Here is a 144,179-nt window from a genome sequence, read left to right on the forward strand (position 1 = left end):
TTAAGTTGGATTATTTGATCAAATTTATCAGGATGTGATTATAATGCGTGTGCCAAATATTAATCCGTGTGAATATCAAATTAATTAATTAATTAATGCATTGCCGTGTGATGATAAAGTGACCGGGTGTAACTATCAGTAATTAGAAGTTATTAATTAGGTGTTAATTGCCGTGTGATAATTATATTGTAATTGCGAAGTAGATCCCGCGTGATTACCTGGTATGTTCAAAGCACCAGGTAAGTCATGTAGAATGACAGTCAAAAGATGGAAATAATAATAATAATAATAATAATAATACTATTAATAATAATAATAATAATAATAATAATAATAATAATAATAATAATAATAATAATAATAATAATAATAATAATAATAATGGTCACGCAAATATTAGCATTGTAATACCGGCGTCGCGTTGTAAAAGTGACGTGATACTGTTGAGAAAATATGTGTTGAATTCAAGGTGATTTGCGCGAGTTATGAGCCCTTAGATTATTTTGTGGATGTACGTCAATGTGAAGTGTTTTTGTTCCTTTGAAAGGGAATGTCACGCCTGTTATTTAGGGCTATCGTCCCCTGCGGTGGCGGACGTGGCCGTCTGACCTTGCTCCCAGTTGTGTTTTTTGTGCGGGTTCCCGTAACGGAGGAAAGAGGGACATTAAGTAAAAGGGAAGTTGGCCTGTCTGAACGTCTAAATATGTGATTATTCAACACGTCAGAAGTGGTGTTTTTATTAACAAGGGACCCGGCCGATAATGCTAATGTTTGTCAGTGAATCATTGTTAATTGTTTGAATATAATATGGATAGGGATTACAGGACCATGTCTTCATCGCAAGGGGTTGTCAGTTCAATGCTCAACGTAGGCATTGGAATCCTACAGTGTCAATAAGAATATTGAAGTGCCTCATGTATTTGCTGCATATCATGTATGATTTTTATGTGTTCTATGTGTCATGTTTGATTCTAAATAAGGCCAGCGGTGGTTCTGCCCATCGGCCTGGCAATGTCTATACTAGTGAGGGTCGGTTCGAACCCAGGCGTAGTTTCATATTTGTGTATTTTCCCTTACGTCATTTCATTGGGAAATCTAGGTTTTCATTAGAATAGTGATTGCTCAGACATGTTGTCACGTGCATGTTAGTTTTATGTGTTAGTGATATAATATAGCCTCAGTGTTACGGTAAAATTTTCCATTCGCTTCATGTCACGATAAATCGCGTCCCGATATACTCACTCATTTCTATCACGCATAATGGACAAACGTCCACAGAATAATTCACAACACTTATAAATATTAATGTAGTTCATCAGTGTATCTTAATGTGTCATTCTCATCACCATCAAGGTTAAATAAACCGGTCTTGTTACTTAAAATTTAATCCGAATGTGTTCTCATTGTAGTTAAGTATGCCCGTCATCCTACCCTGTACGCCTTTAAGATAATGTTAGATAAGCGCCTGTTTTAATATACTTTTGACCCATGTGCGACCCTGTAGATCCAATGCCGGTGCCTTATTAGGGTAGGGGCGGGTGTAGTACATGGAAGCACACACAAAATAAACCAATCAACCAAAGAAATCGATGAACTTGTTTGTTGAGAAGCGTTTGTTGAGAAGCGAAGATTTAAAAATAATCAGGGTTGACAAAGGTCTCCAACTATAACAAAACACGACTCTGCATGCGACTGTCTGGAGAGCGATGTTTGGGAGATCCGTACCGGCAGTCGAGGCAGCCAGACAGACAGCCAGCCCGTGCGAAACCTAAACCCAAGGAGACATTCTTCTTGTCACAAACTGAGAACTATGCGAGATAAGGAATTGAGGTTTGTTTTAAAAATAACTTCCATATCTGAAGACCATATGCCTCTCTTTGACCCCCCCCCATAGAAATTAAATAGCAAAGAAGTTGCCCAGAGACTGACTTTTTCGTGCCTGCACATAAAAATCTCTGAACATGACTCGAAAGAAACACAAATTGTGCAAGTTCTTATCATTTAAATTTAAAAACAAACTTATCTACGCCGAGATGAAATGTTCCTTTACCAGCAGTGAAAAATTTCAAATATAGCGAATATTACATGGGAGTTATGACATGATAAGTTCTATGCAATGAAGATTTTGCATTTGAGGTAACATTCCATTATATTAACATTTTCACATTCAATTATTTTGTAAACCTTTTCTTGTTAACGGCATGAAATGCGGCTTGAAATTGTGTACATAATCCGATATTCACCCATTTTTACCGATTACATTGAGATTTACGGACATTTGGCAAACGCGCTGGATTAGAGGAGGACAGCGCTAAGCGCAAACGTGGGAGAAGGAAAGAGAGACGAACAGTTTGAATGGAAAAAGAGAAATGGGGCTTTTACGTTTTTACAGGCATTTTTTTCAATTTTTCTCTTCGTAAAAACCTTACTTTGACTTCGACGAATATTTGAAAAAAAGAATTAGCCAAATTGGTCCAGCCGTTCCCGAGTTCTGCGCTTAGCAACACATTTTTATTTATATAGATGACAGGCTATTGTCTGCCTTGAATGAATAAGTGCGCAAGGCGGTTTTTTTTTTTTTGGCAGTATGGGACTGTATTTCACGGACGATGATCGACTATGCACAAGGAGTTAGGTATATTTTATACAAAGTTATAAAATCGTTTTACTGACTTTTTAGAAAATTCAAGATATTTCTTTGCGTTATTCAGACGGTTTAGAAGATTTTTCTGCAAACCGGTGCTCCTAACTCCTTGTAGTTTAATATTTTGAGGTTAGTGAATTATTACATACTAGCGCTATCTAAACAGTAGTAATACAATTATCCGAACGCCAAATATCCGGATCAATTTTCATAGCATGGCAATGCGCTCTACGCAGCTTCTTGCTGTCAAGCATCTACGAGGTCGGCTAGACCTCGCTTCGCGCGAGACAGTATCGACCACAAAGTAACTAATTTCCTTGTAATTTGTTTTACGGCCACCATCACAGACAGGTTTTATGGCGACTATGAGATAGGACAGGGCTAGGATTATGAAGGAAGGGACTGTGGCTTTAATTAAGATACAGACGCAGGATTTGTCTGCTGTAAAAACGAAATAAAAAAACAACCATATGAAAATCAATTTTCGGGTCTGTGGACAGTTGGGCTCGAACCAACTAACCTCTCAAATACAAGCTCACAGCTACGTGAACCGAACCGAGTACATGTACCTCACTTCAGTTTCCACAAATATCATTACATTTTTTAAATGAAAGAATCTGTATTATCTTCAATAGTGCCATTCAGAAAAATAATGCGCAATTGTATGAAGTCATGAAAATAAGGAAAATCTAAGAACTGTGTATTGTAAGGTAAGTTCTCTAATATTATCCTTGTACGTGAATTGCTTCATTTCTTTTTTCATTTTACTTTGTCGTGTATTTTTTCCACCATGCTAATATAAGCCTTTTTAATTTTAGAAAAGCTTGTGTATAATATAGGAGTTTAGGTTAGATAAAATTAGAAGGTAGTTTACATGTAAGTTCATTGTTCATTGTAGTTTATATAACCAACTTCATTGCCACTGTAATAGGGACACTAAGTCGTGCAGTGTGCAATAAATAAATAAATAAATAAATAAATAAATAAATAAATAAATAAATAAATAAATAAATAAATAAATAAATAAATAAATAAATTAAATAAATAAATAAATAAATAAATAAATAAATAAATAAATAGGTTGGTCAAAGCAACCAACTTCATAGGATATGTTTAAGAAAGTGTTTTTGTTTTAGGGTGTACATAAATAATTTTTTTCTGCAGTACGAGTGGAAGTTTAATTCTATCCGTATGTTGAATTTAGAAACACTGTAGCCAACTTAGCGGATTTTCCGCTAAATTTGGCGGATTTAGAAGACTGTCGGCGGGGAAATGTATAATTTAGCGGATAGCGGATTTTTTGGCGGAATTCTAGATTTATTATAGCGGAATTCAGTGTTTTATCCATTTTACGTTTCTTTAAAAAAATTACACCAGTCTTTCTCCGAGCTATTCCGTATTTCTTGTCAGGAGCTAGCAGTCACATCAGGAAAACATGGTATTTGGATTTGATGTTATGAGATCATGGTGTCAAATTTATAACGCGTATGAAAGGGTTCTTATCTCTTAGTTGACGAATGGCGACAGATAATGAAGAAGCCACAATTCTCATAGGTCCCGGGGGACGAGTGAGGGTTTATAGCCCGTCGACCTATTTAAAGGACTTGAGTGCTATTTCTTGGTAAATTATATCTGGGACTGAATTGATATGATAAGATTGTGGACTATGAGAGAGTAGCATTTATCTTTATGCTATCTTGGAAGACCGTTTTATGAACTAGCCTGTTAAGTGTGTGGCTCCTGAGGTAGGAGATTCACCTAATTTTCACCCGCCACTAAAACGCCTACATGTTTTAGCTCACCGGCTCGCGAGCAGGGGGTTAATCACAGTGAAACTCACAGATCAGGTGAGAGCAGACATTTACGTTTATTATTATTATTATTATTATTATTATTAACATTATTGCTCATTTTTATTGCTCATTATTTGAGATCAGATTTCTTAGCCTAATTTTAGCGGATTTTTAGCACTCTTTAGCGGATCTTGAAAAGATAAGTTGGCAGCACTGGATACTTTCACGTTCAAAGAGTTATAACCTTTGTTCTTTAATACATGGAATACACTGCCGCTATCTCACGATACAGTAATATGTTGCTAGACTTAAGTTCAATTCTGACCCACATGCGCATTTCTGCATATCCCTATCACACCAATCCCCAAACATTAGTCAGGATAATTGGAGTTCTACGGTTTAGATGGTCCGCCTACTTGACTGAATGTTCAGTGAACTCGCTTGTATTCGATTCCCGGCCAGACCAAAAATTCGAACTTCGTATGGTGCATTTTCCTGGCTCAGGTACTGACCGTTTGTTTAAATAATAATAATAATAATAATAATAATAATAATAATAATAATAATAAGAAGAAGAAGAAGAAGAAGAAGAAATGTACAAATACCTCGGTTTTCATCAGAGCACTCGTATGAAACATACCGACATCAAGAGAAATGTCACGCGGCAATATATAACACGTCTCAACAAGGTACTATCATCAAAACTGACAGCTAAACATCTTACCAAAGCAGTCAATACGTACGCCGTACCACTGCTCACATACTCCTTTGGTATCATAAAATGGACCCAAACAGAACTCCAGCAGTTACAAACGAAAACAGCAGTTTCACTCACCCGGTACCATATGCACCATCCTAAATCTGCAACCGAACGTCTTACACTCCCGAGATCAGAAGGTGGTAGGGGCTTCTTATCCATTGTCAATTTACATAGCAATCTGATATCAAGTCTAAGAGAATATTTCCACTCGAGAGCTGATACATCGTGTCTTCATCATGCTGTTTGCAGAGCTGATATAAACTATACACCTCTCAATCTGTCGTCACCAGAAATGCCTGTTTCTACCCCACCTACAAAAGAAATGAATATGGCCATGTGGAAGCAAAAACCTCTTCACGGGAAATACCCCCATGAATTGGATCAGCCTCATATCGACAAACCTGCGTCGCACGCTTGGCTGACCTACTCCGGTCTTTTCCCAGAAACAGAAGGATTTGTTCTGGCCATCCAAGATCAAGTAATTGCTACACGGAACTACCGTAGATTTATCATGAAGGATCCAACAGTTGTCTCAGACAACTGCCGCCGCTGTTCCAGAACTACAGAGAGCATACAGCATATCATCTCTGGTTGCCCACACTTGGCCAACACCGATTATAAGCACCGACATGATCAGGTAGCAAAAATCATTCACCTGAAACTTTCTGTAAAATGTGGATTTCTTCAGTCATCAACTGCATATTGGAAATATACACCTCCACCCATTCTCGAAAACTCTTCATATAAACTACTATGGGACCGAGAAGTCATAACTGATGTCACGCTCAGCAACAATAGGCCAGATATTATTCTAATCGATAAATCAAAAAGATCCGCATCCCTTATAGAAATCGCTCGTCCAAATACCTCCAATCTGCAAACAACAATAGCCACAAAGATATCAAAATACACAGAACTGGCAATAGAAATACAACGCCTGTGGAAACTAGAATCAGTCACCACAGTTCCAATAGTAATATCATGTACCGGTGTTATTCCAAAATGCTTGCACAACTCTCTGGCCGCATTAAACCTGCATCATCACACATACGTAGAACTACAGAAAGCCACCCTCCTGAGCACTTGCCACATTGTGAGGAAGTTCCTAGGAACGACTTTTCTTCTGACTCACACCAAACAGCATGAAGATCCAGGCCGCAGTTCCAGTAATACTGAAGAACAGATTCCCGAAACGGGGACATAAGAAGTCTGAAGTTGTTTGTATTTATTGTATAAATGTATATGTTGTAATTATTTCTATTGTAAATATTTGTACATATATGTACCTGTAGTTTCATAATCAAGAGGGTGACTCCTTGCATAGGCCGAGTCAGCCCATTATGTTACCGGCACAAGCCGAGCCTTCCTAAATTGATACAAATAATAATAATAATAATAATAATAATAATAATAATAATAATAATAATAATAATAATAATAATAATATCTTATGTGCGACTCATTGGAGGAATGGTCAACGTTGAGGCGTTCGGTTCAGAGGGTCCTGGATTCGATTCCCGGGCTGGTCGAGGATTTTCATCTCGTGTGATTAATTCTTCTGACTCAGGAACTGGGTACTTGAGTTTGACCCAACACATTCATCATATACCAACCATATCATATCATATCATATCATATCATATCATATCATATCATATCATATCATATCATATCATATCATATCATATCATATCATATCATATCATATCATATCATATCATATCATATCATATCATATCATATCATATACCAACAAGCACGGAAATACGCAATAGTGATTACATCCCTCCATGTAGTGTTGCGTCAGGAAGGGCATCCGGCAATAAAACAGGGCCAAATCCACATGTGCGACACAGTTGTCACCCGCGACTCCACAGATGTGGGAAAAGTGGTAGAAAATAATAATAATAATAATAATAATAATAATAATAATAATAATAATAATAATAATAATAATACGTTATAATGATTTTATGAACCACTACTACAATTGCGCTTTATGGGGAGACCGAGATGACAGAATTTTTTTTCTCTGGAATTCGTCTACGTATCAACAAAATAGCGGTTTGATGTTGGAGTATTTGAGCAGCTTGAAGTGCAACCGAACTGAGTTGAAATCGAAGCAGCCAACTTGAGCTCAGAAGGCAGTCGTTCCGCTGTCAGGCCTACCATGTGTTTAATTACGTAAATACTAAAATAGAAACAAATAATACATTTGAATGACTTTATTGAACTACACATACTCTTAAGTAACGATCACGAATGAGAAACCTAGGGAAACTCTATGCTTAATGACAAGAATTCATTTCTTTCAGTGATATTTACATTTATGGTTTGGTTTCATTACTCCTCAAGCACAGCCCTATACTTGTTCCTCCGTGGGTAAATTTTCGTATTTCTTTCTTCTAAACAATCACATTCTGCTCCAGGGAATATCATGTGAGGCAGGAGGTAGGATGATGCAGGGAAGCAAGCGGCGACAGACAGGTGGGACGAACTACAGCACGCAGGTCGCCTCGGGCATCGTAAAACTGGCGCGACCGCATTTTATGGGCGGCAAAATTGATTTCAGGACATGCAGAAATAATAAGATGGGTAACACGAGGAAGCGAGGGGAATAGATATTACACAATTCTTCCCTCAGGGTATTACGTAAAGCCATTCACCAGAATTAGGGATATAGATTTATGCCATTCAGTAGTTTTTAAGCAAGGACAGTTGCGTGCAGCACTCCGCTAATAAAATGGGATAAATTATTACTAATGTCCTTATAATAACTCTCCCTATGTCAGGCAAGTGGTTGGAATATAATGCATGGCGGTATTTGCCTTATGTAAGATGAAATTAACTGGACAGGATAATCAGTTTCAGAGACTTAAATAGGGTGAATATAAACCAGAAAAGGCATCTCCATATTTAATCATGTAGCCCCGTGGAGGAGTGGAAGGTAAGGGTTCCCTCTGTATAGAAAAGTGGCAATAGGTGGGTTAAAGCACACTTTTAAATTACTCGATCTGTTGGGCAATGAATACTTAGATTATTATTCTGAGATTGATTATTTTCCATGTTTTTGTTGTTGTTGTGGTGGTTGTAGTTGGGTCAACAGTCCATAGACTGGTTTGATGCAGCTCTCTATGGCACAATAACACGTGGTAATCTTTTCATTTCCACGTAACAACTGCATCCTCTATCTGCTGCAATCTCCATGTCACAATTCATACTGCACCCTTTTGTCGGTAATTCAGTGGGTGCAATACCTTGGTCTACCCTTACCGTTTTTACCAACTAGAATTCCCTGAAAAACCAACTGAACAACCCTGGATGTCTTAAGATGTTCCCTAACATTCTGTCTATTCTTCTCTTCAAAATTAGCCAAATCGATCTCCTCTCACCAATTCGATTCAGCATCTCTTTTTATATTTATGTAGATTTATTTCTTCTTCATCTTGTTTCGCGAGTGCTATATCCATTAGTCAATGTTGATTACTCTCGTAGATCATCTACCCTTTCAGCCACCGATTGGTTCTGAAAATTCTACTGTTTAGCAACGTATTACAACACTTCGTATGTTAATAGTTTCATATAGTCAACTATATGTTTTCAGCATAAATTCTCTTTGTAATTGATAAAAGTAATAGATTGTGGTATAAAGTTCATTTCACATGCACACACAGTAGCTATGTACTAATTAATTTCTATATTATTTGTGTAGTTAACAAAATGCCTTCAATAACATTATTGGTCGCTGATCATTATGAATGCAAATTCAATTTAATTGATTATTGTGCAGTGAGAATGATTCAACATAACTCAAATGAAGACTGTACGTGTTGTACTGTTGTGCACTCAGTAGAGCTGCGCAATGTTTGTAAAGTGGTCTGCCGACTCCGTACTTTTTAAGCCAAATATCATTCCACTTATGATAATTTCAATTTATATCTCCAGGATGTCCATTGCGGATTCGCTGAATTCATTCAAGATGAAAAAAGCAGTTCATTCTAAGTTCTGAAAGTACTTTCTTAAGAAACACGGAATTCCTTTTTTAATGATACGTTAATCTAAAATATATATACTGTGTGAAAAAAGAAGGGCCCCGTGGTGTAGGTGTAGCGTGCTTGCCTCTTACCCGGAGGCCCCGGATTCGATTCCCGTCCAAGTCACGGATTTTTACCTGGACCTGAGGGCTGGTTCGAGGTCCACTCAGCCTTCTTCTTAAGCCGTCGTCTCCAAACGGAGGTAGACGATCCACACGGCCAGCTCCGATCTTGACGTTGCAGCCATGCCATGTGGATTTATTGGAATATCTCTCAGGATCTTTAATGCAGTGGTTTCCCGTTGCCTTCTGCATCTTAATGCCGTTGACCAAACTGGTTCCTCCGCCTTTCGGAACAATTTCTTGTCCCCAGGACAATAGAGTGCCCTTACCCATACCCGCTCATCCACTCTCAAAGAGACTGTTGGCACTTGGTATAGGGGATCTCCTTATACCGGGAGATAATCGGCCCCTTCATTCGTTAGCAGCCTGCATATAAAATATTTTTTTTATATGCAGTCGTTGCCCCCTCTCTACCGCGGGGAGGTGAATGTCAGGATTTCACCGTCACTGAAACAAGGACCAAATGGCATTTCCTTGTTTCTCTGGTTTTTTAGAGAGGCCACTCAGCCTACGTGATTAGAATTGAGGAGATATCTGACGGTGAGATAGCGGCCCTGGTCTAGAAAGCCAAGAATAACGACCGAGGGGATTCGTCGTGCTGACCACACGAAACCTGGTAATCTGCAGGCTTTCGGGATGAGCAGTGGTCGCTTGGTAGGCCAAGGCCCTTCAAGGGCTGTAGTGCCATGGGGTTTGGTTTGGTTTGGTGAAAGAATAAGAATTTCACTGATACTTTTTTTACACTGTATGTTGCATTCCACCAGAATCTTGCATTTTTACACATTATATTCCTTCATTAAATACACTGACTGACAGAGCAAATGCAACACCAAGAAGGAGTGGTCAGAACTTTATGCCAATTGCAGGGTAGACTGACGTCACTGAGGTATGCTCATGATGTGAAATGCGCCGCTGTGCTGCGCACGTAGCGAACGATAAATGGGACACGGCGTTGGCGAGTGGCCCACTTCTTACCGTGATTTCTCAGCCGACAGTCATTGTAGAACGTGTTGTCGTGTGCCACAGGACACGTGTATAGCTAAGAATGCCAGGCCGCCGTCAACGCAGGCATTTCCAGCAGACAGACGACTTTACGAGGGGTATGGTGATCGGGCTGAGAAGGGCAGGTTGGTCGCTTCGTCAAATCGCAGCCGATACCCATAGGGATGTGTCCACGGTGCAGCGCCTGTGGCGAAGATGGTTGGCGCAGGGACATGTGGCACGTGCGGGGGGTCCAGGCGCAGCCCGAGTGACGTCAGCACGCGAGGATCGGCGCATCCGCCGCCAAGCGGTGGCAGCCCCGCACGCCACGTCAACCGCCATTCTTCAGCATGTGCAAGACACCCTGGCTGTTCCAATATCGACAAGAACAATTTCCCGTCGATTGGTTGAAGGAGGCCTGCACTCCCGGCGCCCGCTCAGAAGACTACCATTGACTCCACTGCATAGCCGTGCACGCCTGGCATGGTGCCGGGCTAGAGCGACTTGGATGAGGGAATGGCGGAACGTCGTGTTCTCCGATGAGTCACGCTTCTGTTCTGTCAGTGATAGTCACCGCAGACGAGCGTGGCGTCGGCGTGGAGAAAGGTCAAATCCGGCAGTAACTGTGGAGCGCCCTACCGCTAGACAACGCGGCATCATGGTTTGGGGCGCTATTGCGTATGATTCCACGTCACCTCTAGTGCGTATTCAAGGCACGTTAAATGCCCACCGCTACGTGCAGCATGTGCTGCGGCCGGTGGCACTCCCGTACCTTCAGGGGCTGCCCAATGCTCTGTTTCAGTAGGATAATGCCCGCCCACACACTGCTCGCATCTCCCAACAGGCTCTACGAGGTGTACAGATGCTTCCGTGGCCAGCGTACTCACCGGATCTCTCACCAATCGAACACGTGTGGGATCTCATTGGACGCCGTTTGCAAACTCTGCCCCAGCCTCGTACGGACGACCAACTGTGGCAAATGGTTGACAGAGAATGGAGAACCATCCCTCAGAACACCATCCGCACTCTTATTGACTCTGTACCTAGACGTGTTTCTGCGTGCATCGCCGCTCGCGGTGGTCGTACATCCTACTGAGTCGATGCCGTGCGCATTGTGTAACCTGCATATCGGTTTGAAATAAACATCAATTATTCGTCCGTGCCGTCTCTGTTTTTTCCCCAACTTTTATCCCTTTCGAACCACTCCTCCTTGGTGTTGCATTGTCACTGTCAGTCAGTGTATGTAATTAAACCTGAAATTATGAATGAATTTGGATCGAATTTTTACGTACTTTTTTCCAGTTGTTAGGTTGTTTCCTGATATTTCTAGTTCTTTTTATAGATTTCTTAGGCATTATCTCGGTCTTCAACTTTCGAGCCCTATTTATGATCATTTGATTTTCCCAAAGGGAATTTAGAAAATATTGTTTTCTCTTCGAACTGGAGTTACGGGAAGACGATCGCCCTGTCGAACATTCCTTGGCATCAGAAAGTCACCACCAGCGTTTATATTTATTATGGATAAGTCCATAACCTGAGAACGGTCGCGGTGGGTCACTATGACCCGCACGCTTATATTTCCCTTTTCCCCCCGCCAGTAACACCACCACCACCAACACCTCTCTACCTTTGTAACTCTCATCCCTCTACACAACGCAATTTGAACCCACTAGTTATCGAGGATAGGTGTTTGCGGGTCATCACGACCCCCTGCGATCATTTCCGTGTGCATATTTCACAGTTTATATGTGTAGGTACGTATTTTGTGGGGAAAAAATTCAACTGATAGTCTCTAACAGCGTTACTTGGTCTTATGGATGCAACAACAAAGACAAGCATCTCATAAACAGGCAGCTCCTAAAGCAACTTTCCAAAAAACTGGCCTTTCCTTACATGTAGCCTGGAAATCTTAGCCATTAGCTGATATCAGAAATAATGCACACCTGAGAGACGAGTATACATCGCCGAAGAACCTCGAGCAAGTAAGGGTGCCATGAAACGAAGGGAATGTGTACTGTGCCCCTGAAATTGGATCAAAAGTTACCAAAACTTTGCGGTCTACAAGAAGTTTGTATGTAGAAACCATCGGAATCTGATCTGCCTAGACTTCTTTGAAAGTGGCTGAACTAGTGCCTTCATGCAACTAGAAGGTGTATTAGTGTAAAATTGTCTATCATCTCAAATTTTTCTAAAAGAACATCAGTTTATTTTGAAGTTCGTTAACATTAGTTCATTTTCTCGGATTTGCGGTATAGCAAAAGTTCATGTATGGTAAACATTCAAAGATTTATTATAATGTCTATTTAAAACGTACTTAAGTGTCGTGTACATTATCCTAGGAGACATTCCAGTGTAATTTTTTTCTCTTTCAATTTCCGAGAAAATACGGTGAATTTTTTAAATACGTGTTTTTTTGTAATGATTTTTCAGTAATATATTCGTAACTGTATTATGGAAATAGTATTAATTGATATTTTAGTGTATGACCGTTTGTTTTTTTGTCCAAACCTTGTCCCTTTTATTTACAGGGTCTGGTATGAGGTGAGATGAATCTGTCGTGGCGGGTTTTTATGACCGGTTGCAGTAGGAAGTCAGAGCGTGAAACCAGGTGCCGGCACATAGTCTACTCTTGTCGAATAGCACCAAGGAGTCTGCTCAAGGCTTAATATCTCCATCCTACGGACGATTCACCATCAACAGCTGCATATGACCTCACTCAATATGAGCCGTGCTGAGAGTTTTGGAATTTGATCCAGGCTTTTGGAACGCAATCTAGCAATTAGAAATTCTATACCATCACCTCCCTTACCCTGCCAGCCAACATTCTGATGGTGAATTTTTTTCGGGCAACCGGACTCGAACCGGCTAACCATGGTGTCAGGCCCTTTAGATTTCAACGTCTTAACGATCATGGCCACCCGAGAGGCTTTTATAAAATAGAAGATGTTATGTAAATCAAATCAAATAATAATTCGTGGGTCATAGCGACAAACCGTGACCACATTAAGATGTACCAAAGGCACAACCGTTGCCGGTTCAAACGTCTTGGAACATAGCAACATGATCCTAAGTTAATGCGTTCTCGAGTACTGCCGATTTGGGGGGCTAATAGTGACGAATATTTCTTGCAACTCCTTGTCATGAGTTCCCTATAAGTGGCATGATTTTCCAATGTGCGAGGAGCTTTTTTACACCCAAGTAGAAGTATATTACTTCATGAATATAGGCCGTAGATATGTGGGAGGGGATTTATAGAGATCAGTTATAACAAACTCTAAATTAGGGATAGAGTACAATATCGCTACAAAATATTGAGGAAGCTTCTACAACGTACAGCCCATCCTATTTGTTGCGGAATTTGTGTCAGCGAAGTGGATGCACATTCATTGTGAACGAGGGCCAGTGAAGCGTATCGCAGTGATGCATGTCCTATGGTAGCTGTAGGCTATTGTACTGTGGAGATCGTAAATACGCTGACCGGAACAAGATTTATCTTTGAACATGAGACTCGTAATCAAACTGTAGTTCTCGAGAAGTACACTGTCTCTCCTGTTATAGCTTGGCCTGATTTATTACCCTTCGAACAAATTGCCCATTGTAGGGTTTTGTGAGATGTTCGATGACTGCTACTACTGTGCTCAGAGGACATCGAAATTAAGACCAATGACATCATCTCCGAAATTTCTGGCACCATAACTGAGTGGTTATTAACATGGCCATCAGTTCACAGTTCCCTTGGTTCGATTCCTGTCCGGATCGAGGAATTTCCAGCTTAGTTGGTTAGTTACCTTGGCTCGAGGACGGTATGTTTCTTCTTCTTCTTCGTCTTACACTTTTTCCACATCTGTAGGTCGTGGGTGCGAACTGTGTCGCACATCTGGATTTAGGCCTGTTCTACGGCCGGATGCCCTTCCTTACGCCAAACCTATGCGGAGGGATATAATTACTATTGCGTGTTTCTGTGTTGGTTGGTAGTGTAGCGTGTTGTCTGAATATGAAGAGGAAAGTGTTGGGAAAAACAAACACAACAAGTTCCTGAGACAAAAGAATGAATCAGACCTGATTAAACTCCCCGACCCTGCCGGGAATCGAATCCGGGACCCTCTGAACTGAAGGTTTGAACGCTCACCATTCAGACAAGGATCGGGCAGGGGACGGTATATTTATGAAAATGCACAGTCTTTTTCGAATTCAACCCGGTCGGGAATAGAATGGATGAAGCCCCAATCTAGCGGCGAGGATAGAAACTGTGCCGGCTGTCGAAGCCTGTCACACTCATCTGGGGCAATAATTAATGACTGGCAATTGAAATGAAATGATATTGGCGAGTGTTGCTTGAATGAATGACAGGGTAAACCGGAGTACCCGGACAGAAAGCTGTCCAACCTCCGCTTTGTCCAGCACAAATTCACATGGAGTGAGTGGGATTTGAACCACGGAAGTTAGCGTGGGGAGGCTGACCCCCTGCCGCCTGAGCCACGGACACTATCACAGTATGTGTAGCTGTCCGAATATTCCTACAAATCATACACCACATATAACAATCCCCTTCACTACACCAAACACCCACTTTCCCATTCATGAGAGAAGCTGCCCATCCTCATCGGAGGGTCTGCCCTACAAAGGCTACACAGGCCTGCAATATACACACGAAGTTATTCTATCTCTGAAGCGGCTGAGGGACGATTTTTTTTTTTTTTGGCTAGTTGCTTTACGTCGCACCAACACAGATAGGTCTTATGACGACGATGGGACAGGGAAGGACTAGGAGTGGGAAGGAAACGGCCGTGGCCTTAATTAAGGTACAGCCCCAGCATTTGCCTGGTGTGAAAATGGGAAACCACGGAAAACCATTTTCAGGGCTGCCGACAGTGGGGTTCGAACCTACTATCACCCGAATACTGGATACTGGCCGTACTTAGGCGACTGCAGCTATCGAACTCGGTGACGACACAATTGAAATCTTTTAAACATCATTTGATGTGCCAATAGAGAAGAGAAGTGCTAAATGCGTTATTCCTGAGTGTCTTCTGATCATTGGAGTGTGATAATTAGAAATGAACAATTTGAACTTGATTAGGTAAAAGATGTGTGACCTAACAACATGACTTTGTCACCTCTTACTGCAATCAATATATTTAAAAGTATTTTCAAGTTCCTTCTTCAGAAATTTGAAGTAGTAGTATCTAAATATGTCGGCCTCTCTGGTGTAGTGGTTAGTGTGATTAGCTGCCACACCCGAAGGCCGGAGTTATATTGCCTGCTTTGCCACGAAATTTGAAAAGTGGTACGAGGGATGGAATTGGATCCACTCAGCCTCGGGAGGTCAATTGATTGGACGTGGGTTCGATTCCCACCTCAGCAATTCTCGAAGTGTTTTCCCGTCGTTTCCCCACTTCTCCTCCGGTCTAATGCCGGGATAGTACTTAACTTAAAACCACGGCCGCTTCCTTCCCTCTTCCTTGTCTATCACTTCCAATATTCCCTTCCCCCGGCAAGGCGTCCCTATTTAGCATAGCAGGTGAGGCCCCACGGGCGAGGTACTGGTCCGCCTCCCCAGTTCTATCCCCGAGCAAATATCTCACGTTCAAAGAAACTGCCGTTGAGGCGGTAGAGGTGGGGTCCGTTGCTGAGTCTGAGGGAAGAACCAACCCTGAAGGGTAAACGGATGAAGAAAGAATGAATAAGTGTAGTAACGATATGTCCCAAAAATACTCAACCATAGGAACTGTCCAGAAGCATCAGACCAGAAGCCACAAGGTAAGAATATCTATAACCAGGGAGTGGACATCATCATCATCATCATATTATTATTATTATTATTATTATTATTATTATTATTATTATTATTATTATTATTATTATTATTATTATTATTATTTGACCGTGCGACTTTCGTCCTCGATGAAATCAAGAGAAGAATGGTCATGGCTAGGGCAGCCACCACAAAAGTGAGTAGGACAGTTACTAAGAACACAAAATTGCAACCAGCCCACTCTGTCAAATTCGCCATTGCCCCCTATACAACTGAGACTTAGACAATTTTTAAGGTAGGTACACGGAAAGTGGACAGGTTCGAGATGTGGGTTTACCGACGCATTCTCAAAATTTCTTGGATTTAAAGTCGAACTAATGCGTCCGTTTTGGAGGACCTACGTATCAAGACTAGGCTTCTTGAGCGGATCAGTACTTCGGAAGCATCTCCAGAATAACAGGTTATTGGCAAGAGACCGCGAGAAAGTCATCCAATCAGATGGGTGAACCAGCTTCAGCTCTGATGGGGAAATATTTAAAAGAGGTTACATTATAGCGACGGAGCGTCTGACTTGGAGAAAGAAAATCAGTACAGTGAAGTTATGAGCGCCACCATCCCTTTCAAGGGTAGCAGATTGATGAGGAGGATGTCATAATATAGTGGGCATAAATATATTTAGGGACGCATTCATTTTTCACCACGAAAGGAAATATTCAACCCTAGAAACTGTCCAGAAACAACGTGTAGGAAGACGTATAACCTAACAGTGGACATCATACTATTATTAAAGGTAAAGAGTTATCCTCCACTGTCAATTTTTATTTAGAAGTGGTGGTAAAGAAAATCAAAGAGGAATTTGGAAAGCGAATCACAATCAAAGGAGACGAAATCAAAACCTTGAGATTTGCTGATGATACTGTTATTTTATCTGCGACTACAGAAGATCTGATGAAATTGCCGTTGGAGAAGGTGTACAGTCGAACGAAGTCAGGTGATGAAGGAAATATTAGATTAGGAATTACGTGAGGGGTGAGGGAAAAGAGAGGAAAGGAATTGAACCGGCGGTAGATGGATGGGCAGGGGGTGGGGGCTAACAACAGATTAGCCATTGTGAGGTGGGGTGAGGGACGATCCAAGAGGGGGATTATCGCGTTGACTCAGCTCAAGTACAACCGTCATAGACTCGACATGTGTAACCTTTTCTGTTTATGTATCCTCTACGTAGCTGATGGAGAAATCTGTAGTGTGATAGAAGAAAAGACAGGGCGAGCTGGCCGTGTGGTTAGAGGCGCGCGGCTGTGAGCTTGCATCCGGGAGATAGTGGGTTCGAATCCCACTGTCGGCAGTCCTGAAGATGGTTTTCCGCGGTTTCCCATTTTCACACCGGGCAAGTGCTGGCGCTGTACCTTAATTAAGGCCACGGACGCTTCTTTCCAACGCCTATACCTTTCCTATCTCATCGTTGCCATGAAACCTATCTGTGTCGGTGCGACGTAAAACGTATAACAAAAAAATAACCAATTCATAGCAGAAGTAAGGAGGACATAAAATGCATACTAGCACAAACAAGAAAGGCCTTGATTAAGAAAATTGCTCGATTCGAACGTTGATACAGGAATTAGAAAGATGTTTTGAAGACTTTCTTCTGGAGCGTAGCATTGTATGGAAGTGGAACATTGACGATAACTAGCTCAGAAAGAAAAAGAAAAGGAGCTTTTGAGATGTGGTTTTATAGAAGGATGCTGAAGGTGAGATGGATAGATCGAATCACGAATGAACAGATACTGAATCGAACTCGTGAGAGGAGATCGATTTCGCTGAATTTGAAGAGAAAAAGAGATAGAATGATAGGACACATCTTAAGACACCCAGGGCTTATTTAGTTGATTTTTGAAGGAAGTGTAGGGGGTAAAAACGGTAGGGGTAGACCAAGGTGTAAGAATGACAAGCAGATTAGAGCAGGTGTAGGGTGTAACAACGTAGAAATGAAAAGATTAACACCGGTTTGGGTGACATGGAAGGCTGCATCAAACCAGTCTACGGACTGATGACTCAAGCAACACATTATTATTATTACTATTATTATCATCATTTCTTAGAAAAGATTCTTGATTTAGGCTGGGGACTCACCTGATGTCCTGCGGGCACGTGACGATCTTGGCTTCTATTGTTTCCTTCATCCGACGTCTTTATAAATTTTCTGGAAGGCGAATCTAGAACACTCATATTCGGGATGTAATCCGATTATAGTTGAACTTCGTCACCAGGTACTCGTATATAAAAGCAGGTTCGCCACAAAGTGGTCGTAGTTTTGTTCTGCTGTTATGGTGAGTGTTGAGACGTTAGTTAGAAGTCCTGAACTAGGAGTTCAGTGTATGAGGCGATCACGTGAGTTGATCGTGGGAGTTGTCGGTCTTGTCTGGAGTCGAGCCAAGTGTTCCGTAGTCATGCACTGTGATAGTCAACAGATATGTGTTCGAACCTGACTGCATATAACTCGCGTGTGAAGTGACGGTAGTGAGTGTGAAGCTAAGCGAAAGGAGAGAACTGTTTATCATGATTATGAGGGACGACCCTTCAAGGCATCTGATGTGAGGACAAGAAACGTTTATAAATAGCCACTAATTATAGTCGTAATATGAAAAGATAAGTTCTGACAGTTCTCAGAGGGAGGTAAGTTTACTGCCTTCCCCTCTGTGTGTGGGTGCGGTAGAATAATACCCACGGTATCCCCTGACTGTCGTAAGAGGCGACTAAAATGGGCCTCAGTGGCTTTGAACTTCGGATCGTGGGTTGGCGACCACGGGGTCCTCAGGTGAGTCCTGGCATTGTTTCCACTTACTTGTGTCAGGCTCCTCACTTTCATCTATCCTATCCGAACTCTCTTGGTCAACTCTTATTCTTTTCCGACCCAGACGGTATTACGTATGGAGGCCTAGGGAGTCTTTCATTTTCACGACCTTCGTGGCCCTTGTCTTCCTTTGGCAGATACCTTCATTTTTCGAAGTGTCGGACTCCTTCCATTTTTTCTATCTGATTAGTGTTATAGAGGATGGCTGCCCAGTTGTACTGCGTGCCTGGCTGGGGAGAAGTGAGTAAGTGGTATGATTGCTATGGAAACATGGTTCGACTCACTGCGATTGCCATGGAGATAAGCCTGCTGGGCGGCTTGTGTTGCTTTTAGTTGCCAAATGTCTCACTTCTGAGTTACATAAAACAGAACACAGCGATCTGAACTAAGAAGCAGGTGAGCCGATTGCGCTTAGCTTCGCACTCATTACCGTCTCCCTAAAATATTCAAAACTCATTTTTGAACTTCTTGACACTGCCGCATCGATAGCTGTCCTGGATGATAGATGTTAAAAACCCCAGCGGACCCCTGAAGGCTTATATGAAACAGGAGTAACGAGAAGCAACGAATGGAGAGGACCAGACTGAAAACTCATGTGATTTCCTGCACGCTAATTCCATTGAAGAATATGTCTAAATACCGGATTCCATGCTCCAGATGAAAGATGAATCTGTCGCTTCTGTGGCACTACCTGCTCTAGGTATGTGAAATACACAATACATTAGCAAATGTTCTAAGGACTGGAAAAATGTATTATTAAAATGTACAATGTAAGAAAAAGTTATAACCTAACTGTACATTAAGATATATGTACACGATGTACTCAGTAAATATATATTATTAACATTGAACATACTTATAACAGCAAAAACATTAAAAGAAATGTTCATCATAACAAACAACATGTGGTTCGGTAACCACTAAAGCAAAATAAAAGGGGAGTAAACTTAGATGGGCAAATAGGCCCGAAAATAAAACGTAGGCTAAATACAACAGTGAGAATTTTGAGCTCATAAAGAGACAAGGGATTACACATGATATCAAAACAAGAAAGGAAGCAAGTTAGTTTGCGAAGTACGCAGGAACAGTGAGCGGCTGCATGCGTGTTGACACCTGTGTTATAACTAGCACATCAAACGCGGCACAGTAAGCATGCTGTATGATACTTTACCTGGAATTCTCTAAAAATTACTTGGCATAGAAACATGATTAACAAAATCTATGTCCACGCGGCAGTTCTGCAGGATTTACGATAAACAAGCACATAACTTTGCCTGACATGAGAAAGAGTGATTAATATTCCAAGTCTTTGTCAGTCCACAAATGCCTTCATAAAATCATGTATTTTTTTTTCAAAACAAACAACCTCCGGGATTGCGACACACATCCTTAACTAGGGAAAATTCTCCGAAGTTTGAGCAACTGCTCAGAGAGGTATAATTCACCAACAAATCTGAAAAGTTCTAGTTGACATGGATAACATACTTTACAAATGAAAAAATAAATGTATCCTCCTAATTCAACAAAAATCATAATTCCATCATTAGATGGAGCAATTAAATTCAAACATGTTTCGACTCGTTTGAGCCATCTTCAGTGAAATAAGGGTGGGGTTAAAGTAGTCTACATAATACAAGCTAAACATGTGCTAAAACATAATGAAGGAACAAAAGAAAAAACAAAAGTAACATGACGGAAATAAAAATAATAACAATATACAATATGTACATCAAAAGATTGAGCAATAAATAACTCGCTGAGATAAATTAAGTGAAAAAAGGTTAATATAAAACATAATTGAACCCAAAAAGTGTGCTAAAACTAAGAAAATAAAATAAATGATACATACGGAAACGAGACAATAAGTGCTAATGGTGAGGTCGCGGACCTCTTAGTCTAAAAGTTTAGTTTGATAAACAATTCAAAAACAAGACGAAATCACTGTTGAAAATTCATGCTTACAAAATACAAAAGAAAAAGACAGACTGTCAGACTGAATTTTCAACAGTGATTTCGTCTTTTTTTTAAAATTGTTTGTCAATAAATTTTTGGACTAAGAGGTCCGCAACCTCACCATTAGCAATTATTGTTTTGTTTCTGTCTGTATCATTCATTTTATTTTCTTCTTAGTTTTCTTTTTTTGCTATTTCCTTTACGTCGCACCGACATAGATATGTCTTACGGCGACGATGGGATAGGAAAGGCCTAGGAATTGGAAGGAAGCGGCCGTGGCCTTAATTAAGGTACATTCCCGGCATTTGCCTGGTGTGAAAATGGGAAACCACGGAAAACCATCTTCAGGGCTGCCGACAGTGGGCCTCGAACCCACGATCTCCCGATTACTGGATACTGGCCGCAGTTAAGCGACTGCAGCTATCGAGCTCGGTCTTCTTAGTTTTAGCATGCTTTCTGGATTCAATTATGTTTTATATTAACCCTCTCTTCACTGAATTTGTCTCAGCGAGTTATATATTGCTCCATCTAGTAATGTAAATACTGTATATAGTTATTGTTTTTATTTCCGTTATGTCTTTTCTTTTGTTCTTTCATTATGTTTTTAGCACATTTTACCTTGTATTATGTAGATTACTTTAAATCCCCCCCTAAATTCACTGAAAATGGCTCAAACGAGCCAAACATGTTTGGATTTTATTGCTCCATCTAATGATGGAATTATGATTTGTATTGAATTAGGAGGATACATTTAATGTTTCCTTTGTAAAGTGAAAACCGTCAATACGCATTGATTCTAATATCTTGTAATGGATAACCTTGGTGCGACTGCTCGAATGTCCGTCGGTTCATGTCCTAGTGACTGGATCAGAATATAAGATACCACAAAATCCGACAGTTTTACTTGCCCTATTTTAATTGTTAATTGATTAGCAGGAAAACGGATAAGGTCTCCGTTGTAACAAGTCCAATGTAGTGTACAAATGTTTGGTGAGATTGTTTCATAGCGACGTGAGGAATCGTGGCGTAAACAAATTCACTAACCACAGTACACTAAGACTCCTTTCACACTGCGAATTTTTGGCTGTTCGGCTCTTTGCCGTGTAGATGTTGTTTTCACACTACGACGGTTTCTTACCATTGTAAGCTTGCTGCATGTCTTGATGCTAGTCGTACAAGGGAGCCTTGTAATGAATCGTGAACTAATTACTCGTTACGGTTATTTAATCATCACCGAAAGACGCAAAGACGAAATTGCCCTCTTTGTGTGCATCCTGTCAATCAGAGGAGAAAAGAGGTGGGGTTATTTTAAATGTTTCCTGAAGATCTCAAGAAACATGAAAATAAATGGTTAACTAATTGCGTATGTCAATTAACACAGCACAAGGGTAATCAAAACTTCAGAATCAACATCAGCCATTTCAGAAAACCCAGCGTTAAATCCAAGAAACTTTTCATTTTACCAATAAAACAAAACACTACAATATCATATACAGGGTATATCAGAAATATACCGACATAAAAATCAGTGATGCTCTTCGTGTTATTATGTTAAGAACGATGGTGTAATCTGATTGGGGGAGAACATTTTTCTTTTCGAGAGAGAGCCAGCTACTGCCGGATGCTGTGCGTCAGAGCAGGGAAGGGAGGGGAAGTGGGAAGTGGGAGACAGAGGTAATGCTCGGTGAGAATGCGCAAGTTTATCGCTCGTTTCGCACAGTCGCTTCCGAGCCGCAGCAGTCAGTGTAAAGTGTATTCTGCACAAATTCACTACTATGCCACTCGGTAGAAAGAGAAGATCAGCTTGTACCAAGAATACGGGCAGCTTTCCAGGTCCTTCGCGACACACCACACAACCTGAACAGAGTCCAAAGGTCACTACTATACCCTTGTGAATTGTGCATCGAAGAAGTAGAGCGGTGTAGTGTAACGTAAAAAGCAAATGAATCCATAAGGTGGTAAGCTTTCTTACCGATTCCCTTGTTATGGCTTCTAGTTTTCATTGTTCTCAACGCCTCGCCGTCCCTTGCCCTTGCCAATCATGCGAGAACAAGTCAATTTTCGGTAGTTCACATGGGTGAAATGTATTAAGGTATACAACATTATAGGAGAGACAATCCCAGTTTTGAATACTTTCATGGCTAGTATTATTTACTACCCAATTATCGTAATTGGATATGAATGTTCGGGGCTGCCAGGCCGCGGTGGTAAAGGCGTGCTCGGTTCGCCCGGAAGGACGTGGGTTCGAATCCCCGTTAGGAAGTCGTCAAATTTTAGAAACGATGTCCACTTCCGGAGGTGCATATGGCCATGAGGTTCACTCAGCCTACATCAAAAATGAGTACCAGGTTAATTCCTGGGGGCAAAGGCGGTCGGGCATAGAGCTAACCACTCTACCCCATCTCGTGCCACGGTTAACAATGGTGGAAGCCTTTACCTTCCACTGCTCAAAGGGCCTTCATTGCCTGTACGGAGGTGTCTTTGTCTTTGTATTTTGGACGTGAATGTTACCACCTTAAAGGAGCTGTTTTTTCTTTAAACTAGCACATATACCCGCTCTTCGCTAGGGTATTCTAATTGTATACGAATATCGAAGTAAATTACTGTAAATGCAGTGAATGAGATTTTTAAATTTACATGCCACTTAGCGTCATCCAGAAACAGCACGGGGAGGTTCTCATACGTAGTTTCCAATGTAAATTGCGAGTTGTGGAGTTGTGATGATAACGGATGGCTCACTTGCCTACTGCCATTCACAATAGAGCAAGAAAGTTTTCATTATAATTGGACTTTCCATTACCTACTGCGCGGGTACAATCGATTTTAGGAGTTTCCGTTACAATGGCAGGCGCCCTTCCCTACTTCCAGACAGATTACAGCTGAGGAGTTTTTATTATAAAATCAGGCACCTTCCCTTCTGCCAGTCAAAATTGAGTTGTGCTGCTATCATTATGATGACAGGCCCCTTTTATTGCTGACAGTCACACCGAGTTGGTGAGTTTCCACTGTAATAGCAAGAACACTATGACTAATGCCAGTGCCATTATGAACATCTACTGTAATCAAATCATTGGCCGTATTGTTTCTTTCGTTCAATATTTCATTGCATTTACAGTGTTGTGAGTGAAGGAATACACAATCGTGGGGCTGCAGCGTTGCTTCTTCGAGCATGCTAAGTAATAACTAACGTTACTGCGACCGACAGGAGAAAGGATCTGTTGCATTCCTTGACTAACAAGGGTGTCTTAATTACACTGTGTTCTTGTACTGTGTGTACAGTTACATCTGTTTAACAAACGAGCTCTGGATATTGCCCTTAGGAGACAAGGACAACCCTGTGCGAGTCGAACGAGGGAACTTGTGCATATACTTGGAGCATTTTCTCTGTCTCCATCATACACCCCACTTCCCGCCCCTACCCTTCTCTTCCCTGAAGCACGTCAGGAGCTTGTGCTCTGGCATAGCAAATGCGGCGAGTTCATCAATTTGAATCAAGCGCCCGGACGTTTCCAATTAACCTCATATTCTCGAAAAGAAAATTTTTCTCCGGAAATTCGATTGCAACATGATTCTTAACATAACTCGAAGATCATCCCTGATTTTCTTCTTTTGTCGGTATAGTTCTTATGCAACCTGTATATGCCTACAAACTAAACTAATCCAAGCACAAGTGCAACGTCCTCTATAGTTGGCATGCGATCAAAACCCATACAGTGTGAATGCATGCATTAATTACGTGCGTCACTCAGCAAGGGCAGCCGTCGATTCCAGTGGCAATGCTCGGCTGCTACACCGTGCTGTGATCGTGTAATTCTTTTCTGCACTCTGCTAAAACAATGTGGCTGAACGGTTTTTCGCCGTACGACCAAAACCGTACGGTGTGAAAGGAACCTAATAGGTCTGAGAGTAAGTAAATATATCGATGCTAGTGACTTAAAAGTCGGTTGATAACAGCAATTCCGCACGAGCTGACGTGGTGGGTAGGAAAGTCGTTCTTCTGGATTATAATGAAAGATTTGAGATTGTGCACGTCCGAGCACAGATTTCGCGGAGGTTCGAAGCAATTGCGGCGAGCAAGCCAGAGGTTGTTACAAACAATTTCATTCACAGCCTTGTTATGTTTTTCCTTTACATCACAGGAACTACTTTTACTGCTTTGTAAGACGCCGAGGTACCAGAATTTACCGAGCAAGTGGCGAAGCGGTTTGAGTCATGTAGCTATCAGCTTGCATTCGGGGCATAGTGAGTTCGAATCTCACTGTCGGCAGCCCTGAAGACGGTTTCCCGTGGTTTCCCAAAACCTGGGGCTGTACCTTAATTAAGCCCAGAGTCATTTCCTTTCCACTCCCAGCCTTTTCCTATCCCATCGTCGCTATAAGACCTATCTGTGTCGTAAAGAAAATTGTAAAAATTTTACCAGGTTTTGATTTGGCCCTACAGGAGTCCTGTTACTTGCCAGTAAATCTACTGATGTAGTGTTGGCGTAATTGACCACATTCAAATAGCGCTACACTCACCAGTAACCGATCCAACTAACATGGAGTCAGAAAATCAGCTCGTGAAGAATCTGAGCCACTCAGCCCAAAATTATTATTATTATTATTATTATTATTATTATTATTATTATTATTATTATTATTATTATTATTATTATTATTATTTTGATTCGTTGTGCCCAGCTGTGGAGCGCGTTTGAACTTATTTTGCACAATGTTTCTTCTTCTTTTCTTCCCAATATCTCTTCATTTTTTCACTGTGTTCCTTTCTGCGTGTTTCTGTCCAGCCTGTATTTTTTCTTGTTGGTTTCTCTGCAAATTTATGTTTGTTTACTAAGCTTCTAAATTTCATTCTATCTTGAATGGTTTCGTCCTCAATACCCATTTCTTGTAGATCTTCATGAATTTCTGCTAACCAATTGTTGCGGATTTTCAGGGTTAGAGCTAGATTTAGAATTTTCTTTGTCAGCCTGTTGTTATCCATTCTGTGTAGGTGTCCGTAGAATTTTAGTCGTCTCTTTCTGATGGTATCCGTGATTTTTTCTGTGAATTGAAAAATTTCGTGTGGTTTCTTTTTCATCCAAATTCCATTTTCGAACTTTGGTCCTAGGATTTTTCTGAGAATTTTCCTCTCTTGTTTCTCAATGCTTTTCATTTGTGACCTGCCGCCAATGATCAGTGTTTCAGATGCATAAAGTGCCTCTGGTTTGATGACTGTATTGTAGTGTCGTAATTTTGCATTTTTTGATATACATCTTTTGTTGTATCTGTTCCATGTGATTTTGTAAGCCCTTTGCAGTTTAGCAGTTCTTTCTTTGTTAGCTTCCTGATTTAACCCTGCTGGCTGAATAATTTCACCTAGATACTTGAATTTGTCTACTTGGGAAATTATTCCACAATTGGTGATTAATGGTTGATTGTCGAATCTTGATTTAGTTCCTTCCATAAATTGCGTCTTTTCAAATGAAATTTGAAGTCCGGTTTTTGCGGCTATTTCATTCAATTTTTCTATGGATTGGATTGCTTCTTGTCTGTTGTTCGAAAGGATCGCAAGGTCATCTGCGAAAGCTAAGCAGTCAAGGTGAATTTTGTCTTTAAGAAGTCTGCCAATGTTTATACCTTTAGTTTCTTTTCTCCATTCACGAATCACTTTTTCCAAAACTAAATTGAATAGTAGTGGGGATAGTCCATCTCCCTGTCGGACGCCAGTTCTGATTTCGAACGGTTCAGAAATTTCTCCCAAGAACTTAACTTTTGATGTTGTGTTGGTCAGAGTTTGTTTAATCAATTCCCTCGTTTTCCTGTCGACTTGAAATTCCTCTAGTATGTTGAACAGGGTCTGCCGATCTATGGAATCATACGCTTTTTTGAAGTCAACAAAGGTGATTACTGTTTGTTTGGTTTTGCGAATCTGTAGTATGGTTTTTAGGTTTAGGATTTGTTCTGCGCAGGATCTCCCTTTTCGGAATCCAGCCTGATAATCTCTATCGAGCTCGGTATTATTATTATTATTATTATTATTATTAAACTGAGTAAGAAATTCAGATTGACCTCGCCCATATGAACTTTTCTCGGAAATAAAATGTTTCTTGTATCTCAGCAGGTTAGAATAGCCGATGCCTCCTCCAAAGGAATAAAATATCGCAAATTAATATTTTATGGTCATTGTTTTAAAATTGGTAACCAATAAGAAGCCAAGAAGAGAAATTACTAGGTAATACTTGTATGCCGAAGATACAAAAGTAACTAGGTAATAGCAGCACAGAGTTGCAGTTCCCTGATACGAAGAATCTCCTGTCTCTTGCTTTTGGAAGAACTTCGTATAGTTATTATTATTATTATTATTATTATTATTATTATTATTATTATTATTATTATTATTATTATTATTATTATTATTATTATTATTATTATTATTATTATTTTACTATTTGTTTTACGTCACATCGACACAGATAGGTCTTATGGTGACGATGGGATGGGAAAGGCCTAGGAGTGGGAAGGAAGCGGCCGTTGCCTTAATTAAGGTACAGCCCCAGCATCCGCCTGGTGTGAAAATGGGAAACCACGGAAAACCATCTTCAGGGTTATCGACAGTGGAGTTCGAGCCCACTATCTCCCGAATAATGGATACTGTCAACACTTAAGCGACTGGAGCTATCGAGCTCGGTATTATTATTATTATTATTATTAAACTGAGTAAGAAATTCAGATTGACCTCGCCCATATGAACTTTTCTCGGAAATAGAATGTTTCTTGTATCTCAGCAGGGTAGAATAGCCGATGCCTCCTCCAAAGGAATAAAATATCGCAAAATAATATTTTATGGTCATTGTTTTAAAATTGGTAACCAATAAGAAGCCAAGAAGAGAAATTACTAGGTAATACTTGTATGCCGAAGATACAAAAATAACTAGGTAATAGCAGCACAGAGTTGCAGTTCCCTGATACGAAGAATCTCCTGTCTCTTGCTTTTGGAAGAACTTCGTATAGTTATAATTTGAAGTCAAACACGAGTTTGCACTTTCCACCTGCGTAATAAAGAAGCCAGAAGGACTCTGAACATTGTGTGCTCAGGTAAAGTACTCCTGAAACCCTCGCGTTGAAGTATATTGGTGGAATGCTCGACCAAACTCTACCTCTGAAATGCATTATATTATCATCAGAAGAAAGGTATTTTCTTGTAAAAGAAATATAGTGTAGTTTGAGAGAAAAATTGGATTTCTGCATTTTACGGCGTGTATGGGTCACTTGCTCAGTCCAATTTACCGTTTCAGTAATTTTAACACCTACCCTATGAAAGAGAAGAGTGACTGACAAAATGTTACAAATACAATTCTAAAACTGCATATGTTATCCAAAATTAAACATAGTATAATGTAAATTAAAAAAAAAGCCCTTCAGTCTGTCAAACATACAAGTTCAAATATAATGTATAACACCATAACAAACATGTATCAAGTATACACCATCAACAATAAGTAATATTCCATTACATCAGTTATTATAAATTTATGTTAGAGAATTTAGATATCTTTCGTTGAACCTAATAAATGACTCCTTCTGATGAACAATATTGCACTGAGAATATTTTTTTACAAGTTGCTTTACGTCGCACCGTCACAGATAGGTCTTACGGCGACGATGGGGCAGTAAGCGGATAGGAGTGGGAAGGAAGCAGCCGTGGTCTTAAATAAGGTACAGTCCTAGCATTTGCCTGGTGTGAAAATGGGAAACCACTGCTGCCGACAGTGGGGTTGGAACCCACTATCTCCCGAATACTGGATACTGGCTGCTGCAGCTATCGAGCTCGGTAACAGTACTATTTAACATAATCTCCGGATGTCTACGTCTTAACAAGTTATGTTCGTTTGTTTCGTTTGGTACCAAATATTCTAGTCTGAGTTTGTTAGGATTTCTTAACAAACTGTGTTTTTATAATAGTCACTAAGCCGTCGTAAGTCGAACTTTGCTGTGTCAGTATGCTACATGGTGTATGTCTTGTGGATAAGAGTGATAACATATTTGAAGATGATATAAACGGAGACCAGAAGCTTTCAGTGTAGGAGCGTGAATCACTGATCATTGCTCCCCTATCTGAGTTTGGAATGATTCCACTTATTTTTGTTAAGCTGCTCTCTTTCACTTTCTCTATCCAGCCTTCTTTGGCCAACACTTGTTCTCTTCCGACTCCTGTGACATTAAATTTGCGACACTCGGGAGTCCTTTATTATCACGAACTTTGCTGCCCTTCCCTTTGTTGCGCTGATACTTTCATTTCTCCAAGTGTCTAGCGTCAGTAATTTTTCCTTTCATTAATTAGATAGGTAGATACATGGTTTATTTTAACTAGACAAGTTAGGCACACGTGTGTCTGTCTTACGCTTAAGAGTGAATACATGAATAACATAATATAAAATTATTTAAAAATCTAGTTATTTAACTACCCGGCTTATTTCCACCAATATAGTCATTCTGTTTTACTAGGGACGCAGCAGTAATTCCATCTATCGGCTCACGGCCCGATGATACAGAGCCTAATCCCAAGCTACTGAGGTGACTAGAAATAAAGGTTAATTAATGTTTTACAGAAAGAGAAACAGTTACAAAATCGTAGTCACCTCAAGGTAAATTGAAGGGGAACTCGAGAGGGTAACCCACTCTCTATCCCCGATTTACAGCTTAAGACTTTATGAAATTTTACATGAGAAGGAGTAGTTTACATTCTTAGGAAACGGGTGGTTACATAGTTAGAAATTAAAACCTTCCCCTTGGGTAAGTCTGCGGATATAGCTACGGAGATATAAAACTGGTGGCCATTACCTGGGCTGATGTTCTGCCTGCCGAAGGATGAGGCGCCCCACCTCCTGTCTTAACACACACACTCAGTAATTCGACGATCAATAAGACAAGGTAGCTTGAAAAAGCCGCAGCTTATATACCGGAAAGGAGGGTTTGAGAAGGCTCTGGACTAAATCTGGACACACCCTCTCATTTTTATTGGCAGAATAAAAGGCTACAAGCAGCCTCTGACAGGCTGAAAAATAATTACAGAAAATTTGTGATTGGCCAGACTCAAAAGCTGGAGAGAGGAGAATTGTAAACCTTTAAGTACCAAAATAAATGCAAGCCAATTTAGTTGCAAAAACCTATAAACACAAAACTTCTTCAAATCATCAAATATTCCACCTTGCACCAGAGTTTTTATAGTAGAGACATCTCTAGAGAAAAGTTCAAACTTCTTCATGTACACCAAAACAAAAAATGAACTCCAGTCAGTTTAGGAAACTTTAAAATAAATCACTAAGTTATTCAGTAGTGACATCTTCTGAACAATGGTCCAACTTTATGCAATGGCTGTTTCAAGAGTTGTTCGATAGATAGTGTTCCTTAAGGCGCTTCTTTTAATTGTGCGCGATTGAGGTGTACATCCCGGCAAAATAATAATAATAATAATAATAATAATAATAATAATAATAATAACTGTACTATTATTTACAATTTAATGTTCAATACCAGAAATTTCTCACATTGACGAAAGTTTCAGGGCTCATGTAACGACTGTGTGCGAAAAACATTACAAAATAGGGATTGCGATAAGGATTACTGTACAGAGACTAGTGTTAATTAAGGATGGTCGCCCATTTGTACTTCTTCTTAAAACAATTATCACCATCACCACCCATAAAGAATACAACACTACTACTATTACTACTACTACTTCTTACTTTTAACGTAATAATAACACATCGAAGGTTTTCGGTGACGAAAGGATGGGAAAGGGCTAAGATTGTGAAGGTAGCGGCCGTGGCCTTACTTAAGCTACATCCCCAGCATTTGAATCTTCTGAAAATGGGAAACCACGGAAAACCATCAAGAGGGCTTCCAACGGTGAGATTCGAACCCACTACCTCCAGAATGCAAGCTCACGGATGCGGGACCACTACTGCATGGTAATTTGCTCGGTATTACTACTGTTACTACTAGTGATAATAATAACGATGATAATAGTAATGTTCCATTTAATATTCTTGTGTTTGTGTTCTGATGTGTGCTACTCCACAGTTTGAGTGTGAGTTTGTACTGAAATTCTGGCATCTCGTGTAACAAGTTCCAACTTCAAATACAAGTTGGTTAGGAATTGTAGTGGAGAACTTCAAGATAATGCGAACTTTCCTGAAGTAATTCAAACAATGGCACTTGTCAAAACAATGTCTTAGCGAAAAATAATTAAAGTTCCTCCCACAAGTCTGAGTTTGAGTGAAGTAGGTGTATTATCCACTTAGACTTTCAGCATTATTGAAACTCATTTATAAAAAATGGTATTGAGAAAGAATTGAAAATTCAAGCTATAGAAAATTGATTGGCCACAATTTAAAAGTGACGATAATGATTCGTCCTTGTGTTATTTTGCCATTTCATTCTAGGTGCTTGAGGATATTTGGTCATCAGCTCATTCATCTGCTGTGAGTGTTTTAGATATACCGGGCTTTTTCTTTAACTCTTGACCGAGGATAGAGTATTTTCCTTCTCTGCTGCCGGGCGCGCATGATAGCCGGTCTGTAGCTTGGGACGGCGAGTACTTAATCGAAGAATACTCAATCCAAGGTCGAAGCCCTGAATTGTTAATTTGTAAAGATGCCTTCATTACAGCAGCGAATATTAATTTGTAAAAGGTATTTACATAAATGCGTCTTACTAATGGGGATCATCCGAAAATTTGTGTGACGTGACGTGACGCGATAAAATGTGCAATAGAAGTGACGTCACAAAGTGTTTTACGTAGTAACAGTGACCTTGAGAGGTTCACGGGCACCCAGCTCGATAGCTGCAGTCGCTTAAGTGCGGCCAGTATTCGGGAGATAGTAGGTTCAAACCCCACTGTCGGCAGCCCTGAAAATGGTTTTCCGTGGTTTCCCATTTTTTTGCTAGTTGTTTTACGTCGCACCGACACAGATAGGTCTTATGGCGACGATGGGATAGGAAAGGGCTAGGAGTGGGAAGGAAGCGGCCGTGGCCTTAATTAAGGTACAGCCCCAGCATTTGCTTGGTGCAAAAATGGGAAACCACGGAAAACCATTTTCAGGGCTGCCGACAGTGGGGTTCGAACCTACTATCTCCCGAATAGTGGATTCTGGCCGCACTTAAGCGACTGCAGCTATCGAGCTCGGTATTTTCCCATTTTCACACCAGGCAAATGCTGAGGCTATATCTTAATTAAGGCCACGGCCGTTTCCCTCCCACTCCTGGCCCTTTCCTGTCCCATCGTCGCCATAAGACGTATCTATGTTGGTGCGACGTAAAGCAACTAGCAAAAAAAAAAAGGTTCACGGGCTGTACATGTGTATAAATATTACAATAGGATCTATATAAATAGAGTGTGTTGAAATAGAAGGCATTAGGGCAGTTTATCATCTTTTTTCATGTATTAAAGACAAATAATTCATTATCACTTGATTAATGGCCGCCTCTGTGGTGTAGTAGTTAGCGTGATTAGCTGCCACCCCCGGAGGTCCGGGTTCGATTCCCGGCTCTGCCACGAAATTTGAAAAGTGGTACGAGGGCTGGAACGGGGTCCACTCAGCCTCGGGAGGTCAACTGAGTAGAGGCGGGTTCGATTCCCACCTCAGCCATCCTCGAAGTGGTTTTCCGTGATTTCCCACTTCCCCTCCAGGCAAATGCCGGGATGGTACCTATCTTAAGGCCACGGCCGCTTCCTTCCCTCATCCTTGCCTATCCCTTCCAATCTTCCCATCCCCCTACTAGGCCCCTGTTCACTATAGCAGGTGAGGCCGCCTGGGCGAGGTACTGGTCATACTCCCCAGTTGTATCCCCCGACCAAGAGTCTGAAGCTCCAGGACACTGCCCTTGAGGCGATAGAGGTGGGATCCCTGGCTCAGTACGAGGGAAAAGCCGAACCTGGAGGGTAAACAGATGATGATGATGATGATGATGATGATCACTTGATTATCGTAAAGGGAAAATTTAATTTAACAGTTTATTTCAAATACAGATTAGCTTGTAGTATGCGGGTTGAATTTATTACGAAATTTTCTGGTGAGATTCCACCTCATAGAACAGCAATTCATAACACTGTAAATAAAATGTATAGTACTAGATAACAGCAGCACAACAAATGAAAGTGAAAACGAAAGGTTTTAAGAAGAGAAAAGGTAGATGAAATTCGTTCAAATCTTGAAGAATCACCGAATAAATATCCCCAAAAATTAGCACAACTCGTAGGGGCTTGGGATATTTTTCTGCGCAAAAACCACCGAGCTGCTAAATCTCAAACCTTTCGCATTTCAACAGGTCCATTGTTCCAAAAACTGATGACCCAGTGGTATGGTTTAATTGATCTGCAGCTTGTCCTTCTTTAAACATCAGTTATAATGTAGTATTGTATTGTATTGTATTGCATGCACATTATTTTAAGCAGGGAATCCGAAAGAATGCGTTGCACGCACGCTCGATGACAGAGAGGCGAACGCATTGGTCAAGTGTTAAAAATATAAAGCCCTGGGTAAACTCTTTCAAACTCCACCGTTGCCCCCAGCAGTAAATACGATACAGTGTTTTATGTTAAGGCTTTTTTCTAAAACACTGTACATGTCTCGAAGGTGCAGGGATTCAGTAATACAAGTTATCGATTAATGGACATTCTTTTGAAAATTGTGAAGACGAACCTGTCAAGAATCCGTGATTATAACGTACGAGTGCATTATCGATTACTATTTGAACGCTCGACGCATAAGGAAACCTCATCCATTCTTTTGATGTAGCTTTATGATAACATCGAATGAACATGGAATGGATTACTTTGAAACGGCATTCGAATGTTCAATGTCATCCATGTCAGAAACTAAATCTCTGTTAGAGCTAGTATATTTATAGAGCCTGTATTAAAAATAATACGAGGGCTGTTCAAGAATAGCCTCCCATAAGTCCTACCCCTCGTCCACGTCGTGGGAGGTTGGCAACTGCATGAAGTAGGGGGTTTTCTGTAGGGGTGATGTACAGCGGGGACTGTGTGTGCCCCAGGACCGCTACGGTAGCTTTGAAGGCCCTTCAGGAACCCTGAAAAGTGAAGGCTAACGGGGCTCTGGTGAAGTCCTCAATGGCAGATGCGGCGGAGAAGGAGACCTTTGGAACGGCAAATTTGGCAGACGAGGCAATCCTTTTCCGTTGGGGTTGAAGAAATGGGGAAAACCACTGCCTTGTGGTGAAGAGGGATCTTCAAAGGCTAAGGGAGACAACCCCTACAGAAAACAGCAGGGTTGCAGGCTCAGGTGGCAGCCCCACCACCAATCTCGGATCTTATGGGCTAATAACTCGCACATCATAAATCTACTTATTAAAGAAACTGAAGTGAAACGAAACCGGATGGATACCTCGATGACGAACTTTGGCCCAAAACGGAAAATGAGAATTGGTTGTTGGAATGTTAGAACTTTGACAGAAGAAGGTAAACCAAAGCAGGTTGAGAAAGAGATGCAAAATTATGGCTTGGAAGTTCTTGGTTTAAGTGAAGTGAGGTGGTGCGATTTTGTAGAGATCATGACGCAAAATAGGTGAGGGAGACCTGAAAGTCACCTTTCTGATCACTCCGTGAAAAACAGTAAAAGTGCCAAGAATAAAACAAGAGGTTTTTATAAATTGATGGACAGTCTGGGGAGGATGCTGAATGGAGAAATGGAGTGGGTACGTTGCTAAATAGGACATCCAAGAACAGTTTAATTGAATGGAGTCCCATCTCGGACAGAATGATGACAGCTAGATTTCAAGATAAAATTCGAAATGTAACAATAGTAGTTTGTTATGTACCAACAGAAGTATCTGATGCCAACATGAAGGATCAATTTTATCATCAGTTGAATGAAACTATGAAGAATATAAAAAGAGATATTGCTATTATTATGGGTGATATGAATGTGAAGATTGGATCAAATAATGAGGGACTAGAGCATGTGATAGGGAAAAATGAATTAGATGAAATAAATGATAATCGAGAAAGATTTGTAAATTTGTGTACTAGCCAGGAAATGGTGATTGGAGGGACAATTTTTCCTCACAAAAGGTGTCATAAGGTTACATGGGTACCGCCAGATCACAAAATAGAAAATCAGATCGACCATGTAGAGATTAGCAAGAAATTTAGAAGATCATTGACAGATGTGAGGAATAGAAGAGGACCTGATGTTGGTAGTGATCATGATCTAGTAGTAGGTGAGTTTAAATTGAAAATAAAGGCTTCATCAAATAAGTTTGCAACATGAAAAAAGAGGTTCAACATGCAAAGGTTAAACAGTGAAAAGAGGAGGAAAGAATTTAGTCTGGAGTTGAAAAATCGGTTTGAAGTCCTTTCAAATCTCGAAAAAGAAAGAACTTGGGAAAATATTAAGGACATTTACATACAAACATGTGAAAAAGTAATAGGTTATAGGAGCTATCAACAGAAAGACTGAATGTCTGAAGAAACATGGGACTTAATTGATGAGCATAAAATCGTCATCACACACTCACATTGTGGAATGATGCCGCGCAAGAGTAAAGTAAATGACAGGGGTGAAATATACAAGAGATAAGAGTAAGCCTCCAGAAAGGGGGAATCATGGTGTTCATCTTGTGATACTGAGGTATGTAGCAAGACTCGTGCCAAATAGACATTATGACGTTAGCATGAAGTGGTGATCTTGTGTAAGTCACACCGGAACACACAGTGAAATGAGTGTATGGTATGTAATAGAGAATTTCCATGTGGCTAGAAGATCTAGAACTTAAAAGACATCTCCACCAACATTCTAGGAAGCTATTGAAAAACGAAATGTGCATGGGTATGCTTTCACAAGGAAGGAATGCCAATTCTCCCTGGGGAAAAACTGCACAATTGTCCGTGATGTAAGAAAGACGTTTTCTCGAATTGTTGATTTCAAAGACAATTGAATCCACTCGGGGGGTGAGACCACACGATTGTAAACTGTACAGTAGTACGTTCTCACGAAACAGAAAAAGAAAAAACCTATATAATAATGCTCCTCAAGACCTGCTCACCTGAAGAGTTAAACTGGACATTATCCCTGCACACCAGGAGGACATAGCCCTTAGGGGATTTACAAGCTATTTTATATTTATTTATTTATTTATTTATTTATTTAATTTATTTTGTATTTATTTATTTATTTATTTATTTATTTAATGTGATGAGCACAGGTTGCCTCAAGGACACATAAATGACTGTATCTTCCGTTGTAATTCAGGGTAAGCTGAAATAATTCGCTTTCCATTCAGAAAATTCAGTGAGGAACTGAACAACGGAGAGCAACGAAATGGCGTATCTGAACATCCAAAGATCTTTTAGAAGAATAGAGAATTAAAAGAAGTCTGGTTTGACAACCTTTGCATAGAAACTGATGATTTGGAACAAATGACTAACAGTTCCAGGCTGAACAATGTTGTTTTGGCCTGAAGTCCGTAGATTGTGTTGATTCAGATTTCCATGTCACCCTACCATGTGATAACCCTTTAATTTCTGTTTAACCACCATATTCTACATCTACTCTAATCTGTTTCTCATGTCATCCCTTGGTCTACCCCTGCGTTTCACTGCTATACTTTCTTCGAAACCAAATTCAAAAAAGCCCTAAGATGTGTCTTACCATTCTATCAAATTTCAACTCTCGCCTCCTAGAATCAGCACTTCTTCATTCTCGACTCCATTTACTCATCTCACGGTCAGCATTCTTCTCGTACAACGGCACGCTCCAGACGAATGCATCCAAAATCATTCCTCTAAATCCTATATCAATGTTCGAAGTGAGCAGATTTCTTTTCTTTTCTTAGGAAATGCCTCACTTGCTTTTGCTAGCCTGCATTATATGTCTTCCTTACCTTTCCCATCGTTAGTTATTGTAATGCGTAAATAAGACCGTAATACATCTAATTACTTTAAAACCATTTCCTAATCTAATACATCTGTATCACCTGACTACGCTCAACTCCACTCAATTACAGTTGTTCTGATTTTTTTTTAATATTCATATAGTACTACTTCTCCAACACTTTGCCTATAGCATTAAGGCGATTTCTCTAGATCTTCTGCAGACTCAGATAAAATAACAGCATCATAGCCAAATCTCGCATTTTTTTAAATTTCCTCTCGTTTGATTGTGATTCCCTATACGGAAAGTATAGCGTTCACTAGCGAGAAACGATTGAACACGAAACTAAGTCGACAGTTAAAACAGTTTGATGTGGATAAGGAAAAGCACGTGAATATATGGCAGAAATACTTCGCAGATGTTTTCCGAGATGATCTCTCAGAAGGTGATGATGTCGAAGGGAAACTGAATGGTCCAGAGATTCTCCAGGGTGAGATGGAGAGAGCCTTAGACCATGCAGGATCTAGCAAAGCTTTTGAGCCGGATCAAATTAGTGTAGATAAGCTGCAACAGCCACGCAATATCTTAAATATCACCCAGACTGCTAGCATAATTATACTGACCTTACGGAAGTAAGGGCAGAACAAGGCAGACAGTGGAAGCGAACATCACCATAAACGCACAACAAATCAAGAGAAAGGTACAGGTTACTTACCATAAACTGTGCAGGTGACATCAAACTCGCAGATAAAATTAAACTGCGTCACTGTATTGAATTTTGAGCGATAAACAAAGAAATACAACACCCTAACTTTTTAAATTAATAAGGAAATGTTAATTAAAATTAGCATAATAATATAACATAGATCATCCTCGATAAAAGGGAAGAGTAATAATTAGAAACTAATTGACAAATACCTTTAAACGATCGGCCGATCCTGATTAATAGATTAAGAACAAATAGCTCATAATTTCTCTTACGAAATGGGTTAATCTTCATAGACCTCGGTATTGGATTTTAATTCAACTTCGGTATTTGATATCTTAAGCCTGACTTTCCATTTTAATTGGAGTTCGATGAAATATAATTATTTCATACCCTTGGAGCTGATAGAAAAGAACTTAAACCTTAGGGAAATATTTACTCAAGGAGTTTCCACAAGGAACGAATAACCTCACGTTTCCCAGACAGGGTTAAATTAAGTTATCACACCCACACCATAGAAATGAAAAAGCATTAAACACTGACAAGGTGAGAAATACATCAAAGCACGTTAATCGAATCGAATGTGAAATAACACAACCAAGATTAAATCTCTATCAGGAAAATCAAATTCCTTCGATCGTCAATCCACAATAACCCAATCTCAACTAAAAAACAATCAGCATTACCACGGCAACAAAACAAAACATGCCAGCATCTTAAAGGGATAGCCCAATCACGAGGCCGAAGTACAACAATAGCAAACCAGATAGGGACAAAAGAAAATCAGAATAGTTAAAGTCCCAAAAAAATAAAATAAAATTAAAATTAATTAAATAGAAGCAAAATAAGAGAGGAAAGATTCCTCAACCCAAATTTTTTTGTGAAAACTACCTCGCTTAATAACCTTCCATAATGCTATTTTGAGCCATACAAACTAAGGCGAGGTGACTACCCAAACTAAATAATAATAATAATAATAATAATAATAATAATAATAATAATAATAATAATAATAATAATAATAATAATAATAACAACAGGCAGTTAAAATACAAATTGCGAACATGAGTTACCAAACTATTCACCTTCATTGTAATTACTAACATTTTAGGAAACACCAATTTACATTTTTATTTTTAACTCTCTAAACATTAGCACCCAGGAAACACTAGTCCCCAGAATATATTGGTGATTTTTAAACTTCTCGTAGATATCACTCAAGTTCACGATCCAGAAGGTTGCTAAAACTTCATTGAAATACAAGATGTATGTAACGAAGAAAATCACATAATGATATAAGGTGGGCTGAACTTACAGTCTTGAGGGTCTACCAGGGCATGTTTCACCACATGCCATTACTTCCTACCACGAGGCTTGAAGATGAGCACTTTAAATTAATCCGTAATTTTGAGAAATAGGATGTATGCAGTTGTAATAAAATCGAAGGAAAGAAAGCCTTCTTGGGGTATTAACCACGTAGGGTTAATGAATCTATCCTGGATCCATGAAATTAGTAGAAGCTACGATGTGGCGTGAGTATCAGACACGACCAGCCTCCATGCTTGCTGCAGACAGAATCACACAATGGCTGGCTAGGGCACACACACCATCCCTCGACTCGCTGCCAAGAAGAAGTGCGCAAACAGATTGCGCAGTAAGTTAGAGCAGAAGCTGTCAAGTTTAAGACTGCCACGGGAGAGGGCAGCACCATACAGAGGCCGAAGCCAGAGACATTCATATCCGACGAAACCATAAATAAGGTTCAAATGATTCGAAGCTCGTTCTCATACGTAGAAAATATGAACACTTCCCGACTTAGAAACACTTTCTAAATAATACTAGCAAACACCTTGTAGAAAAGGTTCAGTAATACAAATTTCCAATGTAATAATCCCAGTTCAAAATTGCATATGAAGGGGCTTAACCACATTATTCCGTCATACAGCTTAAAATGATGAGAAGGTAATAATGGTTTCTTCTTAACTACATACAGTATACAACACAAGGAACATCCTGTAGACTGGCTAAGATCTCCGCTTTTATCAGCCTACCAGGTTAATCAAATTTTGAACGTTGTAGTGATTACAGATTGTAAGTATAATGAGTCACATTCTTCAAATCGATTAAGCTATCATGGAATGATGGAAGATAAACACAATATCGCAGACTTGCTGCTGGGTCACCAATTTTTTAAATAATGGGCCTGTGTAAATCTCTATAATTTGAGTTTTAGTAGCTCTATTGCTTTGTCTGCAGGAAAAATAAACCCTTCGTGTTGCGCTAAATTTTGGAGATGTTTATTCTGTGATTGTTCAAGATTTGTACTAATTTCGTCTACATTTCCTCTTGTTAAAACTTTTCGTTTGTGCTTTGATTTCTTATTTTGCTTTAAGAGAAATCGGATCGTTGTAAAGTTTCAAATCATGCTACCAACAGTTACTGTCTCTAGAGCGATCGTTCACCCTCTATTGTCATCAGGTATTGCTGTGTGGGTCAAAAAAGAAACCAACATAAGCAGAAGAGATACGGAAAGTTGTACTAAATATATAAGATTTTACCTGTATGGGTAAGTACGTACATTCATCCAGCCCTATAGCTCTGCCGCTTATTCCCCACCCACTGTGGACAGCCTTAACAAGTGGTGGAGGCGTGCTGGGCCCGTAGTTCAGAGGTATGTGGACTGAAACCACGCTGTGCTACCACATGTTAAGACGATTCAATTATTACTGTGATAAATGTACAGCGACTTGGCTTAACGGGAAGAGTAGTCACCTAGCGTTCTGGTTGTCAATTATTGGCCGGGCGGAAAATTTAGAGGCGCACAGTAAACTTTTCTGGCTCCGGCAAACACCTCTTCATTTGCATGCAACATAATAGACTGACAATCGCTAAATACGTAATTTTTGCGTCAGGAAATAGCTTCCGGTGTAAAACTGAGCCAAGTCTGCAAGTACGACGCCGATTGCACTCAATACACTAACAAAATGTGGGAAGATTGATAGAGGTTAGTATTATCATTACTATTATTGTTAGGAGTAGTAGTAGTAGTAGTGTTAATAATATTGTTGTCCAGGGGATAACAACATACTGTAATGCAAGGAATCTCAACTAGAGTTCATGTAGGGAGTGGAACACAATTTACCATGTGAGAGATGATAAAATATATATTACCCCCACAGTAAACAAATGTGTTCAAAGATTTACAGGACAATAACACAGACCTCAGTACTATGGTTAAAAATCATGCACGATATAAAAACAGGCAGGATGAAAACTACTCGCATTTTTTAAAGTTCGGTCCTCTGTATGAAAACGGAGAAATGAAGAGGGGAAAGGTAGAGAGTTAACGCTGTTATTGCAGCTCTGGTCAAAGGAGGGAAGTTACAATGACTTGGTCACAGCAGGCGGAAACAAATAGACCCGATAAGGAGGTGCTAGAAGGAAAGAAATCACTAGGAAGACCTAGGAAAAATGGCTACTCTTCAGTAAAACACGTGGCCTCCAGGGCAAGAATATTTCGATGTTGGTCAAACGGGGAAAGCCAGAAGTAGCAGGTTGGCGAGGCTAGGGACGGACTAGGTTTTCAGATATCACTATTAGTAGTAAGTGTTTGTCTTCTTTTTCTCATTATTTAATACAATGATTTGCTAGTGGCTTGGTCTAACACATGGAAGGTTTTGGCGAAGCGAGTATGGATGGGGACAGGACTGGGGAAGAACCGGTCGCGGCGCGTAAACCAAAGAAACCGCTTTCAGGGCTACCGATAGTGGGGTTTAAACCTACTATCTACCGAATTCATATTCATAGCTATGTGACTTGAACCGCGCAACCGTCTCGCTCATTTTTATTATTATTACGAATACGTATTTTATTAGGATATAAACGAAACTGGAGGAAGTTGTTCTTTAGAATGTCCCACATGCAATGCTTACAATGACAAATAAATTAATTTTATTAACTATTGTATTTTCGAATAGTTCTGAGCACCGGCAGCAAAGTATTTTCAAGAATGCTACAGTTTGATTTCAATGAGTTTGCTGTCGCGTGTTCCGTTTCCAGTAGGAAGAAAACTCTTACAGTTTAGAGTTTCTGCGACCCGGTAGATATATTCTCTCTCCTTTTATCTTTGTATTTCTCCAGACCTTCGATGCAAGGCCATTGATAAATATAGCTACTGGAGGATTGGAAAATTCTACAAAAATCACTGTTGCTCTTAGAGTCTGCAGTTTTTCCTTGGAAATAAGAACATGAACTAAATTTGCTCCTGAAACTAATCCAGAAACGTTCAAGTTTCATATATCTTGTCTCTTATCGATCATGATTCATGACCTACACTGGATTTTATTTAAACTCTAAATAAACGCACATCTTGCAAAGAACGTTCCATAAATGCCTGCGTAGGTGGGAAGAAATGGAAACGGTTTGCACATCAGTTATAACGTGTAATAAACGAGTGAACCAAATATTTTGGAAATTGTGCTTATATATGATAGAAAAACAAAATTTACATCTCCTTTGTACATTTTATGAATTTCAACATTAATTCCTCAAAGCTGCTTGAATTAATTATGCGTATCTAAAACCTTCCATTTACAACCAGCTTTTATTTAGTTCTCTAAATGATTGGGTACAAGTACTAACAATGGTAGCCTTATGTTATCCTCCATAGCTGGGTCGATTATACTCCTCGGTAAGTTATACCTCTCGTTCGATCGATCGAATAAATTACTAATTGATTCGTACAGTCGTACTCATTCGTATCTCCTCATCTGCTATTGCTTACACCTGCTTTTACTAGCAATCATTGTCACTATATCCTTGGCCCATGCCAACGAGTTGGTCTTGTTGCAGGCTGTGCTGAAATCCCACCTAATATCTTGAAATTTGGAATGTTGTACAATGGGCATGAATGATTAAAATCATTTCAGAGATATAGCCTATATGAAACACAGAGCGTGTGCCTCACGTAACTGTTAGCTTGCCTTCATGAGCTGGTGAGTTCGAACCCCACTGTCAGCAGCATTTCAGATGATTTTCCGTCGTTTCCGATTTTGACACTAGCAAAATGCTATGGCTGTACCTTAACTAAGGACATGGTCTCTTAGTTCCCACTCCGAGCCCTTTCCTATCCCATCGTCGCCATAAGGCCTATCTGTGTCGGTGCGATGTAAAGCCAACTGTAATAAATATTGTAAGCATGTTCTCAGTTCTCTTCAATCATATAATTTACCACTCACCTTTTCCATTAACGAAAATCATTTTACAACTTAAAGTCATAAAGAAAATCATGCATTCCAGAAAAAGCTAAATAAAAACTGCATAATAGGATGAAACCACAACCAAGTGTCACATTTCCACTTGTAATCACGTTTAGAAGACATCGTAAATAATAATAATAATAATAATAATAATAATAATAATAATAACAATATAATTTTAAAAGTATAATAATATTATAAAACAATAATAATACTGTCTTAACGTCCCAGTAACTACTTACACGGTTTTCGGAGACGCTGAGGTGTCGGAATTTTTTTTCACGGGAGTTCCTTCAGATGCCGGTAAATCTGTCTACAAGAAGCTGACATATTTGTGCACCTTCAAGTATCACCGGGCTGAGCGAGGCTCGAACCTGCCAACATCGGCTCAGAAAGCCAGCGTCTAAACTGGCGATAACAATTTTTTATCTTCTTTACCCCCAAAATCTCGCCAACGCATTTAGGCCTAAAAACTCGCTCATTCGCTTCGTACGAGAGAGTACATTTTCGGTCGTTGGGCAGAACTGTACCAAAGTCCTGGTCATTTACACAAAAGATAGCGAAATATACGTGTCATCCTTCTAAACGTGTTGCTAGAAGACTTAATATGAACAGTAAATTGATTGTCAACCATTTATTGTGCATTTATGCTTTTTGGGCTTTGTTTTTTAAATACAGGGAAACATCGCAAGTATACTGTAGTATCTGAGAATGTTTACATGTAAGAATTTTAAACCACATCTATATCCATACAGTTTTAAAAGTCCCCTATTTACAATGATGGTTACAGCGGAGTGAACTTTTTGCCAAGCAGCTGCGTCACACTTGGGTTGGCGACCCTCCAAATTCAGCTATACCATGACAGGCGTGATCCACACATTTTTTCTGTGATTGGAGCAACGTAGAATTTCTTCCGCACAGCATCGTTCCTGACATGGTCCAGTCCAGTGAAGCCCTTTGACCACCGCAGAATCGTCATTTCCATGTTAGTCATGTTTTGATGTTGTAGGCCAGGATTACGCTCCACAAAGAGCCACTGGTCTAAACACTGTGACTTTAGATTTTAGATACAATGTAACTTTCTTATCGCACAGGACTCCAATAACTTGGCGCCATTTCATCCATACGACACTGACTCGAGAATCGTACTGCAGTCCGAGGTGATGCATGAGCCTAGGTAATTGAATTTAGTCACTTTATTAAATTGAACCCCACACACAGTAATCGTGACATTAGTTTAATTGCTGCGTTCCAGGTACTCAATCTTCTTCAGATTTAATTTCATCCCAAATACTTCGAGGCGCATCTTCCACTCTTGTACTTGCTGTTCGAGGCCCTCACGTGTCTCGTTAGCTATTGTGAAATCGTCAGCGTATAATAACGTCCACGAATGTATCGTCTGGATATAATTTGTGATGGCGTTCATGCAGAGTTTGAAGAGCAATGGGGACAAGGCTGATCCTTGATAGACACCAACATTGAATTTTTAAGGTAGCAGGTATTCATGCCGCACACTGCACTGAACTTGTGGACTTAAGTTTCACCCAGTTGAGATAGGGTTCAGGTAAATTGTGTAGTCTCATTGCAAATCAAATGAGCATCAGTTGAAGACCTTTTCCAAATCATGAAAGGCTAAGTGAATTGTCTTCCTTTCCTCGTGGTGTTTTCCCATCAATAGACGTAGTATATGAATAGTATCTGTTGTTTTGCTGTTCTTAATAAAGCTACAGTGGTTAGATGGAGAATGCGGTGATGAAAAGAGAAGAGGCTAACACATTTTCATAGTATGGCAAAAGAGGCGGATTGGCCCGTAATTTGAGCATTCACATATGTCTCCTTTTCCTTTCCAAATTGGAATTGTGACACTGGTCTTCCGGGCCCCAGGTGCTGTGTCCTCCCTAATAATGTTGTTGAAGAAGTTTTTCTTCAAGAAGTTTCCATTCTTCGGCTGGGTTATCGGGCTATCACCTGCACCAGGGGCTTTCTCAGGTTTCATTGTGTTGATGGCAGTGATAGCAGGCACTGGGCCGTGAATGGGATCAGCTGTAGGTAGAGGTGGATGAGGGAACTCCTTGTTGCATGTATTTCCTCAATATACTCCTTCCAGCGACGTAGTGTGCCACGTCCCTTTTGTAACTGGGACCAGTTTTCATCTTTGACATTGAAAACGACACTAAGATATAGTGTGGCCTGACCTCGAGCGTGAGCATTTTTTTAAAGATTCTATTCGTGCTATTAGACTTATCTAGCTGGCCGTACATGACTTTTAGATAACGAAAAGTGAAAATGTAAAAATGTCCAGAATATGTATACTGATACAATACCGAACGAACTGCTTGTGCTTTCCGGGCTGTATATCTGTTCGTTTGCTCTCGGGGGATTTTGGGTTCGATTTCCACTGCCAGAAGCCCAGAGGATGGTTTTCATTCCCTTACTTGGTTTCCCATTTCGTACCTTGCTATATCTTAATTAAGGCCACGGTTAATTTCTTCTCAGACCCAGCCCTTCCTTATGCCATTGTCACCAAAGTCCGTTATGAGTTGGTGTGAATTTGAATCTCTAGAAGAAGTAGTAGATACTAATAATACCGCCTAAACTAACAATAGTGAATGAGCAATAATCAAAAATACAAGAAAAAGCAGGTCTCGATCGTCTACATAAGTAAGAGGCTTCATAATTTTATTAATACAGTAAGCAAATAAGTTATCATTCAAATCTAATTCCATATACAACTATCTTTCTATCTTCCGTTCCAGACATTTTCACACTGATTAAGGGTCGAGAGTAATATAGATTAAGCTCATTTTTACTGCTGGACACCCATCTGATGGCAACCCTATGAGGAGATGTATTCGCTGTTGCTTGTTTCTGCGGTGATTGAATTTGTGATGTGTTGCATGTAGATGAAGATTTATATTAAGATGATCAAAAACAGTCAGTTCCAGAAAAAAGAAGTAACTATATCTAGTTAGAAATTATCGGCCCGGCCTGGAATCGAATCCGGAGTCATTTGAACTAATAAGTACACTGAACATTCAGTCATGGAGCTAGGCATCGAATTAAATATATATGTTATTTTTTAGTTATACTAATACAATTGCGTTATGTTATGGTGTCCTCCTCTTCCTGTCAATCCCGCATTTTCGAGGTCGCCACTAGAAATGTACTTCGCAGTTTTACAGACGATTGCCATTCCAGACGTCAACTGTATATTGGAGGATGTATTAAATTAGGGGGGCCAAATGCCATCCTCACACCTAATTTCGTCCCCCTAGGGATTTCTAGTTTACAGGGTTGGTGTCTAAAGTTAATTTTATTTGTTATTTATGTTTATCATTATTTTCATATGGAAAAACGCAAGCAGTGGGATAAGGAAGGTATGAAAAAGAAAGGCTAGTAAGGCAGAGAGAGACAAGATAATGGGTTACAAACGTGCAAGTAAAACGTTTAACGTCCAACGAGGAACGCTGAAAACTATCTTAGAAATAATACGAAGAAAACATTTTTCATAAATGACCTTCAAGTAATTCATCATAGGGAAAGTGTTTGGTACTATGCCTAAAAAAAGAAAAATGTATTAATTAATTGTACTTTCCATTAATTTGGTGGGGAACGAAACTACGAACGTATTTTTGGTAGTTTAGTTTTTGGAGTGTTTACGTCAAGTATTGACTACCTAACGTTATATTATAACGGTTTCATTGTAACTTGCCCGTAAGTGGATAATATATTCATTAATATATATACCAATTTTAGCCTTGTCCATAATATTCCTGAATTTCTAGAAGTCCCAAATCCTCGAAAAAGACGACATATGGGACCCCTGCCTTACTTATTGTATGTCTCTGTGGTGGCTGGTAACTTCACGTGTTTCAGTGAGCATGATCAGTATAATTATGATAACAAAATCCCAGTCCCAGAGTCTGAAAAGTTAACCGCGTGGCTGAGTAGTCCATACGGTAGATCGCTGGCTTTGTGAGTTTAAGTTGGCTCAGTCAGTTGGTATTTGATGGAGCTCGAATATGCCAGCATCGTGTCAACAGATTTATTGGCACGTAAAGGAACACCTGCGGGACAATATTTCAGTATCTAGGCGTTTAAAAAAACCGCAAAGGCAGTTAGTGGGCATAAAATCAATAACATCATTTCTAGAAAATTAAGTAAATGGCAGAAAAAATCCTCCTCCAATTCAGTATTCGAACCTAGGCCCCTCTTACAACTCTGACCGTTCAGTAATGGAGTTTTCAGTTTGTGTAACAGAACATGTGCACTCATTGTACTATGCCTCATTTAACACAACGAAAAGAATAAACAAATTCCTTTAAAGTATCTTTTACCAATCATTGTCGCGGGATCTCCGGTTTTATAAGGAGTCCGAACCACTTGGAGAAAACTATTTATTTCAAGAGCATGCATAGAGCAGTATTTGATCTCGTGTAGGGAATTAGATATCGTGATCCTCAGCTAACACATTAGCCTCTCGGATACACCCATCTGATCTTTGAGATGTAGTAGAAGAGACAAACAAAGACTGTGGAATATAATAAGAGAAAACAAGTGATTATAACAACCTTATGAAAAGATCAAAGGGAGTGCGTGTTATTACAAAGGCTAGCTCAGTGTACAATAGCTACGTCCTTATTTTAAGACTCGTTACAAACAAGCCACATTGTCTCACAACAGAATGTACATCAAAGCTGATGGGGAGCCCATTAACTGAAACTCGTCGTCGGTCTGTTAATTGGATTACGGACGGCGAGGTCTGATGAAGGAAATCACAATACGGGCTGCTTTAATGGAAACCGAGAAACTAGCTGTGATATTAATGGAAGGTGAAATTGACCACTTAACGGCTTCGAACTAGGCCATGGGCAGGTACAGTAACGGAGTCGCTGTGGATTCCAAGACGCACAAATGGGGCGTGTTAATGACTAAGTCATTCACGATGATGTAGCTAATGATCACTGCTCTAAGACGCTAATAATCTAGACCATTGCCCCTTGAAATAGAATTAGGTATTCCTGCAGTGTGCTCCAGATACATACTCCGCAGTACGCCAATTTCCAGCACCCGTTAGGAGCACGTAACCCATACACACCAGGCATTTTTGTGAGTGTCTTTTATACATTTGATTTACATTAGTGTTCAGTGCTATAGAGTGGGGATCGGTCTCACATGAATGTGAGGATTCCAAGGATCAAGGATTTTATTACAGCAATTGGTTATTGTGAAATAATTGACTGTTGCACTAGGTTTATATGGGCATGACAATAACTCCGAAGTTTTTTATTCTTTACAATATTTCTTACCGATTTTAAAAGGTAAGCTGTTAGATAATGGTTTTAAGTATTATTACGTGAATTTCTTGCTAATTAAAGTAAGATATGCGTGCAACCTGAGGTTGATATTGAATTCATTATATATATACATGTTCACGAAAGTGAGTGTTCAGAGCATACTGAGTCCGGTGGGACTGTATCCTATGGGGGACAGTTTTCAAAAAAAGAAAAAAAAGCTGATGTTGAATTAATTTAATCCTGGATCTGGACAGATTCGTATCTTCGCCCAGAACTCAAAGAAATCGAGCTTCATGTACCATTTTAACCACAAACCGGGGTATTATAACGAGATATGTGTTTACTGGCTAGATGACAGCAGGAATTGTGAGCGCCACTATTTATTCATTATGGGTACCTCGAATGAACCCGTAAAACGAGTACAAATACGCAGAACACACACTTTAAAACAGGAGGTAGGCGCACAGACCGGGAGCACGGTACTATATAGGCTGGGAAGTGGGTGCCATAGGTCAAGCGCCGCAGTAGTTTACATGGCAAGCGGGCGGGGAGATATGTGTTAGTGGACAGTGCTTGAGGTAGAAGATTTAAATCTCACAAAAAAGATTTAAACAGCCAAGAGACCGTTGCATTGGCTATGGAGCTTGGATGGACGAAGATGTAGAGATGACAGTCTGTGCCCAGTATAGGGTAGGAAGTGTTCGCCGTAGGTCAAGTGTCGCAGTGGCTCACATGGCAAGCGCACTGTAGGATGTGCAATAGTTTACAGTGCTCAACGTTTAGAACTTTCAAGTCCCATGCAAGTTCTTTTTTTAAAATAGTTGACTGGGATGTGGCAAGGTTGTATACTTAATACCGATATTTTTCAGACTGATTTGTTTATATGGCCCTGAAAAGGGCCGTTGGTATGGATCTGGGTTGATAGAAGCTAGGAAACTTGTGACAGAATTTCAATTATCCAGGTCGTTTAACGCAGCACCTGCTCGAACTGACGACCTCCGTGGTCGATACAGAGCTGCGCGTGATGCGGTAAGAACCGTCTGGCCCGTTGCAACATCTCTGGCGAAACTGATCTGCATGCCACTGTGATGAGCTGTCTAAGTTGACAAGGAATGTCCGGCTTCTATGCATATACATTTTGTTTTACATGGCCCCGCACAAAAAATCCATGGGCGTAAGATCGGTCGATCTGGCGGGCCAGGGGACAGGTCCAGCCGTTCCTATCTATTTATCAGGATACATCGCACGGAGATGGTTTCGGACGACCACCGCCACGTGCAGTGGAGCTCCGTCATTTAGAAACCACATCCTGCAGCGGTCAAAGAGTGGCACATGTTCCAAATACGGTGGTGCTTCATCTTTGAGAAACCGCAGATAGCGTTGGCGGGTCAGATTGCCCTCAAAGAAGTGGGGACCGATGAGATGAACACCCTTAATTCCCTTAAATGAAAAGCTGTCTGTCGCACCCAGTGGGTTTATCCAAACTCCAGTAATGCATATTATGGCGCTTAACGGTTCCATTGCTGTGGAATCGTGCTTCGTCCGTAAATAAGAGAGTCGCTAGAAAAGCAGGATCAGTGTCCACATGCTGTGGGATTCATTGACAGAACGCTATCCAGGCATCGAAATCATGATCATGGAGCCCTGGTGTAAGTGGAGATGGTGCGGATGAAACCGGTGGGTATGCAATATCTGCATAACAGACGCTCGGCTGATGTTCGTCTCCTGCGCAATGGCCTATGAGCTGGTATGAGGGTTACGCCAGATAGCGTCAAACACGACCTCTTCATTGTCAGCAGACGTCTCGAACAGGCCGTGTCCTTCCCATGGATGCAGTATCCCGCAGGCGTCTTTCCAGGCTCCGAAATGTCATGCCCGTCGATTGTCGTCTATCCGGATAGCGTTCTTCGGACAGGCGTTGTGCCTTGTATGCATTACGTCTATCTTCTCCATAGATAAGTGACATATCCACATACTCGTCTCTGGAACACATCTCTGGGCAGTAAATAAATTTCGTTTTGTGAATTGGTTCGAAGGAGGGGAGTTCGCGCAGCTACATCTTTACCTGCCATCGCATGTTGTTATCGTACCAATGGGGCATACTTTGCCCTACCTGTGGTCTACGAAACTTCGAACATGTACGAAATAGCTAACTGGCCACAGACCATCATCTCCTCATCCTCGTCCAACCCAGCACCATACCCAATCCAACGATACATACAGTCTTTTAGAGGTTCAGATAAACAAATCAGTCCTTGGAAGCTATCAAGTATGCAACCTTACCACATCTGAGGCGAGTGGTTGTTAAAAATAATGATTATGGGAGATTCGAACCTTCTTCCTCGAGCACTGTCCACTATCACATATCTCGTCGCCCGCTTGCCGTGTGAGCTACGGAGCCCACCGTACACAGTACCGTGATCTCGATCTGTGCATCCTCCTCTTGTTTTAAAGTAGGTGTTCTACGTATCTGTACCCGTTTTACGGGTTCATTCGAGGTACCCATAATGAATTAATAGTGGCGCTCACGATTTCTGCTGTCTTCTAGCCCGGTTTTTAAAAGTTGCTTTACGTTGCACCGACACAGATAGGTTTTATGGCGACGATGGGACAGGAAAGGGCTAGGAGTGGGAAGGAAGCGGCTGTGGCCTTAATTAAGGCATAGCCCCTGCATTTGCTTGGTGTGAAAATGGGAAACCACGGTAAACCATCTTCAGGGCTACCGACAGTGGAGTTCGAACCCACTATCTCCCGAATACTGGATAGTGGCCGCACTTAAACGACCGCAGCTCTCGAGCTCGGTCTTATAGCCCATAAATACACATCTATATATATATATAAAATAATAGTTTTGTCTGTACATTGCTCAGAATTTGAAAAGAATGGTATTTCTGTATCGGTCATGTCCATAGTAACAAGAAAATGTACTTTTTACTTTTCCGCAATTTCTGTCTGTCTGTCTGTCTATCTGTCTGTATGTATGTATGTACACGCATCACGAGAAAACGGCTGAAGAGAATTTAATGAAAATCGGTGTGTAAAGTCGGGGGATGAGCCGCTAAAATCTAGGCTATAAATCATTTTATTTACGCTGAGTGAAATGGTAGTGTAGGGGAAGGCTTTAAATTTAATTATCGAATATTTATATTATTAGCAGTTCTATCGATAAATACTATACAACTAAAGTTATATAGAATTCAATTTCTAATAATTTATGTCTTATACATTTTTACCGTACCGGCTCTGATAACACAGATATTACTGAATTTGTATTTTTGTTGCTAAGTCCATATCAACGCCGAGCCACGAGAAAATGGGTTAACAGAATTTAATGAAAACTGCTATATATAGTCGGCGAATAAGAAACTACAGTCTAAGCCGTAAATAATTTTATTTTCCCGAGATGAAATGGTAGTTTAGGGGAAGGCGCTTAAAATTTAATTTTTAAATACCGGTACCTATGTTATTGGTGCTATCGAAAAGTACGGTACTACATAACAAAAGTTATAGACAATACAATTTCCGATCATTTTTCATTCAGTTTTACTGTACCGACTATGATAAGAGTGGTATTTCAGAAGACCTACAATATCCAAAGCGCAAAACACTGATCAACAATAACTTAACATTGACCATTGTTTGTTGTGATGTTCTTCGTGCCGCTCATCTCCGAAAGATGGGATTACTACTGCGTACCGAGTATAACAGCCTGACTGAACATTGGCGGGAAATAGCTTGGGTGTTGGAAAACTTTCTTCTTTAGCATGCCACTCCTCTGGTTCATACATTTTCTGATACTGCAGGTACGTAACACACTGGTTCATCATAGCATTCGAGCTATTCAATCCCTACTCTGAGGCACTGATTGGAATGAGTAGTGTGCATATTTAATGGAATAATGACAGAGGAGTGTTCATGGCAGTCTGCGACCTGGTTGTTCGAGTTCTGGAACTTTGGACTGTTAGATCGGCACCGTAGTACTGTTCGTTGAAAGTGAGAAGGTGTGCGGTTTTTCATTTGATCGAGTATTTTATATGATAACATTGCTTTCAATCGCTACATTCCTACTGACGTTTTTGTAATGACCTAACTTGAATTCAGTTAGGAAAACCACCAAGTCAGTTTTTCTGAGAATCCCGTAGCGAAGCACGGGTACATCAGCTAGTCTCGTTATATTACCCCCGTTTAGGGGAAGGGACCGATGTCTTTCAGAATTGTATTAAATGTGAAGGGATGCATAAAACTGGATCGAAAAGAGCTGGTTGACCACCCGGTATATTATAATAACACATGCTAGTAACGTGATTTTATGGCCATACGTTTTATATGAGGTTACCGTAAAATTAAGTCCTCTTTATAGCATTCATGGTATTATTAGATATCAGAACTTAGCCCATGCTATGAAATTTATGAACATACATGTCTACCTGTCCACATAAACTTGGAATTTATTAGATGGATTCTAATTAATGTGATTGGCTGCTTAGCATGGTTACAGGTTGCTCTGCAAGGTAAGATTGATTGCACACGCAAACATGACAGAAGAATGATATCCTTGTTGCGTAAGATGAGAGATTTTTATCGACAAGGTATATAATCTCTAATTCATGCGGAAAAAGGAAAATTCTATAATCGCTAGGGTGACCGCCAATCTTCATTGAACGGAGAAGGCATCAAAAGAAGAATTCATTCTATTAAGTATTGTTCAAAACGTCCGAATACGTTACAGCGTTGAGATTCAGGTTGATAATTTAGCGGCTGACGGTAAAACACCCTTCTATACATTACCGGGGAAGTAATCTTGAATGTGCAATTTTTTATGGCAATTAGGATTTTTACCAGCATAGTGCTGCTCGTTGCGGGGAATAATACACCCATATCTGCCTTACAAAAGAGCCTCCACGGCGCAGACGGCCACGCGCCAGCCTCTCACCACTGGATACCGTGGTTCAAATTCCGGTCACTTCATGTGAGATTTGTGCTGGACAAAGCGGAGGTGAGACAGGTTTTTCTCCGAGTAATCCGGTTTTCCCTGTCACCTTTAATTCCAGCAACACTCTCCATTATCATTTCCTAGTATTTATCATTCATTCATAAAATCATTTTTGGAGTGGTGACCCCATTTTAATAATAGCCTACATGTTGTTAATTCATTACATCCCTGACCCGGTCAGAGACTGGAAAACAGGTTGTAGGTTTTCATTTTCATCTACCTCATAAACACTCGTTAATCCAGACTTAACTGCTTGAAAACATAACATTGTACATATCTTCAAGCTTAAACTTACACTGCGTAAATTTACTGAATTTAAGTACACAATTGCATTCCATTATGGAAAATTTACCAGGATCTAACAAGGGAACTGTCCATACTGTCATAACGAAATCGACAATGAAATTTCGCAGAGACCGTGAGGAGCGTTGTTCAAAAATTTAGCTGCCATTTCGAACTGGAAGGTTTCGAAATCTTGATACAAAATTCCGTATGACATCGCAGCTGACTAGACAACACTTCCTTCTTGCAGATACGTATTTTTTAATATTATTTTACTTTGTCTTAAAACGACTCAGCCAACTGGGACATAAGCTGAAATTAGTTCTTCTTCTTCTTCTGGTTCCTATCCGTTCCGGATGTTGGCAACTATGTTGGCTCTGCTCGTCCTGTCACTTGTGGCTCGAAAAAGCTCTGTGGATGTTTTAGATGTCCACGTTCTGATGTTCTTAAGCCAGGATATTTTTCTTTGGCCAACGCTTCTTTTTTTCTGGAATTTTTCCTTACAGGATGGTTTGGAGGAGATTGTATCTGCTGTTGTTCCGCATGATGTGTCCCAGGTACTGGATCTTTCTTGCTTTCACGGTGGTCAATATTTCTTTCTCTTTCTTCATTCTTCGTAGAATCTCGACATTTGTGTTATACAATGTCCACGGTATTCTTCACATTCTTCTACATAGCCACATCTCAAAAGCCTCCAAGCGTTTACCCAATGATTCTGTCAGAGTCCATGTTTCAACACCATGGAAGAGAGTGGAGAACACATAGCAGCATAGAAGTCTGATCTTCCTCGACATTTCTAACCCGTGATTCTTAAACAGATTTCTCATCTTAACTGAAAACAGACCTGGCTTTTCCACTTCGGGTCTTCACCTCATCAGAAAGATTCCATTGGTCATTTATGGCGGCACCAAGATACGTGTATTTATGAACTTGTTCAATGTTGTTCTGGCCTATCATAAGATGACATGTAAGAACCTTGTTTTTACTGATTATCATTGTTTTCATTTTTTGAGTGTTGACATCTAGACAATATTCAGAGCTCTTTTGTGTAATTCTATCTACACGGTACTGTAAACTATACTCACTATGATAAAAGACGACTGTGTCGTCGGCATATCGGATGTTGCCGTTTAAGAGCACTCCCATCTTCACTTCATCAAGAGCTTCCTTAAAGATGCGTTCTGAATAGACGTTGAAAATCAGTCGGTATAATATACAACCCTGCCTTACACCTCGAAGAATGTCTATGTCCTCCGTATTTTATCTGTCCAACTTCAGAAAGCCGACTGGTTCCAATATAAGTTTACTATTATACGCAGGTCCTTGTCATCCAAACCAATGCTTTTTAAGATTTCAAGGATCTTCTGGTGTTTTACTCTGTTCGCTCCATTGATATCTCTCTTGAGATTTTCAAGGCCCACAGTCGCAGGTCTTCATCGCATACATTCCGCATCTGTCTTCTTGCTTCTGAAACGCGAGAAAATAATTTTGTATGCATCAATTTACTGTGTTGAATGGGTCTTACGGATGTAGATTCTAACTGGTTAATTGACCTGTACTGTCTTTTGCGAACAGTGGTTAATGAAAGCCGCTTTTTACCTCCCCTTATTTAACAATAAATTTAGAGCTTTTCTCTTGAACGCAATATCTAGAGTTTGATTCACTTTCTCCTGTGGAATGGAAGCACATCTTGAAATAGTAGATTTGCTGGGATGGTGACTGCGGTATCACTTCACTGGATTGACGAGAATCAGACTCGGGTCTTAAAGTCCGATTCGTAACACATCTTGTTCCTGGCAATGGTGTGCTGCCTTCTCTTTCAGATAATGCAGATGAGGTATCGCTGCTTCCATATCACTTTCACTGTTACTATTTCTCTCCAGACACGACTCCGAGACTACGCTGTCACCGATGGGATGATTTTCAATTAGTTCGATCACATGTCGACCCATCTCTTTTTCTTCCGAACTTATTTCACGGGAAGAGGAGAAACCTTTTTCACGGAAATAACGTAATGCATACTCTTGAAGATTAGCCGGATTCACGACTGCTCTTTTAAAGGAAAGCGCAGAAAGCTCAACGTAACACGATCGCTTCAGCTGGTCACTAGGGCTGTCCACATCGAGCCATGCGATAACGTGTGCAATTATATCAGGCATGTCTGGCTCCATGGCTAAATGCTTAGCGTGTTTGCCTTCAGTCACAGGGGTCCCGGGCTCAATTCCCGGCAGGATCGGGAATTTTATCCATGCTTGGTTAATTTCGCTTGCACGGGGCTGGGTGTCTGTGTCGTCTTCATCATCATTTCATCCTCATCACGACGCGCACGTCGCCTGCGGGTGTCAAATAAAAAGACTTGCATCTGGCGAGCCGAACTTGTCCTCGGACACTCCCGGCACTAAAAGAGATATACGCCGTTTCATTTCATTTGATATAAGATATTTCCGTATCGATTTCAGGACCTTACAGATCTAAATGGCACCTGCATTTTGTGTGCATTGCTTTCTTATGGACCCTTCATCGTCTCCACCAAATTTCATTGTCGATTTAGATATGACAGTATGGACATTTCCCTTGTAAGGTCAGATTAGAGTTCCACTTTGCTTACGTGAGAATAATTGAATAGCTAGCCGACGGTGAGATGACGATCCCTGTATCAAAAATGCAAGAATAACCGCTAAGAGAATTCGTCATCTCCTAATTCGCAGACATTTAGGCTGAGCATAAGTCGCTTGATAGACCAAGCCCCATTGAAGCTGTAACACCGTAGAGATTGTTTTGTGCCCTGCTGACATGTTCAGTGATCCTCTTGGAGAAAGTGTCGACAGGTATGGTCATGCGGTTGCAGGCGCTGAGTTACGCACCATTCAAAAAGGAGAGAATGCAGATTGTGTTAAACAAAATGGTATGTTTCCAATGTGAGCACCGCAGTTTTAGTACAGGTATGAGGTCCTGCGGCAACAGCTACTCTCACCACATTCACATTCTACTAATACTTTAGTAGACGAGTTGCCACGTGAGTCATACCATGAGACATCCTGAGCAAGCTTGTTAGCTTCAAGGCCTGCAGATTGCGAGGTAACTTATGGTCAATTCAACGAATCCTCTACACCAGGGCCTCTCAGAGTGCATGCTCTGTAGCGCTCCACATCTGAGCAGAGTTGAGCCGAGCTTAGACGAGTAGCCCAAAGACGAAGCGTAGGTCCGAGCCGAGCCGAAAGGGACCGATGCACTGTGCATAGGAACACTGCGCCCCAGTTTGCACGCGTGAGATTTTGGGCGTTTGAGAGGCCCTGCTCTAGACCATTATTTTTAGCTTTCTACAGCGACGATACTATCACACCGTCAGATAGTCCCTCAGTTGTACTATTTCGGAACAAGTTTAACTTCACAACCACCAACGCCCAGCTGATAGGACGTTTGAAGTTCAGTCGTAAAAAGGTCAATGTCAGATTGATTGGAATTTCCGGTAAAAATATCCAAGTTAGTTAATAGTTTTAATAGTTCATGGGATATACATTGGGACTATTATCTATAATAATGAAAGGAAGTGCTTGACTTTGTTTCGTGTGTGTTGTGTGTGTGTATGCTCGATGCCCAGCAAAATCTACAATACGCAGAGACCTGAAATATTGAACATACGTAGATGGAAGGGGTCCGAATGCATCTCGAAGCCGGATTTTTCATTTTCGCCTTCTTTGATGACTTATGAACGAAAAACCATTGGAAAACCTGTGTTGGGATATGATAATCCAACGTGCTTTCGCCAATATTTAATGCATAGATTCACTGTCGCTAGGCAACGTACGTAAGGTAGGTAAAGCAAGTCAAGGAGCCAGTCTAAGTCCAAGATGCAGGAAGCCATTTTCTGTCCCAGACACAAGGAGCCATATTCAGTCAGTCCTTGATATACGAAAGTGTTTGTCTGTATGTGTGCGATACGCGGCCAAATGCACGGAACGGAGGGATCTATAGATGTGATATCACAACGACATGAAAAATATAGGTAAACAAACGCTTATTATCTGTGAAACTACCGTAGACAGAATCTGGAGAAGTTGCTTTGTTCTGGAATATGGTATTTAAGAAAGCGTAAATAGTGAGAATGCGTAAATAACACTATAGTAAATAAATAAATAAATAAATAAATAAATAAATAAATAAATAAAAAAATTAAATTAATTAATGAATAATAAATAAATAAATAAATAAATAAATAAATAAATAAATAAATAAATAAATAAATAAATAAATAAATAAATAAATAAATAAATAAATAAATAGTGCGATTCGTGATGCGGCGCATTAAAAGGGCGTGTTAAGGGATTGCAAGAGAATAGAAAGACCAAGATATGAACATTGCAACACAGATAAATACGTGTAATTCAATAATACCGTTAAGATGAGCAGTTTATGACTGATTAGCCTGCGTAACGGCCTTCAGCTGTGTATGGTTAAGTGTACATTGCAACTAAAAGAACTGTCGACATAAATATGTATTTAAGACGGAAATCCTTAAAACGAAAGGAACCTAAGATAGGTTACAACCTCATTCCTCCACCAAGCGAGTTGGCCGTGTGGTTAGGGTCGAACTACCTGTGAGCTTGCATTCGGGAGATAGCGGGTTCGAATCCCACTGATGGCAGCTCTGAAGATGGTTTCCCATAGTTTACAATTTTCACACCAGGCGAATGCTGGGGCTGTAATTTATTTATGACCACGGCCGCTACCTGACTAATCATAGCCCTTTTCCATTCCTCCCTTCCCGAAACCTTCGAAGGGTTAGCGCAACATTAAAAAAAGAACCACCTCATTGTGATCATATTTAAAATGCATTGCATTCCCATGAGTACCACTATGTTATGATTTATTATAATGTAGGGGACATATAATTTTGTCCAATTGCCTTAACATATGTGGATTACTAGCTGAAATATAACCTTGAAAGTTGCCCGGTGTTCTATACATTTCCAAGTTTATGGACACAACATGTAATACATATGAGGCTGTCAACTACACTACAGAGCTTCTGAACAACTTGGAGTCACCTGGAGTACCGCGAACATCTTGGAGTGGACGATTGTGGCATCGATTATCCTTCTCAGAAATATGAATCCTCCGCCCCTCTGCAAAGGTATATGACTCTCAGTCAAGAAAGTGATGCCGAATATATTGAAGCCACCAGCATGACTGGTTATGCGGCGAGTGTAATATTCCTCATATTCAAAATAATGATCTCTTCGGTTACACCTTTTCGAATTAGACATCTGCAGCTCTCCCATTTGTTTGAGTTTCCATATGCACATCACCAAGGCACAAGGGCAATCGCTTAAAATTTTAGGACTGGATCATAAGAAACTGTGCTTCTCCTATGGTCAACTGTATGTGGGTTGTTCAAGAGTTTGAATGGCAAACACACTATACATCTTAGCTGCAAATAGAAGGGCAATTAATATAGTTTTTCCGGAGGCTCTGTTATGTTGTTTTAATAATATTTGTACCATCCATCAAACGGGTACATTTTAAACATTGGAGTTGCAATATTTTTAACAATAAAATAATGTAATTAATGCAAATTATGTAAAAAACTATGTTTGTTAATAAATATTTTGAATCTGCTTTTAAATAAATTGTTTTAAAAACATGTGAACAGCGGGTACATGCTAGTTAATTTATATGACCATATACAGCTTTTTTTGAAGTTGGTGGCACAGTCGACCTTGTAACAGCTGATGTTCGCTGATGCTGGTACGCCCTAAATATGTGCAAGTATCAGTAAATGGTTCCTTGCCTCATATTTTTTCTAAAAGAATTTTGGTGTCTTAAATGTGAAATAAATGAAATAGGTATTATTATTATTATTATTATCATTATTATTATTATTATTATTATTATTATTATTATTATTATTATTATTATTCACTTTTACTGAAAACAAGTCAGGCCTACATCCATTTTCATATAATATGAATATTAGCACATTTTCTTATTTTTTATATTTTCTATTGAAAGCGCTACGTTGTGCTGGAAATTTCAACTCTATAAACTATTGCGGCGTTCTATAGTTTAAAGATTACGATATTAAATTTATTTGGATCATGACTTTATTTACAGTATAATTTATAAAATAAATGCACATTAATTTACAATAATAAAGTACTCCCATTTCAATGTCTTCAGTTTGAAGTAAATGATATAGACTTAATTAAACATTATTATTATTATTATTATTATTATTATTATTATTATTATTATTATTATTATTATTATTATTATTATTATTATTATTATTATTACTTACATGTTATGCCCTACTCAGGAGCACGGTTGAAGTTGCTTAGCTGATGTGTTGGCCTTCCTTTCCTCCCAAAATCTCTTCATCCTCTCGCTGAGCTTCTTCCTTCGTTCTTCTGTCCAAGTTATAGTAGCTCTGGTGTTGGGTTTGTCTTCAAAGTGGTGATTGTCGATTTTGGTTCTGAATTTACATCTGTCCTGTACAATGTCTTCTGAGATGTTGATTTCCTGGAGATCTGTTTCAATTTCACGAAGCCAGCTGTTCTTGGTTTTAGACGAAAGGGCCAGGTTGAAAATTCTTTTAGTTAGCCTGTTAGTGTTCATTCTGATGTGTCCATAAAATTTCAATCGTCTTTTCCGAAAAGTGTGATAATTTTTTTCAGAATGACAATATATCTCCTGGGATGATTTTTTTCTCCATATTCTATCTATACAAAATGATCGAAAAATTTTTCGTAAAATTTTCCTTTCTTGTTTCTCAATGTCTTTGGTTAAAGATCCACCACCAATGATTAAGGTTTCTGAGGCATATAACGCTTCAGGTTTGATCACTGTATTATAGTGTCTAAGTTTTGCATTCCGAGATATTGATTTTTTATTATACCTGTTCCAAGTGATCCTGTATGCTTTCTGTAATTATTATTATTATTATTATTATTATTAGAAAATGCAAGAGAATTATTTGCAATGGTATGGTCACGTGTTACTAACAAACGGTTCTTCAGTTGCGCGAAGGGCATTACAATTAAGTCCTGAGGGCCGCAGACCAAGTGGGTGACCTCTGCGGGAGGACATGCATGCGGCGGAACTCTCTCCTAAAGAAGCACAAGACCGCATCAAGTAGAAAAGAAAGTGCACAACAGCAGACCCTGCAATTAAGCGGGATAAATCCTAAGAAGGAGGAGAATAATGTACTCCAAACAATACCTTAAAAATCAAACCATCCACTTCACAATAAATACGGAAGTTACTAAGTATAATTTACCGCAATATCAAAGTTCAGATTAAGACTTGGCGGTATAGGGCATGGTCGCGATGCATTTAAAGGGTTACATTATAGCATTCGCTATAAATTACTCTAAACGCCTCTCGTCACTTCCCAGACATAACAGAACAACTCCAGTGGTATTTTACAAAAAAGTATAGCCTGTGCCAAGGAGGGCAAGTTTGAGACTGATTCTACCGTACAAACGTCCGGCCAGTTTCATTGTCGGTACACACACTGATATTTGTGAAATTAATTTACCCATCTGGCATTTCTCCTTCCATTTTACGTGTTTTCCTTTAAGAGGCACTTAGCCAGTGCCATATCCTGGGAGAAATATTAGTTGTCTTGCCCTAAGTGTATATATATCATGCACACTCCCATAACAATTCGAACAGTTCAGTAAAATATTTAACAGCTAAGTCAAATCAATAAAAATGTGGAGAAAATCTTGAGGGAATGTGCAGATATATGCAACAATGTCACAACACCAAAATAATGGCTAAACCTCACCTCTGAAAATTAGAGCCTCGACAGCCCAGTCAGTGGCACTATCACTGACTTCTCACGTAGGCCACAGTGTTTGTCATCTCTGTAAATTAACGTGGGGTGTTTGAAAGAAGGATCAGGAAGGCTAGGATCAGGAACACTAGGAATAGTTACTTAAAACTGAAAGTTGCATTCCTACCTTATTTCCTTCATTTCACTCGCCCTTCCTTCCTTCCTTCCGTACTTCATTTCTTCTTCCTACTTCATATCTTCTCTCCCTCTTTTCTTCTTTCCCTCGATCTTTCAATATTGCATCCCTGCCTTCCTTCTTTCCTCTTTCGATATTAATATCTTCCCTTCCTTCCATCTCTTCTTCCTCAATTCCTTCCGTCCTTTACTTCTGAAAACAGCTCATTCAATTGCAGAGTTTTACGTAACATGTTCCATTTTCAATCAAGTGCCCGAAGTATTCTAAAATTTCTCTAAGAAGAGGAAAAAGAATATATTGAACTTCTTATGGATGTAAATGAAATAGACCAACAATTTAAATTCACAAGAAGTGAAATAGTACAATATTTGATTCGAAACCAAACTTAGTCTTCAAATATATTGTATTGCCCTGTAAAAGAGTCTTCATTTTTTTTTTAAATAATGGGAGGTACTTTGCTGCTTCAAAGGTAAAATATTATCCGACTGAATTTAAGTTTTATAGAATATAAATTCCTCTTGAATATAGTGAAGGCATTAATTATCTCAATGAAATGTAATGTCGTATGGCTTTTAGTGCCGGGATATCCCAGGACGTGTTCGCCTCGCCAGGTGCAGGTCTTTCTATTTGACTCCCGTAGGCGACCTGCGCGTCGTGATGAGGATGAAATGATGATGAAGACAACACATACACCCAGCCCCCGTGCCAATGGAATTAACCAATCCAAGACCCAGCTGGGAATCGAACCCGGGACCCTCTGAACCGAAGGCCAATACGCTGACCGTTCAGCCAACGAGTCGGACAATTATCTCAATTAATTTACTTCAAGAAATATGTGCGTAGATGTCTATGTACATACCACGTCACTCTCTGTATTGTTTCTTGCTCAATTTCCGTAATTTTCATCTTTACACATAATTCAAAAACTGAAGAAATATACATTAAATATTATACTTTATTTACTTGAGAACATGCCTTAGGGCCTTTGTTTCCACAATATTAATTTAATAATTAGAAAATTCGACATACGAGGTGACGATTTCTGAAGGAATATCTTAGAGATCCGGCTTGTTGCCATTTTCTGAAAGATACAGTACTTTTTCATCCACAGACCAGAGCAAAATGTAGCTTCCACCAAAGTCCCAATCTCATCTATGGCTGTGACAATATGGAAGCTGCTGGGGTGTGGGTGGTGCTGAGCAATGACATACAGACCACAAATAGTGTGTCTGATTGTTATGAAATGTGTCGCTTGTAGGGTCAGTTGTGCTTCAATATCACCTTCTGGCCAAATTAGGAGAACAATAGCAAATGACCTTAATCCTCATCTTGCCTAGTACGCCTCGCAATGGTGCCGCCATTGTTTCTAGTAGTTTCCCTGTAACCTATCCTGTTAATGTAATTGAACCATTTCAGCATAAGGATCAAATTTGCAACGAATAATTGTACTTATAGTACAAATTCCACTTAGCTGCAGAAGATTACTGTAATATGCAAAGTTTGATCATAAAATTAGCAGCTACTTATTATGCTTTTAAAAGCATGAAGGTTATTCCGCGAATGGTAATAAATGTGTGCTACATTTTGTAGACACAAACGTGCAAATCGAATAAATGGTTACTAACGGGAGCTTGTGATACGTTTAAGGAGATAGAATTTAGTGATTCTTGTACGAAATGGTCCTTGTCGTGATAAATCCGAGGTTTGGATGATGAAGACAGTCAAACCTACACTGGGGAGTGAAAGTGAGGGTGTGCATACTGGGGTAGAAGATAATGGAAACACCTTTCGAGAATGAAACTGACGAATAGAAGTGGAAGGGTAGGAACAAATCAGGAGTGTCAGTTCAAAAGTCGCTATCTCCATTTACTAAGAAAGTTTTGGGAAAACTCAAGGAAACATATAATAAAACCCACATGGAACATACCCAATCATGGATATGTTACGGCTTTCTGTTCTGGCTTTCTCATGGCATTCGATGGTACTAAACTCCTGCCATGCATGTAGACTTAAAAATAGTAGCGTAAATAGAACCTTTTGAACAGACAATCCTCAAATTTCAGTTAAAACTACTTCTATTTCCTTACTGTTAGTTAACGATTGTTAACAAACAGTAAGTCAGTTTGGTGCTTTTGATGTATTCACCTGCTTGATTCTGACTTGCATTCATTATAGATTTAATTTAAACCTTTATTCATTTCCAACGGATATCAATATATAGCAGACTACACGATCAAGAATAACACCAGTTAACTTACCAGCGCAGTATAATTTATGCGAAGAATAATTGCAAAGGGCGGATTTTACCACCAAAAAAAAAAAAAAAAAAAAAAATAATAATTCAGGGGAGCAGTTCCATATTTGTGCTCCAAACGTCACAGGTAGTGAAGTTACGACCCAACCCAACCTAAACTAACCTAACATAACCTAACCTAACCTAACCTAATATAACCTAACATAACCTAATATAATATAACCTAACCTCACCCAACGTAACCCAACATAACCTAAATAACCTAACCTAACGTAATATAACCAAACCTAATATAACCTAACCTAATATAACCTAACCGAATATAATCTAACATGACCTAATATAACCTAACACAGCATAACCTAATATAACCTAACCTAATATAACCTAACATAACATAATATAACCTAACCTAACCTAATACAACCTAACCTAATATAACCTAACACGACCTAGCATAACCTTACCTAAACTAACCTAACGTAACCTAACCTAATATACCCTAACATAACCTAATATAACCAAACCTAACCTAAGATAACATAATATAACTTAACCTAATTTAACCTAACATAACCTAATATAACCTTACCTAACCTAACCTAACCTAACCTAATATAACCTTATATAATAGAACCTTACCTAACCTAACCTAACAGAACACAACCTTACTTAAACTAATATAACCTGACCTAATTACATCTACAGTATTCAGACTTTTGGAATTTACGCTGCTCAATGTTCGAGTAAGTGTCACAACACATTCTGTGACTCTGCCAGGTCGCTTGGTATGAAGCTGTCCCGTACAAATGTTCCGAACCTAGTAATAACTATTTTCCTTAAAAAGTGTGAACGGTTAATGAGGGGTATATTTACCCAAGACGTTATTCATGACAATGTGTGTGTGTGTGTGTGGATATATCACCAGTTCACAGAAAAGTAATAATACTCGTATGGCCTCAGCTAAATTATGGATACACTTATACTTGGCGCCATTTAGGTTGTCTGCGTTCTAGTTTCAAAGTTCAATCAATCAATCAATCAATCAATCAATCAATCAATCAATCAATCAATCAATCAATCAATCAATCAATCAATCAATCAATCAATCAATCAATCAATCAATCAATCAATCAATCAATCAATCAATCAATCAATCAATCAATCAATCAATCAATCAATCAATCAATCAATCAATCAATCAATCAATCAATCAATCAATCAATCAATCAATACTGATCTGCATTTAGGGCAGTCGCCCAGGTGGCAGATTCCTTATCTGTTGCTTTCCTAGCCTTTTCCGAAATGATTTCAAAGAAATTGGAAATTTATTGAACATCTCCCTTGGTAAGTTATTCCAATCCCTAACTCCCCTTCCTATAAATGAATATTTGCCCCAGTTTGTCCTCCTGAATTCCAACTTGATCTTCATATTGTGATCTTTCCTACTTTTATAAACGCCATTCAAACATATTCGTCTACTAATGTCATTCCACGCCATCTCTCCGCTGACAGCTCGGAACATACCACTTAGTCGAGCAGCTCTTCTTCTTTCTCTCAATTATTCCCAACCCAAACAATGCAACATTTTTGTAACGCTACTCTTTTGTCGGAAATCACCCAGAACAAATCGAGCTGCTTTTCTTTGGATTTTTTCCAGTTCTTGAATCAGGTAATGCTGGTGAGGGTCCCATACACTGGAACCATACTCTAGTTGGGGTCTTACCAGAGACTTATATGCCCTCTCCTTTACATCCTTACTACAACCCCTAAACACCCTCATAACCATGTGCAGAGATCCGTACCCTTTATTTACAATCTCATTTATGTGATTACCCCAATGAAGATCTTTCCTTATATTAACACCTAGATACTTACAATGATCCCCAAAAGGAACTTTCACCCCATCAACGCAGTAATTAAAACTGAGAGGACTTTTCCTATTTGTGAAACTCACAACCTGACTTTTAGCCCTGTTTATCAACATACCATTGTCTGCTGTCCATCTCACAACATTTTCGAGGTCACGTTGCAGTTGCTCACAATCTTGTAACGTATTTATCACTCTATAGAGAATAACATCATCCGCAAAAAGCCTTACCTCCGATTCCACTCCTTTACTCATATCATTTATATATATGAGAAAACATAAAGGTCCAATAATACTGCCTTGAAGAATTCCCCTCTTAATTATTACAGGGTCAGATAAAGCTTTGCCTACTCTAATTCTCTGAGATCTACTTTCTAGAAATATAGCAACCCATTCAGTCACTCTTTTGTCTAGTCCAATTTCACTCATTTTTGCCAGTAGTCTCCCATGATCCACCCTATCAAATGCTTTAGACAGGTCAATCGCGATACAGTCCATTTGACCTCCAGAATCCAAGATATCTGCTATATCTTGCTGGAAACCTACAAGTTGAGCTTCAGTGGAATAACCCTTCCTAAAACCGAATTGCCTTCTATCGAACCAGTTATTAATTTCACAAACATGTCTAATATAATCAGAAAGAATGCCTTCCCAAAGCTTACATACAATGCATGTCAAACTTACTGGCCTGTAATTTTCAGCTTTATGTCTATCACCCTTTCCTTTATACACAGAGGCTACTATAGCAACTCTCCATTCATCTGGTATAGCTCCTCCGACCAAACAATAATCAAATAAGTACTTCAGATATGGTACTATATCCCAACCCATTGTCTTTAGTATATCCCCAGAAATCTGATCAATTCCAGCCGCTTTTCTAGTTTTCAACTTTTGTATCTTATTGTAAATGTCATTGTTATCATACGTAAATTTTATTACTTCTTTGGCCTTAGTCTCCTCCTCTATCTCGACATCATCCTTGTAACCAACAATCTTTACATACTGCTGACTGAATACTTCTGCCTTTTTGAAGATCATCACATACACACTCCCCTTGTTCATTAGTTATTCCTGGAATGTCCTTCTTGGAACCTGTTTCTGCCTTAAAATACCTATACATATCCTTCCATTTTTCACTAAAATTCGTATGACTGCCAATTATGCTTGCCATCATGTTATCCTTAGCTGCCTTCTTTGCTAGATTCAATTTTCTAGTATGTTCCTTCAATTTCTCCTTACTTCCACAGCCATTTCTAACTCTATTTCTTTCCAGTCTGCACCTCCTTCTTAGTCTCTTTACTTCTCTATTATAATAAGGTGGGTCTTTACCATTCCTTACCACCCTTAATGGTACAAACCTGTTTTCGCATTCCTCAACAATTTCTTTAAACCCATCCCAGAGTCTGTTTACACTTTTATTTACCGTTCTCCACCGATCATAGCTACTTTTTAGAAACTGCCTCATGCCTGCTTTATCAGCCATATGGCACTGCCTAACAGTCCTACTTTTAAGACCTTCCTTTCTATCACATTTATTTTAACTACCACAAAAACAGCTTCATGATCACTAATACCATCTATTACTTCAGTTTTCCCATAGAGCTCATCTGGTTTTATCAGCACCACATCCAGGATATTTTTCCCTCTGGTTGGTTCCATTACTTTCTGAATCAGCTGTCCTTCCCATAATAACTTATTTGCCATTTGTTGGTCATGCTTCCTGTCGTTCGCATTTCCTTCCCAATTGACATCTGGCAAATTCAGATCTCCCGCTACAATCACATTTCTTTCCATGTCGTTTCCCACATAGCTGACTATCCTATCAAATAATTCCGAATCCGCGTCAGTGCTACCCTTTCCCGATCTATACACTCCAAATATATCAAGTTGCCTATTATCTTTAGAAATGAGCCTTACACCTAGAATTTCATGTGTCTCATCTTTAACTTTTTCGTAGCTTACAAATTCTTCTTTCACCAGAATGAATACTCCCCCTCCCACCCTTCCTATCCTATTTCTACGATACACACTCCAGTGCCGTGAGAAAATTTCTGCATCCATTATATAATTTCTCAGCCATGATTCAAGTCCTATTACAATATCTGGTAAATATATATCTATTAAATTACTTAATTCTATTCCTTTCCTTACAATACTTCTACAGTTCAACACTAACAATTTTATGTCATCCCTACTTGATTTCCAGTTCCCTGTTCCCTTATCACCGCTCCCTAGGCCATCCCGTTTCCCTGAATGTACCTCCCTATTACACTTCCAAACAAATTTCCTAACTTATACGTATCACTGCGGTTTAAATGAAGGCCATCTGAGCGCAGATCCCTATCTCCTACCCACCCATTAGGATCTAGAAATTTCACTCCCAGTTTCCCACATACCCACTCCATAGTCTCATTTAAATCCCCAATCACGCTCCAGTCAGTATCCCTTCTACACAGTATTCCACTAATAACAATCTCCGCTTTCTTAAACTTCACCCGTGCTGCATTTACCAGATCCCACACATCTCCAACTATGTTGGTACTTATATCAGCTTGCCTTACATTGTTGGTACCAACGTGAAACACTACCACCTTCTCCTTCCCCTCCTCCCTCTCTTCTACTTTCCTCAACATCTGCCTCAACCTAATTCCTGGATAACACTCTACCCTGGTACCCTTTCCTCCACACACTTTCCCCACGTGTCTAACGATGGAATCCCCCATGACCAGAGCCTCAACCGTACCCACCTCATTTGATCCCCTCCCCTCCTGGTCAGCCCTATCTTTCCTGATAGCTGCAGAAGCTACTTCCTCCTCCCTTTTCTCCTTCCCATGACCCTGTTCCACCTGTCTTTTCCTATCCTCTACTCTACATTTTCCTTTCCTACCTTTTCCCTTCCTCCTACTTCCACACATCTCAGCAACAGTTCCCTGTCCCTCATCTTCCCTCTGTTGTTCTACCTGGAGTGACTCGTACCGATTTCGCACAGACACCTGTCCTGAATTCTGATCCTGAATAGCGCCCTTAGCCTGCAATCTCCTTCCCCTTAGAACATTAGACCACCTGTCTTCTACAACTCCTCCCTTTCCTTCCCCTCCCTCTTGTACACCTACTGGAACCTGTACATTGTTTGAGGGAGTCCTATCTTCCTTCCTGTCTTCTGTGAGAATCCTAATTATCTCCCTCAAACTTTCCAACTCCTCCCTCATACCCCTCAATGCCTCGCCACATCCACAGTAAGTACACTCGCGCTCCTTAGCCATTCTTTACGGGGGGAAAAATGAAATTAAAAATTTTATTTTAGCAGATGGCAGAGTAAACCGGTTTTCTCCTAAGCGTTCTATGGCTGAGTTTTAATTAATTTTATCCGTATACATAGATCGTATCACCAGAGATATTTCTAACGCCGACTTCGTACAATATTGAGTGTCGAAAGGACAATTATCCGTCCTTGAAAAATGCGACTACTTCAGCCGGCTTGAAATTCTCAGTATTGAGATACGGAGGCCGGCAATCTACCATTGATCCATAGAGGAAGCTACCAGTTCGCATGATTGAAAATAATAGCAATAACGTATTGAAGATAGTTTCAGGTATCGGGCCTCCCAGTCTCATGTTGTGTATTATAAGGATTAAAGCAGTATTTGTAGTTAATGAGCGAGAAAAAAATACATTTACAAAATTTAAGTTGAGGAAAAGTGTACCTTCAAAGGCAGAATATTGTCATGTTCAATTTATTTCCTTTCTTATAGGATATAATTTCCTATTTAATATGCCAAAAATAATTGTTATAATCTCTATTATTTATTTTTATTAGTGATTACAACAATATTATTACTGAGTATAGCATTTAACTACCATTGTTCAGGAAGTTTAAATATGCGGGTTCGTACGTACAAAGTGATGCAGGACTGGAGGCTGAAATAGAACACGGGGTAAATAATGGATGGATGAGCGGGAAGAAATTGAGTGGTGTACTGTGTGATAAGAAAGTCAGTTGCACATCTGTGGCGAGACCTGCGATGCTTTACAGAGCAGAAACTTGGTCAATCACGAAAGCCCAAGAGAGAAGGATAGAAGTGGCATAAATGAGCATGCTAAGAAGAATATATAATAAGGAATGATTACATCAGAGGATCAGAGAAAGTGGGAGACATAGGAAAGATAATTCAGTAAAGTAGGTTAAGATGGTATGGCCATGTGCAGAGAAGAGGGGGGAGGGGAGGACTACGTGAGAAAAAAGAGCTGTAAATCTGGAAACTGAAGGGGCAAGAAAGAGAGGAAGACCAGAAATGAGATAGAAAACAAGTAGAAGGGAATCTAAGAGAAAAAGTTTGGAAGAAGTATAGGAGAGATGTGTCCACCAAAGCAACGCTGACCCTAAGTGACGTGGAACATTGCTGAGATAAAGAAGAAGAATCTCCATTATTATTTAGTTATCGTAAGGCGTTATAACTTTACTCATAATTCTACATGTGCAAGTGAAAGACAAGCGTAAATAGAGCAATGAAAATAGAAAAAATATAGAGGGAAAAGTCCTAGTTTATGATGTAATTGAAGGGGCACCATTTGCAGTTTCTTTCTATAATATCTTTTGCTAAACCGCAGTCACACTTCGGGGAGGAAAATTACAACATTTGTACATAAAATAAACCTTTATTCTATTCAGAAACACCCATATTTACAATCACCAAATTATATAGGTTACGAACGCTCAAAATAATTTTGAGATGACATTCCGTAGCAACCAACTCTGTCTTCAGCACCATAGTACTTTATCTCGGCCGCTCCACGAGCCTGTTTGCTTTGACAGTGAGGGTTTACCCAGTGACTCGGTTCAGCGCTCCTGAGAACTCTCCTGGGACCTGCACCTTGTTAACTGGCCCGTGCACGCTAATGTAACCGCCACGCCCGACCGGATCTTGACTCCCCCTGTAAAACAACTTGTCCACACATTTACTGTACTGTCTGCTTGTGCCAAATGTTATTTACTTGTGTTCCAAATTATCGATTTAGAATAATCTATAATTTTAGTATCGCCTAGTTCTACATCTCTTATTTAAAATAATCACAAGCTAAGTTGTGTAGGTTTCCTTCAGTTCCTCTCTCTCCTTCCACGGCAGAATGTCTTCACCTTTCAAGTAATTTATACTCCCCCAAACGCCTCATATGACGCCATCATTTAAGTCAGTAGTTTACTCCTAACAGCCTTATTTCCTCATTTCGAGTACCCTCCTGTCATTGTTCCCATCTTTTAACATAGGCTGGAGTTCTATCTGGAATCAGCGCCATCGATTTCCTGTCACCATTGTAACCATGAAAACCAGTGTTCCTCTGTGTACGCTAATTCAGCAGCGTCATCTTCTCACTGTGTGCTTTCTTCATATAACTAAGAGCTTGAGAACACCTCGTATAAAGTGTACCGCGTTTTACTCCTCAGACCAGAATTAAAATTCTTGACCTGTCCGGTAAACGAAACTCTGGAACAAGAAATAGGCACGCTATTTCTCCACCACAGGGCTGGTTAATAATAATAATAATAATAATAATAATAATAATAATAATAATAATACAAACTCCATGGCACAAGAGCCGCGAAGGGTCATGGCCTGCGCATCACGAAGGCCTCCAGATTACAAGGTGTCCTGTGGTCAGCACGACGAATCCTTTCGGCCGTTATTCTTGGCTTTCCAAACTGGGGCCACCATCTCGCCAGAATTGTAATGACGTAGGCTGAGTGGACCTCGAACAAGCCCTCAGATCCAGGTAAAAATACCCTGACCTTGCCGGGAATAATCGAACCAGGGCCCTCCAGGGAAGAGGCAGGCACACTACCCCTACACCAGATGACCAGTATCCAGTAATCGGGAGATAGTGAGTTCGAACCCCACTGTCGGCAGCCCTGAAGGTGGTTTTCCGTGGTTTCCCATTTTTACACCAGGCAAATGCTGGGGGTCTACCTTAATTAAGGCCACGGCCGCTTCCTTCCCATTCCTAGGCCTTTCCCATCCCGTCGTCGCCATAAGACATATCTGTTTCGGTGCGACGTAAAGCAACTAGCAAAAAAAGAATAATATAATATAATATAATATAATATAATATAATATAATATAATATAATATAATATAATATAATATAATATAATATAATATAATATAATACTGAATTTACGAGACCTAGAATTTCTTTATTTTTTCACAATTCACGCGCCTTACAATTCATTTGTTGTTACACTCATGTTTATTTCGATTTATTGGAACTCTTTATCCCGTCTGTACAACGCAAAGCGAAGCAAAGCCGTCTCCGTACAGGCCACGAAGGCCCTTGGAGGGGTGGAAGTTAAAGGCTTCCACTATCCGTAACCTCGGTACTTGATGGGGTAGAGTGGTAGCTCTACGCCCCGCCGCGTTTCCCCCAGGAATTAACCTGGTACTCATTTTTAGTGAAGGCTCACTTAAAGTCAGGACCATACGCACCTCTGGGAGTGGAAATATCGCTTCTTAAATTTTTGACTTTATCTCCTCTGTGAGTGGATTCAAAGGATGCATTATTCTCATGTCGTAAGAAACTACTAAGAGAGGAACGACCAAAGAATCAGTAAACTCTCTTTCATCTTCTAAGCCCTAAATATGTCAAAGATTCTATGCCTTTCCATGTGGCGGAGAAAATATTCGAGTCAAATCATAGACAGTGCATATATACAGTGGGGAGTCACGTCCGCATGGTTTGCACTCAACCTAAAATTGTAGGGTCCTTGCGTATAGCAATGTGCTGCTGCGTATGGAAATTACGAGAACTACTTAGGGACATCTTCAACAACAGCTGACCGTAAATTGGAATATGTGTGATGTTTACATGCATTTATTCAATCATTTTACAGTACTGTCTTCAGATGATTATCTTTTAATGTTATGACGCTCCGGAAGAACTATACGCTTGTTAATGGCTGAATTAAAGCAAGTTCGAGAACGTAAGATCAGGTAAGAAAATACACATCTCCCACAATATCGGAAACCATAGATCCGGGAGAAGGTATTGTTTATTTTAATCTTATACTTGAATAAATGAAGTTTATAAAACTAGATATCCTATAGCATAAATAATAAACAAGCAAAAATAAAGGAAAAAAGGTGTCCGGAAAACACCATACACTTGTAAGTTATTTAGAAATAGAACAGAGAAATAAAGGCCTGAAAGGAATGTTAGAAATATTATATTAGAAATGAAACTTCTCAGACATCCTGTAGATGTCCGTCGCGTACCTCAGAAACATGACTCCCCCGAGGAGAAGGTCACCACAATGGTCACCCCCCATACCACGTCCAACTCCTGAAATGAATATTCGTTTTTTTACAAGTTCCTTTAAGTCACACCGACACATATAGGTCACATGGCGACGATGGGATAGGAAAGGGCTGGGGGTTAGAAGGAACCGCCGTGTCCTTAATTAAGGTACGGTCCCAGCATTTGACTGGTGAGAAAATGGGAAAACACGGAAAATAATATGCAGAACTGCCGACAGTGGAGTTCGAACCCATTAGCTCCCGAATGCAAGCTCACAACTGCGTGCCCCTAAACGCAAGGCCAACTCACTCGGTGATATTAGTATTAAATGTCAACAATATGCTCAGTAATTAAACTACGACGATAAATAGTAATTATAATTGTAATTTCGTGTGGGTATTTCTAGCCGAGTGCAGCCCTTGTAAGGCAGACCCTCCGATGAGGGTGGGCGGCATCTACCATGGGTAGGTAACTGCGTGTTATTGTTGTGGAGGATAGTTTTTTGTGTGGCGTGTGAGTTGCAGGGATGTTGGGGACAGCACAAACACCCAGCCCCCGAGCCATTGGAATTAACCAATGGAGGTTAAAATTCCCGACCCGGCCGGGAATCGAACCCGGGACCATCTGAACCGAAGTCCAGTAAGCTGACAATTCAGCCAACGAGTCAGACATGATAAATAATGATATGCTATAACTAGAGGGCAGATTCATATGCATTAACATCGGCAAATTATGCATGCATCTATCCTCTAAAAACAGGAATATATGCACTCATTTATGAGCAATTGCATACTGTCCAAAATATCGTACTTGTGTTTTCTGTAAGTATAAGGTTGGTTCACCAAATATCAACTGCTAAACCAGAATACATTTAGCAGCTTTTACTTTTGGCAAGATTGTTAGTGGTTACTGGTCTTCATACAACGAAGAGTTCAAGTACAGGTTATAGATCCAACGTAGCAGTGCCTCCGACGAGTTCGCAATGCACTGAATGGACTTGTCAACGTCGGCGCATAATCCAAAAATACTGAATAAAAGGAAAGATGATAGACAGATTAGAGCTTCAAAATATTGATCTGGACAAGACAATTGCTCTGGATTGATCAGGTCGGGCTAGTGACAAGACCATCGCAACAAAGAAAGTGGTTGAATTATTTTATTTCAGGCTGTCTCCGTTTCATTTCTTCTATAGAAATAAGAATACTATTTTGGGTGTGGGTGCGATCGGTCCTGACATGTATTGAGAAAGGATCCCTCCTTTCTGCTACTTCAGGTACTTTAAAACATGATTTTTCTGTGATTCCGAATACCAAAAGTGCACCAAAAATAAAATAAACGAGTTATAGCGAGCGAGCTGGCCGTGCGTAAAGGGCCGCGAGCTATGAGCTTGAATTGGGGAGATAGTTGGTTCAAACCCCACTGTCGGAGCTCTGAAGATGGATATCCGTGGGTTCCCATTTTCATACTAGGCAAATGCTGGGGCTGTACCTTAATTAAGGGTACTAACGCTTCCTTCCCATTCCTAGACCTTTCCTCTCTCATCATCGCCATAAGACCTCTCTGTGTCGGTGCGACGTGAAGCTGATTGTGAAGAAAGAGTTACAGAATGTCAAGCTATTTTTAATATTATGGTCTCTCAACAACAATGCTCTGTAAGGAATTCGAATGACGAATGGAATTGTTCGATATTCATTCATGTGCATTGTTCTACTGATTTTAATATCAATACATACATGTTGTTTTATACAAAATAATGAGAAAGCTGTACTTATGCATTCATATGCACGCATGTCAGAAATATGCTCCTATTATGTATATATGAATTTGTATGCGCTATGAAACTTAGCTATTCGACTTGAAATGGTATGAATCGCCTTTAATTCTTACGGGCATTTTACAACTTAAAACAAACAAGACATACAAATATCCCAAAATCCGCCCTCTAGCTATAACTATAGTCTACTTACTTAATCGCTCTAGAATTCAACAGAGTTATATTCAGTAGGTTGCCTCAGGAACAATTCTGTTACAAACTAGAACGTAACAGTTCTTTTCCATCCATGCATTTACTTTCACTCATTCTCCTAAGAATGACGAATAATTTTGCAATTCTTCGCGGGTACACTCATTCTCAGTTCAATAACGCTACAATCGTATATAGCTAGGTTTCATTATCATTTTTTTCATATACTCGTCATCTGTAAATTTCACTCTTATTTAACTTGTAGGCTACTAGAATGAAAGGTAACAAGTTAACCAAATCAAATTACTTTCGCAATAATTAGTATTTCGTGACTGAAAAGGAGTTGTGTTGTATCACAATGTGGTCTGATGCGCGGATATTTCCTTTGCGAGTTTCATCGTAGCAGAGGAAGTAATTTATTTTTACTGATCGATCTTGGCTTTCAAGCACCTCTTCACACTGCAAGGTTACGCACGCGGTCCTGAACTGTAATCTGAAATCAATAAAGCCGGTCTCTCGACACTCTTTGTTTAGATCCACACAATAAGTCAGCGAGTGTTGTGCCACTTCATCCTTAGCAAGGAGTCCATTGTCATTTCACACAACAATATCTGTGTGCAATTAAGGGTGAATAAAAAGCACTTGGATGCTAAACTTTTGCCGTTGACATGGTTTCAGGGACAGACATTGTCTCATACTTTGGAATTCTCAGTGAGAAATGCCTAGAGTAAATTCCTGCACATGGCAAAAATGTATTCTATCAGCTGGTATTATTATTATTATTATTATTATTATTATTATTATTATTATTATTATTATTATTATTATTATCATTATTATTATTATTATTATTATTATTATTATTATTATTATTATTATTATTATTATTATTATTATTATTATTATTATTATTATTATTATTATTATAACTCAAATATTTCGTTCAGGTATTCGATTAGGATTTTATAAAATGACATTCTGTCGCTTAAGTAACTACACCGTGTATCTAACAATGCTCTTCCTGTCCATTTTACGTCTTGTCACGTCCCCCAGCCACATATGGATATTATATAGTCCATTAGAACAATTTTCGTTGTGTTTATTTCCCTATGCCTATGTGTAAAGCAAAATGATCATTACGTACATTGTACTGTAGGAGTGCGTAAATACATACGCAAGCATATATTCCCACAATGCGGTACGGTTAGATTAATTTTGCTTTCCACATAAAACGCTATCCTCTATAACAATAATATGCAGTTGCTCATATTCAACAGATGCTGATCTGCCTTAGAGGCTAGCAATATCCATACTAAATTAGTACCCGCAGTTCCGAAGGACCAAGTGAATGGAGACGCCAGGAGTCTAAAATTGTGAGTCAAGACTGTTATGAAATTGCTTCCACTTATTTTTGCCTGCCCCTACTTTTTCATTCTCCCATCCAACCTCCATTGATGAACACTTCTTACCTTCTCATTCCATTGACATTTATTTTGCAGGGTCCTTAATTTATACATCCTATGTGGTTTTATAATTTCTTTCCCGGCTGACTCTCATTAATAAAAAATCAGAACTCTTTCATTCATTCCATTAACTAGTATTAAGAGATTATAATTTCCAAGTTGTGCTTTTCCTAAAAGCAGTAACCACCACCAACAATGGCCTCATAGTTTATAATCAGAATTTACAACACTATGTATATGGTGTAGTTGACCACGATCGTTCCTTTGCATGAAGTGGCATCGTTTATAATGGTCTAGATTCCTACACATTCAAGATCACATTTTAACTGCAATATGGCAACGTTTTTCTTAAAATACAAAAATAAAATGTACAGTACCATAGTCATATGTGTTACAATGATGCTAAACGTGGTAAACTTAAGTTTTCATAGCTCATTATTCTGAATTAAAAATTATACAAAACAATACCTGGAAATAAAAATCATTACAAGTATTTTTGATACATTAATATTTAGTTATGTGGTTATTCGTTAAGGGGGGAATAAGCATACTGTCAAAAATTAAATTTGGAAATGTATATGATGTCCTTGTTTGGTAGAATGGCTTAGCTCGTAACTTTCGAAACGGACTGTTGGGATTCAATTAAGGTGTATTTCAGCTAGAAAATTTCGCCTAATTCTTCAAATGGTTTTAATAATAAATTTTAATAATAAATTTTACTACGCACAATGTGCATAGAGGTTCACAATTATATAAAACAGTGTGGCGTCTAATGCGCTCTGCATAAGTATTAGTCCTTAATAAATTCATTAATCGAACAGGACCTTGAGGAACACTTCTGGATATGATATCCTTCACATACTTGGTCACATAGCCTACACACACAGTTTATGTTCGTTTTGTGAAATACTTTATTTTTACACATCTTGAAGTGGAATCCGCGCACAGCCAATCTCGTAACTATGTGTCTCAGTTGGTAGCCCGTTTCCATCCATTTCCGATCCGTCATGGCCTCCATTGAGTAGAAATCTCCCCAAATGTCCCTCTTTTTTTTCTCTAAGTTTATGCAACAGGTTATCGTATGCTGCGCCTCCTGGTAAAACAAGATTGTATCTCAGGTCTTCAATTAGGAAAGTTTCTCTCGCGAGTTTATATACAAGTCGAGATCGTGTAGTCTTTGATACACTCAGGACTCGCTTCAGATATCTGGATTTTATCTTTTCTAGGTCTTCTAATTGCTTCACACTCAGAAATTCCCCTATGATCTCAAGCCCACAGGTTAACACTGGTAGCACTTTTACTCGAAAAAGCACCATGGCTGTACCTACTGCAATTTGTGTGATATTCTCATTCATCGCTTTCAGAGCTGCAATCATTCTAGCTCTTACATGGATCCTGAAACTGCAGCATGTGGTCTGCAAGGTTACACCTAGGTATCTGAAACTGCTAACTCTGCGAAGGCGGACGTCATTACACCATATGTGCTCTGTTTCCTTTAGTTTAACTCCTTTCCTGAATACGACTAGTTCAGTCTTCTCCTCATGTATTTACATTTCACTCCTGTTTACCCAGTCCACTAGTAAGTTCATCACTCATTGTAGTTCTGTTATGTCTTCAGCCGCAATTGCCATGTCATCAGCATACAGGTACATTTCTGTTTTGGAAAGTACATATAGGGCCCCTTGCGACTATGTAAAAAAGTTAGAGTCAGGTTGGCTTCAGTGACCCCTGTAATATTTAGTGAGGAAAGAAAACTATAAGGAAGACAGGAATAAGGAAAGTTAGCAATGGAGAAAGACGATCTTATTTGCTATGTATTCCAATTTTTGTGGCGATCTGAGACGCCAAGGTATAAGATTTTTGTCCTTTAGCACCTATCTTAGGTGCCAGTAAATCTACCGATATGAGGCCGATGTATTTGAGTATCTTCAAATACCACTGAAATGAGACGGCGTCGAGCCCTCCAACTTACGATCACAAGACCAGCGCTCTACCATATAAACTAATAAATACGGTAATAACTGGAGAAAGAAAGAAACTTAGAAAGGAAAAAATAAAGGAACAGGTGAACCAAAGAAAGAAACAAACAAACAAACAAACAAACAAACAAACAAAGTAAAGAACGGAGGGACGAAAGGAAGAATGGAGGAAGGAAGGAAAGGAGAAGGAAGAAGGAACGGAGGAACCGAATAAAGAATTAAAATACAAAAGTAAAAGAACGAATGGAAGAAAGATAGAAATAAAAAAGAATGAAAGAATGGGAGAAGGAATTGTGGAACGAAACAAGGAAGAAAGAAAGAAGGAAAGAAAGAAAGAAAGAAAGAGGGAAGGAAAGAAAGTATGACGTGAAAGGGAATATAACGAAAAGAATGATGGAGTAAAACGAGAAAGGAAGGAAATGTGACAGAAATCGCATCGAAGAAAGTAGCACTGTTTTGGTTTCTGGGTCCCACTTAGTAGACCATATTGGGTGCGGTCGGTTATTGCATGAAATGCCACATGGTATTGAACTGTCTGTTGGCCGGTAGGAGGACGATACGCACGATAATTACCTGCATTTGCATTCCACGATGAACCATGTGAATGTAGCTGTCCTATTCAAATTGCCTATCATAGAAATCTTCCTTATAAAATTTTCAACTTAAAACTCTTCACTCTCGTAATCTATTAGAATTCTTAATAAAGTATATCCTTAAAGTCATATACTGTATATTAATCTAGGACCAGAGCGTAAGTTATACAGGGTGTATCCGTGTTGTTGTTAGAAACCTTCAGGGATGATGGAGGACAGCAAATGGGTCAATTTCTGATAAGAAACCATATTCTGGAAAGGATCGCGTCAAAACTGAAGCAACACTCTACTCATTTAAGCTGGTTTACCTGCACATGTTTCACAACAAATGTTCGAAATTACATCCCCCTGAGTAAATGCAGGCTTTGCATCGCCGCACAAAGTTCCGTTCCAATATCCCCGGTGTCGTTTGAACGAGAATTCTTCCCAAGACATCGTTCTTCAGTCTCAACAGGTGTCTCATACACAAGGCATTTCACATGACTCTACAGGAAGAAATCAAGTGGGGGTGAGATCAGGTGAACAAGCGGGCCACGAAAATGGACCTCCTCTTCAAATCCACTTTGCAGGTGATCCAGGTTCTCACAAACTTCAATCCAAACTTAGATGCGGCTCCATCATGTTGCAAACCACATCCGTTGACGAAGGGCTGGTTGGATGTGTTCCATGAACATGGGTAGTTTATCTGTGAGGACCACTGTGTACCCTGCTGCATTTAGGCGGGGAAGAAGAAGACGGGCGTTAACCAACTTGGGTTATTAATAACTTCTGACTCAAACGTTTCCGGACTACGATTCCTTGTCTCAAATTGATTCATACTTCCATCATCCCTGAAAGTTTCTAACATCATCTCTGATACATCCTGTATATGATTTAATGTGAATAACTTTTTTGTTTGGAACATCACATTAAATTCAAATAATTGTGTGCACAAGTAAAATTTAAATGAATAAATACTCCTCTCCCAGTTACTAGTAATCAGTGTTTTGGAGAGAGGAGTGCTTTGTCGATGCACTGGCTTTTTTTAATACTTCCATATCGATGATTGTTCTTTCAAATATCAACGAGCAAAAGTGTTGTTATGCTTTCTAAATATCTTGAGGTGTGGTTGCTTACTGCGAAAATTTGGAAAGCACTTTTGGGAGAAATGGAGTTATTAGAAGAAATGTGTTAAATATTGCATTATAACTTACAGTAAATCATTGGTAATTCCATTCAGAGAGTACAAAGTGCACAATGTAGGTTTACTGGTTTCGCTAAGTCCATACTTTCTTAAATGTAGTCTGTAAAATGTAATTAAAGTCGCTTACAAATTTTTCTGTAAACGTTTCTCCTCCTTGTGTTTTAGTTCTGCACGGAAAAATGCAGTACCTGATAATAATAATAATAATTTCATTATTGTCACATATTCATTATTACGAGGGCCATTGTTAATTAGGCGGGTGTAATGTTATATATTATTTTTTTTATTTTATGAAATGGTTCATGTTTGTGGGTTACTGTAGTCACTTCCTAGTTCGTGAACCATGGGCAACGGCTGAGTGGCCTAGTAAGTGGTCCTGAGAGTCGGGATACCAGTTGCTATGGAATGGGAGTGGGCATCTCGGACATATTCTGAGTCGTGGCCCTCCTTGTGCTCAGGCGGCTAGGACTACACAATTCACCGGTGGTCCATAACCCGTTAGAGGAGAGATCCTCACTTGGACTATGTGCAAGTAGGGCAGCATCCTGCTTCATGAATTTACCGAGCTCAGAACACTTTAAGCAAGCCTCGGACCTATGGGAGTAATGGAGTCCCACTCCCATTTGACAGGCGAGGGACTCCTTGGAAACAACTTGGCGAACGAAATGGAATTCGATGGGGAGCTATCAATATTAATGGGGCTTATGGAAGAAAGAAGGTAGAACTTGCTGAGTCAGCAAAGAGGATGCATCTGGATGTGCTAGGAGTAAGTGATATTCGGGTAAGGGGAGATAAGGAGGAAGAGATAGGAGATTATAAAGTGTACTTGACGGGTGTTAGAAAGGGAAGGGCAGAGTCTGGGGTAGGGCTCTTTATCAGGAATACCATTGCACGCAACATAGTTTCTGTTAGGCACGTAAGTGAGCGAATGATGTGGGTAGATTTGTCAGTGGGAGGAATTAGGACAAGAATTGTGTCCGTGTATTCACCATGTGAGGGTGCAGATGAGGATGAAGTTGACAAGTTTTATAAAGCATTGAGTGACATCGTGGTCAGGGTCAACAGCAAGGATAGAATAGTGCTCATGGGCGATTTAAATGCGAGAGTTGGGAATAGAACTGAAGGATACGAAAGGGTGATTGGTAAATGTGGGGAAGATATGGAAGCTAATGGGAATGGGAAGCGTTTGCTGGACTTCTGTGCTAGTATAGGTTTAGCTGTTACGAATACATTCTTCAAGCATAAGGCTATTCACCGCTACACATGGGAGGCTAGGGGTACCAGATCCATAATAGACTATATCTTAACAGATTTTGAGTTCAGGAAATCTTTTAGGAATGTACGAGTTTTTCGGGGATTTTTCGATGATACAGACCATTATCTGATCTGTAGTGAACTAAGTATCTCTAGGCCTAGGGTAGAGAAAGTGAAATCTGTCTGCAAACGAATAAGTGTAGACAATCTCCAGGACGAGGAAATTAGACAGAAGTACATGGATATGATTAGTGAGAAGTTTCGAACAGTAGACAGTAAGCAGGTTCAGGATATAGAAAGTGAATGGGTGGCATACAGGGATGCTGTAGTAGAAACAGCAAGGGAATGCCTAGGAACAACTGTGTGTAAAGATGGGAAAAGGCGAACATCTTGGTGGAATGATGAAGTGAGAGCAGCCTGTAAACGTAAAATGCAGGCTAATCAGAAATGGCTCCAAACAAGGGCCGAGGCAGACAGGGATTTGTACGTAGATGAAAGAAACAGAGCGAAACAAATAGTTGTTGAATCCAAAAAGAAGTCATGGGAAGAATTTGGTAATAACCTGGAAAGGCTAGGTCAAGCAGCAGGGAAACCTTTCTGGACAGTAATAAAGAATCTTAGGAAGGGAGGGAAAAGGGAAATGAACAGTGTTTTGAGTAATTCAGGTGAACTCATAACAGATCCCAGGGAATCACTGGAGAGGTGGAGGGAATATTTTGAACATCTTCTCAATGTAAAAGGAAATCATCATGGTGGTGTTGCAAACAGTCAAGCTCATGAGGAGGAGGAAAATGATGTTGGTGAAATTATGCTTGAGGAAGTGGAAAAAATAGTAAATAAACTCCATTGTCATAAGGCAGCAGGAATAGACGAAATTAGACCTGAAATGGTGAAGTATAGTGGGAAGGCAGGGATGAAATGGCTTCATAGAGTAGTCAAATTAGCGTGGAGTGTTGGTAAGGTACCTTCAGATTGGACAAAAGCAGTAATTGCACCTATCTATAAGCAAGGGAACAGGAAGGATTGCAACAACTATCGAGGTATCTCATTGATTAGTATACCAGGCAAAGTATTCACAGGCATCTTGGACGGGAGGTTGCGATCAGTCGTTGAGAGGAAGTTGGATGAAAACCAGTGTGGTTTCAGACCACAGAGAGGCTGTCAGGATCAGATTTTCAGAATGCGCCAGGTAATTGAAAAATGCTACTACGAGAGGAATAGGCAGTTGTGTTTATGTTTCGTAGATCTAGAGAAAGCATATGACAGGGTACCGAGGGAAAAGATGTTCGCTATACTGGGGGACTATGGAATTAAAGGTAGATTATTAAAATCAATCAAAGGCATTTATGTTGACAATTGGGCTTCAGTGAGAATTGATGGTAGAATGATTTCTTGGTTCAGGGTACTTACAGGAATTAGACAAGGCTGTAATCTTTCACCTTTGCTGTTTGTAGTTTAAATGGATCATATGCTGAACGGTATAAAATGGCAGGGAGGGATTCAGTTAGGTGGAAATGTAGTAAGCAGCCTGGCCTATGCTGACGACTTGGTCTTAATGGCAGACTGTGCCGAAAGCCTGCAGTCTAACATCTTGGAACTTGAAAATAGGTGCAATGAGTATGGTATGAAAATTAGCCTCTCGAAGACTAAATTGATGTCAGTAGGTAAGAAATCCAACAGAATTGAATGTCAGATTGGTGATACAAAGCTAGAACAGGTCGATAATTTCAAGTATTTAGGTTGTGTGTTCTCCCAGGATGGTAATATAGTAAGTGAGATTGAATCAAGGTGTAGTAAAGCTAATGCAGTGAGCTCGCAATTGCGATCAGCAGTATTCTGTAAGAAGGAAGTCAGCTCCCAGACGAAACTATCTTTACATCGGTCTGTTTTCAGACCAACTTTGCTTTATGGGAGCGAAAGCTGGGTGGACTCAGGATATCTTATTCATAAGTTAGAAGTAACAGACATTAAAGTAGCAAGAATGATTGCTGGTACAAACAGGTGGGAACAATGGCAGGAGGAAACTTGGAATGAGGAGATAAAGGCTAATTTAGGAATGAACTCGATGGATGAAGCTGTACGCATAAACCGGCTTCGGTGGTGGGGTCATGTGAGGCGAATGGAGGAGGATAGGTTACCTAGGAGAATAATGGACTCTGTTATGGAGGGTAAGAGAAGTAGAGGGAGACCAAGACGACGATGGTTAGACTCTGTTTCTAACGATTTAAAGATAAGAGGTATAGAACTAAATGAGGCCACAACACTAGTTGCAAATCGAGGATTGTGGCGACGTTTAGTAAATTCTCAGAGGCTTGCAGACTGAACGCTGAAAGGCATAACAGTCTATAATGATAATGTATGTATGTATGTATGAAATACTTCCCCTCATGCAGAGGTTGCCTTGCTACAAAGTATACTTTTACATTCATTTTTAGAAGAGAAATAGATATAGTTGAGAAATTTTGATGACAGTGGAAGCGTGGGAACTCTAAGATTGTCAGAGCTCTGCTTCAATGCTTTAATCAGATTCAAGAATCACTTGTATACATCTATCTGTATTCTGACACTTGTTTTGGCCGAACCAGAAACCAAAATATTGCCATATTGCCACATTGTTCATATTATTGGTTAAGAGTATCCACATTAATATTGTTCAACACAACCTTTTAGAACGGACATTCATACATGGCTTTGATTCTGTCCATAGTACTGTAGAGCAATAAAAGAAAAATATACCGGTATATTCCGTGGTGGATTGTTTAATGAACTTCCGCATGGCAAGGTGTAATGACTTGCATTCTTTGCATAGCGAATGAACTCGCGAATAAGGACATCACAGACTTAATAGAATTATCATTAGCCCTAATAAGGGATAAGGAATCGCAATATAGGAGAACACGGAAATACAGACAACTGGTTGAAAATAAAGTGTCTGAAGTTTGAAAAGGACAAGCCTCAAATCGTCCCTACGTCAAAATGAATCTGCACTTTAATAAAAAGTTGAATTAGTGAACATCTCAAGCTATTCCACGCTTATCTTCCGATTTATATAAAAAAGAAACATGATCTGGAAAACTGTGCAGGACCGGTATAATCCCAGCAGAATTACATCCCTGGCACAAGAACTTACCAACCCCAGTCAATATGGGCACTGCTGCTCCCGAGCTAAGATTTTCAAAGTGAGATTGAATTTAGTGAGTAGTTTGCTTGCATTAGCATGCTCAGCGAACTGTAAGTAAACAATAATAGTTCCATCTGTTAACATAGTTTGAAGAATTAATAACTTACAAGAATGCTGTAACTTACCGTTATTGTCAGGAAGAAATCAGTAAGTACTCACTATTTCATTTTTATTATCAATTAAACACATTTTTATACAAACAAAAGTATTTTATTTTACTTCCCTATTTATCCCTGTTCATAGTGGAAATTAATTTAAGGTTCATAAATAGCATTATGTATTTGTCAATTACCGTCTAATATGTAAGTTGTCACAATCTCGAAATGTGCAGTTTGGGACTTACTAAAGTTTCTGCAGTAACTCGGCCACATTTTCATCAGATAAATTTACTCGTGTGTGCATTGAACAGGTATATCACTTAGAAAATACCTGAATCCGCTATGAGAGATCCCCGAACTACATCGATTTCAAATGTATTATGTTCTATTCCTAGCGAAATGCACTTCCTACGAACACGGAACGGTCATTATCGCGTAGAATGTTTTCTCATCTCTTATACCTGGGAGCATTCTGGCAGAGAACGCCGTGATTGTTCTGCAACCCACGCGTCGTCTCCGTTATGCTGTTTGACTGAGAGCTCTCTTGCAGGCTCAATGCTCTAGCGAGTTTCCGGCGATCAAGTTACAAGTTGTGCGGAGAGTCTCGCCATGCAATATTGTTTAATCAGCATTAGTGGCAAGAATAACTAAGTGGAGGACGAAGATCAAAGACATGTTATTACATTTAGGCTAGACACATTATATTATGTATGATCAACAGGATTATATCCTTGGAATTCAGCAATTAGAAGGGGAAGAGAATCCTTTCTGACTGTTACTTTGGAATGTCACCATAGATGTGATTTTTATGTGGAAAAAAATCTATGTTACGACTGGCTCATGAGGACTGTATCGTGTTTAAAAGGCCTTGGTATTTTTTCCATTATCTTACCGTTGATGTTCTGTTCTTTGAGATGACTTCGCTATTTAGGGGAAGTTAGACTGCATCTTACCTGGAGCAACCTGTTTCAATTCCCGGCCAGGTCAAGGAGGTTTACTTGAATCTGAGGGCTGATTGGAGGTCCGCTCAGACTGAAGGAGAAGAATTTATATTGTGGCCCTGGTATAGAAAGCCAACAATTGTAATAATCAGGACCGGAAATATTCGTGACTCTGACCACGCTTTACCGCGTCAACTACATGCATTTGTGCTCAGCAGCTGTTGCTTGTTAGTCAAATTCCTATCAGTGCTGTAACACCATAGGTATTTTGTTCTACAGTACGTTCCCCCTTTTCTCTAGCCTTATCTTTGTTCTTTCGACAGATGTAAAGCGAAACATCTTGCTCCTTCCTGCCTCGTAGTGCAAATGGTTAGTCATTGTCCTTGTAACCCAAGGTTACCTGATCCGATTTCGATTTACATCAATTATAATTGCACTAGTACGTAAGCCTATCTTCGACAGTTGAAATTACTATATATAAAGTAATTGGAAATTCTAAACGGACTTTTATATTTCTTTTGAATAAAAGTTACACTTTCCAGGTTTTATGTCACATACGAATAGAATCAAAACAGGAATTGTAGTATTTCCTTACAAACCATATTGCATGCAGTTGTAGCTCCGAGTTGTACTTTGACATCTATGGATCGGCGTACTCTTGGGAAAGCAACTCGCAACTTTCCAAAACACTGGAGTGGGGAGACATATCCCATCTTTAATATTTATGTTGGCGTCTTATTGTGACAGAGAAAGCCAATTTTAGAGGAAAATATCTCATTTGGAAACGAATGGTACACACAGGTGTTAACTCTGTTCCTAGATTGGAGCACTATCACACTGAAGCTAAGTCCACCTGATATTCATCATGATCGATACTTTTGTCTAACTTCTGTAAAGCCAATCTTGTTCCATTGCACAAACTAGCTTTATTAACTTCATTAATATTATGGAGTCAATGATAATGTACGAATGTACGTTATTTTGTCAGTTATCAGTTGATGATATTAGCTTGTTCGTTTCTGGGGCAAAAGAAATGCTACTTTGGAAAAAATTTGAACTCTGACTTGGACGAAAAGATGAACCAAGTTGATCTCTTACAACATTTTGCAAAATACTGTTTTGAAGAATATCAATACTGCTATTTGACCGAGTTCTGGGTTTTCGAGTTTTAGAAGCCATTTATTGAGTTTAATTCTTCATGTTTGGCAATAAAGTAGAATAATTAAATAATTAAAATTTGTCTGGGTAACACCTGTTCTCTAACAGTGAGGAATTAGTGTCAGACAGCGTCTGAAGCCTGCACCAAGCAAGATCACATTTCTAGCGAAAAGTGATTTGTTGTTGATTGTAAGTTGCTGGCCTAGTGTTGAATGAACGTGAAGGGGAGCCATGCTGCCTCGTCCTATGTGATTAACTCATTCTATATCACTTACTCTGTGTCTTTCGACATTCTTATGTTACACGTATAACCCTACAAATTTATAGCCATATCTCTGTCTTTCCTGTAACTTAACTCTACTCAATTCACCTTTATCCAAACCCATCGTTTTAATTTCAATGTTTTCTCTTTGCAACTGCATATTTTATCTTAACAAATTTTTGCATTTATTTACTCTTTTTGTCTCCCTTGTGGAGTTTTAGTGCGTTGCATTTAAAAACAAATTGATTTAATACACGAAATCCATACAGCCTTTGATGATCGAAATGAACGTCGTGATATAGGATAGTAGGAATGGAGAGGGTGAATCCCAGTGCTGGCGCAGAGCCTACCCTTATCGAAGAGCACCAAGGTGTCTACTGAAGGAGTTACGTCTCTAACCGATGGACGAATCACAGTCAACGGTGTCATATGCCCTCACTCCATATGAGCAAGCGTACAGGTTTGTAACTCAATCCAGATTTTTGGCACGCAATCTAGTAATTAGAGATTGTATACCATCACCTCTCCTACCCTGCCAGCCAACATTCTGTTGGTAAAAGTACTCTCGACGAATCGGATTCGAACAGCCCAAGGACAGTCTGAGACAATAACTTCATGCTTCCACGCTCACGGCCACCAGACAGATTGATTTATTGTCTGCTTATAGATAGAGATACTCTGTTTTTATACTCCAGAATGGAAGATAATTATTCATTAAATTCACTGAAAGAAAGTATTTTTCATTGAACAGTTCAAGAATGTTAGCTATTTCTTCATTGTTCTTGAAACATATACCTTGTGCCAGTTCAACTCTGTCAAAAGTTATCGCTTTCTCAATATACCAGATGGCTCTCGAACGCCGTACTTTCTACTTATGAATGCCCCGCATGCACAAGTGATGAATGGGATACCTACCAAGTGATTTTCACAGGGGATCTACTGCTAGCGGGCAGGTTACGTCAGAATATGAAGAGATAAGAAACGGAGTGTCGCTCGCAGCATGTTACTCAGCGCTACCGATCATAGCACCCCTTGCATTAGTAAACATCGTTTTGGACCGCATAGTTCTAGGCTGGTGTATGGTACAGCCGCACTATATTTGCTGTCTGCATATCAACAATGGCTAGTGTGACCAGCAGCGACGAATACACAGGCATTATTTCAATCTGTACAATCTGGTCGGAATGCAACAGAAGCTCCAAACAGACGTATGCCTTCTACACACGTACTTCACCGAACAGTATTAGTTTTTGTTTCACATCAGCAACTCTTCCATCGAGTGGAATGTCTACACGGGTATAAATTAATAAGTTATTAGATTTCCTTTTCTACATGTTTGGCGTGTCTATAATCAGTAGCGGCGATTAGGGGTGGGGCGATGAGGGACAGTCGCTCCCCCCACACCTTGTGGAGTAAACATTACATTTTTATTCCACTTTAGCCAGCTGGAACTAGGAATTATTTTTTGAAAAGCTGTTTATACAAACCTTGTTATCTTATCTCGGATAATTCCTTCGTTTATTTGCTTTAATTGTAAACATAATCATTGACGGAAATACGCACAAAATGCTGTTCGTCGCGGCTAACCAATTTGTACAGCACTACGGCAAGTAGTGGAGACTTCGCATGTGTGTGGGGAAGGGTAGTAGGGGTACATATTTTTATTACGAGGTCGTGGCCACTGAGTTATAATTCACCAAATTTCCGCGCGCATTCATCAGTCTGGCAGTCTGTTTAGTGTCTGTTAGTTTCTTAGTGAGTATTCGAATACTAAATGATTTTAATAGCATAATAACGCCATACTTCTATTTAATTATACCGAGCGAGGTAGACGTGGGGTTACGAGTGCGCAGCTCTGAGCTTGCACTCAGGAGATAGTAGTTTCGAATCCCACTGTCAGCAGCCCTGAAGGTGGTTTTCCGTGGTTTCCCATTTTCACACCAGGCAAGTGCTGGGGCTGTACCTTATTTAAGCCACGGTCGCTTCCTTTCCACGCATAGCCCTTTCCTGTCTCAACGTCGTCAAAAACCCTATCTATGTCTGTGCGACCTTAAGCCAATTGTAAAAAAAAATGTTCACTAGTAATCGTATTTTACCGGGAGCTAATACCAACGTTCCTAAATTATTTCTTTGTAGAATTTTTGTGACACCTGGTGAGAATTTTATTATACAGCATTGAATCAAAATCTCAAAAAAGCTATTATTACGAATAACCCACGGGGCAGATTAATGAAAATTACATATAAAATAACGTAATACAAACGAAATAATTTATTCCGGTGAAAGTAAAGTTGGTATTCTCTCGCGTTAAAATTACAATTACAATTAAATATATCTTTTTTACGACTGACTTTACGTCGCACCAACACAGATAAAAAATATGGCAAGGAAGGCTTAACTAAGGTACAGCCTCAGCATTTTTCTGGCATGAAAATGGGAAACCACGGAAAACCATCTTCAGGGCTGTCGACAGCGGGATTCTAAACCACTATCTCCTGAGTGCTAGCTCACAGCTGCGCGCCCTTAACACCCACGGCCAGCTCGCCCGGTACAACTACATAGATTTGCGGCATTTTTATGCAATTAAAGATCATTTAGTATTTGAATACACACTAAGAAACTAACAGACAATAAAGAGACTGCCGGACTAACGAATGCTCGCGTCAAGCGTGTGAGTGGCCACGACCTCGGCAAAAAAATATGAATCCATACTTCCCTTCCTCACAGCACATGAAAAGTCTCCACTACTTGCCGTAGAGCTATAGAATAAAGGAAAGATTTAGCATATAAAACAACAAGGCTTGTACAAATAGCTTTTTTAAAATAATTCCTAGTTCCAGCTGGCTAAAGTGGAATAAAATGTAATATTTACTCTACAAAGTGGGGGTGGGAGCGACTTTCCCTCCTTACCCCAACCCCTAACCACCGCTACTGTTTGTAGACACGCCAAAGATGAAGTAAATGAAATCTAATCACTTATTAATTTATACACGTGTAGATATTTAACTCGTTAAAAGAGTTGATGTCCGCCTCTGTGGTGTAGTGGTTAGCGTGATTAGCTGCCACCCCCGGAGGCCCGGGTTCGATTCCCGGCTCTGCCACGAAATTTGAAAAGTGGTACGAGGGCTGGAACGGGGTTCACTCAGCCTCGGGAGGTCAACTGAGTAGAGGTGGGTTCGATTCCCACCTCAGCCATCCTGGAAGTGGTTTTCCGTGGTTTCCCACTTCTCCTCCAGGCGAATGCCGGGATGGTACCTAACTTCAGGCCACGGCCGCTTCCTTCCCTCTTCCTTGCCTATCCCTTCCAATCTTCCCATCCCTCCACAAGGCCCCTGTTCAGCATAGCAGGTGAGGCCGCCTGGGCGAGGTACTGGTCATACTCCCCAGTTGTATCCCCCGACCAAGAGTCTGCAGCTCCAGGACACTGCCCTTGAGGCGGTAGAGGTGGGATCCCTCGCTAAGTCCGAGGGAAAAACCGAACCTGGAGGGTAAACAGATGATGATGATGATGAAAAGAGTTGATTGTATGGAACGTAAACTAATACTGTTCGGCGAAATATGTGTGTAGAGAGCGTACGTCTGTTTGGAACTTCTGTTGCACTCCAACCAGATTGTCCAGCTTAAAATAATGTCTGTGTATTCACCGCTGCTGATCACACTAGCCATTGCTGAAATGCAGACAGCAAATATAGTGCGACTGTACCATACACCAGCCTAGAACTATGCGGTCGAAAACGATGTTTGCTAATGCAAGGGGTGCATTAGATCGGTAGCGCTGAGTAACATGCTGCGAGCAACACTCCGTTTCTTATCTCTTCATATTCTAACGTAACCTGCCCGCTGGCAGTAGTTCCCCTGTTAAAATCAGTTGGTAGACATCCCATTCATCACTTGTTCATGCGGGGCATTTAAAAGTAGAAAGTACGGCATTCGAGAGCCACCTGGTATATGTGGAAAGAAAAAGTTGTATGACGCATTTTGACGACATGGCGATAAATATAGCTGTGTACCAACGTCATCATGATGAGAAACAGTAACTTCGCTGATGGAAACATATTTTCTCTAAGAAAGAAAAAAATCGTGGTTGTGAGAGTTCATTGTAATTTTCTTGTAAAAGGAGACTTAGAAACCTCTAACTGGTACCAGGTTCAGCTATTTAAACCTTCCTGTTTCCTCAGTATCGCTGTGAATGAAGACAGAAATAAGCATCTTATATATGTATAGATTAAACCAAATAAAACGTAAGTAATCTTGGCTCATGGATCATGGTCTGATGTTAACATTTGCTCACCTTGACTCTGTCCCTGCATGCTAGGCTAACGTTCTAACTTTATTTTTTATTGCGTATATATAAAATAGTACTCATCTTATACGTAAGTTTATAAAGGTAAATGTTAATTGTTTTCAGCTTCTGTTCTTGTTCCCATAATATTATGTGCACCTTGTGGAACTAAGTGTAAGAGATGCCCAGGAACCCTAACTTTGCCATGTTAATAATAATACTGATAATATTCTCTGAAGATAATAGGCAACTTGGTGTTTTCTGGTAGTACAAAACTGAAAAGAATGGTACTGATACTTGCGGAATTACTTTGTAAGATAATCAGGTATGTGAAACGATACACAAAGAAATGTGATTGTACTGGGTGATCTCAGTTAACTACACGTTACCTGGAATCATCACCAACAAATGGTAAATAAATCTGAGGATAGCGGAATCAGAAAGTGATAAGATCAACTAGAGTAACGTGGTGCTGGAAAATCCAGATGATCTCTGTAGAGAAACTGAAGTAACAGGTGGTATACGTGATCACAAAGCTGTGTTTGTTGGTAGTTAGAAATGCGTTTAGAAGATCGTCAAAGTAGGAATATTAGGTAGAACCATATGATTGGTAGGATAGGTATGAGGTACGAGAGAGGTTTTAAAAAGTAATTTTATTGTTGGTTGAAATAGAAAAGAAATATGTAGACAGCCTCTGGGATGAGACTTAAACAATTATTGTGGAATGTGTAAACAATTATCTACCTTTAAAGGTTGTAATTAACTGTAAAGACCCAATATGTTACATTTGGGAAATTAAACAGATAAAAAGAATATTTAAAACAAGATACAATAATAGAAAACGGGAAAAGCAGCTTGAATTGATAAGCTTTCCAGTTAGACACTAAAAAGAGTGGGTTGGGAAATAGAACTCTATCTGAAGTAGTTATCTGAACTGTTTGTATGAAGGAGCTGTACCAAAGAATGCAGAGTTATTATAGTAGCACCTTTGTGCAAATGAAAGGGTGATAAAAATAAAGCCAATAATTACCTGCCAGTCATCTTCATAAATTATATGCTGCATCTAAGCTCTTGGAAAACATTTTCCATTGTTTGACATGTTTACGAATTTACTAACTGGTTTGACAGAAGGCAGTTCTGGCTTCAGAAAATTCATTCCATTGGGACTAAACTTGTAGGATTTCAGAAAGGTGTAGTAGATATTTTAGAGTCGGTAGGTAACATAGGCTGTATCTATGCTGACTATACAATGCTATTAATATGGTAGATCTTAGGAAACGTCTGACGGAAGTGCGAGCTATTGAAGAAGATAAATGATGATTGAATGGTTGACAGAAAATAGAACTGAGAGTATTAGCGTAGTATCAGCCTATAATGATTCAAATGGAGAGCTGTTCAAGGCGTTAATTTTTTATAAATAGAAATTATATGATTGAAGATTTGGAATCGGAAATAACCACTTTTGAAAATGGTGTTGTACTGTGTATAGAATAGTAATTACGTTAAAAGTTTGTAAGCGACTGCAAAAACATCTCGACGAAGTTGTGAAATGGACAACCGACATTGATCTGATGGTAAGCGGGGTTAAACGTCAGGTCATGAATTCCAATAAAAGGAGTATTTATCTGAGTTTTAATTACTGTGTTGATGAGATGAATGTACTCCATGAGGATCAAAGTAAGTACTTAGGTGTTAATATTATGAACGGTCTTCATTGCGGTAAACACATAATCGAGAGTGTAAATAAAGGTTACAGATCTCTTCATATGGTCATGAGTATAATAATGGGTTGAAAAATTCAGTAAATGATAGGGCGTATAAGTCACTGGTAAGACTCCCAATTAAAATATGGTTTTAGTGCATGGTACCTCCACCAGGACTACTGTGATAAGAGAACTGGAAAAATTCCAAAAAAAAATAGCACGATTTGCGCTTGGGTATTTTCAACAAAAAGTAGTGTTGTTAAAATGTTTGAAAACTTTGGACTGGGAAGACTTGGGAGTAAGGAGAAGAGTAGTGCGTCTAATAACGGACACGGTGCACGAAATCGTAACTCGCGCACTGTGTAGTGGTTTCTGTATAACGACACCAGACAGTTCAAACCCTATAAAACGAATTGTTTGTCGGTTTATTTAGGCATTAAGAGGAATAAAACATATCTAAAATGCTTATGTTGCTGAAGTAATGTGTATTTATACGTCATGGGCAATACGTGCCTGCAGAACAGTAATCGGGCTCACTCACTCCTTTTTCGTAGACGCTGAGCAAGTTGAATGCGATATGAAGACCGCTCAAACATCCGCGGAACAGCCCTATCGCTCAAAGCGAATTTCAGCGACGATCGTTGTAGACTACGCTTTGGCTGTTGCGACACTTCTAGGATTCATCCATGATTCGCGTTTGTAGTGAAGGTTCTTGGGCTGCATGTTTTCTCCTTTCTTTGATATATGTCCCGTGTGACTGAACTTATCAACGACAGTTAACGTTGCTCTGCTATTTGGTGCCTCCTTGTTGAATCGCTCAACGCACTGTTCCTTAAGGTGAAGCAAAGGCGGCCCCTTGTGACGCCTCACTTCGTATGACCGGAAATACTACTACAGTCAGTAAGGTCGTGGACTGGCTCCTACAGTTCAGGCAACACAGTGTACATCTGTGTACGTACTACAGTCGACATGTTTGTGGACTGATGTTAACAGTTCAGCAATGACACAGTCGTTTGATCTGTCTTTCGCGTTTTTTTCTAATCATGGTGATCGGAGCGCTTTCGACCTTTCATCTCGAACGTTTCGCTAGCGGATATGCCTATTTTTTGGCAGAATTGGAAATTCATCCGTTTCTCAAACCACGACATTCTCAAGTTCCGCAGCTGAGATTTGACTACTCTTCGCAATAGAGACGATAGTTCTGTTTATACTGTATGCGCGCAACTACCTCTTATTGAAATTAGAGACGAACTGTCACGGTAACTTCCTGTGGTGCAAACTCTTCGCTGTAGTGCATCACAGCGACACTAGACGGCCAGTCCACGAACTTAATTACTACTACATAATGTTCCACGATAAACACATTCTCTCGGTTGTGAGAACCATAATTGCAGAAATAAACATGACACTGAATTTAAAATATGCCAAATTATTTTCTACAATAAATAGATACTTCGTTTCTACGGAAACGTGCACGGGAGGTGACCAGTAACTACAGTGTCGTTCATTTTGCTGCATACCGCATAATGCTAAATGAAATTTAATTATTACTCATAAATATATATAAAAAAGAATAACATTAAGTGTGCCTTTCCTGTTACGACTTCAGTCATTTTGGAAAACTAATGTCCATTTTCATTCCATTTTCACTGGTTGGCTGTGGGGTTAGGGTCGCATGGCTCTTAGTTTGAATTCGGGAGATGGTGGGTTTGAATTCCACCGTAGGTAGACCTGAAGGAGGTTTTCCTTCGTTTTCCATTTTAACGCTAGGCGAATGCTTGGGCTGTACCTCAATCAAAGTCACGGCTGCTACTTTCCCAGTCCTAGCCCTTTCTCATCCTCCGTCACCGAAATTATTCGCAGTTTTAGGGCGACGTTAAATCACTAACAAAATAATCAAGAGCACAACAAGCCTTTTAGGCGCCCCAATTTTTCTGCGAATAAAATATTTAAGACAGTAACAGTGATATTAAAGAACAGCGAACTGTGCCATTTTAGAACAGGATTATAATTATATATTTGCCTTAAGATATCCCGTAAAAAGCCGAAAGAGTACTGTAATGTGGCTTGAAATATCAATGCATATGTTTGTATTTATAGTGTAGTGATTAGGTGGTTACATCCCATCCCTATATCTTGTGAATTACATTGTAATTGACACTTAAACCAAACCAAACCAAACCCCATGGAATTACAGCCCTTGAAGGGCCTTGGCCTACCAAGCGACCGCTGCTCAGCCCTAAATCCTGCAGATTACGAGGTGTTGTGTGGTCAGCACGACGAATCCTCTCGGCCATTATTCTTGGCTTTCTAGAGCCTGGTCCCCGCTATCTCACCGTCAGATAGCCCCTCAATTCTAATCACGTAGGCTGAGTGGACCTCGAACCAACCCTCAGGTCCAGGTAAAAATCCCTGACCTGGCCAGGAATCGAACCCGGGGCGTCCAGGTGAGAGACAGGCACGCTACCCCTACACAAATGACACTTAACCTGAATAAATAAATTCAGAAAATCAATTGTAAACGCATTATGGATTCGCCCTAATGCTGCTTGGTCATTGGGTCACAATAGTTTATCTGAAACTCAATGTAACAGACTGCTCTCGACATCTCTATTTCTTATACTTCTTGGTTAATGAGTGAGTACCATTTCCCATCTCGCTATTAAGGCTCTAGAATTAAAGTTGTTATGAATTTTCAAGCTGGTTTCTGGCAGGCACGTTTTCCATACTTGTCGATTACTTCCCGTTCAGCCATTACAATTGTATTCTGACTGCTGGAAGCTTCTTATTTCTAACGAGAATACTTATGAAATCAATTTAAAGTTCGACTAGAAGTGTGATTGTTGGATTTGAAATTACTCTCAACGAAATGAGTCGGAAATTGAGGACGTTATTAAGGGCACTACGCTTTCGACTGCTAAAACATGTAAAACTTTACACTGTGTGCTCCTTTTGGCAACGAGTAATGACGACCATTTTACGAGGCTTTATGTTGCGTGCTCAGAATGTTCTCTGAGTGGCGGACACGTTGGACTCAATATTTAGAAGCTTTCAGGTCTCTCACCTATCACATAAGTACTTGATGTTGTAGTGCTGTATCGTCAAATAGTTTACGATTGTACTGTAAATAATGGTACCGTAACGGGGAGTCTCTCAGATGGCTACTAGATATGGAATTCGTTACCACGTATATTGAAGACCAATGTATGTGTGATGATTGGAAGTACGATGAAAAATAGAAAAGAAAAAGATAATCTGAAAGGTGGTAGTAAATGAGCGAGTGATAATACAGTGAATAAAAAGCAGTAAATGAGCGAAAGAGAGGAAGTGAACAGAAAGGAAGTAAGACAGTAAACTGAACCGAAAGAAAGAAAAGAGCAGCATTAAAATGGAAGATATGAAAGAAGGGGTGAACGAAAGAAGAAAGAAAGGAAGGAACGAACAAATGAACGAAGGAAAGAGATAACAAGGGAGAAATATACGAAAGAAGTAAGGAAAGTTGGAAGCGAGAACACGACTGGCAGATAAGGGCTGAATGAAATAAAACTATGAAAGATGTTGGAAATGAAGAAACATAAACATTAACTTGTACAAAAGGAATTAAGGCAGGGAGGGAAATTTATAAAAAGGAAGAAAGGACATTTCAAATCGACCATAGGGGAATAAAAAAATGAACGAACATTGAGAGAAAGGAAGGAAGAAAGGAAAATGGAAAGACCAAGAGATGGCAGGAACAGCAAGAAAAGAAGAAAGAAAGCAAGAAAGAAACTAGTGATGAAGAAAAGAACAAAGGAAGGCGAAAATAAAGAAAGGAAGATTGAAATGAATAAAAAACGGAAAGGTAATGAAGAAAGAAATAAGCGAATAATAAAAAGGATATAAAGAAGGAAAGTGAAATAGACAGAGTAGCAGGAAAATAGGAAGGACAGAAGTCTGGTAGAGAAGTAATATAGTAAATAAGTAACTAATTAAATTTGTTACTTATAAGAAACGATCGATGCGGCTAGACAGTACAGGTTGTGCTAGTGTAAGTATCGACCGAGGGTTGATGAGCTCAGACCTTACCAAGAGTGACTCTTAGGATCTTATCCCATTCTCACGCCAAACATGTTCATGTCCTTGATACTGATTAAGAGCATTCGTGGATCCTTCTCAGTCCTAACATCTCCCTACCCCGTGGTCACCATCTTCATCATCGACAGGGGCTAATACCACACAGATATGCAGCAATGGTGAAGACAACCATCACCATCTCCAGTTAGTTTGTTAGAACAATGACCAAACTACATTTATTACCAGAAATGTTCGCCGTGGATGAACTTAGTATAAAAAATCTAAATACTTGAATATCTCCGCTTTTTAGCACACATCGTAAACAATTTCCAAGTATCAGAGACTTGAATTGGATTTTCGATAATTCTCGTTACGTATACTTTTTTAGACAGAACTAACATTTCTGAAGTTGTGTGAACGTTTGTGAAAAATGTAATAATCACTAATGTTTCTGGTATTTTTTCTCGAACTTCAAAAACTTACATAATATTAAATATAGGAAATAATATTTTACAAATCATTTATTATTTTACTGGATTCACAAACCGACCAGCCCTGAACTTAAATACCAAGTCTCTAGAAATTCTGTTCCGCCACTTTCCTACGACGTCGTAAGAAACAAATAAATAAACAAACGAACGAGCGAACGAATATTGATATCGATCTGCTTGTGACTACTGTATGTCTAATATGGGACAAAAACGAAGTATGAGGGAAACGTTCTAAGTGTGGAGGCAAAATTATTATTTTGTTTACATAATTGAATGTTGCTTCATCAAATCAAATCAAATCAAATCAAATCAAATCAAATCAAATCAAATCAAATCAAATCAAATCAAATCAAATCAAATCAAATCAAATCAAATCAAATCAAATCAAATCAAATCAAATCAAATCAAATCAAATCAAATCAAATCAAATCAAATCAAATCAAATCAAATCAAATCAAATCAAATCAAATCAAATCAAATCAAATCAAATCAAATCAAATCAAATCAAATCAAATCAAATCAAATCAAATCAAATCAAATCAAATCAAATCAAATCAAATCAAATCAAATCAAATCAAATCAAATCAAATCAAATCAAATCAAATCAAATCAAATCAAATCAAATCAAATCAAATCAAATCAAATCAAATCAAATCAAATCAAATCAAATTAAAGTAAATTAAACCTAAACAAATCATATCAAGTCGAGTCGAATCGAATCAAATCGAATCAAATTAAAGCTAATGGAACAACTTAAATCTAATTAAGTTAAGTCAATGCGGATCCCATTAAGTCAGTAATTTCTTTGCCGTACAATCGCCATCGCGGTATTATAGCGTTGTCAGAAATTCTCAGAGTTTAGTTTTAAATCCTTGGTCTGAGGTTCCTTTTCTCAAGCTTGTCTTATGTTTCCTTTACCAACCGAAACTTTAAATAGGAAGAAGATTGGCATTAAAACATGCATATCTGTCATTTTAACTCCCTATAGCTCTTGGAACTTGGAACACGTGGCACGTTGTTATTCAGAAAGTATATCCCATAGATGATGAGACAAATCTTTCATTACATGAAGATAGAAGATGCCACGTCTGTTCTGTATCCAATAGCCGAGTTTATAGTTACAAAGAAGTGGACTTAAAGGTGTAGTACTGACTTAACCGTAAGAAGCAGTCACTTTATCTGCACTCGCTTTTTGTATTACAGTTGTGAAGTGTGCCATAAAATGCATGGTAAGGGATTATCGTCTAGGATTTATAGCAGGGAGTTGTAATTCAGAGCACGGAAATCCAATAATAGATTTCAATCTCCAGAGCCAGCGGCTGAGAGTGGGCCCCACAAAAGAGCTCTTACTTGTAATATGCGATGGTATTCTGTGCTGGAGTACATCTGGATTACTAAGTGGGTCAAGCCGATTTTCAGGTAAATGAACGTGATGGGATGTAACATTAATCGCAGTATCCTGTCACTTTTGGAAATTAGTCCAAGATTAAAACATCTGCTACAACATGATAGCAAATGCTTTCTAATAATTATTCACAGACTGCAGCACGAACTCATGTAGTTCATAATAACGAAGGTATCGCAGTTAACACCATCGTTTTGAAGAATTCTGCGAATCTATTTGTTGCAATTCATTATAGATAAACAGATATTTTACCAAATTGGAGGAGTGTATCTGTGTTCGTTCAAATGTTATTTCAATGTTTTTAAAGTATAAAACATGTAAAACCCTTAAAAAGAGTCCCTTGCGTAACAGTTTTCATTTTATCAAGCTGAAATATTGCTGATATTTACCTAATATATGTAGAAATAGTAATACGTTTTTCGTTTGAGATGAATTCTAATATGTCCAGAAATTTTTAATATTTTGTTTAAACTCTAAAAAAGTACTAACCCTATTAACATTTTAAGTATTTTAAAACCTATTACAAATTTAAATACTTGTACGTTCGAGAACAAACAAATTAGAGCTGGATTGATCTGTTTTCTCAGTTCCGCGGTCACATATACTTGACTAAACTGCATTGTACTGCGCATAACCGAAATGGCTCCTCCGTGACCAATCACGTGGAGAATGCCATATAATTAACGCAGTTGTCCCAGTCATATAATCCAGACATCTCTCTGGAGATACTAAATCCTCGTTTAAAATAAAATATATAAGCCTAAACTGCAAATAATATCTCAGACTATAAGTTATTTTCTGAAAGAATCACTCCCAAGGGAGATCATTTAGAAGCCATTAGCTTACAACAGCACTGGACATTTTGACCTTAGTTGTGCCTGGATATTTTGGATATTATAAGCCATTCCCTTACGACAGCAGTGGACGGACTGACGTTAGTTACAGTTGGATGCGGTGGTACGACGAATGGAACGGGGTCCACTCAGCCTCGGTAGGCCAACCTCAATTGTCATCGATGTGGTTTCTTGTCGTTTCCCACTCCTTCTCCAATCAAATATCGGGTTGGCACCTAACTTAAGTCCATAGCCGCTTCCTTCCCTGTTCCCCACAAGGCCCCTGTTCAGCATAGCAGATGAGGCAGCGTGGGCGAGTATCTGGTCCCCCTCCCCAGTTGTATCTTCAACCAAATGTAGAAGTGGGATCCATCGCTCAGTCAGAGGGAGAAAACAAACCTGGACTGTGAACTGTCTAAATGAATTTGTAATATAAAAAAATCCATTTCAGATATTAAAATCTTAACTGCCATTAGCTACAGCATACGAGAACACTAATTAGAAAGGTACTGTATTGTAAGTTCCGCTAAATACCAGCTTTAATAATCAATTTTAACCCTGGTGAAGGCGCGTCACGGTCTTTTCGACCGGATTCAGAGATAAATGTTTAAATTGTTAATGTAGGGCGCCGCTAGCTTCCATCCCCTCAGTACCTTATGTTAGACTTGTCCACGATCAGTGTGTGTAAACAATTCAGCTCTCACGCTTCTCAATTTCCGCCTGAGTGCATTGTTCGACGGACCCGGTCTAAAACTCCTGGCGCGCCCCACGACATGTGCGTGTTTGTGAGTTAAGTTTTTTTTTTATGTTTTCAGTTAATATAGTAAGAATGTGCCAGATTTGTTCTCTTTTCGTTTAAAATAGTGCCTTCGTATATACCGAAGCCCAACACATCATGGGTAGAAAGAGGGAAAGAGAAATCGAAACACTTTTATGAGAGGAACATTTGTCAAAATTCTTGAAGAAGAGCAGCACTCTACAGCTCTACAAGAACTAGAAGGACCTGGAAGATGCGCCTACTGCAACTGAAGAAAAGAACAAAACAACCAAGACTAGATGCCGGGTACGCCAGCGACACATCTGCGAAGAACACTCAGCAGTGACATGTGTTCGGTGAAAATAAATACATCTCGTGTGGATATTTCTAGCCGGGTGCAGCCCTTGTAATGCAGACCCTCCGATGAGGGTGTGTGGCATCAGCCATGTGTATGTAATTGCGTGTTATTGTGGTGTATGATAGTGTTAAGTGTGGTGAGTGAGTTGTAGGGATGTTGGGGGCAGCATAAACACCCAGCCCCCGAGCCAGTGGGATTAACCAAAGTAGGTTAAAATCGCCGACTCGGCCGGGAATGGAACCCGGGACCCTCTGCACCGAAGGCCAGTACGCTGACAATTCAGCCAACAAGTCGGACATGTGTTCGGTGCGATACGGAAAGTCAAGAATAAAGTGATGACGCAGGGTGGATGTCAATTGTTTAACATCCAATTTTTATGTTGTTAAAATACCTTTGAACATTATGTACAAGTTGGTTTAAAATTATTTGCTGGTTTTGTAACATTAAAAATAGTTTTTGCTTAATTTGTACTAGTTTTTCCTGACCCGGTCTAAAACACGGTGCGCGCCTCCTCACGGGGTTATTTTTATGCGCCCTCTCCAGGGTTAAGAACAGAGCTGTAATTAAATCCTTTTTCTCACAATGAATGTGGGATTTTAAAGTTTTTCCTCTCTCGCGGATTCTGTTTGAATTATACGAAATATCGGATTTGCGGTACTCAGATTATCGGGAATGTACTGAAATTCAACTGAACTTCCCGAATTCTTGTCAGTGTTAAGGCATTCAGTCCAGTGGGCCACGCGTTTGATTCTTGTTCGGGTCGAGATTGTAATCACGTCTGATTATTTCGACTGGCTTGAAAACAGGAGTTAGCGTTCCTTCCAAAACTCTTATTTTCATATTTAGACAGCACACCTCACTATTAACCACCATAGAAACAAGAAATAGTGAATATATCACTCCACGTAGGGTTGGCGTCTGGAAGGACATCCGGCCGTAAAAGAGGGTCAAATGACAAGTCTAACACAGTTTGTACCCGTGACCAGGTGTGGGAAAATAGGCGAAAGAATAACAAGAAGAAGTATAAAACTGTAGTAACACATATTTCGCGCGAAAGGTGCCAACACTGTTGTTACGTATCGACGCTGCTGTCGCTGTGGTAGGAGAACTACGTAGTGACAACTCACAAGTGCATGCAGTGTTTTCGTCCGGCTGTAGAAATGGAGGCAAGCAAAGAAGGGCAGAGAAGTGTGGTTCGTTTTCTGGTGATGCAGCGCTATGGAGACATTTTGCAGAAACTGCGACGAGCCATCAAGTCAAAACGCCCTAGAAGGCTGTCGGACGGAGTTATCAGGTTGCCTGATAATCTTCGCCCCCAATATTCCAATCTAGCGAAGGCGATTTAGTTACGAAATAGTTGAACGTCCCTCCGTACAGCCCGGATGTTTTACCATGCGATTTTCACATTTTTGGCGATCTGAAGAAAGACATTCGTGGACGTTGGTTTCATTTGGACGAGAAAGTGCAAGCGTGGGTACGGTTTTAGATCCGTCAGTGACCAACCTCCTTCCACAAAACAGGAAGAACAAGAATTATTCGTCTCGTCTTCCAGTGGAATAAATGTATGGACGCTTTTGGTAATTGCTTTCGATTAAAACCATTGCATGGTCACTTATAATACTGAGACATACTGAGCGGATCAAATCGTATTTTGTCCAGATTATCAATTATCAAATTATCTGTATTCCTAGCAGCATGTAGGAAAACTAAAATTTCACGGCTTAGTAATTACTTACCTGTTTTGAATATAATTATATTTGGTTTCTCCTATCAAATTTTATTTAGTAGATATAGCAAGCTTTGCAAAGCTAATCCTGAAATTAGTACTTGCAATTATTGTAATTATTGTTTTAAGTAGTGTATAGTTTCTGTGGAGTGATAATACACAGGCGGTATGTACACATGCTACATAAATATCTCATTACCAAAGGACAGCTGATCACATTCAATTACAATGGAAAGCTTTAAAGCTCTTAGCAGATTGAAACTACTAATCAGTATTGCTCAGTCACAAAGGGAGAACTTCACATGTTAATTAATAAAACTCATTATTATTTCATTATTTAACGAGCTTGATCGGTTCAACATTTCAGATTAAAGGATTTTAACGCATTCAGAACTCAAATAGTGTTAAATATTATATAATGCAATGAGTATGTTTAAATGTTAATTTAATTGCAAAGGTTCCAGAGACGTCATTACATTGGGTCAACATGTAATTTGTCTGTCATTATCATGTTATTTAAAATTATATTTACCCGCTAATATTTCTAGAAGGAATTCATTTAACTGAATATGACTGCGCAAGTGCAGAGTCCTCAACCATGCCGACTTCAGTGGCTCAGGCGGCAGAGTCAAAGTTCTCGGATTCAATCAAGGATCAATCCTGAAAGTTCTCAAATACGTCAGCCTCGTGCTGCTAAATCTGTGGAAAGAATTATTGTGGGACAAAATTCCATCATCATTATTGCGTCGCCGGAGACAGTAAAAGTCGCTAGTAGGATGTAAGCCGGCCCAGTGGTGTACGGGTAGCGTGCCTGCCTCTCACCCGGAGGCCCCGTGTTCGATTCCCGGCCAGGTCAGGGATTTTTACCTGGGCCTGAGTGCTGGTTCGAGGTCCACTCAGCCTACGAGATGACAACTGAGGAGGTATCTGACGGTGAGATAGCGGCCCCAGTCTCGAAAGCCAAGAATAACGGCCGAGAGTATTCGTTGTGCTGACCACACGACACCTCGCAATCTGCAGACCTTCCGGCTGAGCAGCGGTCGCTTGGTAGGCCAAGGCCCTTCAAGGGCTGTAGTGCCATGGGGTTTGGTTTGGTTTGTTTTGGTTTTTAGTAGGACGTAAACCAATTACATTATCAAACATCACCGACACAGGTGGAATTTTGACCAAACCAGAGTTGCTGTGATCTGATATTTGCACTCCAAAAGTTAATTGAAGAGAGGAATCGTAGCAGCAAAACTATTGCCAATATATTTAGTGAATAGATGACGGAATAATCACACGGCATGTTCAAAGTTAACTAACTTCCCAGCTACTTTCAAGCAGGCTCTCTTAGACAGGACGCAGCAGTAATCCCATTTGTCGGAGATGAGTGGCAGCACAAGATACAAATCACACCACAACAATGATCAATATAATGTTATTGTTCATCAGTTGTACGATCTTTCAGTATTGTAGGCCTTCACAATTTGTTTTCTTTCGACTCTGGGATATTAGACCATCTAATGTGAAGGAAACCCTTCCTCCTTTCAGAATTCCCTCTTGTCTTATTCTTCAAGCGATCATTCCTTCATGATTTGTTCTCATTTTGCGTAACATTCTTCACAATTTTTCTTGTGAATATGGGCTTATGAACACACGGTTTTAGAGCTTAAGTCAATCATGACAAAAACCATCGCCTGTTAACACAATTAAATAATATTTCCATGTTAGCAATGCTGGTGTTGATATAGACTAAGCAACAAAAGACTAAATTCATCAATTCTATATTCATAGTCGTTATGGTAAAATTGCATGATTGGAAAATTTATTCTCTATAACTCTCGTTATGCAATACGTTTCGATAGGACCAATAGCATAGGTATTCAAAAAAATATATGTTAGGCACCGTCCTCTAAACTACCATTGCATTAAGCATGAATAAAAATTATTTACAGACTAAACTGTATTACCTTATGCCCAAACTTCATATACTGATTTTCAAAAATTCTGTTCACCCATTTTCTCGCGGTTCTGCGTTGATGTGGACTTAGCGACAAAACTCGAAATTCATGAACATCTCTGTCATCATAGCCGGTACGGTAAAAATGTATAATACATAAATGTTCGGAAATTTAATTATATACAACTTTAGTTATGTAGTAACCCGCCCCGTGGCGTAGGGGATAGCGTGCCTGCCTATTACCCGGAGGCCCCGGGTTCGATTCTCGGAACGGTCAGGGATTTTTACCTGGACCTGAGGGCTGGTTCGAGGTCCACTCAGCCTACGTGATTAGAATTGTGGGGCTATCTGACAGTGAGATAGCGGCCCCGGTCTAGAAAGCCAAGAATAACGGCCGAGAGGATGCGTAGTGCTGACCACACGACATCTCGTAATCTGCAAGCCTTCGGGCTGAACAGCGGTCGCTTGGTAGACCAAGGCCCTTCAAGGGCTGTAGTGCCATGGGTTTTTTGTTTTTTAGTAATGTAGTATTTATAGATAGGTCAACTGATAACATAAATATTTGGGAATTAAATTTTTGACTTCCCCTAAACTACCATTTCACTCAGTGTGAATAAAATTATTTATAGCCTAGATTGTAGTAACTCATTCCTCGACTTTACGTACCGATTTTCTCTAAATACTCTTCAGTTATTTCCTCGTGATGCCCCTGCATACATTCATACAGACAGCGATGAAGGAAAAACACAAAAGTGCATTTCCTTGTTACTGTGGGCACTACTGACACAGAAATGGCATTCATTTTAAATTCTGAGCAATGTAAAGACAAAACTCTTATTTTTATATAGATTTCCAGCTGGTAAGTGATTCCAGTCATTGGTCGGCCCTGTGGAGAGCACTGGATACCGACCACCTACCACTAAAATTCGCCGCACTCCTCCATTACACTTACCAGGTCACCTGCTGATTCTTATTCACGAAAAAAACATTGAGAAAATGAGTCTGTCACATGGAGATCTTTGCCTCAGACAACCCAAGTAAGAAGTTGCTAACATAGCCTGATCAGCGAATTGCGGCCAATGTTTGCCTTGGGCGAGTCCTGCTAGTTGGGCTTCAGAATGGAATCCACTTTAGGCATTGCCAGAGTGAGCAAGAATCCCTGGCACATTTTCTGCGAGCCTGCGCACAGGGAGAATATCCAACAAATGCCCATCATTTACAGGATTGGATTCATAGTATCAACTTTGCGTAAAATAAATCCGGTGGAGGAACATGTCTGGGGATCATATTTGTGGGCTGACGTGATTGCTGTCAAGAGAACTCAACCAGTAGTTTCGTTACTGACTCCTATACCAGAATGGTAAAGAGAGAACTTTAGAAAAGAAGAAGAATCAGAGAACCGTCAAATGTACTATTCCACTGTCCAACAGACACCGAGAAAAATTACCTATTAGACAAGATGAAACATATGATTGGAGAAGACAACTATGTGACAATCATCACAAACAGCATATTTCAGTTAAGTGAACTCATCACCAAAGGCAACATTAAATCATCGGACCTAATACCACAGACAAATGGGTGTTCCATTGTGCACCCTTTTGTTCAAACTCGCTAAAGCAGACGGTATCAAATGCTTTGGCACTTTAAATGAGCAGGTAATATTCTAAGCGTAAGCAGACGACATGGCATTACGCTCATCAAACCTAGAGGTCCCAAAGAAGTGCATGTTTCGCCTAGTATCATTGGTAGAGGAGAATAATTTGGAGATAAATGAATAAAAGTCAGTATGATATTTAGGGAGGGAGGAATAATAACGGGTAAAGAATATATCGCACCAAACCAAGAACTAATTGAAAAGACTAAGGAATTTAACCACCTCGGAATAATACCACAGACAACTGGAACTACCTTTACCAATCACGCCAGAAATAGAATAATGGCAACTTTATTGGCCAACAATGGTATTCAGCTCCTGCGTAGACTCTCTGTATTTACTGCTATGAAGACCTTCAGTAGCAAGATAATGCCTACAGTGACATATGGTATAGACCTAACATGGATGTACCTCACCAAAAATCGAGCAGATCAAAGCCTCATATCTTAAGAGACTACTTTGTGTTTCTAAATTGACCTCATCTAGGCTAACATACGACCTCGTCAGAAAGAAGTTCTTTATAGAATGACTGAGGAAAGCATTTACTTCTACGATCAGACATTGTTAAAACAGCTACAGCGCAAGGGAAGTGAGATATGGTTGTAATTCTACGCGACTGAAGCAATGACTTCATAAGAATGGAAAGGTGCGATCTATGACCTGCGACACATGACGACGAGATTCGTAGTACACGAATTCCATCACCGAGTCTGCAGGAAAGAGACTTTCCACATCACGTGTGAATGTGAATTATGCAGAAGACGTTGGGATCGGTACCATGCGCTATGGTGTCAACAGAGGCGAATGACTCTCACTCATTTCTGTAGTGACTAAGACGATACTTGCAGATCATGCTTGCACGATATGCATTCTTCACTTATTGATAATATTCCATTTAATTTTATTGTATATTTTTCGTTTATGGCCATTGCCTGCAATAAATGTTTATTAATGAATGGTGCTGTAAGAACAATACCCGAAAAAATTGTCGTTACTTGATTAATGAGGTATGCTTAAAAGTCCATGAAATCTTCGTGACGTTGTACGGTGGTCTACCAAGGAAATTTAATAATATCCATTGCTGTTTTAATATTAGTTCAAAATCACCCAACGAAGTGAACGGATTATTGTTGTCAAAATAGACACAAAGTAAATGACCACCACAATAGAGCAGGTCTATATGCCTCCTATTTCAGTGGATGATAAAGAAATAAAAATAATATGTGAAAAGATAGAATATTCAATACAATATGCAAAACGAGACGAGGATCTGATTGTGATGGGAGACAGGAATTCAGAGGTAGGCCAAGGAGGAGAAGGTAATGCAGCTGGAGAATTCGGACTGGGACGAACGAATGAAAGACGAAATATGATAGTTGAATTCTACACCAATCATTATTTAGTCCTTTCTAATACTTAGTTCAAAAACATAAAACCACGGTTGTATACGTCGGCGAGACCTGGAGATACAGGAAGGTATCAAATAGACTTCATTATGGTTAGGCAGAGATTCAAAAAACAGGTGTTGAATTGTAAGACTTTCCCAGGAGCATACGTTGACTCTGACCGCAACTTGGTGGACATTAAATGCCATTTGAAGATGAAGAAATTGAAGAAAGGAAGGAATGAAAGGAGATGGGATTTAGATCATTTGAAAATAGTTTGAAGGATTGTTTCAAAAATCTTACTGCTGAAGAACTACATGAAAATGCTGAAGAAAACACGATAGAAGAAGAGTGTGAAATCGGGAGGGCTGCTGAATAAAAATAAAATCGACTAATAATCGGTGGTAAACTCGGGAGATATTAGACCTAACTGACGAACGGAAGAAAATACAAGATTGCAAAAATTAGGACAGAAAATAATACAGGCGTTTAAAGAATGAAGTAAATAGAAATTGTAGGAAAGCTAAGGGAGAATGGCTGAAAGAGGAGTGCAAGAATGTTGAAGATCCTATGGCTGTAGGAAAGGTAGATGCTGTATGCAGAAAAATTAAGGAAACATTTGAAGAAATGAAATCTAGATGTATGATTATTAAGAGCTCAGACGGAAGACCACTTCTACGGGAAGACGGCAGGAACATATACAACAATTGTATCAAGGGGGAAAATGTAAATGATAAGGTTCTGGAACAAGAAGAGGTTGTTAATACTGACGAAATGTGAGATCCAGTTTTGAGGTCAGAGGTTGACAGAGCTTTTAGAGATGTAAATGGAACAAATCTCTTGGGATTGATGATATACCCTCACCTAATAATCGTTAGATCTTGCCTTAGGAGAAACCAGCACGACGAGATGATTCCATTTAGTGTGTAAGATGTATGATGTATAAAAGAAGTGCCATCCGATTTTAGACAGAATGTTGCTACACCTGTTCCCAAGAAAGTAGGTGCAGACAAGTGTGCACTATTAGCGCAGTAAAAATATCTCACACTTGCAAAATTTCCTCACATATTAATTACGGAAGTACGGAAGCATAAAAGGAAGCTGAGTGGTTGTAGATAAGTTTGGCTTCAGAAGAAATTTATGATCACATGAAGCAATCCGATTTTACGCCTGATCTTACAGGATTCATTTAAGGAAGACAAGCCCGCGTACAGGGCATTCGTAAATCTAGAAAAGGGATTCGGTAATGTTGATTGGACCAAACTATTTGAGATCCTGAAAGTGATCGGTCTCATATACCGAGAAATATTACCTCTGGCACACAGGGTTTACATAATTGATTGATATAAGTACAGCTTAACATTTTGTTGGGCAAAAACTGATAACATGTTATTTCTCTGGAAGATCCTACGTAATCTTGAGGAACAACTGTGATCTTCCTATTACCCACTGATGGCAAACACTGACACACTTCTTAGCTTCACCATTGTGCTGTACGTGCTACATGTAAGCCAGTGGCTGTTGGGTTGTGATGACTGAAAATGGTATCAAAAGGAACGCGAAGTCCATTAGCGCGGGCTGTTTTCTTTGCTCGTGACGGGAGTGCTCTCCGCTGTTGCCAAGGATTATCCTGCACGCCACGAGCCAGATACAAGACGTGGTGGCGCCTTTCCTCTGGCCTGCAGTTTCTAGTTTCTTCCTCCACACAGCTTCTTACGCCATTCCCCTTGTAGCAAGAGATTTAACAGCCCATGATCTGACCATCAACAGGTGCTGTAGGATATTACGAATTATAAACTCATTACCCAAGCTACCATTCCTGCTACAAATGAATAAGTAATTTTTAGAACACTGACCCGTAGATTAGTCACAGATTTTTAAAGTTTTATTCATAATATCTCTAACCAGGTTACGATTACGAGGCGAAGTTTCCTAATGTTTCTTACCATGTTACAGTTATAGGAGGAGACAATGTATCTGATGAGGTTACATTTAATACAAGAGATTAAATATTACAGTGTGTATGACCAGGTTATTATTAACGCAACATATTAAATGTGTGCGCCTCTGCGGTGTAGTGGTTAGTGTGATTAGCTGCCACGCCCGGAGGTCCGGGTTTGATTCCCGGCCCTGCTATAAAATTTGAAATGTGGTACGAGGGCTGGAACGGGGTCCACTCAGCCTCGGGAGATCAACTGAGTAGATTTGGGTTCGGTTCCCACCTCAGCCATACTGGAAGTGGTTTTCCGCGGTTTTCCACTTCTCCTCCAGGCAAATGCCGGGATGGTACCTAACTTAAAGCCACAGCCGCTTCCTTCCCTCTTCCTTGTTTGCCCCTTCCAATATTCCCATCCCCCCACAAGGCCCCTGTTCAGCATAGCAGGTGAGTCCGCCTTGGCGAGGTACTGGTCATGCTCCCCAGTTGTATACCCAACCCAGAGTCTGAAGCTCCAGGACACTGGCCTTGGGGCGGTAGAGGTGGGATCCCTCGCTGAGTCCGAGGGAAAACCCGACCCTGGAGGGTAAACAGATAAAGCAGAAGAAGAAGAAATTAAAAGTTCTATCGTCTGTGACTAAGACTGCATGTGGTTAAATGTTATAATAAAGCAAATGAGCTTACAGTTACTGCAACAGGTTAATTGCTATAATGGTTTGTACCAGGTTACAGTTCCTCTATCCGAGCAATTTGGTCACGAAGTTTGGGTCAAGTAGCGGCTAGCTTGCATTTGGTAGAGGGTGTGTTCAAACTCCATTGTCGACAGCTCTGAAGATGGTTTTCTGTGGTTTCCCGCTTTTACGCCAGACAAAATCTGAGACCGTGCCTTAATTAGTGCCTCTCTCACTTCAATGCTAACCCCCGTCCTATCACATAGCCACTACTACCGCAAGCTATTAAATTTTATCATACCTTTGACAAGGTTACAAAAGTTTAAATATTGTAGTGTTTCATACCGTGTTACAATATGAAACGGTGATTTCGAAAATATCCCTAGTCCAAGTTTTTACCAAATTGGACTTTCCGCCACGTGTTTCTGCATGAAGAGGACCACAAATTCACAGCTTTGCATTTCACTGCCATGTATATCTACAACTGAATGTTACAGTGATTCCAAGAGAATCCGAATTACAGGGCTTGGGAGATGCTTGAACTCGCCCTCCGTCTTGAATAGCGCTGCTGTCACCAAACGATGGATGGATGGATGGATGGATGGATGGATGGATGGATGGATGGATGGATGGATGGATGGATGGATGGATGGATGGATGGATGGAAGTAAGCAAGAAGAAATTTCCTGTACAATGCATAGAAACAGAATAAGGTATTAATTTCATAGAAGGTTTCAAGATGTGCTTTAAATCCAGCAAAATAAAAGAGAAGGAGTGGTTTAGCGTTACAAGATATAAACTCTTCAAGTTCTATAGTCACCCTGTTAATAAGTTGGCACAGATTAAACAAAATCTGGGTTGATTATAGATTATTTCCGCAGCTTAAAATCTAATAAGAAGCCCTGAACGTCAGGCTTACAACAAAGGATAATTTATGGAATGCTTTGCGAATTGTGCAGTGGGTATGTTTGGAACTATTTGGTGTATACTTGATCAGAATAGCAGTATAAGTGTTTCATTTATATTCCTGTATCTTGTAACAGCATACAATAAAAATACTCAACTAGAGTATAACTCATGTTATTTCAATATAAGAGGCCGATGACCTAGATGTTAGGCCTCTTTCAACAACAAGCATCATCATCATGATCATCATCACTTCAATATAGCGAGCATTTGTTTCAAGAACGACTTAAGTCCACTTGCTTTGTTCCTCCATGGACGGTCATAGACAAAACCTACATAAATCTCACTTTATAGGATTATAGACCGAAAGGATGACTATTGTACAGGGTTAGAAACATTCACTGCAATAACCTTTTTTAAATAAAATTCAGTTTTCGTCTCTAGACATCGGATGTTTTTAAAATCACCGTGTCAGTTATTGCAAGAGATGTAATATTATTCGTTCACAGAACCAATTATTATAATTAAATCAAGTGATAGAGAATAATTAATTTTCTGATCAGGTTACAATAATAAAACAAGATTATATGGCAAACTCTGTAGCAACTCTGTTCTCGTTGCAATAATACAAAGTCTACTAGATACTAGAAGGCCTGGACAGAAAGCCAATTTCTTGCATTAAAACCGGGGTAATAGTTTTTCCCATTTCCACCGCTAGGTTCGCGTTTATGTTCTAAAGTTTGGCGCAAATTCTATGATTACGTGTATTACTGCAGCATGTTTTATGGGAATAAATAACATATTACACTTCCGTTTATAAGGTAAGGCCTTATCTAACATGAAATATGAAGAGTTTTGTCGTTTTGAATGTATTTGGTCTCACTATTTGCAATATATGGATGGTTGCTTAGATGCATTTAACATTTGTTTCGTTATGTGCTTCCAAATTATCGGCAAGTTTCTCTTTCCATTCTGTAGTTTAAGATGGTTTATTGTTGCATGCCTAACTGCACATCCGACACAGCGAAGAAAGACATAAATATAAATATTCATATTTTTCCTAAAGATCCGGGTTTTCGGGAGAAATATGGGGGTTGCTTTTTCGCGACAGGGCAGCAGAAAAGGATTTCTTTGGTCTCCTAATGATAGTTCTAGAATATATAGCTTGCACTTTGTCGAATCAGATTACAGTGTATGTACCAGTTTCCATGGAGCTATCTGCATTGGCTATGGCCGGCGGTTATTTAGTCAGGGTCACAGAAGAGAAGACAAACTGTAGATCTTGTTTGGAACAGCTGTCGTCTTGTGTTACGGACAGTTCACTAATGTGCTTAATAAGGGCTCAAAATTGGGGAGCTTTGTGGTACCCTTCACGCAAATTAGTTTTCTTCTTAAAAATGTATTAACATTTACAACGAGGGCGTTAGTATATCTCAGAAAATGTAACCTTGTCCGAAAGCAGAATTTACTTACCGCTCCAAAGTTTAAAGAGACGTTTCAGTGCCGCGAGTGTGACCAAGCACACATCACAGACGTCATACTTACAATGTTTTTCAGACCTGTTCTTGACAACTATGCAAGGAAAGTGACTGATTTATTAAACAAATTCAACAGCAAGCCTCTGAACAGGAAAGTGTTGAAATTATAGAAATAAGGACACATCGGGTGATTACTCCTAATTATTGCCATATTCTTTCTTCTCGGGAGATAAACAATTGCGAAATGAAAGAAATCTACGAAGTGGGGTGTGGTTTAAGTTGTTTTATATATTTATACCTTATTCACACGGAGCATAATGATAATAAAAATGTATTATTTCGCATTATTTTATAAATCTTCAATGTAAGGATATAGACAGAACATGAGAACAACAGAATATAAACGCGATCCAAGCGGCTATTTCCTGAACTACTTTGCTCGCCCAGAAATTTGTCGGCTTGTCCAGGCCTTCTAGTATCTAGTAGGCTTTGAATAATAACAATTTCCCTTATCAATTTTTAAGTATTGGAGAAGCTTGGTATCACTATTCCCTCTGTATGCACAATGCTGTTATTGTAAGCTATTTCATATTTACTTACCCGCATCCAAAACCGAAAAGGTTTAAGGTGGTTAAAAAGAGCCCGGTAATGTCTTAGATAAGTAGGAAGTAATCGTGCTTTTACAGTCTGAAAAAACTGCAAGGATTGTAACATTGATTTATTTCGGACTGGTCAAAGAATTGAGTTGCTTGAAGGAACCTAATGATAAACGTCACCACCATGCATGTTGCGATATTTTGTAATCGTTAGTACTTAAGATTACGAGATTTTCAAAGAAGTCCAAAAATTGGTCTTGAACCACCAGAATATAAAATACTGCTAGCAATGAACTATGAAGTTGTTTGAAGTGATTCAAAACTTGTGCAGTTATTCAGACATTCATTTCCAATTTCCTATAATTTGTATAAATGTCCGATATTTTTCTTGAGTGCATACATACCCTCTGGTTGCAACGCGCTGTAACATTTCAGTAAACGCATGGCGTAATGAAGAATGCTCGCATTTACTTCTAACGTAAAAAATTGATCCATTATTACAGATATCAAACAGTCTCTAATGTTTTGGTCCAAGCAATATGGTTGCCTCACATGTACGTGGCCATCAACTCTAGCAGCACACTAATGATGTGACATATCTCATTATGTTCTAGTTATATAGCACTGACGGATTTGGCAATATGATGATAGGTAAAAAATACCTCTGCTTCAGCGAGTGTATGTATTGCAGTACCAATCACCATCTCAATTAATGATATGCTCGTTTACAACCAAATACAACGAAACCTGAGTCGTCATTTCTTATCGCCAATAGATGGTGTGAATGTTGCTACGTGGAACAAAATGACAATCTTACAAGAATGAAAGAAGTTTTTCGATGAAGAAGAAATCATTCGAAATTACACCTGATGCGAATTAAAATTCTACCATTGATAAACCAAGCATCCACGATCAATTTCTTTTGGATGTCACTCCTCAGATTCCGCATCACGAGTTCCATTTTGTGATTATACATACATACATACATATCTTTATTGCCCACCCTAGTGTACACCATCGGCTTACAGGCAATAAAGACAGACAGAGCGAAAAAAAAAGAAAACAAGCAATAATAGCAACTACATCTCTCTTAAAACTACTTAACTACATTTACTACCTCTACATCTACTCAGTATCATCCCACACGTACGCGGATAGCCAGCACACATGCAGGACGATACCGCACTACTAACTACCCAAAGCCCAACCCCTGACTACCACCTAAAAAAATTTAAAAAAAATGATGTTGCTTACGCTAAATTATTCATTCACTTCCCTGGAAGAAAGTGTTCTTCACTAAAGTATTCAAACATCACTGTTACTATTCTACTATCCTTGTAACTTATTTTGGTCCTGATTTCAGCCTTTCAAATGTACTAGTCTTCTCACCACTGCTGTGGAAGGCGACGGGCACACGGATGCTGATAGAGAGCTGTGTATGTCAATGTGGCGAATATGAAAAATGATATCACTGAAAGAGACGTGATTTTTCTTTAAAAAGTACAAACTTCCTGGTCAATTCGTTGTTTCTTTAAAATCGAGATAATAATCAACGTACAGTGTCAATTTCAGGTATTAAAATTCTTCTCAATATCGCTGAAGACGACAGATGGAATAGGTATTTTATATGTTTGTCCAAACTTTGTCCTGTTTCTCTTCGTGACCGGGTATGAGGTGAGATTGGCGTGACGGGTTTTTATGACGTCAACCCCATCGGAGGAGTTAATGAGTTGAAATGAATGGCGTATTATATGATAATAGGAATGGGGAGGGTCAAACCCGGTGCCGGTACATAGCCTATTCCTGTACAACAGCACCCAGGGTTGTGCTCAAGGCTTAACGTCTCCATCCGACGGAGGAACCACCATCAACAGCGTCATATGCCCTCACTCCATATGAGCACTGCGGAGAGGTTTGGAATTTAATCCAGGCTTTTGGCACACAATCTAGCAATTAAAAATGATATACCACCATCTCTCCTAACCTGCCGACCAACTTCCTGGTGGTGTAATATTTTCGACTAACGGGACTCGAACCAGCTAACCACGGTGTCAGAACGTTTAGACTTCAACGCCTTAACGATCATGGGCACCAGGCGGGCTAAAATGGGTTATTTATTTGCGGAATCAATCTTAAACAATGTCAAATAACTTGGAAGTTTGTCAAATATTTCCCTTGATAATTCATTCCAATCCTCTACTCCTCGGCCTGTAAATGAATATATGCCGCAATTTGTCCTCTTGAATTCCAACCTTACCTCAACATTACCTTTCCTAATTCTAAAAACTCAGTTCTATCTTATTCGTCTACTTATATCATTCAACGCCCACTTTCAACTGACAGTTCGAAGCACACCACAAAGCCGAGCACCTCCTCCCTTTACTCCCAACTCTTCCAAGCCCAAAGTTAAAAAGATAATAGTGAAATGAAGTACGTCATTCTTACAGGTTATAGAGGAGAATATCATAAGACACGAATGCTAAGATACTATCAGCTAAAACTAAATTTAAAATTAAATATTAAAAATCAATAATTGCATGTATTCAGTAACTCTTCAGACAGCAGCCTGCGGTAGATGGAAGAGTTTGGGATTTGAACGAAGAGTGTAATCTGGAACGACTGGGAGCAAATAAGAATCTATCCATTATGCGGAGGGATAAGCGATAAATAAAATAAAATTAAACTCATCACTGTGCTGAGTGTTTAGGGACCAAATAAAAGAAAATAAAGCTCCTCACTGCGCTGAATGTTTAGGGACCAAATAAAATAAAATTAAACTCAACACTGTGCTGAGTGTTTAGGGACTAATAAGAGAAAATAAAGCTCTTCACTGTGCTGAGTGTTTAGGGACCAAATATAAGAAAATAAAGCTCCTCACTGTGCTGAGTGTTTAGGGACCAAATATAAGAAAATAAAGCTCCTCACAGTGCTGAGTGCTTAGGGATCAAATAAAGGAAAATAAAGCCCCTCACTGTGCTGAGTGTTTAGGGACCAAATAAATGAAAATAAAGCTCCTCACTGTGCTGAGTGTTTAGGGACCAAATAAAAGAAAATAAAGCCCCTCACTGTGCTGAGTGTTTAGGGACCAAATAAAATAAAATAAAGCTTCTGACTGTGCTGAGTATTTAGGGACCAAATAAAATAAAGCTCCACGCTGTGCTGAGTCTTTAGGTATCATATAAGAGAAAATAAAGCTCGTCACTGTGCTGAGTGTTTAGGTATCAAATAACAGGAATCAAAGCTTCTGACTGTGGTAAGTGTTTAGGGACCAAATAAAATAAAGCTCCACGCTGTGCTGAGTCTTTAGGTATCATATAAGAGAAAATAAAGCTCGTCACTGTGCTGAGTGTTAAGGGAGTAAATAAAATAAAATAAAGCTCCTGACTGTGCTGAGTGTTTAGGGACCAAATAAAAGGAATCAAAGCTTCTGACTGTGCTGAGTGTTTAGGGACCAAATAAAATAAAGCTCTTCACTGTGCTGAGTGTTAAGGGAATAAATAAAATAAAGTAAAGTCCTAATTGTACTGAATGTTAAGGGTTCAATTAAAAAAATAGCTCCTTACTGTGCTGAATGTTTATGGATCAAATGAAAGAAAATAAAGCTTCTTACCTCCCCTTCGAACCATATGACCTTGCCGCTGTGGGGAGGCTTGCGTGCCACAGTGAAGCAGATAGCCGAGCCGCAGGTGCAACCATATCGGATGGGTATCTGTTGAGAGACCAGTTTAAGGAATGGTTCATCGAGAGGGGGTAGCAGCCTTTCGGTAGGTGCAAGGGCGGCAGTCTGGATGATTGACTGATATGGCCTTGTAATAATACTCAACATGGCTTAGCTGTGTTGATACTGCTACACGGCTGAAAGCAACGGGAAACTACAGCCGTAACTAACTCCCGAGTACATGCAGCTCTCTCTGTATGAATGATGTACTGGTGAGGGCTTCCTCCCGGGTAAACTATTCCGGAGGTAAACTAGTTCCCCATTCGGATCTCCGGGTGGGGACTACACGAGAGGGAGCGATCATCAGGAAGATGGATACTGACATTCTGCGAGTCGGAGCGTGGAATATTAGAAGTTTAAATCGTTGTGGTAGATTAGAGAATCTGAAAAGGGAGATGGATAGACTTAAGTTAGATGTAGTTGGTATAAGTGAAGTACGTTGGCAGGAAGAACAGGATTTCTGGTCAGGCGACTACCGAATTATCAACACAAAATCAAACAGGGGAAATACAGGAGTTGGTTTAATAATGAATAAGAAAATAGGGCAGCGGGTAAGCTACTACAACCAGCATAGTGAAAGAATTATTGTCGTCAACATAGACACCAAACCAATGCCCACCACAATAGTGCAGGTCTATATACCTACTTGATCAGTGGATGATGAGGAAATCGAAAGAACATATGAAGAGATAGAAGATTTAACACAATATGTAAAAGATGACGAGATTCTAATTGTGATGGGAGACTGAAATGCAGTGGTAGACCAAGGAAGAGAAGGTAATACAGTAGGAGTATTCGAAGAACGAAGAATTATCTACAATCTGTATAAAAATCAGTGTGCAGGGATAAGAATCGAGGGCTTTGAAATAGAAGCAGCAATCCAGAAAGGAGTGAGGCAAGGCTGCAGATTGTCCCCCCTCCTTTTCAATGTTTACATAGAACAGTCAGTAAAGGAAATCAAAGAGGAATTTAGAAAGGGAATCTCAATCCAAGGAGAGGAAATCAAAACCTTGAGATTTTCCGATGATATTGTTATTTTATCTCAGGCTGCAGAAGATCTCGAGAAGCTGCTGAATGGTATGGATGAAGTCTTGGGTAAGGAGTACAAGATGAAAATAAATAAGTCCAAAACAAAAGTAATGGAGTGCAGTCGAATGAAGGCAGGTGATGCAGGAAATGTTAAATTAGGAAATAAAGTCTTAAAGGAAGTACATGAATAGTGTTACTTGGGTAGTAAAATAACTAATGATGGCATAAGTAAGGAGGACATAAAATGCAGATTAGCACAAACAAGGAAGTGCTTTCTTAAGAAAAGTAATTTGCTGACTTCAAACATTGATATAGGAATTAGAAAGATGTCTTTGATGACTTTCGTGTGGAGCGTGGCATTGTATGGAAGTGAAACATGGACCATAACTAGCTCAGAAAGAAAGAGAATAGAAGATTTTGAAATGTGACGTTACAGAAGAATGCTGAAGGTGAGATGGATAGATCGAATCACAAATGAAGAGATACTGAATCAAATTGGCGAGAGGAGACCGATTTGGCTAAATTTGACGAGATGAAGGGATAGAATTATAGGACACATCTTAAGACACCCAGGACTTATTCAGTTGGTTTTTGATGGAAGTGTAGGTGGTAAGAACGATAGGGGTAGACCAAGGTATGAATATGGCAAGCAGATTAGAGCAAATGTAGGATGCAGTAGTTACGTAGGAATGAAAAGGTTAGCACAGGATAGGGTGGCGTGGAGCGCTGCATCAAACCAGTCTACGGAGTGATGACTCAAACAAAAACAAAGCTTCTCACTGTGCTAAGTATTAAGCGATTAAGCAAAAGAAAATTACGCTCATCAGTGTGCTGAGTGTTAAGAGAATAAGTAAAAGAAAATTAATCTTCTCACTGTGCTGACGAATAAAGAATATGAAAAGTGTACGTTGTGGACCAATGACACAATCATACGCATGTTCTTGATTTGTGAAATGTGTTTGAAGTGACAACCATCAGCCTGAGAGTATATTTCCGAAAACACTTTTAGATTCAGTTACATCAATTCTTGTGAAATAAAGGAAAGTTTTACTGCCTATACCAGTGTAATTGTTTCCACGCAAGTGTAACTGAAGGATTATCAATTTTACGTAGCAAACGTAGGTAGATCCGATTCCTCTTAAAGTAAGCCTGCAGGTAACTACTCATTACTCTATGTTAAGCAACTAGATGACAAAGCCCGCGGGTACAGACCAGTGACTTAGCCTTCTCTTTGATCACAAATAAGGAACTTTGTCCCTCGTAATTAGCTAACCACTGTGGCGTGTAATCTGCTCTAATCTAATCGTACTTGCAGTACTTACTGGAACTTAATTGTAAGGAAGTCGGTCGCAAATTGGCTCCAGTGCCCATCCTTGGAGGACTACGAAATAAAATATCTACTGGCAAGTTAGATTTGTGAACTGAACCTCATAATATCAGCCCATAATTACTAGAAGATTTCTTGCACATGAACTGGTCTTTTTCCTTACATTACAGATTATCACTTGATATGATTCTTGAATGACAAAGGGAAAATAATTAATTATATAGGAAATAAGGACAATCTCTATTCTTTGTATAGTTCTTTTAGTATTATGGATAGTTCCTTCCAGAAAATCATCTTTCTGTTTGCACACTGCAATTTATTATTTTGTTGAGTTTGGATGTGTAATTTCATTTGTTTTAATAACCCAACATTAGAAGAAAAATTCCTAAAATAAAAAGGGATTACCCAGTTGTAAAAAAGCTGCGGAGTGAGAATAATACGCAGTGACGTAAGTGTTCTGCGATATATTGTGAAAATATAATTTAAATTTTCACTAAGACTAAATTTGGGATTAGGTGGCAAAGTGGCAAATGAAATATCAGAACCAATGATATTAGGTGGATGCGGTGTGGAACATTTTGGAAACGGTAGGAAGAGGATATTACTGGGAAAAGAATTGTATAGAACACAAAGAATTTGTAAAAAAATGTTATAATAGTTAAGAATACTGAAAATCAACAACTTGCTTCAGAATGTAAAAATAAAAGGTGACTACAGGAATTTAGCATATTCGGGGGAAGATGAGTAATGTACATAATATGTAGGTTAATGGTGGTATGGAAAAGTAAATCATACAGACAAAATATAGATGAAAATAAATAATTACTATGTTCTAAAGGAATAGGAGGGCATATCTTATAAAATAATGTTTAGCGACAAGGAAAACAAAAGAGAAATCCATAGATGAGGAAGGCATGAGGAAAATGGATAACGAAATCCAGATGTATACGATAGCACTGTTGTTGAAAGAATGTTCATGCACCCGAGATGAATTAAAAAATATTCATCATTATTAGGGTAATGTGGGAAAAACAAATAATTTAGAGCAGTTTATGAAGAGATTTGAGTGTTATATGCATACGATTAGGTTCTTGACACATTTTGCGTGTACAGTTATCACCAAAAATGACACCCCCATTAATTATGTATTTGTAGTATAAGCAAGATGCTAAATTACATTTTGAAATTTTGTATATATAAATCTTGTAAGTTTCTAGATGGAAGATACGGCCTAATGGTTTTAATCTTCCCAGAAAAAAGTAAACTGTTCTATTCTATGCAGCTCACTACACCGAAAGCACTCACTCACACTAACCATTGTTTCAAACAAGTGCGTGTTCCTCAATTCATAGTCAATCCATAAATCTATTATGTACTGTTTTCAGGTTAGTTATACTAATTGAATGTATTCAGACAAGGAGCTAGCTCTCCATTATTTGCACTCTGCTTTCCTCTGTATTGAATAACGAGGTTAGATCGTGTGGGTGACCGCTTCAGGCGCAGCAGGTAGACGAGAATTCACAACAATGGGAAAGTTAAATTAAACTTTTTGCATTTCATTTCGAATTCAGTCTTCTCTACGAGAGTTTCGCGAAATTGAAAATTATCACGTATTTGCATAAAACTGTAAATTGCTCTTAATTTCCTTGATTGTGCTGGTGACAAAACATAAAACAAGGCAATGGAAATTGTATTAATTATAATATCTCCGCTGAGGAGGCTATTATAACAAGTTGAACAGGAAAGTAATGTTCAGACAAGGATCGCTTTAATAATGTTATATTATGTGATGATTCCTGCTTAAAGGGTAAACAATAAGATTTTTTGTAATTAGTTCTACGTCGCACCAATATAGATAGTTCTTATGGCGACGATGGGATAGGAAAGGGGTGGGAGTGGGAAGGAAGCGGCCGTCAAATGGGAAGCCACAGAAAACCATCTTCAGGGCTGCCGACAGTTGGGTTCGAATGCACTTTCTCCTGAATGCAAGCTCACAGCTGCGCGCCCCTAAGCGCACGGCTAATTTGCTCGGTATAGAGCAATTGCTCTTTCCTCGTGCGTGGTAAAGACTTTTGAAACGATGATGAAAACACGACTCGAGTTTTGGTTAGAACACCAGCTGATGCTTCCTCCGTCGCAGTACGGATTCTCGCGTGGGAGAGGAACATTAGACCATCTCAGCATATTCACTTCTGGAATAGAACATGCTTTTGCGATTATGTATATCTTACGACTCTCTCACTGGATATCAGCTCAGCTTATGATAACGTCAGTATACCAGTTCTCTTTAGTAAGCTTCAAACATTCCATATCCCTCCAGCTTTTATATATGGTCTTCAGATATTGCTACAAGAACGATATATCTACGTACGAGATGGACATAATCGTTTACATGGCCCTCCTCGCAGGTGTAAAGTTCTCCCCCAGGGCGCTGTGCTCAGCCCACTTTTGTATACAATTAATATTGCTGATCTTGAGCATCTGTTCAGCCCCACGATTCACGTTTTATAATACGCGGACGAAGTGTGTATATACACTACTTCCTCTAGCTTCGAGGTTACATCTCTTCGTTTACATTATGTTTCCTGCGATCTGACAAAATGGTTGCATAATAATACTCTTGAATTGTCTTCATCGAAATCTACCATGGGGACTTTTACGTAGAAGAGGACTTTACCTCAGTTTGATGATATCCATTTAGGACCATTCGCAATTCTTTTGAAATCACCATTGCGCCTATTCGGTATTGTGCCGTATCAGAGCCATGAATTAGTGATCCTGGCACATATATTCAACATTTTATTACATATGTTCTGTATTTGGCGTTCGTGGATTCAAGAGGGGAACGCGTGAGCACTGAACCTATGGAAATTCCCACAAAAGAAGCGAGTGCGGCAGAGATAACTGTGCGACGGAAACAGAAGAGGGCAGGTCTCGATCGCGTGACACGTGATAATACCGCGGGGGGGGGGAATCGCGGATAGACAACATTCCGCACCGAAATTTCATGTGGAGAGCTGGCCTAACGCGACGAAAAGGTGTGGTTATATTAATTTTGCACCTCGATTTAAATTATAATTAGAATAACTTATGTCACCACGTGTCTCTTCGGAATTAAGAAGAAGGATTGGCCGGAAGGGGTATGCTTAACACCCCTAGGAATTTAAACTAAGCAGTTGTGATTCTGTCACATAAAGATAGCGTCTCCACGGGATAGACAGAACACATGTCCTGCTATGGTGGTTCCCACGATTGCTTCAGCGGGAGGGATGATGCTTTGGATAACTGCAAGAAAATTTACGATCAGACTCGTTTCCACATACAATCAAGATTTATGGAATTTATTTATTTATTTATTTATTTATTACTGACTTACATTTGTGGCTAAGTTAGGTACCTCTCTGGTGCACTGCTTCACTCATATTCATAATATCAATGGAATAGATTTATATTCTCTCTGGGAGCAGTCTAGGGTCAGCCATCTTGTGCCAGTCTTATATAAATATGTCATCGAGACGCCCACACCGGCCAGTCGGGTAATAGTCAAGGGGCTCGCTCCACGTCCCTCGTCACCAGAATCATTTTCTTTGTGCGGGGATGATCTGAGATATATAAGGTCGGATTCAGAAGACAACTCACTACTGTATGCGTTTGAGAGCGAAAAAATATATAATAATATCTGTAACATTTACACCGGTTTGTAATTAATATGCAACATATAATTCAGTGTGATTGCAACATTAAGTGAACGAGTGGCTAATATTCTGTGTTGGTGTAACAGCTGTCTTCAGTGGAGAACGACATACCAACCATGTTCCAGGAAAGAGTTACCCAGTTCTAGACCCCTAGTATACCAATGGTGATCGTCACTGATATGGAGATTTCAAACCTTCCCAGCATGGGCCTGCCCGAGGTTCGAACGGAAGGCACCATGGAGGTGTTCAGATAAGTGCATAATCCCATTATTAGTAATTATCAATGCGTAGCTTGGAGATAGTTCAATAGTAGGTTAGGATATATTTTTATCATATTTAGGGGTTTAGTATAGGAAGCTTTTGAGTGAGTTAGTGTAGTTAATTTACAAGAAATCATGAAGGGATCGTTTTTATTAATCCACTTTAATCATTAGTTCACAGTGATCGTGTAATTCAATTTTGGGAATGGATCAGTCGCATAGCTTCAGAATAGACATTTTAAAATTTATTTTGTGAGTGCATTAGGTTAAATATCAAGGCGATGGAATATAATAGTAGTCCTGTAATGATTGCATGTAAATAGAGCATAATTAATGCATATTTTTGAAGTAGGAATACACTCGATACATTTTCTTTTAAATAGCAATTTAGTAGTAGTTTTGTAGCATAAGGTCCATGGCTACAGATTTGCTGTATGGTGTAATATGAACGACGCTGGGATGCGAATCCACGTCCTCCATTAAGATAGAGCTTTCAGTAAGGAAGCATTTTATATTAATTTCCTATTCTCCCTTGCATTTTAAGGAAGTTTAAATAGTTTTTATTATATGACTGATCATTGAGTTTAAGAGTGTTGTTCCTTTGCTGTTCATCGGCGTGATCCGGTTACGAAACGCTGTCTGTATTTCTTGAGTCTGTGTCTTTTCAAAATGCTATTTGTTGGGGGCGTCGACCTATAGAGATCTTTTGCCCGTACTTGCATCATGTGATATGAACCTGCGTGTAATTGGAATGGAGGAAGTGTAGAGTGTTGAATGTGATGAAAGGGACGTTAACGACGACACAAACACCCAGTTTCCAAGTCAGGGATATTAATTATTTATAATTAAAACCCCATGGCAAGCTGGGAATCGAACCCGGGGACGCAAGGTGACAGGCGGACGCATTGCACCCTACACCACGGGGTCGGACTGAGTCTGTGTTAGTATGAATTGAATAGCGAGAAAATCCCTTTTAACGATATAATTATTTAAATCTGCGACTTGTGTGCCCTAACAAAGGGAATTGGTACGGAGATTTCTATAAACCAAGTCTAAAGCGTAAGTGATTTTGTTCGCAATAGAATGAGAAGTTTAAAGCATTCTGTGAGATCATGAAGATTTGAGATTTTAAAAGGGCTTCTGAACGAAATAAGACCAAAGGGGCGTGACTCCCAACTGTTCCGACTGTCAGTATGAAATGTGTGGCTCTGAGGGGAGAACGGTTCTAGAGAAAGGACAGACTCTTGGCCCAGATCGTATTTTACTATCACAAGGGAGGTTTGAACGTGTTATGCTTGTTTCATATACCAGGAAAATGTTCGGCCGTAGGCCCAGGTAATTATTTAATGAACGTGGGTGATAGGAACACTTTTCGCAAATAAAATACATAGGGTTTTTCTTTCAGCAACCCGCTACGATAGCAGAAGATCCATGATTCGAATCCCGGCAAAACTAAGGTGAATTCGCCGCGTTCCCTTTGACCTCGACAGATATGTACATACTCCCAGTGATTTATTTTGTATTTTAATTGTTGTTTTTGTGTTTATTAATTGTTTATACATGTGATTTGATTGGTTGTTATGAGTAAATTCTGACTTTACTCACGTAATGACGTTGGGTTTGTATTTCTCTGCCCCAAGTAGTGGACCACTCTATAAAGTATGTAATTTCATTTCATTGTTTTCTGTGTGTTAATGCTAAGGGTGGGGGGCATTGGCCACTCAAATAGCTTCAAGTGTTTTCTTGTATAGTTGTAACGTGGTTACCGATGTCGAAGGGAATGTCATATAGAGTTCGCTGACGCATTGGTAATTACAGTAATGTATTCGATCTTATAATGGGGATGCATTTATTAAATAAAATATTTACAAATCATTACGTCATTTCAGATTTTTTGTTAACATTATGTATTTCGGAGGGTCACTTACTCCGAAGTACAGTATGAAAGACTTATGTAAACATGTATATTAATTTATGTTAGAGTTTTTCTATTTCTTTCCCAAGACATTATATACTAGTTTGTTCATGTTTGGAGAATAACATTTGCAGTAGCATAGCGTATCCTGAATTTTCTTCCACACCCTTAAGCCTGTAAGCTAGATATAAATTTCTAGATTCGGACAAACCACCCCAGGAGATCCAGTAGTCAAGATCAAGGGTGCGGAGAAGTGTGCGTTCAAATCCTGCACGGGCCATGGGAGTTGCCACATCTGTTGTCAAGAATACTTGAACTTTGTTTTCCTGGTGGCTTCGTATCCCAGGCCAGAAAGGGTTAAGTTTGCACTTTGATAGTCTACTAACTTGGAGTTGCCATATTGCTCACATTCTTCCAAAAATTGTACGAGTGATTAATATTCTCCGCTTTGTGACCCGGACCTAGTGGGGAGCAGATCCTGTTATACTTTTGACTCTTTATCGTTCTGTGGTACGCTCCATGATCGATTATGGGAGTTTTGTATGGGAATCCTCCTGCATACGTCACGAAGAATCTCGACACAATACAATTTCTGGCGATCCGCATCTGTTTGGGTGCTATGAGATCCACACCAACAAATTCACCCTTAATAGAGGCTGGAGAATCATCTTTGCAAATGCGCCGAGAAATCATAGGCAAGGAATTTCAGTCACAACGTTCTGCTATTTCACCAGCATCCCATTCTTATTTCACTTCAACGATTGACCGTTATCGAGGAGAGACATGGACGACGCTCACGATACAAGCCACAGCTTCTGTTACGCTGCTATAACGAACTGAAAATGATTTTCGCAGTAACTCTCAAAACACGAACCATGCCCGGATTTGAAGCCAGCTTTCAGTGTTCTTCCCATCGACTGCCAATATATTATCTACCTAGATATCTCACCACAGAAGCTCATACAGACAACTAAATTCCGGCTCTGATTCGCTCCATGTAGCCCAATAGTACTTATATCTTCACGGAAGGCTCCAAATCAGAAGACTCGGTGGGATATGCATAGTACAGCCAACAAACGGGAAAATGTGGTAGCTTCAAACTACCGACCGATACCTCTATTTATACAGGAAAAATTTTAGGTGTATGTGCTGCACTTTGTTTTTGCCAAAACAAGCGATTCGATTCCGCTCTCATCATTACGGACTCCCAATGTGGTATGAAGAAATTAGAAAATCTCCAGTGGGATCTCCAAACGCATGGTTACTTGTATGATATCGCCGAGCGAGCTTATAACATCTACTCTTCAGGTTGCTCCATAGCATTTCCTTGGGTTCAAGGACATAGTGGAATTTTTGGCAATGAAAAAGCTGACGTGCTAGCTAAACGTGCTGCATCGGAACAGCGCTGCTACTCCCATGGATGGACTTTATTCCCACTATTCGACAACAATTTCGTCACAAAAGTTCTACGGAATGGGAAATATCTTAACTGCATAAAGGTAAATCGTATGCCCTCGTACGACCCAACATCCCTCCTAACCATGGTCTCATCGGTTAGGAGGTCTAACGGTTTCAGTAATCCTAATGAGGCTGAATCATGGACCATTCACTTCACATCCCCATCGCATAGGAGTGTTGGATTCACCGCACTGTCGATGTCAGTGTGCGAAGGGTGGAGTTCTCAACCATATTTTGTTTAAGTGTGGCCTTTTTGATGCTTCTTGAAGCCGCTCCTTACCTGAACTCCCTGATCTACAAGTGCCGCTCCCGACCAGCGCTGCATTGGTGTTGCACGGTGAAAACAATTCAGTTCTGAATGCTGTGGTGGACTTTTTGAGAACGGTGGATATAAGAATTTAACTCTGTGCTCTTCGCATCGTTGCCAATGTATTGTTTGTTCTCCCCCTCTTCTCCGGGAAGAGAAATTCAGTGTAGTATTTTCTACTTGAAGACCGTGGACAATTTGGTTTTCATTTCTTATAATTATGTACTTTGCACTGACAATTTATATTTTTGTAAGTGTGTTGTGAGTGTTCCTTGTATATGAAGGGTGACCAAATATTGTTCCAACAAAGGTAAATATAAATAAAAATAAAAGCTCGCTCAGTAAAAATAATTAGATTTCTTTTTACAAGATGATTTACGTCTCACCGATACAGATATGTCTTATGGCGACGAAATAATTAGCTTATCAGCCCCTTTTAACATTAATCGGTGATTAAGAATGGAGGGGTCAAACACTTCCAAGCAAGAGTGTGTCGGCAACTCATAAGAAAATATGTTCAAATAGAGGGAAAAATGAATAAGAATCCCTAACGTTAAAATAATAATAATAATAATAATAATAATAATAATAATAATAATAATAATAATAATAATAAAAGACACAGCAAAAGCGCAAATGCCCATATCATGTCTATAAGTACGGACCGTGAAAGCATCAATGATAAAAGTAAAATTATTAATAATAATAATAATAATAATAATAATAATAATAATAATAATAATAATAATAATAATAATAATAATAATAATAATAATAATAATAATAATAAGCGAAAAAGAAAAAGATTCTCCACAACATTCTTGGCCAAAAGTACAAAACCGGGATTTGCGAAAGAAAATCCGACAAAAGAATCTACTCTAAGATAGAGAAGACCACGGATACAACACGCAAACTCAGGGGTCACTTCTACTTACGACGGATGGACGACTATCTATACACAAAGCGCATTTTTAACAATTTTGTCTCAAAACCGAAAACAAACATTCCCTGCTACGTTAACGTCAAGAAAGACCTCAAAGAAATAGACTTTCGACCAGAAGACGCGCACAAACGAAACCTTTTCAGAACAAGCATTGTGACTTCTGGGACTTTCCGGTATGTCAAATTGACAACTGGTGCAAAGTGGTCGGTGAAAGCCGTGTTCGACACAGCGAGCTAATGAAAGTCACTGAATAAGTCAAAAACTGAGTAAATGACGGAATCTATAATGAAACTTATTTTGCTCATAGGGTTTGGCTGAGACATGCATTTTAAAACTGTTAATGGTTGAAAAATTAGAATAGGTCTGACTTCGAACCAGATACTTTCCGGTTGCATCCGGGAGATAGTGGGTTCTAATCCCACTATCGGCAGCCCTGAAGATGGTTTTCCGTGGTTTTCCATTTTCACTCCAGGTAAATGCTGGGGCTGTACCTTAACTAAAGCCACGGCCGCTCCCTGCCAACTCCTATTCCTTTCCTATCCCATCGTCGCCATAAGACTTATCTGGGTCAATACGACGTAAAGCCAATAGCAAAAGAAATGATACTTTACGAACATCCACACCAAATTTCAACTCATTTGGTCTTGTAATTTTATCGTTACTGACTAAAAAAGGAAATAAGGAAATAAAGAAAGAATGTCTCTCTCATTTTAGTCACTTACGCCATTTTCGAAGATAATGCCACAAATATGAAGCCAAATCCAATGGCACAACAGACCGTGAAGGGCCTTGGCCTACCAAATGACCACTGCTCAAGCCGAAGTTGACGTGTGGTCAGCACGACAAATCATCTCGACCGTTATTCTTGGCTTTCCAAACCGGTTTCACAAGTACAGGGTTATTTATAAAATACTGTTAGTTTTAGAAACGACCCTGTTTCCGTCCGGTAGGAAATAAAAAGATAATGTGAAAAAACTCTGTCAGATTCACTTACCAACATTTTCCAACAATACGCAAGTTATTATTTGTAGCGTGTCAATTGTTTCCTTAATTTTGTTTTTTGCTTGTTTGTTGTTTGTTCGTACATTCGTAAAAGATGCAGTACACGTTGCCTCATCACGTGCTTTTAGTGGAATATTCTTGGATTACGAAATGCATCGTAATCATCCAAAGGGTGTTCAGGAAAGAGTATGGTGTGCGTGATCGTCCTGTTCACGGGATACGGGCTGGATCGATCTCACTACTTATGTGAATTCTCAAACTAAGCGCCAACCCGCACAGTATTCATGAAAGGCCCATGCACCGACAGAAGGTCGGAGTGTGATGTGCAGTATCGCCATACGGGATAGTTGTCCGTTCTTGTTCTCGAGTACGATGAACACGGACCGGTAGAAGGACATGTCCCTGCCATCTGTCGAGCTACTAGACGACAGTGAGTGTTATTTGCAGCAAATCGGTGGGACCTACCACACGCCAACTGAGTCTCTCGCTCTGATTGGCAGCTCCTTTGAGGGCAGAGTAATCTCTAAAATATTGTGGCCTTCACCGGACGTAACGACATCAGAACAATTCCTGTGGGTTATCTCAAGGATAAACAGTTTCGAAGTCGACCACGAACAATTGAAGATTTGAGGTCCAAACACTTGACTGAAATGAATCGGGAAGGACGAGGAATTATTGCCGTGAACTACCAGAAGCATGGAGCGATGGGTTCGGCTGTGCTTGCAGGAAGATGGAGGTCACTTCCAACATCTTTTGTGATGGTAAGCAAATCTCCCACACTTGTATTCATATTTGGAACGTAGTTGCATCTTCCTACCTGCTCACTTAGTCACTCTCCTGGTGCCACAGAGCATGAAGTGCCCTAGCCTCTCAAATAGCATACGCTCACTTCTTTCTGTCCAGAACTCTACTTCTCAACCCTGGATCCCTAAGAACTCCATATCCCTCGAGACGTTGTCCAGTTATCTTCTTCATGGCCACTAGGATGTTGGTCGTGGATCCTCTTTGTTGCTCGGTTCTGGTCCATCGTTATGAAGTGCCGAGGTGCTGAAGTATCATCTTTTTGGCCTCTATGACTGTCTCTAGGTCACTGTTCAGGGCGTAGACTTCTTCGTTGGTTCTCATGCGGAACTCTCCTCAATCGTAAACCGCGCCGAAGATCTTTATCAAGATTTTTTCTAGCACACCCGTGAGGAGTTCTTGACGCGCTCGTTTAGGGTCTACGTCTCACTCGCATACAGCACCGCTGGATGGATTACAAGACAGTACACGGTGAGTTTAAATCTTCTGGAGGGCGTTGTAGTCTTCAGTAACTTGTGGAAGTAGAAGTAACATCTGTTCCCAGCTGCCATCCTAGCATTTATCTCCTCGCGGACCTTGATATCATCAGTCATGAGGTATCCTAGGTACTTAAACAGCGCCACTCTCTCGTAGGTGTCACCTGCACATTCCAGGCCCCTCGTGCCATGAAATACTTTGTCTCGGGTATTCACCATGCACATGGCGTTGTCCTTGTTTATCTGCAAGCCAAGATGTTGTGATCCTTCACTCATTTGCTGCAGAGCTTCAGTCAGGTATCTCGCACTTTCCCGAGCAGGACAACATCGTCCGGGAAGGCCAGGTACTGGAGGGTTCTTTCTGCCTCTCTGCTACCAACAGAAATGAGGCCTTAATCAAAACCACCATGTTTATATAAATCATCCTCTACTGTACTGTCAGGTCAATACTTAAAATGAACATAGTTGGCCATGTAACAGTTCATTCTGAGACGATTTCAATGAAATTTCGGCCAGCGGTGTCGATGTGATGTCGTTTCGGAAGACAGTCATTTAGGCAAACAGACGGATGTCCTCTCATTCTTATACAGCACTAGCAGATGTGTCCGTGCTCCACTACATTATTCAACACTCTATACGGTTATCTAAGTAAATTACTGTACATACGGTTAATAAGATTTCTTTAAATTGCATGTCTCTTAGCGTTATCCGAGGAACAGCATAGGGAGGTTCACAGACGTTGTTTTCAATGTAAAGTGTGAGTTGCGGAGATGTGATGATGATGGCAGGTACACTTCCCTACTGCCACTGACAATGGGGTTGGAAATTTTCATTTAATGACAGGCCTTGTTGCCTATTGTTGGGCCATAATCGATTCGGGGAGTTTTCGTTACAATGGCAGGCCTCATTTCCTTCCAGACAGATTAAAGTTGAGCAATTTTTATTATAATGGCAGGCACCTTCCCTACTGCCAGTCAAAATTGAGCTGTGTATTTACCATTATAATCACGGACCCCTTTTCCTAATGCCAGTCAGGTTACTGTCAGTCGCACAGAGTTGGTGAGTTTCTATTATAATAGCAGGCCACTATGCCTAACATCAGTCACATTTGAGATGGGCAAATGTGCTTATAATGATAGGCACGCTTGCACACTGCCAAACAGAATTGGGTAAATGAGTTTTGAAAAAAATTGCACGCTCCCCTCCCTTCTGCCAGTACAATGGTACACAGAAGTTGGAGGAGGACCCCATTCCTACTGCCAGTGAAAGTCGATGTGGGGAGTACTGATTACAATACGAAAGAATAGAGCTATTCCAACCAATAACTCCCCTTCCTATAAAAGAATATTTGTCCCAATTTGTCCTCTTGAATTCCAACTTTATCTTCATATTGTGATTTTTCCTACTTTTAAAGACACCGCGCAAACTTATCCGTCTACTGATGTCATTCCACGCCATCTCTCCACTGTCAGCTCGGAACATTCCACTTAGTCGAGCAGCTCGTCTCCTTTCTCCCAAGTCTTCCCAGCCCAAATTTCGCAACAGTTTTTGTAACGCTACTCTTTTGTCGTAAATCGCCCAGAACAAATCGAGCTGCTTTTCTTTGGATTTTTCCAGTTCATGAATCAAGTAATCCTGGTGAGCGTCCCATACAGTGGAACCATGCTCTAGTTGGGGTCTTACCAGAGACTTATATGCCCTCTCTTTTATATCCCTACTACAACCCCTAAATACCCTCATAACCATGTGCAGAGATCTGTACCCTTTTTTACGATCATATTTATGTGATTAACCCAAATGAAGATCTAGATACTTACAATGATCCCCACAAGGAGATTTCACCCCATCAACGCAGTAGTTAAAACTGTGAGGACTTTTCCTATTTGTGAAACTCACAACGTTACTTTTGACTCCGTTTATCATCATACCATTGGCTACTGTCCATCTCACAACATTATCGAGGTCATTTTCCAGTTGCTCACAATCTTGTAATTTATTACTCTATACAGAATAACATCATATGCAAAAAACCTTATCTCTGATTCCAATTTTTTACACATATCATTGATATAAGAAAACATAAAGGTCCAATAGGAATTCCTTGAGGAATTCCCCTTTTAGTTGTTACAGGGTCAAATAAAACTTCGCCTACTCTAATTCTCAAAGTTCTAGTTTCTAGAAACCTAGCCACCCATTCAGTCACTCATTTTTTCCAAGTCCAATTGCACTCATTTTAGCCAGTAGTCTCCCTTGATCTACCCTATCAAATGCCTTAGACAGGTCAATCGCGATACAGTCCAATTGACCTCCTGAATCCGGGATATCTGCTATATCTTGATGGAATCCTACAAGTTGGGCTTCAGTGGAATAACCTTTCCTATACCCAAACGGCCTTCTGTCAAACCAGTCATTAATTTCGCCAACACGTCCAATATAATCAGAAATTATGCTTTCCCAAATCTTACATGCAATGCATGTCAAACTGACTGGCCTGTAATTTTCAGCTTTATGTCATCTATCACCCTTTCCTTTATACACAGGGGCTACTATAGCAACTCTGCATTCATTTTGTATAGCTCCTTCATGCAAACAATAATCAAATAAGTACTTCAGATATACAGTAGTACTATATCCCAACCCATTGTCTTTAGTACTTCCATTGAAACCTTATCAATTCCAGCTGCTTTTCTAGTTTTCAACATTTGGATCTTCTTAGGACTTGCTATTTAGACTCGTGTAAGACTGATTTTAGTGAACAGGGTTTATTGTTCTGTCGCTATTCAGATTCTTTATAATTGTTAAGTATATGTGTCCTGACACAAATTAATAATTATTAACGTTACTTCGCTTTCGATCGATTTTAATGTGGTTGTTATTTGTAATTGACTTTTATAAATTTCTTGGTCCTCTTGTTTATTTTATTTGCTGGTTCAAAAATACACGTCGTTACCTGCCTTTTGAATCATGACTTTTGTTCACCTTGCATGTCATATACTTTACTTTTATAACGGTTAAACGTAAGTAATGCATAAAACGTGATTTTTTTTTTTTTTGCGGGCGTTGCTACAGCGGACATGCAATGTAGCGCGACTTCGATGCGGGTATATAAGCACGGTCATGTAGGCAAAGGGATCATATTGGCAGTTGTGTCGTGCCGAGGTGCGTGAATTAAATGCGGCCACGTGAACTATTGAGACGTAATTTACAAATGCGTCCAAACAGGACCAACGTGCTGTTATTCTGTTCTTGGCTACCGAAGGACAAACACCGCTGCACATCCCTAAGAGAATGAAGACTATGTATGGGGCAGCATGTCCATCGAAAACCAGTGTTGTGGAATGGTTCACTGTGTTCAGTACGGGTCGCGTTTCGACACAAGACGCCGGTCGATCTGGGAGGCCAGCCTTATCCATTACGGACAACAACAAGCGCGTGGTGGATGATGCCTATAGACCTGATCTCTCCCCATGTGAGTATCACGCCTTTGGTCCCCTCAGAAAAGCTTCGAAGTGTCGATGCTTCCTGTCGGACGAGGATGTGCAGCATGCGGTTACGGACTTCAACGGCAGACACGGCCTTTTACCACACGGGGATTTTCAACCTGGTGCGTCGGTGGGATGAGTGACTCAATGCCCAGGGCATCTTTTCAGATTGGTACCCCGATTCAGGATCGTACGGCTGTCGAACCGAAACTTCTTGATCGTCCCTTATATTTATCAAGTCTAGACTTTTTGCTTAAGGTCCTTTCTTACATAGGCCTACTTTCAAACCTAAACAATATAGCCTATATATGAAGATAAAGACAATATATTTGATCGACCGAGCTAAACTATCCTGACATTTCACTAACTTTTCACGAGAGCAGAAAGAAGCTGCTGAGAGTCATGTGTTTTTACTTTTAAGGAAGTTGAACTGGCAGTTCTGATCAGAGTGAACTGTAAGAGCCAATACAATAAGGAGTGCGGTAGACGAAATAAGGTTTAACTATTTGTTTGATCATTTAACATTGTTTATCACTGGTTTATATTTGCACGTACGTTAGAATAAAACAGCATATCTATTCCTGAGAATCATACACATATGGCCGGTTTCTGGAACGACAGTTACCTGTAGATGCGTAGTTATCAGTGACTTAAGATGATGATATGTTCAAAATGAGTTTCCGAAACAACAGTTACCGTCTTCTTCACAGTTAACTGCGCAGTGACTGGTAACTGCAGCTAAAGCTGTGGTTACCTCTATGTTAGAACTGATTCCAACAAATACCGATGTGCAGCGCCACTTCATTACTGTTTCGTACAAGGTCTTGTATTAGTTTCGTAAACATTAGTAAGTGATAGTAATCTGATTATAATATATTCAGTCATTCACTGTAGTGTTTACGTGCTTTCTTTTCTTTTCTACGTTACGGTAGATAGCCTGCGTTTATAGTAATGTACTGTAGGTGGTTTTAAGATACTAGTTCATATCAGCAAAATGGAATTATTATTATTATTATTATTATTATTATTATTATTATTATTATTATTATTATTATTATTATTATTATTATTATTATTATTACCTTCGTCTTCCTCGTGATCATCAAATTCTGTGTCGTCAGACGAAGAAGATTTGGCTGTTTTGGGTGCCCTACCAATGCCACGAGTGTTCAGGGCTTCGAAAAATCCATTCGATCACTTTAATGAAACCGAATTTCAGATGAGGTACAGGTTAAGAAAACAGACAGTGATGAGGTTAGAACATCAAATTGGTCAAAATATTAGACCTGAAACACACCGAAACCAATCTGTAAGTTCATTAAATCAAATTCTGATTACCCTAAGATTTCTAGCAACAGGAGCTTTGCAAATTTTATTAGGTGATGACATTAACCTACATAAATCAACGACATGTCGCATATTGCAGAAGGTGTTCCCTCAAATTGCTGCTTTGCGGGACGAATTTATTTACACGTCAAGAAACCCAGTGAAAATTGCAGAAACGAAAAGAACCTTTCATGTCATTTCTGGCTTTCCCTATGTAATAGGATGCATTGATGGGACACACGTGAAGATTCAGTCTCCGGGTGGAGAAAATGCAGAACGGTATAGAAATGGAAAATCCTACTTTTCCTATAAAGTTCAAGTAGTCTGCGCATCATGGATATTGTTGCTCGCTGGCCAGGTTCAACCCATGACAGCACAATCTTCAGTGCATCTGCACTGAATCTCAGATTTGTTCGAGGAGAATTTCCAAACTACTTTTTGCTTGCTGACAGTGCATACCAGCAGAAGAAATTCATTCTTACGCCGATTCTAAACCCTCAAAATAATGCGCAAGAACGATACAATTCATCACATATACGAACAAGAAATTGCATTGAAGGGTGCTTTGGAGTTCTTAAGAGACGTTTCCCTATCCTGGCTTTGGGATTTCGCACCAAACGACAAACAACTTTAACAGCATTAGTGGCAGCTGCTATATTACACAACTTAGCGATAGAAGAAAAAGAGGATATGCCGGTCATGGAAATGGATGAAGATTACGACGACCCAGTACCCACAGAAAACCTACCTGATAATGAGGGCAATGCTGTTCGTGCCGCAATTGTGGAAAGCATTTTCAGATACTGTAAATATGAAACATTTATATTCTAATATAAATTGATATATTAGACTATAGTTTATCACAAATTATAATGTATTAACATAGGCTAATTTTCAGATTAATATGACACCCAAAAAAGGAAAATAGTATTTGTTTTAGATTGTTCTTATATCAATTCAAATTGTTTTAATTTTATTTTGTAATCAAGTTCCTTAATTTTAAATTCATATTCTTCTTTTTTCAACTCCTTAAGAGCACTCTTCTTGTGAATGTCTAATATTTCACATTTTTATTATGTTTTACTTCCTTCATTTCAAATTCCTTCTTTTTAATTATCGCAAGTTCTTCATCTATATCAGTTTTGGCTTTCTTTCTATTTACAATGCTTTCAGAGACGCTGTGGACATAATCTGATTTTCTTTCAGGTGCTGGTTTAGGCCTAGGGAGTGCTAGAGTCGACAACATTTCATTCACTACATTTACGTCCACCGTATCATTGGCTTCAGTCACTGATTCCACTTGGATGGTGTCATCTGTTCTAGCTGTTTCACTTACAACCTCCTCGGTACATGACGCCTCTACTGTAGACGTATCTTCGAATACGGGAACTGAATCATTAAACAAAATAGAACTGGAATCAAATGGATTTTCATCTGGTTCAAATTTATCTTTCAGTGCACCTATAATCTTAAGATCTATTTCATCAGCTTTTGTTTCATGAGTCCCACCACCAGTTAGTGACACCCAATCTGAAATTAAAGAACGTTCACCATTAATATTTACAATTATACTAAATAATCAATATCTTAGTTACTGGTATGCATTTAATATAAGCCTGCTGAATAATAAATACATATTTTTCATTGCTCTTTTAATTTTATTATATCATTTAAAGGTGATGTGTGGTCTCATATACTCCCACAAAATATAAAACATCTGGACTTCTTTAATTATAAATCTTGCAGGGAGCTGCAGTTTATGTTACCTTCTTATCTGTGTCAACACACTTCATACCCAAGGTCAGGGTTAGCTCACTACGATTAAAATTCTCAAGTGGACATCCAGAGCTCACGTGACCAGTTAGGAGAGTATTTTTGTCAATGCATGTTGCGTGGCCCGCGGAAGTAAAACATATCAAATGGCTGGTCCATTGCAGTTATTAAGATTACAAATCCTCAGTTCGGGGAGTATATTCGGGAACTACTATGAACAATGTAGTGATAAGGCTAATTTCTTTCGGCGATTGCAGATTGCAGTTTGTAAGGCTTTCGTGTTCAAATTGCAGCTTGAAAGACCGGATAAAGTGGATTTCTTGAAGGGTTTTGGAGCTTATTAAGTAAAATTACATATAAAAGAAAAGTGCGAGTATCCAGTTTGTTCGCAGTGTACTAAAAATATTTACACCAGTTACATCAAGGACGAATGAGTGTCACATCATCAGTGCCGGAATGATAGGTTCCAAAGTGTGCTACACGTTATCATTTATAGGATTATATTTGTTTACGCTCCTTTTGTTTTGGATCAGTGAAAAGTGATCTGTTTGGTAATTTGAAGAACACTTTTAGTGACGACAACAATCAAGGTGAAATTTACGAGGATGTCTACGTACTGTGAGTAACAAAGAAGGGAATATATATGTAATTTTTGCATTATTAGGTACTACATATATTCATATTATGAGAGATTATCACATGCTGAATCCGATAAAATAATAGTAGTACTTGTATAAGATGCCGCATGTTTCTCATTGAACTCTATTTTTGTCACAAGTCTCAGAGACCTCACGTCACCAGTAAGATGATATATCGGTACTTACCTTGTCTTAGTTATTGTGCTTTCTTGCTTTCCTCTTCATAACGAAATATAGTTCTTTTAACAGTTTTGCAGTCCGTCCTCCTATCTGGCGGGATGCATTGAAGGCTTTACATAAGTCCTCCCAAGAACTTTTTTTCTGAGCTACTGTTGCCCCATCAGTCTTCTTATTCTCAATCACTTCTTTTCTTTGAAAAACGAGGTCTATTAACAAGTTCCTCTCGAAAGAACTGAAATTTTTCGCACGTTTAGAATTATCCGACATTTCCGTATTTTGTCGCACCAAATAGCTATCATTCACTGACTTCTTATAATCGCATTGCGATTGAGATGTCTATGTACATGTTTGCCAACCAATTTTCATTATAGAAAACTTCTGCTAGTAAAAGTAACTAGATATTACCAAAATAACCCTAAAACATTTGCGTAGAGACATCTATTGGAGGACGAGCGATACTAAACATGACGGTAACTGTACTGTTTATTACCAGGGCTTATAAATCTTGATTTAAGTTTCCGGAAACTCGTTAAAGTTAACAGCGCAGTTAAAGTTACAAGCGCATTTAGGTAACTCACAGGTAACTGTGGTGTACCAGAAACCGGCCAATAGCCTACAATAGTGTACCCACAAGAAGACACGATTAAAACAAGTAACCTACGATAAAAATCCTCAACACCGTCGTTTTTTGCATTCACGATAGTTTACTTCTGATATCCTGATATTTGGTATTTTTTTACCTTTGTAGATACAGTATGTTTCATTGTGATGTGAAACAGCCTTACGCTAAGTAAATAACAATCACCGTCATATGTTTTGATTCATGGACAAATAGAATCACCTGTACGTCGGTACCATACGAAGTTTTTATGTGCGGGCTTCATCTGGTAAAGGTTGACATTTTTTAGTTACTTTGCAGTTAAAATCATTTAGTTTGGAAAGAGGAAGGCAAGGAAAGGTGGGTTTGCTTCTGCAGGGTGACTACTTATTATCTTCAAGAAGTAAGTTACTGGAAAGTTGTTATTTGTCGTCGTGTAATATTTTCAGTTGGTAGGGGTTTCTAGCGGTAGCGTGCCCTCCTCTCACCCGGAGCGGCCGGATTCGATTCCCGGCCAGGTCAGAGATTTTCGCCTGGACCTGAGGGTTGGTTCGAGGTTCACTCATTCTACGTAATCACAAGTGAGGAGCTGTCTGATGGTGACATGGTGACCCCGTTCTAGGATACAAAGATGGCCAAGAGAATTCGTCGCGTTGACCATGTGTCACCTTACAATCTGCAGGCCTTAGGGCTGAGCAGCGTCGCTCTGCAATGCCATGGGGGTTGATCTGGTTGTTTGTTTGAAGATGGCCGCATAGAATGTAGTTTAAAGTGTTCTAACCAGGTAATTTATTTACATTCGTGAAAGGAGCGGAAATTGCTTGGATTCTCTAAAGGAGTTACCTTTTCGGTGGGTTTAGAGATCATACACGAAAATAATTTATTTACTGTTGCCTGTGTTACCGTAGAGAAGCTCACTGATTAGAGGGTAGACGGGAGGCGTAATGGTAATGGAAACGATCAAAGTAAAAATTAAAGTGAGGCGTTCCTTTGTACCGTATTACAGATTACGAGTAAGGAGTACGGCATCACTATTAACACTAATAACACAAAGGTGAAAATTTCATAGCAGTAGGACCCAATGAAGAACAACGTTGAAGGGGAAGTTTAGAATACTAGGTCTCCCACATAAAATCAGACCGTCCAAGCGGCGATTTGACACTCCGACACGTAAGCAGCTGTATTGGAGGCGCGCGCATAGTTCTTGACCTTGGAAGCAGCGTGCACGTGTTCGATCTCGCAAGCATCAAATACCAGTCTGAATATCAGCTCGACGGGTACACGATGTATTTGTTGAAGTGCCACCACCTTCATGAGCACATATTCACGTAATTGTAAACAAATATGAAACTACTGACTCAGTGCTCAACAAAAAGCATGCGGACACACAAACAATTTTAACAGAGGGAAATCTGGATTACATTGGGGCATCTCTAGAACGGTTACCGAATAAATCACTCAGAAAATTAGCAGAAGTAAGGGGTTTCGGTTTCTTCTGAACACAGAGCTACAAAGCTGCTAAACATCAAACCGTACAGGTATACACGGGCCATTGGTTGAAACATGCTGATCCAGCCACAAGCGTGCGATATTGTGAGTGGTATCTTGCATCATTGAATGATCGTTTATTCGACGCACAGTTTGTGTTCTTTCCGGATGAGGCCTGGTTTCATCTTAATGGTCGTGTGAACTCTCGCTATTGGTGTGCAGAATATCGTAATGAAGTTCCTCATTATGATAGGAAAATTGGCGTTTGATGTGTTGTTATTGCAAAACGAATGATTGGGCCTATGTTTTTCGAGACGGCAGTAAATGCAGAGAAGTACCAAGATGACACTTTGACACCGTTCTCTCATCAGTTAATGGAAGAAGGAATATTGCGTGGGTGGTTTTAACAAGATTCAGTCCCTCCTCATACAGCAGGAGATTCCTCTCACAATCTCGGAAGTGTTTGCAGATAGAATGATCAGTGCTGGTCTATTTTCTCCTCGTTCTCCAGAACTAACAGTATGTGACTTTTTACTTGTGGAGTAAATTGAAAGAACCCTCACACATTGTAGGAACTGAATGAAAATATTACGTTTGAAATCAGAAACACATCAGTAGCAGAACTCTCTCGTTCAGCCAGAATGTGCTTACCAGGTACAATGCCTGTATAACCCAGGAAGGACAACACTTCCAACATCCTTTGTACGGTAAGATTTCACATAAGATTGTATGCAGGCCTAAAGCAGGGCGGCCGACAGCGTCGTGAGTTCGGCTGAGGCAACTGCCGCAGTGTAAGGTAAAAACACCGTGCGTTCGACCTTAGTTTGTATGGGAGATTCTGTAAATGACGTAATTTAATTACCAGGGTATAAAGCTTCCGTGGATCAGTACTCCCTTCTCTCACCGCTGGTTACCGTGGGTCAAATCAGGGTCACTCCAAGTAAAATTTGTGCTGGAAAAATCGGAGGCGGGACAGGTTTTCTTCGAGTACTCCTGTTTCCTCTGTCATCCTTCATTCCAGCAACATCCTCCAATATCATTTCATTTCATCTGTCAGTCATTAATCATTTTCCCAAAGGAGTGCGACAGTGTTCGGCAGCCGGCACAATTCCTGTCCTCGCCGCTAGATGAAGGCTTCATTCATTTCATTCCTGACCCGATCGAATGACTGGAAACAAGCTGTGGATTTTCAAGTAGGTACCAGGATACAGTTAGATTATGATGTGGGATGAGCATTGTACGGAAAGGCTGAGAAGCCGGATAACTCAAGGAAAACTTTCGTATAGAAAATTAAAGGAACAAACAGCATTAGCTAAATGTTATGAATGGAGTGTCGTTCCAAACAGGCCTGGATGCTACAGAAGTAGGACGAGAATGTTTGTGGTGATGCCAAATTGGAAAGACAAGATTGGGATCAAAGTGGCACTGGGAATAGTAAATGAAAATAGGAACATACTGAAGACAATACGAAATAGAAAAGCTAATTGAATGGGTCACGTACTGAGATTAAGTTCTGACTGGCTGATCTGGTAAAGTCGCGCTCGGTTCACGTTCAGAGACGTGCGTTTGGTTCTCCGTCAAGAAACGAGATTTCCCTTTCCGAAGTGGCACATGGCTCTGAGGTACATTTATCCTATACAACAGTGAGTATCGGGTAATTCCTGAGGGCAAAGGCAGCCAGGCTTAGAGCTAGGCTCTGCACGCCTCTTAGTGCCTCTTAGCATCTACTATCCACTGCTCCAAGACCTTACCTCTGTGATCTATATGGAGACGACTTAGCTTGGTTTTATGTCTATCATTCATGTTCTAATCCTACATAAGGATGTGGTAGTATCCTGATGCCAAAGCATGTAACCAGCTCTCCTCAAGGATTCTCTATCTTGAGTGTGGTGTATCGTATATTGCAGACTCTTGTGTTCGTCCGCCCAATACAATAGTTCACTTCCTCTAAATTTTTCTCTTGGTGATTAATTCCTCCACTTTCTCTGTTCTCCTGGCAATGTGTCCGAAGTTTTCCATATTGAGGGTGAAGAACATATGGGAAACGATTGTGGAAGGTAAGATCAATTGAATGAAGGAAAGGTGAATAAGAAATTAATATTGGTGACAGATTTCTAAAAACAGAAATGAGGAACATATTGAAGAAAATAAGAAAGAGAAAAGCTAACAGAATGGATCACACAAGTAACTTATTTATTTATTTATTTATTTATTTATTTATTTATTTATTTATTTATTTATTTATTTATTTATTTATTTAGTTAGTTAGTTAGTTAGTTAGTTAGTTATGTTTTATTTATTTTTTTACAATTTGCTTTATGTCGCACCGACACAGAAAGGGCTTATGGCGATAACGGGATAGGAAGAGGCTGCGAGAGGGAAGAAAATGACTGTGGCCTTCATTAGGGTACAGTCTAATTTGCCGGGTGTGAAATTGGGAAACTATCCTCAAGGCTGTCGAGCGTGTCGTTCAAACACACTGTCTCCTGAATGCAAGCTGAAATGTGCACGGCCCTAACCCCACAGCAAACTCCATCGGTCAAACTAAGATACTCATGAAATAAATATTTGAACGACAGAGTCACATTTTTATCCGCCTAAACCATAATGATGAAAATAACACCCCTTACACCAGACCACAAGTCACTTGAAATGTTCTGAAATCATGTGACCAGGACTGTTAGAAGCCCGCCTAGTGGATATGATACTTAAGGGATCATGTCCATATAATATGACACAGTAGTTAGCTTGTTTGAGTTCTGTTGGTGGAGAAACTTTTCCCAATCTGAATGTTAGAGGGCAGGGTAGGAGACGTAGTGGTATACATTTTATAATCACTAGAATGCGAGACAAAAGACTTAATTAAATTCCAAAACTCCCGCGAATGTGTTCATATGGAGAGAGGCATTATTACGCTGTTGATAGCGATTCGTTCGTCGGAAGGAGTCGTCAATCCTAGAGCAGACCCCTTGGTGTTATTCGACAGGAGAAGGCTACGTGCCGGTGCTGGTTTTCTCCATCTCCACACCTCATTTTCATTCCACATCCACATGCACCCAGGTCATCGATGGGTGTCCAGTAGGAATACCTACTCTAGGTGAGCCGAATATGTACTCGAACACTCTCTGCACTAAAACCCACACGATAAATAAATAATCGACTATAAGTATAATTATTGTATACAACCTTTTTCCCATTGCCTCCAATGCGTAGAAATCAATTTTGTAACCATTTGTTGATAGAAGTTCAATACTTTCAGAAAGAAGACAGTACAATATACAAAAATCTTCAACATACAGAAAATCACGCGAAGAGGGCGTATGACATCACGCACGGCAAGAAACACCAGTATTGGCTCCTCCAAGTGGTTCACTAGATACTAAAACGGTGGTCTCTAAATAAAATGGTTTTGGAATCCACGCAGAAGGAAGGAAATTACAAAACGCAAGCGCTAATTTTAACAAGAAACTAACAACAGTGGACATGGGAAAAGCGTTGAAAACTCACAATTCGATTTTCTTTAAAAACTTGAAAAACTCGCCAAATATTAAAAAACGCAATTTTTTTCTAACATTGCACATATTGGAACACACTTCTAAACAAGTAGTTTTAAGAACTGTTAAGAAGATTGTATATTATGGAATGCAAATCTGTCACTGTAGATGTAACTAATTCTTCTAATCTGAATCGTCTTCTTCTTTTTCATACCGAACAGATGATGTAGCCGCAAGTCCTGAAAATTGCGGGATGATTCTCCTTCATTTCACGACTTATAACCAGTCATTTTCTGTAGAGATAAGAAACTACACCCATATTTATAATTAACAGTTATTTATCAACTAATAATATAAAAAGAGTAATCTTATATTCACCGAAATAAAAAACAAACTCTGTTTCGGTTTGAGAGATTTGGGAAACTCGGACATATTTCCGCATTATGTTCTCGTTCCCCCAAAATCTGACGACTGAGAAAACCTAGTATATCTACTAGGGTCTGAGGTTTAAGCCTTGTTAACTGTTTGTTCCATCTTTGCTGATCAGTTCAAGGTTATGGGGAGATCAACCGTAGTCGATCTAAAAGTTAAAACTTAATTCACAAACACAAATTTTCTGTAAAGCTCACCCGACTAAATACAGGATGTACCAAACAACGTAAAAAGGAACACAGCGAGAGGAAGAAGAGATACTGGGAAGAGAAAAAAATGCTAAAAGTTCAAAGTTTAAAAGTGCTTCCTAGTCGGGTATAACGAATCAAGAATAAACAAAGTCTGTATTGAAGTCATCTTTGTCAAAATCACTAGAACACGCCCAAATAAATTGTTAGCCCCTGCCTGCCATTTTTAGATGACAATAGTACTAAAAACCGGAGATATATCTATAAAACCGCTGATTTCGCAACACAACATGGGAGAGAATTTGCTGACACGTTGTTCGCTTCTCCTTGTCCGAGGCGAAGTGTTATCTACTTAACAGATTGTGGTAAAAGCAGGTGTAGCAAAATTTTGGATGCCTCTACTCCGAATTTAGCAACTTTAAAAACATGGATTTCGATTTAGACATACATATGCTTTATGGCCTGGGGTCATCTGAAAACTTGCGTCACGAGAATGTGTGATGCGATGTTACCTAGTAACCGTGGAGGCTATGATGTGAAGTATTGACAGATGACCATAAAATATGCCACATCTCATCATATTTAGAGAGCTGATTATTACATTTGTGTGTAGTTTCATAGGCCCTTGAGTCAAATTTTACCTCTCGGTGCACTGAATCATTCGCTTGTACACTCCAAATTCCATACAGATGTTTCTCGAAAACGATT

Source organism: Anabrus simplex, chromosome 7 (assembly GCF_040414725.1).
Source record: "Anabrus simplex isolate iqAnaSimp1 chromosome 7, ASM4041472v1, whole genome shotgun sequence".
Classification (NCBI taxonomy): Eukaryota; Metazoa; Arthropoda; class Insecta; order Orthoptera; family Tettigoniidae; genus Anabrus; species Anabrus simplex.